Here is a 106,620-nt window from a genome sequence, read left to right on the forward strand (position 1 = left end):
TCTTTTTCTTTTTTGGCGTGCCCCCCATCCTCATTTTTGCAGAACGGTGCCTGACTTTGTGTATTTTTGCTGGCGACGCCACACAAAGTGGTGGCTCCGATTGCTTGGTGCCCCCCCCCCCAATTAAAAATTCTTGGATAAAATAAACCACAGATATTGGTGGTTTATCTAAATAGAAACCACTAATTGATAATAGCCCCTCCTGGCCAGATTCATATCTGGGTATAATCCCTGGCACATATGTCTGTGTAAATCAAATATCACTACTAATTACTATCCCCCCCCCCCAGCCCTCTCACTGGTCACTTGCCTTGTATGTTAAGAGTGTTAGACATTGATCATGTTTAAGTTCAAGAAAATAGCAATATACACATCATGCTGTATGTGAAATTTTTCAAAAAGGGGGAAATTTATTACAAAAAAAACATTGTAACATGTATAAGCTATATTGTCGATTTATCAGTAGAATATGGAACATTATCACTCCGAAATTTGTCAAACTTTTAAATTTGACCCGAAAATCCCCCAAACCACGCAAAACACCATTATTTTGTTAAATAAGCACCAACAGTATTTGAAGTCCTCATTAAATTTTATTTAAGATTGTACCCAAACAATTCAGCAATATGGTAGCACTTCTGAGTGTACTATTAACCCTACCCGTGGTTTTTGTGCTATCGGAAGGGAAAGAAGGAACGAAAAAGGAGGCAAGATGAGGAAGAAAGTCACTTGGCACCCCGGGATTCGAACCTCGGACCCCTCGCATGCCACGCAGAAGATCCCCAGCATGTAGCTACACAGGTGACGTTGGCCCAGCCAACGATTCCCTGGGTATATATGACTTGGTCTGATTTCGTCATCAAGTCCCGTGGAATGCATGCACAGAGTGTTTTTAATAGTGAGCTTTAGTGAGTCCTAGTTGGGTTAGGGTTAAGGAGGCATATAGGGAAAACATCCAAATAGCTTAACCCTAACCCTACCCGTGGTTTTTGTGCTATCGGAAGGGAAAGAAGGAACAAAAAAGGAGGGAAGATGAGGAAGAAAGTCACTTGGCACCCCCGGGATTTGAACCTCGGACCCCTCGCATGCCACGCAGAAGATCCCCAGCATGTAGCTACACAGGTGACGTTGGCCCGGCCAAATATTAACTGTCTTAAATTTGTGTAATGGTCGAAATATAATCACTCGGTTCGGCTCGTGGAATGGAACAATCCATCTTTCACCGAGTGATTATATTTCGACCATCACACTCAGACAGTTAATATTTGTATAACATTAAATCCGGAGATCTCCAGTTTTATTCCAAGTTCACCGTTCGAATGATGGCCAAAACGTCTCATGCATGTGAGATCATGTGTACATGTATCATTGATTCAGCGACGTATAAACCGTGTGCATATCGCTATTCGTCTTATGTCATATTTATACGTTCCAGCTGCATGAAGCTCCGCTTAATGATACATGTAATACGATCAGCGAGCTAATACGCATTGTATACGTAGGTGCTGGAATGAAATAGCAGCTTTCTTTGTAATACCTCGTTTGTTTGGCTCAATATTAAAAGGGGACAATGTGATCAGTGAAAACTAACATTTAAATAGGAATATATTCTTTAATGCAAATCACATATTATTGCTGCAAGTGATTAAAAGAATTAACTGTTGTATATGTCAATAAAGGGAAACTACAAAAAAGTGCACTGCTTCTCTGTGTGAGTTCTATATGTCACTTATATTGACACTTGTCTGGTTGTATACTTTTATATCCAACATATTCATGACCCCTACTGAAGGAAATAACCCTTCCTTCCCCCCTCCACATGTTGCCTATGAAATTTAAAACAAAATATCTGACCAACCGACCGACCAACCTGCAGTGAGTGCACAGGCAAACAAACATCTCTTTTGCCCTAGTTGCATCCACTTGATTTGCCCACAATACTCATCAATATTTTAACCCTAGAACTAGGGGAGAAAAGCATGGCTGATTCTGGGCCTTCAGTGTAAAAATAAAAGTTAATGATTGATTGATGCCTGGGGGGAGGGTTGGCACTTCAATTTGAAATGGATATAGATGTAGGGCTGGCACTTTCGCATAAGGGGCATTCGGTGAGAGCAACAATGTAAAATATATGGGGTCATTCTGTGAGAGCATGATTTTTGGCATTCGGTGAGAGCAAAATGTAAAAAATATGGGGTCACTGGGTAGAACATGACCTTTTTTAATGGAATCTTTGGGTGAGAACTGAAACAGCGCCATTGTAAGGGTCTTTGGGTGACAGATCATGTGTTCGTAAAAAAATACGGGGTCTTTGGGTGACAACGATGTTGAAAAGGGGGGTCTTAACAGCCCTATACATACGCGTCACTTCCAAAGTTGGAGTGCCCCCCCGGATTGATGCAGCCTATTTCTGATGTAATGCATCCATGCAATCCTAAAGGCAATTGTCTTCAGAATCTATCACCCAATTAAATGTAGCTGTACTCTGCTACTCCTTGCTCAACACTACATTTAGTGGTTATTGTATCTACAAACACATTCTGTACATTTTACAAGCCCTCTCAAATGCTCTAAAAATGAAAATACAAGGGAAAAATTATGCAAAATATGTTAGCTAATTTGACATACATGTTCTGTCATAATAATGTTCACATTTGTGTATAAGCTGTATCCATTTATGTGATTGTTTTTTGTTGGGAAATATGCACATTTAGTGTTTTTTGAAGATTTTTATCAGTTTAACTTCAGAGGTCTATCTGGGGGACTTATCCAGTAGAAATTTCAGGATTCTTTTGGCACATAGTGTAGTAAACATTATATATCTGAACACATGACCTTTAAATCATTTTGTTACCTCCTCTGTACCAATTGAAATAACAATTCTATAATTGCAATGTTCAAATTAGTCCCAGCACCACCATTTTGGCGCCACTGACGCCATTTTCTGTGAGAGAATACCCCGGCGCCAAAATGGCGCCAATGACGCCAAAACAGCGCCAATGACGCCAAAACAGCGCCAATGACGCCAAAACAGCGCCAATGACGCCAAAACAGCGCCAATGACTCCAAAAAAATCTCATGATGCCAAAACGGCGCCACTGGCGCCAAAATGGATCCAGTGACGCCAACAGTTGGCGCCAGTGACGCCAAAATGGATCCAGTGACTCCAAGTGGCGCCAAATGGCGCCTTTTGACGCCATGTGACGCCTTTCGACGCCAAAAATGGGAAAACGGCGCCGTTTGGCTTCTCCTAGTGTAGGATACATCATCGGGGATGCAATTGCAAAGGGTTTCAGGATTTACCGAAAAGGTCAATACTCAAGTTTTCGAAAAGGTCAATGCTCAGTTTTCGATTCATCGGCAGACTGGATTTGGCACATCGGGCATTATGTTGTGCATACCTGCTTTAAATGATTGTTAAAAAAAAACCAGATGGACTTTCCATGTTTGTTTTCGCCACACCTCAAAATCAATTTTCATGACATTAGGGCTACTCGTGATCATGCCATATACATGTATGTATCAAAGTTCAATTATTATGTGTTCAAACAAGTCAGCATCAATTAGCCAGACAATCATAAGCATTTGGATTTGGGTACTTATAGAAGCTCTACATTTGCGAATAAACTGTACAGTTGGTTAAAGTATGAAAGCAATCTTATCAAGTCTAAATCTGAAATTTAACATGCATGTAATTGAAAGTCCATCATATACTGTAGACTCACTCTTTTATGAGGGAGTTGAATTCAGAAACCATGCAAACCATACATGAACGTGAGCAGTCGAACTGTGATAAAAAACCATTTACATAGGTGATGAAAATAAAATCCTCTTTTATGGGCCTGACCACTTCACTGGTTGTAAAAAAATAACTTCTTTCATAACATTTTAAAGACTAATACAGTTTTCAATAAAACATCAAAACCTTGTTTTAAGGTTTTTCCGTTGTAACAAAACCTCTCAACCAAATTTTTTTAAATTGACATATTTTGTACATATGTGTAGATAATAAATCATTAAAAAAATAGTGGGTGCCGGACCTCACTTTTGAGCTACAGTCGTTTCAAAAGAGGTGTGACATTTCCAAATATCTCCGTAGACTTCAATGGCAAAATCAACAATTTGCCCAAAATAGACCACCTTTTGCATTGTAGAATAAAATTGTTATAATATTAATAATAGGGACAATTAAATGATGTCGACTATAAAAGACTTAATGAAGCTTTAAAATTCTAGGCCTAATGCTAATTTGGTGAAGTTTGGTCATAAATGGGTGTGAATCCCATTCCGCAAAGATATTGGGCCAAAGAGTTATCAAGTTACACAAAGTGAGGAATTTTCAGCTTTCATTTGACTCGAATGGCCAAAAAGGGGATTTATTAAACATCATACCTGCCAACATTGTAAAAATAAAAATCTGTACAGGGTGCGCGCCCGGGTGCGCGCGACCCGGGGCGCGCGAAGCACGCATTCACCCGTAACCGTGCATACTTGCCAACCTTTGGAACTAAGGTCGGTGTCTAATTAGAGTGAATCGAGAAACGAAACAAAACTTTGGAAAAAAGAAGTTATAGACCCTAAATTACTTGTTATTCAAGGTTGGAAAAAAAAAATTTTGAATTAAATTTTTTTTCTAATTTTTTTTTTTTAATTTCAAAGTTTTTGGCAACTTTAGAGAACCACTGGACATATTCTGAAGTGCTAAGATCATTCACAGGTAATTTGAAAAAAATTGGAAAAAAAAATTACGAAAAAATTACAGTTTGTTATCCTTAATATGTAAACCATTAACTAGCTTTTACCTCTTCATGTATCACATATTATAGATGCATTGGTATATTCCATGCATTTAAAAAATTAACTGTGAATGATCCTTATGATCCTAGCACTTCAGAATAGGTCCAGTGGTTCTCCAAAGTCGCCAAAAACTTTGAAAAAAAAATCTTTAAAAAAAATATATTTTTGTTTGCATTTTCAAAAATCAGATTTTTCCGATTTTTGTGACCTTTGACCTCAAAAATCGGAACGAATCCGATTAAATCGGAACGGTTGGCAGGCATGAAACATCTAAAAGCGAAGCGGCTGACACCGTTGGGGCGGAAGTGTTCGACTATTACGGTATAGGCCTACAATTATTATTATACAAATACAACATGTTTTTCGGGGAAGTATTCAAAACTACTGGTCCCTCGGTGTTGGATGATTTGACTACTTCCCGACAGCGTCAGCGGAGGGAAGTAGTCAAATCATCCAACACCGAGGGACCAGTAGTTTTGAATACTTCCCGAAATGGAACATGTTGTATTTGTTTTACTATACCTCATAAATATTTTCACTATCACGGTAAAATCGTTCAAACAAAAGTCAACAACACACCAGTCAACGTGCCGGCCAGCATGGTAAATAGGCCTAAGCTTAATATTTTGCTTACCTGATTTTTTTGGAAGATTTTTGTTCAATCAATTTACATTTTGACGTATATTATTCTAATTTTCTTTTTAACATTCCATAAATAGCATTTTGTTTCATAAAATGTCAAATGTGTGTGTTATTATCCATCGGTAATCTCAGCAAAATAACTGCAGCAGACGCCATTTTCACGATAAACGCGTCTGCAGAATCGCCGCTGTGTAGATAATGTTACGTCTGAAGGAACGGTGACGCTGGGTCGAGACACCGTGTGGTAGTAGGGTGCGGAAGTTTTACTACTTCCAGCGTGCGCGTAATTGCACAGGCGCGGTGAAGTAGTCAAAATACCATACTCGGACGCTGGCGTTATTAACCAATTAGATGTCTGGATTACCTAATAAATATTTATGAGGTATAGTAAAGGCATATACTTAGTGCCGTTTACCAAGAGGAAAACTTTTTGGTCACAAAAACTATACGCGCATTTATCTCGAGGTGGATTCATATCATCAATTTTTGCAGGCCAATTAAAGCAAAGTTGCAACCTTTGTGAAGTGGGCTGTGGGTTGTAGAAAAACGTTTGGCCACTTATGATATCATTTTTGTAAATGTATGACACATTTTTTGGAAACTGAATAGTTTTGATGGTGTTGTCTATATCACATGCATTATGAATTCAGTGCATGTAGTTGGTCTATACCCAGTATACAGTAACAGTAAAATGTTTTAAACATTTAAATGTTGGACTATAAATTTTTTAAACGTTTTTAAAATAACAATCATTAGGCCTATAAGGTGCAACAATGTTGCCAAAATAATATATGCCTATATACAATAACATTTTCACATGTTTTTAATTTTGTTGTAGGCCTAGTGCGTTACTGAAACGTTCTACAAACGTATAACCTTTATAGGCCTATAATAGTGGTAACCCAACATTTAGGCCTAAATATTATTAAAACGAATTAACCAATTTAGCCAACACTCATTTAATGTTTAAAAAAATACCTGATTCTGTGTTTGTTGGTATAGGCCTAACTTCATACCATCTATTGGACCCTACTGTCGTAGGCCTACTGTCGTAGGCCTACTGGGGGGGGGGGGTTCCCGGTCTATTATCAGTGGAAGCATGCTGGCAAGATTTGGTTTGTACATGTTGTATTTTATAATATACTAGAAGCGGCCACCTTTTTTGCGCTCAGCAAACATCGTTTTCTTTATTTTGTGGCCCTAGTTATCGCTGGTGCGCAAAAATATCATTGACATGCACAACACGCATCATTTTCTGCGATGTCTGCAATGCAACGACGAGCACAACGCGGAGTATGCACTCGTTGAAAACAGGGGCTAAGTCAAGTCGAATCTGCTGACGACGGAAAACCCTTAATTCAACACATAATAATACCCTGACAGCATCAACCTTCAATTTGAATCAGTGCAGTGATCTGTAAGTAAATATTTCTTACAATATTATCTGTAAATCAACAATAATTATCATATTTGCTACTATTATATCTTATTATATCTTATCATAAATTATTTGCTTCTATATATTTATACAGTGTGCAAAATAATTAAGTTTCCAGCTATGTTCACCCCTCCTCAACAAAGACAGATATGTCATAATTGGTACCAGCAGCCAATAGCTGCATCTTTTAGCTCAGAAGACCTCATTCGTTGAAATCATTCAAGAAATAAAGACACAATGATCCAAAACCCAAGGAAGATGCAAATTCAAAAGTTGCAGTTTGCTCCATTGCATATCCTATTGATTTGAACACAAATCGTTTTCGAACAAGAGAACTAGCTTTGTGCTTTCCATTAATTAGAATATAAAAGTGCAACTTTTGATTTTGTTCCTTCCTTAGGTTTTACATCTCACTTTAATTCTCAACCAATTTTTCCCTGTTTTTAATTTTATCCATTGCTAGTGTGACACTGTTGTATCCTTTTGGATCCATCCTTTGGTTCCCTGCTGGTCAGTTAGAACAGATTTTGCCTGTTTTTATAACAAAGAGTACCGGTACAGGTGTTGTTTTAATGTCAAAATTTTTAATATTTGTTAGGATATACAGGGGTGAACATGACTGGTACCTTAATTATTTTGAACACTGTATAGACCTATCATACATTTATCACCTCTACAGTCTGTCCACCTAGAAGTACAAAGTAAATAGACCTCGGAAACTGGAGGTATGAGAATAATTATTTCTGCAATGTGTGTGTAAATGCTTCTTTGGCGCACTTACTGCTGCGCGATTTGTACTTGTGAGCGAACCACACTCTTTACGCGTCACGTTTTTTAACACACAGTGCGTCACACGTTTTTTAACACACAGTGCGTATGCCGCAAAGTATCGACCCCCTATGCCACAGATTTGGTTTGTACTATGTGGACAGACTGTAATATGTGAGTTACTACACGTAGCACTGATAATAATCTATAGAAACATTCACTCCGCATTCAGTATCCTTGCAATTGTCTTCAAGTAGGATGACACTAACATATGTGTGTGTTGGTGGGGGCAGGGGCTGTTTGTGTGTGTGTTTTTGAGTGGACAAGACCTCCAATATGTGAGCTTTCTCATTACACTCCAATAAAATGTGGACACACAACAAAACGCGGACATCCACGGCTTGCCACCTACCTCGGAAGATCACAAAAAGCCTCAAAATGTGAGTCACCTATAATGGGGGTACAGGGCAAGTCCATGTCCACTGTAAATCAGAATTTTGACAAAACTTGAGGGCGTCCTCCTCAGTCAATGTTACAATATGGCTTCAATACTGATATAGAACAACACCTGGCAATGAATAGCCCACTATGAGGTGATTAATTTGTGCACACTTGGGAATTTAACCTACAACTATGCTCCTGGACCATAACTAGATGACATGGGTTATTATAATTAAAAATAATACTTCAATGTGTAAAGCTACTGAATAAAGCACAACATTTAATAGTGATAATGAATAGCGCCACTATAATATGACTATTCAAATGGTCCTGAAATATGGTTATGTCAAAATCTTGCGTTAGTGTGCGTGTTCATTTTTGTTATGGTCTATAATGTGGGGTCAAAGTCTACGATATTCAAAGTGCTTTGAACCATTGACTTGAGTCTGTACCATCAGTATCAGAGTACTTTGTGCTGCATTAATTTTCATTTTTGACACTTTTTGAAGTTTGCATAAACAACACAAAAATTTGATCACATTTTAAATTTGAGTGAAGGGTTATTATAAAAAATTATACCTGAAATTAAGCAAACTTGTTAGAAATTAGAAACTTGTTAGGAACCTGAAATTTGTTAAAAATAGCAGAAAGACATCTTGTTTTAGCAAAGTTGATGAAGGACAACATTCAGTTCAACAAGCATCCAGTCCATTACATTGATAATCACCGCTTTCCAGTTGAGCATATCATTTTACTTATCTTTCTCATATTTACAATTATCAAATTAATACAGATAATATATTCAGAATGATAACATTTAACAACTCTTTAGGTCATTAACCTTTACTCTGCTTGGTCCAACAAAACCTGTCAGCCTGGATGCCTGCCAATTAACAGAGTGGAGTGATTACCGAATAGGGTGCAACTCATACTAGTCTTATTACAAGACTGCCCTACCCCAAATTTAAACTCCGTAAATGAGAACTGGACTCAAGTCTAGCAAGTTGCACCCTATTCGGTAATTATACCAACAGAGTTGGGGCTGGCTACACATGTGATGCGATCAAGCAAAATCAGTCGGAACTCGGAAATATCGATTTTGAGATATAGGCAAACAAAGCAAATATTTTGTTTTGTTTCCTTTTGTTTTTGGGAACTCTTTAGAACTAGTCGTTCAATTTCAATGGGGTTTTCTGCAAAATGAAGCTTTGTAAATGCTTTTTACTATCCTATAAAACATTGAAAATTTAATATTTCCAAGTTCCGACTGATTTTGCTTGATCGCATCACATATAGGACACCTCCACCCAAACCAACCTGTAGGAGGTAGGGGCTGTTCAATAATTATGAACCAGGGGGAAATGGGGTAAATCAGTGTGCCAAAACTTGCTTGCCCCCTCCCTCAGCTTGCGAGTGTAGCAAGCAGGAAAGTTTGCATATTTAAACATTTCCACAGTTTTCTTGAGTATTTTTTAAGGTGCCCAATAAATGTGTGCCAAAAATATCTTGCCCTCTCCCACCTTCTTTTGGCTTCCCCAAAATTGTTGCCCCTCCGAATTTTACCCTTTATCCAAGGCTCATAATTATTGCACAGCCCCTTAGGGTTATATAGTGACATATGGTCAAAATGTAACCCCTGAAATTTGACCAAACACAGCAATGAAGAAAAAGGTTTGCTGAACAATTGAATACATGAATTCAAAACCCACCCAAGTCCATGGGAAGTGATTTTGAGAAAAAAACCTGTGTATCATTTTAATTGCTTCAGTTAGATTTACCTGGTCAATGTGGTATAAGTTTTATGTGCAAATGAGTGGGTTACACTGTATTAGGTATGACGATTAGCATTTCAGGAACTTTGTGGGGTTCATTTCAAATTCTGGACTTTTTTTTTAACCATATACAAAGACAACAATGTTGGAATGAGATTACCACTAGTAAGGTAATACAAAATAAAGCACACAGTTATGTATAATGTTGATAAGCATACTGCCATGTAATATAAACCACACACTTTCCTTGATTAAACCTTTTTTAAAAAAAAATCACTCTCCAGCAATGAATGTGTTACAAGTGGACTTTTATACATAATGGATTTCAATCAATGTGTTACAAGACTCAAATGGATTTGGGTGGTTCTTTCATACATGCTATTTCTCACATGCTCAATAGACACACAGGATGAATTTCAGTTGTTCTTTCATACATATGCCAGGCCTATGTATAGCAACAATTTCCCATGCTTAACTCAATTTGGCCAAAGTATGGACTTGGATGGGTTTTGTATTCATATATTCAATTAGTTATAAAAAAAAGCACTAAGTTACAAGACAAAGCAACAATAAAGGGAAAGTACCACCTAGCCCTCCCATGCCACAACTGAAAGCAACTTTGCCCTAGATGAAACCTGCTCCACAGGGTTTGGAATACACCAGCAACATTTTCAAGAGCCATTCTGATCCTCGAGTTTGAAATTTACAGGCCCTAAATCAAATTGTAAAATTTTAATGTTACACTGGTCCACATTTTGTGACACATTGTAAGACTTCAGACTCGCAAATCAACAACAAGTAATGCCTGGTCCTATCAGGACTCAAGCATGTGTCCACCCAGACTGGACTAGTAATACCATTGATTGATGTTGAGGTCAGCACCAAGTCCACTTTGGTGACTTTGGTGACATATTTCATGGGCCCTACAGGGTATGGCATTGGCCGCAGTGCAGTGATTTTTACACAGCTTTTGACCTGAGGGCCCGCTATATTTTGAACACGGTGCCTGCCAGCCCCCTCAATATTTCTACCATGCATGTACCCTCTCTTTCTACCCTATTCCTAGCCAAGAATGTAAACAAGCACACATGTACACTTTAAATAACAGTTTACCAGGCGTATAGTAAAATAATTATTATACATTTTGTAGGTACACTGCTTTGCTCTATCTTCATCATGAGGAATCATCAAACATGGCAGAGTCAAAACTCTCTCTAGTCTAATATTTTGTTTCAATATAATCTTTATAGTACCATATGTATAGTATAATATATAACATAACATTAAAAGAAACAAATTTATTCCATGTTCACTACGGTCCGTTTCACCCGAAGGCTCCTCAGGTGAATGAGAGAAATGTAGATCTACATTTCTCTCATTCACCTGAGGAGCCTCCGGGCGAAACGGACCGTAGTGAACATGGAATAAATTTGTTTCTTTTAATGATATGCACACGCTCTCCTTCACAGGATCGAGCACTCTTTTTAATGAAAGAAGAAACGCAACTTTATGTATAAAGTATAATATAAATGTTTATTTTGCAGCAGTTTTCTTTCCTCGTTTGCTTCCTAATTTGCTGGTCTTGCTCTTCTTACTCAGTGGTTCCTGGCTCTCTGCTGGTGGTTCCTGACTTTCATTTGGCTCCTGGTTTTCTTGATCATCTTCATCATTTTCAACAACAGATACCTGCAAAAAAGGTAATTACCATCATCACTACTTAACCCCAGAACACTACCTGCCGATCTAGCATTGCCTCTGATTGGTCAATTACATGATATCCTCACTATAATCACCAATCAGAATGGAGCTTTGCAAATGATTCACCCCAATTTTTTGGTGTGGTGAAATTGTTCTAACAATGTTGCTGATTGGGCCAATTGATAATGAAAACTTCTTTTTGGCCAATCGGCAGGTAGTTCTCATGGGGTATATTTAAAATTAAGTATTGTTACAGTATGACTGCAGAGCTAAAATTAGGTCTTATTACAGTGAGACTATTGAATTCAGAAACTTGGCTTAACATAGCAACCTGCTGGGAATAGCCATAAACACTTTGCTACCAGTGTTTTATGAAATAGGGAGCATTATGAGCCCCCCATGTAAAATTTCCAAATAGTGTGCCACAAATTCATCCCCACCCCTCTTAGCATGCCAAAAATTGCTCCCCCCCAGCCTGCCAAAAAATCTTTGCCTCCCCCTCCATCTTTGCAAGTGCCAAATTTGTGGTTCCCAATTTGCAAATCTTAAATGTGAGTGGACGCGGCGAATCAGCCGTAAACTCGGCAAATTATATTCTGAGTTAAAGTGTAAAATGTATGTGAAGGTCGTATTCATAGGTGTATCAATTGTTGCGATAAGTATCTTATCAAACGCTGTTTAAATCAATCAATAATACTACTGCTGAAGAGGATAATAAGCTTCTACCTATTTCTATAGAATAGTTCTTGTCTTTGTTTGCTTTGGCTAAATCCTGTTCAAGTGGAAGTGGTAGATGACAAAGCATTATATTTTGTCTAGGTATGTATAATCAACAATGAACAATGAGAGGATATTTCTGAACCTCGTTGACTTGGGGATGATTTGAAATGACCGCCAATTATGACTGTTGGATATTTATTACCAGAAATGTAGAAAAAAGACACACATAGAACCGATAAAAAATACAATTTTGTCGAAGGAACAGAATTCAACAAATCATAACCCCGCTTTTGGATATCGTTTGAAGTCAAATGATATACCATTTTAAAGCTTATGGTATATATTTTCTAAACACGAAATAAAACAAAATTGACCCGGCCGACTTTACGGCTGATTCGCCGCGTCCAGTCACAAATGGTCTAGATATATAATGCAAGTAAAACAGGAAAATTTGCATATTTGAGGGTAGACAAGGTACTGTTGGTCGAAGCAGCCAAAATATCGATTTTCATTATGTAAATCAATATATTATTGAAAACAGTTTGATGTTTTGCAAAAATTCATTCTAAAAACCATATACTTTCAAACCTTGATTTATCGTTGTTAATGAGTTATGTACGTTTATGTGTTATGTTTAAGTGTTGCAGGTGTTTCAGCCCTCCTACAACATAACTCAAGAACCACAGTACCTACAAAAGTATATCTGTGATATTTGAATTCTTCTACACACTCGCTATGATATGAGCAAAGCGATTTTTGCCAAAGCTGACTACCATTCGCAAGATGCTGTGAACTACCAAATCGCAACACTTTAAAATGGTGTAAAACCTAAAGCATTTCCGTACTGTTTCCTAAGACTTTTTTGAGCATTTTATTTCAAAGATGCCCCATGAATGTGTGCCAAAATTGCTTGTCCCCCTTTCGGCTTTTAGCCTTATGTTTGGTCATGTTTATATAGAAAAAAATAAAACTGTGCAGTTTTCCTTCACATACTAGGAACGCCAAGCAGTATGAATCTAAAAGCCAACGTAAAAATAAAATAATGTATTTACCTCATCTTCATCAGAGCTTATTTCTTGTTCATCCAAAGCAGCCTGAAGTACATTGGCGTTGATGCGGAAATCTCGCGATGTACTCAGTTTGACATGTTGCATAAGGTCAACCTATGGTAGACAAATTTATGAAAAGAGATCACAATATACATTATTCTTATGAATTTCAGACTTCTTTTCCACTGGGACTTGAACCCGAGATCCCAAGCAACAGGATTTGTCATCCTGATTCCAAATATGGTCATGAAAATTCGCGAGTCGTATTTCACAAGTTTTTTCATTGAAAATTCACTTCTAATAAATGTCCCCCTTGTTGAAAATGGTGACTAGTTTTGGCTCTAAGCTAGGTTATATAAATTTAAATTGGAATGTAACTAACCTTTGATTTCTTAGATAATCCTATCAGGAATTTCTCAGTCTGTTCAATAGCAAATATCAGATTTGGTATTGATCGGCTTTCTTTCATCACAATACGTGCGCCAGCATCACTGCTACTGGCACCACCAACATGAGTGTCATTGTGTTTCTTCTTGTCTTTGGCCTTTCCTCCTTTGCTGTTACCAGCAGCCATGCGACTAAGCTTCTCTGATTGGATCGTCTAAAATTTGAGGGAAAATTAAAATTAAAAGTAAGATTCTGTGTAAAAAAGACTGAAAGAGAACTATACTACCAAAACATATTCTACTTAACAATTTGTCTGCTTAGTGCCAAAAGTGGTTAAGTGAAATAGCTGCCATGTGTAGCTGCCACATGTTAGAGGAATACAATATACTATGTGTAAACTGCCAAATGTTCACAGGGCAGGTATTTGCACTTAACCAGGCCGTTGCAACTCGTATACTAGCGCAATACAAAAAGGTGGCGACACCGTCGGCTTCCCCTGTGTATTACCCTGCACTAACATGGCGTCCAATGGCGTCTCCGGCGGGCCATTTTGGAAAAGTAAAGAAAAATGCTGCTGCCACCACGGCTTACTGCGTAGTGCTGTGGAGACTTACGTTAACATGACGTCACGAATATGCTAATTAAAGAAAAATGCTGCTGCCATCTACGTCCACATGTTGCAAGCGTGACGATCGCTGTTTCGCTGACCTCACATCGATGATCGGAGTTGCAAGTCCATCGCACTACGTGCTCTATAATACGTCCATGACTTAACCACTTCTGAGAGTTCTTAGTGGGTAAGGTGAAATAGTTGCCACGTGTTATACGAGAATGATTGCAATAATATTGCAAGGAGGCCTTTATCATATATTGAGCCAATCAGAGATATTAAACCCATGGACACTACCAGCCAAATTATCTGACTTCTAAGAACTATTTTGATTGGTTACAAAGAGGCCTTTGTTATATAATGAGCCAATCAGATAAAAACCCACAGGCACTATCAGCCAAATTATTGACTTCTAAGAACTCTTTTGATTGGTTACAAAGAGGCTTTCATTATGGCACTAGCCAAATTATCAACTTTTAAGAACTGTTTTGATTGGTTACAAAGAAGTTTTATCATTGAGCCAATCAGAGATATTAAACCCATGGTCACTAACAGCCAAATGATAGACTTCTAAGAACTATTTTGTTTGGTTACAAAGAGGCATATATTAACCAAATCTTTGATATGCTAAGAATACAGTATGGCTGAAGGGGTTTAAGCTTAAGGTAGCTGCCTCGGATACAACACCCTTGCAGAAAATAGCCCCTGTGTCAGATCAATCAGGTCTAATCATTTAAATCTTTAACATAACAAAGAAAAGTATTTTCCCCACCTATTTTAAGAATCTTATAAGAATTGTAACAATTCTTATGTTTTTCTTTATTTTTTGAAAATTCCCTAATTTTGACAGTTTTTGATTTTTTTTTTGCCCACTTAGGAAGGAGCTATGGTTACCAAACTTTCAGGGATGGTAAATAAGCTTAATACCTAAATTCTCTCGTCTGTATTTTTGGATAAATTGTTTACTTTTTGAAAAAAATTATTTTTTCCATTTTTTATTTTAGGGAATGTTAGAAACACTGTAGCTTAAAATAGCTTAATTGGAAAAAACTGATGAGAGAATTTAGATATTAATCTTATTTATCATCCCTGAAAGTTTGGTAACCATAGCACCCTTCCCTGTTGGCTAAAAAAAATCCTAGAATATAGGTATTTTAGTGTTTCTAGAAAAAAAATCAAAAAATCATAAAAAAGTACCAACATTCCTTTAAAAATATATACTTAAATAACACTAAATTAGAAAATAAACTTGGTTTGTATTATTCTGTGATATATTGGCAGCAAATATACAACTTTTATATACAACTGCTATAAAGGAGAGAAAAATCAGTTTTAATAAAATCTTTGTTTTCAAAAATGTGGCTATTTTGAGAAATTGGCAATGTGCCAAAAGCCCTTCCCTGTAGTAATCCAATGGGATTTTAAGATGACAAAATGTTGCATAAATCAAAAACGCTTTTTTGGAAAAAATTAAAACTTGGCAAGTAAGGTTTTCTCATCAATACACACATCCTATATCATTTTCAAGGAGTTCTGAGCATGACACCGTAGCCGATAAAGCCACCTTAAACATGTTAAATGTGCTCAGAAATTTAAACTTGTTGTCTGCAGTCGACACCCGCGTAGCGAGAGTTAAATGGTACTTACCTGTACATATGTGATCATGGAGTAAGCATGTCTAGTAAGATTAGAACCAAATAGTTTGACAAGTTTCTCAAATCTTGATGACATGTGACCTGCCTGCTGTGTGTACAGTGCCAAATACTGTAATAAAAGATTTAAGAAAAAAGTTATTAAAAAGGTACACTCAGAGATCAGTCACCATGAACCCACATGAACTTTTTCACCTTCCCCCGGATCTGTTTATTTGCAGGTGTGTAATGCATATTCATATTTTTGAGTTTTCAAAATAAATTTAATACTGGAACTTACTTTTTGCATCTGGAACCACCAGACTTCATCAGGCAACTGGCCCCCGGGAACTGACCTGCTTGTCTGGTCACGTGACAGACGGCTAGGTATCATCTTGATGGCCCGGTCCCATGCATGAGATAAGTTAAAGATGATACCCTGTGACCAGTCCAGTGGGTCAGTTGCCTGATGAAGTCTGGTGGTTCCAGGTGCAAAGCAGCAAAGTTGCAAAAAGTAAGTTCCCGTATTAGATTCATTTCCAAACTCTAGATCTGTTTACAACTACTGGCAGTGGCATAGCCAGGACTTTTTCAGAGGGTGGGCAAGGGGCAAGACAAATTTCCAGGGGGCAAACGTTGGTCAAAAATGGGCTAAAAATGACAAAAAAGGCCTCCCACAGGGGGGGCAAGACTTCTCACAGGGGGGCAGCTGCCCCCTAGCTACGCCACTGACTACTGGATGAATAAGAACATTCACTCATTTACTATAGTTTCTCAATCCTACAGTGAATAGATGTATAAAGCCAGACACAATGTTTCTCATTTGGCTTTATATATTTTGGACAGAGCCTCTGCACACCGACATCGCCTGGCTAATAATTATTTGATGCAGCAGAGATATTAAAATAAATACACGGATCGATACACGTGAATTGCTATGCACGATTTTGATATCAGACGAAAATCTTCGGATACCGGGTTGGAAAATGATGAATATCTCCCGTAAATGATTTTTTCTCAAGAAACCAGATGTGGTCTCATACACTTGAAAATACGTGTTGAACAGATATGATAGTCGTTAGTTTGCACTTTGAGGAAAAGGCCATGCGTCTTGAACTCAAAATCTGACCAAAATTCTAATTTTATATTGCGTTGGTCCTGTATGGACTACAGCGTGCAGGCTATATAGCTGCACTCACTACAGTGGAGGCAGTATGGCCATTGACCGCAATGTCGTATACAAGCTTACTCACACAGCGAGAAATCAATTACCCCGGCTGTTGTCAGTAGCCTTAGTTAGGTCACTTGGCTACTGCCTCTCATATTAAAGGTCGGAAGAAAATTGCCATGCGTGGCTGTGGATACAACCTACCATGGCGATTTCTACCATGAAGATATAGGGGCGATGACACTGTGCTCTGTGCAATACTCACATATTCGGTAAGTAGAGTAAGAGCATTGTACAATCTTGTGACAACTTTCATCAGAGATGCATTGATACAAGCTCCAGCAGGGATGGCAGATTGGACAGAGAGATCTGTGTAAAGGAGATCCGGATAAGGGAGATTGGACTCTACTGGCTTTATACTCTGAACAAATCCTCTGAGTGATACTCACATATTTGGTAAGAAGAGTAAGTGCATTATATAATCTTGTGACAACTTTCAGAGATGCATCGATACAAGCTCCAGCAGGGATTGCAGATTGGATGACCTCTTGGAAGACGTTGACCAGAGTACCAAGATGGGAACATACAGCCTTCTCTTCATCTTCCATCTGAGTGCTACCTACGACGTCTATATGAAATAAAAGCAGATGACATACATTTAACAACTTTCAGAAAACCATCTCTTGAAAGCATATACAATAGAACCCTTAAAGTTGGCAACTATTTTAAACTGTTGCGATTTGGTAGTTCACATTATCTTGGGAATGGTAGTGAGCTTTGGCAAAAATTGCATTGATCATTTCATAGTGTGTAGAAGAATTCAAATACCACAGATATACTTTTGTAGGCGTTGTAGTTCTTGAGTTATGTTGTAAAGAGAGCTGGAACAACAACACTTTTGCAAAATATACATAACTCATTTACAACAATAAATCAAGCAAGTTTTCAGTGTATGATTTGTAGAATGAACTTTTGCAAAATATCAAAGTGTTATTTTTCAATAATATATTGATTTAGATAATGAAAATCAAATATTTGGCTGCTTCGACCAACAATACTGTGTCAGTCCTGATTAGTACCTTACCATCATTATCACTGTTACTGCCAAGTTCTCCTTTCATTCTTGCTATCATCCATTCTGTCTCCTCCATGGCCTTGTCTGCTTGACCTAGGAGTAAAAGCTACGAGGGAAAAAACAAGAACGGCGAAATATTTTATCAGTTTCAATGTTGCAATTAGGTAGAGCTGTATAGGAGTTGGACCATTGGCTAAGGAGCGAATAATAATGTCTCACATGTGAAGCGAACTTTAATTAAGGAGTTCTGCATGTAGAAGAGCAATGGCTCTTGCTCTCCTTAAAAACACTCCCTAGAACTGATGTGTCATCCTTGCTATCATCCATTCTGGCATAAAATTCTAACTCTTAAGCATCAAGAAATACAACACTTGAGCTTCACAAACATGGTGATCTGCGGATCCCATTTATTTGATTCTCTATTTTCACTGTTGTACTTGTTTCATGTAGTTTTTCAATATGTTGGAACTAATTACAAACAATTGCTAACAATGACACCAAATTAGCCCTATGGCCGTTGCCCCTAGAGTTTTGATCACCTCAGATGAACCCTCAACCAAGGATCACTCCACTGTTATTTCACCCAAGTCAATAGTACTCTTTGGACCAAGAAGTATTTTGAGACATTTTGGTAGTGACCTTTGACCTGTGATCTTTGACATAGCTTACCTAATTACACCTCTCTACTTATAGCCACCAAGTTGAACAGAGATTTCAGCCTCCCCAAGGTTCCACATCACAAAATCATGTACCGCCTCGATTGACATAAAATAAAAACGAAATTTGGACTCGCAAAAAAACCTGAATTCAGGCTTAAACCTGAAAAGTGGTATCTCTGGCACACATCTCAATGTGACTGGTATTTACCTGTATGGAACCCCAAGGCCACTTGCAAGCAGGGTTAAATTCAAATAACTCAATAACGTCATTTTGGTTCACTTTTCTGGACATTTAATTTGGAAAAAATTAATCTCCATGTTCTTTCTTACCAGTATTGTTGGTGTTGCAGTCTTGTGGTTCACTATGCTGTAGCTAGTCTGGTTTTCCACTTCAACATCCTGTACAAATATAGCAACAATAATATATCAACACATTACTCACACAAAACTACCCAAATTTCTCTTCTGTGACCAATCATACCTACAAATTACTGCACATTTTTTTAGACAAAGATTAGCAGCAAAGATCCTTGTCATCTGAAGCACTTGGTACTGCAATTAATGGATACATGCAGATTGACCATGCCCATCGTAGCAGCCCTTCAACAGGCATAGTCCTTGGCAACAGGCATCAAGTAAGGTCCCAAAAGCTATGCCTGAACTTTTAGCCACTTATATTACAGGAATCTTTATAATAGGTATATGGAAATATATTGACTTGGCATGTTGGTTAACACCTATGTTGGTCAACAGTTATTATTCTTCAGAGAAACCAACCACTTAATACAAACCTGATCAATGTCTCCCACACTGCTATGAATGTCCCTGGCTATTTCTCTCAGTAGTACAATATTGTCTTTAGCTTGAAACCAACCACTTAATACAAACCTGGTCAATGTCCCCCACACTGCTATGAATGTCCCTAGCAATTTCTCTCAGTAGTACAATATTGTCTTTAACTTGAAACCAACCACTTAATACAAACCTGATCAATGTCGCCCACACTGCTATGAATATCCCTGGCAATTTCTCTCAGTAGTACAATATTGTCTTTAGCTTGGAATGAGGCACTGAATAAAAGATTGATGAGGGCTTTGGTCAAGTTGGTGTCCTCTGTAGACATAAAATAGATTGAAAAATTATAACAAGTTAAACTTCTCCAACACATTGTAAATGAGAGCATGCTCTACATACCTAAATTTAAACATAATCCTTACAAACACCCACAAACCTCCACCCACATGTAATCACCTTTAAATGTAGACATGGTTTAGGACTATGCAAACGCTGACGTCTGAATCCATATTCAATTAACATACCAAAGATGTGTATATGTGTATAAATATGAAATTTTATCTAGCAACTGCGGACGTTATATCTCACACACCATAGAGGATGTATCTTGCAAATACAATATACATGTAATGGTGGACGTTTGCAGACCTCTTTGCAAAGAGGTTCGCGGTTTAAATGTGAAATGTCATGTGTGTGTCCTTGCTTGCTGGCAAATGTCTGCACACCCCTACACACCTACATGTTACGCTTTTGTATACTATGTGGCATTTCAGAAAGATTACAGCACTACTGTTTTTTTGCGGATATCAGAGTCAGTTCATTTTCTCCAGAGTGCACATCATATCAGTAGGCTACTTGGATTGTGAACATCCTAAAAGCACTGGGACAGTTCAAAGCCACATGTAATTGTCTCTACTGCTTTCTATAATTATAGTTGACACCAAAAATTTATTATAAATGACAAACAAACAAACAAACAAACAGACACAACTTCCTTACCAATGTTCTGTTCTTTGCACACCCTGGTCACCCAGGACAAAACTTGAGCAAACTGCAAAAAAAAAGAGAAAAGATGTGAAATGAACTGGAATTTTAGTACAATTCAAGTTAGGTTGGAAATATCTTGGTTTACCATTACCTGAATAAACTTTAGCAATTTATTCTGACTGACTGAGCATCAGTTTTGGATCTAATAAAGAACACTTTCTACTAATATAAAGATTCCCAGCCCCGAGTTAATAATCCCTGCTCAATCAAAACTTGCATTCTTTGCAATTGTGAATGAGATGTTTTGTCAAGGTTACTCAATAACAAACAAACAAACAAACAAACAAACAAACAAAACAATTCACCAAAAGCAACACACACAAACCGCTCAAATTCTGCATTCTAGAGAGGAAACTAAACATATGCAAGGGCGAATTTGATCTTCTATTCTCTGATTTATATATAAAGATGCCCATCCCTGACTTTATGTTCCCTTTTCAATCACTACCTGTGCTCCATGTGAATCGAGATGTTTCATCAGTGTTGAGATGATGGTACATAAGAACACAGCGTCCTTCAGTGAGGTATCTTCTTCATCAGCCGTTAACATGTCAATCACCATTCTCTGTGGAGAGAACACACATTATACATTTGTTCGCTTCAAGTTCAAAGATATTATACTAAAATATTAGCAACTCAAATTGCACCATACGTAACTCTATGGCAAATCACCCACATTGGTCTGTCGCTCATGGAGGCCATATAATGTACCATATTCGTTCCATTAACCGCCCTAGCCCATATAAGCACCCACCCAGTGACTTTAAAACAAACAAACTGTGATATTATTAACTCTGGATAATGGCCCGAAACATATCATGGCACACTGATGATGATGGATGAACATTTTGGCCATTTCTTTTTTACGTATGCGCGCAATTATGTAAATAATGTAAAAATAAGTGCCTACACAAAATGACTTTGTTAATGCGCCCTGGGCGATTAATGGAACAAATGCAGGACACCTGGCATTTATCTGCAAAAGCCCAAATTCAGTTAGCTTGAACATTTCAAATGTTTGCATATTGACACAATGCACGTAGAACTCAAACCACACACTTTGAATTGAGGTACATTAAAGGAGGATTTCGTGATCCTAGCATCCTCTTTTTATGACATTTTTCAGTACATATCTACTGAAAAAAGCCTATTCCCAAAATTTCAGTTGATTCCGATGTTGCGTTTTGCGAGTTATGCATGATTATGTGTATTACACTGCTCCATAGACAATACGTTGTAATTTCGTTCTGGTGCACCAGAACGAAATTCAAATTTCTCGATATCCTTGCTAAACGAATTAATCTGCAAGAAATATTTTGTACATAAACATTATGTAGCCAGAGTATTCCAGTGATACAAAAATCTTAACCTTTTTTTTTAGAAAAGTGGGGGGGATGAGGCTGTGGATCACGAAATGCCTTTTTAAGTGGCATCCATGAGTGACACACAAACATGGTGGAGTCTGGGTTTTTTTTAAGGTAGGCCTATCAGCTGCCTTTATACAAAATGCTTTTTCAGAAATTCTCTTGGGGAGAATTCTGTGTTGAAATATTTTCTGGTGTAGGAAAAATAGATGGGGTACACTGCAGTCTGAGTACCAACTTTATTCCTTAGTGGGATACATTTCATTCTGATGTGGAACAAAGACATTTTATAACTTTATTCTGTTTTTAGAAAAATAAAAGAACATTTCCCTTATAAAAAGGGAAAGAGGTCATTTTCAAATTTCTGAAAAAGCATTTTCTATGACACTGAAAATAATGAAACAGAAAAAGGTTGAAGTTCACCAGAACAAAGAAAATGCAGTTCTAACTGAATTGATTGATTGACTGACTAACTTAATTCCTTACCTGGAATTTTTTGATATGTAGATGCACAGCATCTTCTGTGTTTGTCCTATCTGCATCATCATCCTCTTCTGCATCAGGATTGGCTGCATGGAGGAAAAGCGCCACCTTGTGAGGATAGCGACCGCATATGATGGTGATGACGATTGTCAGACCTTCAAGACAGAGTGATGACAATGCTTTTCCCTGAAAAAGTTGGGATAAAAATAGATGAAATCTTTAGCTGCGTAATTTCAAGAAGGGTCGGAGGGGAGCATGAGACAAATAAAGATGACACACAAGAGGACTGGTACAGGTTCTATGAAGGAGATCCTGAAGCTTGACATAAGGTGTGGCATTTCCACCCCATGTGCACAATATTTCTTGGGTGGGGATACACCCAAAACATGTTTGTTTTTTTAGTTTTGTTTTTGAGCAGTGGTATGGGTTGCCAGTCTGATAAAGATGATAGATTATCATAGAAACATCACTGAAAACCTACTGGATTTACTACAATGAACTTTCAAAACCACCCAAAACGTTTGCTTTGATACATCATTGGGCATAACTCAAGAACTGCAAGACCTACATGTATGGAAATACAAATGCAATTATTGGCTTCCTTGACTCATTACCTATAGATGAGGTGACCTCAATGTTTATCAACAAAGGCAAGGGACTGGTATATCGATATGCTTGAGGGAACCCCGTGCAGCCACTACACTGTTCAATAGTCTTATTGTGATGTGGCGGGAGTTAAAAATACGAGCCCTGAACAAAATATGATGCGCGTGCATACTGTCAGGCAAAAACAATGGAAAATGTGATGATGCGTGCGCATACTGCCAGATCAATATAGTAATATTAAGAAGTAGTTAAATGGCTTAAACAGGATTTTTATTCATGAAAAATACTTATTTAATTAATTATCACTTTAAATGTTCTAGAAGTAGAGTTAGAAAAAGGAATGCAAATTAGAATGAAGGTCATTAGGTTAACAATAATAATTATAGTACATTTATTTTGCCGTCTTGTACTTCCTGTGATGGATAGGTTGGTTGGTTGGTTGATTGGTTGGTTGGTTAAGTGATTGGATTGATTGATTGATTGAATGATTGATTGGTATTAATTGAATAATTGATTATCAACCCTCACTTACCTTTTCCCTCTTGCCCTGTTCTGGATTTACCAAGTCTGCGGTATACTTTTGCAAGAAAACCCTGAAAATATAATATGAAAGACAAATGAAAACCCTGATATAATGCCAGTTATAAGTATATAATAGTTGTACCTTCACTGATCCCCTCTACTGTTGCTTTCCGGGTTGTATTGTATCGTAATGTGGGTATGATCCTCAGCCATGCAACAGCATGGTGGTCCGAGTATAGTCCCACCCGTTTTTTAGGTGAAATTTTTTTCACAATTGGGGGGTGGGATTATACTCAATTTCAATTTTTAAATTTTTTTTTTATAGTCCCACGTTCTAGTATTATCCATTTTTCGAAAAATTCCAGAAATTGTAAAAAAAAAATAATTTTTTTTTTTTGATTTTGAATGCATTTTGAAATCATTAATAGAGTATGGCATGAATACAAATTATCAATTTTCATATTAAAAACACAAAACATCTTGAATTTTTTTTTTTTTTAGGTCAACCATGAATGCTCCTAGCATCTAGGTCTAGGTCCAGGGACACTCCAAAACCCCCCAAAAAAAAAAAAAAACTTTAAAAAAATAAAAAAATATTTTATTACAATTTCTGGAATTTTTCGAAAAATGGATAATACTCGAACGTGGGACTATACTCGGACAAATACGGTATATCAAAGATATTGGTAATTAGGATCACCATTCATCATTAGGCTGCATAGCTCAGGGTAGCTAGAGCACTGGACTCACAATCTAGCAGTCGCTAGTTCAAATCCCACTTCAGCCAATTTTTCTTTGCTACCCTTCAATAAAACTAGACGTAAAATCAGGAATGACGCTATATGCTCTAAACCCCAAACCCATCCTGAAGCACCTGGAAAACCAACAACCGAAGTGGTTTGGGCATCTTATACGTACGCAAGCCCCCGAGGGGCACTCCCACTTTGGAGGTGACACATATGTAGGGCTGTTAAGACCCCCTTTTTCAGCGTTGCTGTCACCCAAAGATCACATATTTTTTTACAAACACATGCTCTGTCACCCGAAGACCCCTTACTTTTCCATTTGATCTGTCACCCAAAGACCCTTATTTTTCAATTTGAACAGCAAATTTAATTTATCACTGATTTTGTTACTTATTTTGAAAAAGCAAAGAAATCTGAAGCCTTTTAGAATTAGAAATTCAATGTCCGAGGTTTCTGTGGCACTGTTTCGGCTCTCAGCCTAAGGTTCCATTTAAAAAAAGGTCATGTTCTCACCCAATGACCCCATATTTTTTACATTTTGCTCTCACCGAATGCCAAAAATCATGCTCTCACCCATTGACCCCATATGTTTTACATTTTGCTCTCACCGAATGCCCCTTACTGCGAAAGTGCCAGCCATACACCTATATCCATTTCATATTGAAGTGCCCCCCACCCCATATCAAACAATTGTTAAAGGATGACTCCGGCAATCACAACATTGTGCCTTATATGATAGAAAATTAATTATCAAGCACGAATCACGTGGTTTTATTTGAAACAAACTCATAGTGACCATAAAAACGAATAAAAACATCCGTCTTTCAACACGCGATATTCAAAATTCCCGGGCACAGAAATTGTCCAGTGCAATGACGTCTCAGTAATACAATGAAGGTTGACGACAATTGAACACAAATAACCATTACGTCATTGCACTTAGACAAATTCGGCGCGGGAATTTTGAATATCGCGTGTTGAGAGCCGTCTGTTTTTATTCGTTTTTATGTTCAATACGAGTTTGTTTTAAATAAAACCATGTGGTTCGTGCTTGATAATTATTTCTCTAACATATAAGGCACAATGTTATGATTGCCGGAGACCCCCTTTAAGGCCTTAGTGAAGTCAGTGATCGATATTCGAAAATCCAGGTATCCTATGGTATTTTAAAGGTGAACCTCATTGAAAATAAAGTTATATATCAATGGAAAGCTTATAATGTCAGGATACTAAAAATAATTTTTTCCGATTTTTTTGATGGCCAATAAAGCTGAAAAATTAAAAAAATGAATGAATTTTTGGTCTTTTTAAGGCGCCCAAAAAGCACCCAAATCAATCGTCTATGACCTTGAGAATGCTCGTGGCGTAAGCTCAGGGTTACTTGAGTCACGTGATCCTACTCGGAAACACGTAAACAAGACTTGCTTCCTGTACTTTGCAAGCTGCCCGGCAAGTCTGATTTTCACAATAAAGCTTGAAATTAGAGGAATCTTCAAGTTGCTGGTTCCTTCTAGGCCCCCCTATATATATTAGAAATAATAGAATTATTGTCAGCACATAAATTTTCCGTAAATTTTGACAAAATCAGTCATAACTCGCTGGGTATAATTGGGTAATTGAGTTTGAATTGGCGCTGGGATCAATTCCATGCATAAACTTGTTGCTACCGCTCATGTCATGGACTGAATAAACATGATCGAAAAACAAATTACATACTTGTTTGTGACATTTCTATTCTTGATACATTTGAAAATATCTGATATTTAAAAATATCGTCTTGCAGTAATCAAAAATTAAAAAAAACCCATGATTTCATCAAATCCAGCCCATAAAGGTTTTCATATTTAGCGCATTGCGGTAAGTACCTTCTTCCCACGCAATCATACGATTGAAAGAAACATACTTTATTATAAAATAAGTACAATTGAGGCTTAGTAGATGGAATTCTGAAATCTGAATAAAATATTGTCACTTGTGTCACGATTCTTTAATGATAGTACAATCAGTGTACGGTACTGAAAAAGTGAAACATTCATGTTTTTATGGATTTATACCGAACAAGATGCGTAAATTGCTGTAGACGGATATGCATAAACACAGCGAGTCGCCAAGTTCGTCCTCGGTATAGCACTTGCGGTGCGGTGTGTGTTGCAGCAGGTGTGATCAAGTCTGCTTTTGTATGCATTTTCGCAATTAAGCTTGAAATTAGAGGAATATTCAAGTTGCAAATAATAGAATTATTGTCAACACATAAATTTTCCGTAAATTTTGGACAAAATCAGTCGAAACTGGCTGGGTATAATTGGGTTATTGAGTTGAATTTGGCGCTGTGATCAATTCCATGCGCAAATGCTTGCTGCGACCGGTGACCGGTCATGGCATAATAAATATAAACATCAAATTAAATACTTGCTTATCAAGTGACATTCCCTGTTCTTGATTCATTTTAAAATATCTGATTTCTAAAAAATATTGTCTTGCAGTAATCAAAAAAAGATTTCATTAAATCCAGCTCATAAAAAGGTTTTCATATCTAGCGCCGTGATCATTCCCGGTCGGATATCGTTCATTGCGGAAAATATTCTTTCCATGAATTGACAATTGAAAGAAACAAATACTTTATAAATACAATTTAGGCTTGGTAGACCGTTATTTGATGGAATTCTGAAATCTAAATTATAATATTGTCATTTCTGTCACAGTTCTTGATGATAGCACAATCGGTGTAGCCCTACTGAAAAAGAAAAACATCCATGTAATTGTTGTATGGATGATGGTAGTAGCGAAATACTGAAGAAATTGCAGGAGCTGATGTCTGCGAGGCGGATATACCCAAACAGCGCTAGCCTTCGTCTTCCGGGAGCACTTCTCTGTGTATTAGCTGATTTGATCAATCGTTCCTTGATATTTGGAACATTTACAGGAATAAATTTTGCTGATGAAGTAGCAATAAGTTGGAAATATCAGAATGTGAATATCAAATCGGTCATTTTGTCTGCAAGTACAGTACAGTCGCGGATACCGAACACTCGGCGACTCAGTCAGCCACTGAGTTCATCCCGTATGGGTCACTCCATATCAAATCAAGGAGGCGCCCACCTGACCCCCTCAGATTTGCTTTATATTTTAGTCATATGTTGTACCTGTAAAAATATTAAAACCTGCAAATTTGAGGTCTGTAGCTCTTACGGATTTTCTGTGGCAGCCATTTAAAGTTGGAGTAGGGTGGTCTAAATTTGGACCCAAAAGTTGCCCTTTAAATAAATTTCATCTTTGGGCGTTTGTGCCTTCTTTATAAAAAGAAAGAGAGGTCTGAAACTTTGCATACACACTAACTGCATGCCCAATTTGTCAAAAAATTAAAAATTAAAAAATTCTGTAATTGCACGTTGTGTCACGGGCTCATTAAATATGCAAGAAAAAATGTAATGTTTTGTAAACTGGCAAGTTTAGCCCCCTAAATTCACATTTTTGTAAGATTAATTATTTTTGTTGTCACCGATGCTATATATAGGATAAATACAATGCATACCCAAAAAATTGGGGTCACAACTCATTTACATTTAGAACAGCCCTCACGAAGATGGAATTTATTGCACATTCAACATTTTCAGGGGCCCAAAGTCGATGTGGTCCACCTTCAAAGTTTATAAAACATCACTTTTATATAAGTACAAGTCTTAAATTACAACTTTGCTAAGTCCCAGTAATTGTATAGGTTGACTTCATATAACAGTACAGTACAGTCGCGGATACCGAACACTCGGCGACTCAGTCAGCCACTGAGTTCATCCCGTATGGGTCACTCCATATCAAATCAAGGAGGCGCCCACCTGACCCCTCAGATTTGCTTTATATTTTAGTCATATGTTGTACCTGTAAAAATATTAAAACCTGCAAATTTGAGGTCTGTAGCTCTTCTGGATTTTCTGTGGCAGCCATTTAAAGTTGGAGGATTGGTCTAAATTTGGACCCTTGCCCTTTAAATAAATTTCATCTTTGGCGTTTGTGCCATTTCTTTATAAAAAGAAAGAGGTCTGAAATTTGGACCCAAAAGTTGCCCAATTTGTCAAAAATAAAAATTTCATTCTGTAATTGCGTTGTGTCACGGGCTCATTTATAAAAAGAAATGTAATGTTTTGTAAACTTGCAGTTTAGCCCCCTAAATTCATGCCCAATTTGTCAAAAGATAAAAAATAAAAAAAATTTGTAATTGTCACCGATGCTATATATAGGATAAATACAATGCATACCCAAAAATTGGGGTCACAACTCATTTATTTTTGAACAAGCGCCCTCACGAAGATGGAATTTATTGCACATTCAACATTTTCAGGGGCCCAAAGTCGATGTGGTCCACCTTCAAAGTTTATAAAACATCACTTTTATATAGTACAAGTCTTAAATTACAACTTTGCTAAGTCCCAGTAATTATAGGTTGACTTCATATAAAATGACAAGCCCAAAGTTAACCATTTTCTTATGATTGCATGTAGTGCAAATGTGCCAATTCGGAAGGCTTGAAAGTCAAATTGGCCCCAATATTGAAAATAAAATGGAAATAAAAGTACACAGGGCCAATAACTATGCATCTAGTCATTTATTTTCAATATTGTGGCCATTTTGACTTTTAAACCTTCCGAATTCGGCACATTTGCAGTACATGCAATCATAAGAAAACGGTCAACTTTATAGGCTTGTCGTTTTATATGAAGTCAATCTATAAAATTAATGGGATTGAGCGGTTGCAATTTAAGACTAGTAGTCATATAAAAGTGATGTTTTATAAATTTTGAAGGTTGACCACATCGACTTTGGGCCCCTGAAAATGTTGAATTTGCAATAAATTTCATCTTCGTGAGGGCGCTGTTCAAATGTAAATGAGTTGTGACCTTAATTTTTGGGTATGCATTGTATTTATCCATATATAGCATCGGTGACAAAAAAAAAAATTAATCCGACAAAAAATGTGAATTTAGGGGGGGGGGGCTTAACTTGCCAGTTTACAAAACATCTTTGTGAGGGCGCTGCACTCCAACTTTAAATGGCTACCATAGAAAATCTGTATATATTGAAAATGAAATGGAAATACAAGTAAATAGGGCCAATAACTACTCATCTAATCATTTATTTTTAATATTGTGGCCAATTTGACTTTCAAGCCTTCCGAATTGCACATTTGCACTACATGCAATCATAAGAAAATGGTCAACTTTGGGCTTGTCATTTTATATGAAGTCAACCTATACAATTACTGGGACTTAGCAAAGTTGTAATTTAAGACTAGTAGTTATATAAAAGTGATGTTTTATAAATTTTGAAGGTGGACCACATCGAATTTGAGCCCCGTGAAAATGTTGAATTTGCAATAAATTTCATCTTCGTGAGGGCGCTGTTCGAAATGTAAATGAGTTGTGACCCCAATTTTTGGGTATGCATTGTATTTATCCTATATATAGCATCGGTGACAACAAAAATAATTAATCTGACAAAAATGTGAATTTAGGGGGCTAAACTTGCCAGTTTACAAAACATTACATTTTTTCTTGCATATTTAATGAGCCCGTGGCACAACACGCAATTACAGAATTTTTTTATTTTTTTTTTTGACAAATTGGGCATGCAGTTAGTGTGTATGCAAAGTTTCAGACCTCTCTTTCTTTTTTTAAAGAAGGCACAGACTCCCAAAGATGAAATTTATTTAAGGGGTAACTTTTGGGTCCAAATTTAGACCTCCCTACTCCAACTTTAAATGCCTGCCACAGAAAATCCGCAAGAGCTACAGACCTCAAATTTGCAGGTTTTTAATATTTTTACAGGTACAACATATGACTAAAATATAAAGCAAATCTGAGGGGGTCAGGTGGGGCGCCTCCTTGATTTGATATGGAGTGACCCGTATGTATCTACGAGTTCGCCTATCATACATGACCGGTTGTAAAGCTAAGAAATAATTAAAAAATCCTGTACATGTACCTTATTCTATTCCTTCATTTTCTCATTGTGATAAGTTTATCTCAACTTGGTGTGACGATCTGAACTGGTAGCACTAGCAGTTATTTTTGCAATCTGTTTTCATTCCGGTTCTTCGCTGAATCTTCGCTCTTCGTGCTTTACTGTAATATTCCCTATGCATATCGTGGATGGCTTGGCCTATCCCAAATCACCCGCCAGCACTTTTTCCATTTTTATCCACACACTTTATTCAGGAACTTCATTCTTGACTTGATCATGATGTTTCCTTCATGTTATTCTTATTTTATTGAAGATATTTTTCATGTAAAGTAAGTTGACAATGACCCAATGCATGCCACAGTATTGTGTTTACAATCAAACCCGAAGTAACTGTGTGTCCCCGAGCTGGCGTCATCAACGAAAAGCGCCCAATTTGAACGATTTCGTTTTGTAATTTAGGGAGGTGCCAATATCCAATCTTTGCATGGAGATTTTGTCTAGCCTGGTACGTTAGGCAAATAAAAAATATTCTTTTCTGCTTCCTGACATCATAAGCTTTCCATTGATATATAACTTTATTTTCAATGAGGTTCACCTTTAACAGCATTTATGGAGCAGTTTGGTTGAAAAATATAGTGGGGGTATTTATTAGAGGGTTAGATATACAATACATATTTCATTTCATCAAGGATCAATAATCAGCCCTAATGAACATATCAGTAATGAAACAAAAGCATGTTTCGAATTTCACACATCGCAGTCTAGCTAATATTGATTATTGATCTTTGTATAATTTTACCAGCTGCTCTACTGTACTGATTATTGATCTATGTGTAATTTTACATACTGAAATAACTGAATGCTAATACTAGGGAAGGATGCTTACTTTAAGTTTGTTTAAAAAACAAAAACATGGACAATTAAACCAATGAAATGATACAATTCCAGGTCCGATGTGTCAAGCTAAATTAAATCTAGTTCATATATAAATAAAAACAATGAAAAGTAAACTTTAGTGGTGCTTTAATTTATTTTTTTCCGAAATAATTTTGGAACTGAAAAAGTTTGGCTACTTGAAAGGTGTTAATCACAAAATTGATCAAATATTGTTATGCAAATAAAAGGCATAGTTACCAATCTCCTAATTAGTAGCCCAAATCAGGAATGAAAAACAAAGAAATAAACAAATAACACTAAACAAACAAACAGGTACTTTGCTTCAACAGGGTAATTGCAAATAGGTGAGGGAAAAACCCAATTTCTACCAGCCAGACCAACCCAGGTTGTGCATTTTGGTGATTTTTTAAAACTGTATATAGCCTATACGATATTAAAAACAGCAGTGAGTTGAATATGACCTTTTTAAAAAAAATTCAGAAAATTTTCAAAAGATGTTTGCCAAAAATTTCTGATTTTTTACAGATCTTTGAGTGATTTTGAAGGTTCATTTAGCATCGTCCAGAAAAAAAGGTTGTGATCGACCAACCCTACTTGGTAAGTCCATCCCCCGGGGTCCATCCGCCAGTAGAAACAAGGTTTTTTCTGTTGCATTATGCTATTATTACCATAAATGTAATGTGAAATAAATTCCCCTAACGTATAAAAGTAGCTAATGAAAAGACAATTTCACTCTTGTGTACATTGTAACATAGCCACATTCCACTTTTACTCCATAGGAACAGGTTGGGTGAAAGTTTTACAGTTTTTCCACCAGATCCACAGCACTAGATCAATGAATACAGCAACAGGTGTGCAGACCCACTAGGTGTAAGAGCTCTCATGCAATACAACACACATCCAGTAAATCTACACAGAAAACATGGCGGAAGCAAGTTCCCTCATTGATAAACTCGACCAGAAGTTTCTTGAGTGTGGCATATGTTTGCACAGATTCCGTAGACCCCGTGGTTTGCCATGTCTCCATTCCTTTTGCCATGAATGTTTGGAGACTTTGTGTCAAGGGAAGAAGGAAGTTTTATGTCCTAATTGTAAAAGAGCAACTACAGTGCCAGATGAGGGTGTGTCTGGATTCCCTGCACATTTTATGGTGAACAGCTTACAAGAGACCGTGGACATGGAAAAACTTAAGGTGAGTGATACATACACCCAGACCCCACTAGCCCCCCCCATACTCACAACCCTACACACACACACCCCAACTACTAGATGAGGGTGTGTCTGGATTCCCTGCACATTTTATGGTGAATAGCTTACAGAATACTATGGACAAACAAGACAGTCTTATATGCATTTTAAGTTGCTTGAAATATGCTGGCAGGTGAAAGGAAACCTTTGACCTCCATAGTTTTTCGCGCATCCTTGTTTTATTTAGTTAAATATATGAACAATCTACAATAATAATGTGGCGATTATTGGCTGGAAATGCAAGTTAATATAGGCAATTTCGCAATCATGATGACATGCCAATTTTAAGCTTACGATGCGTGACATGCTATGGCATGGAAAATTTTGCATTTCGGTCATTTTTTCTTTGAAAATCATGGGGCATTTAATAGAAGGGGAGCATTTAATAGAATAATACGGTATGCATGCTATGCTATATCACTTCCAAATGGAGACTGAGTTTGACTGTAGTGGACTTTCTGTGTAATTTAAAGCCATTATTGTAACATTTCTATAAGAATAGATTAGTATTTCTTTTCCATAAAATGTTAGCTTTTACTGTCAGATATGTCCCCTTTTAGTTTTGAGCCGAACAGATGAGGTAAAGCAAAGAAAATTGGAATTTACTACCAGCGTCAATGCGTGTTACTCCGTTGGTTGTGCTACAGTATGGTCCTTTGATGGGGGTGTGTGTGTTTGTGTATATGACCGTGTCCCGCATGCCTTGTAGGTACTGTTATGAACATCGCATAGGCCCACATGTTCGATCAATATTTCCATCGTAATAATAAACCGTCTTAAATCTCGGGATTTTGACGCAACCACAGCACCCACATGTATGGTCTTGATTTTTGCAGGGTATTTTAGTTTACTAAAGTACATTACAATCGTGTAAAAACCAGAATTTAAAAAAAAATAATATGGCTTTAAGAGTGACATACATGTATATATTGTGTACATATTATTGATGTGTGTATAAACTGGAACAATATTGTAAGTCATTGTAGTCTGCGTTAACAATCAACCAAACAGTCTTTCACACTATTTACATCAAAAAATAGGTTTTTAATTTTTCTCCCAAATATTAATAGTTTTCGCTATCAGATATGTACTCCCTTAATTTAGCCCGAACAAATGAGGTAAAACAGAGAAAATTGCTATTTCATTCCAGCACCTATATCATCCAATGTGTGTATCAATTCAGCTTCAGGTTTGTCCTATTTTCTTCCCTTTACAGATAAAACAAGATGTTTTGGACTCCACCATTTGTGGGAACTGTAAAAAGCCAGGCAGCAAAGTCATCGTCCGATGTTTTGACTGCAACTTGCTCTTCTGCAAAAGCTGTCACCAATCCCATGACATCTTGGAACCCATGAAAGCCCATCAGGTGGTCACCGTGGAAGCCCTGCAATCCAGAAAGACTCTAATTCCATTATCCATTTCTAAAGATCAAACCTGCGAGAATCATGAGGGAGAACTGAAGCGATTCTTCTGTGAAACCTGCAGCAAACCGGTGTGTAGAGATTGCATTGTTATGAAGCAGTATTGCAGAGATCATGACTATGTCAGCTTGAAGGACGCCTCTAAGAAGCAGGCAACAAGATTAATGATTCTTACAAAGCAGTGTGAAACATTAAAGAAGAAATGTCAGGTTGCTCTTCAGACCACTGAGACAGTGGAGAAGGAATTTGAAAAAGCTCTCAAAGATGGGAAACAAAAGCTGGAAGAGATCAAAATGGATCACAGAAGGCAACTTGAAGATGCTTTCCAGAAATATGATGGTGTTATTCAATCAATGGAAGTGAACCGCGTCAAGGCGTTAGGCCACATTAAGGCAAATATTCAGCAAACCATAGCGAAAGTTGATAATGCCTGTGAATTGAGTACTAATGTAACTCAGATGGGATCATATTATGATATAACATCAATCTATCGATCCTTATCAAGGAGCTTGGAAGAGTTAACACAGGAAGTTTTGCCAGTTGCTGCTGATGAAAAGTTGGGCAAATTTGATCAAGTTCTTGCACAGCCAGAATTTCCACAAGATTGTATTAAAAGCAAAGAAGGATGGATTTACAAGAGACCAATTCGCACAGAAGTGCTGGGAAAACCTCAAGGGATCACAGTTGATACCGATGGATATATTGTTGTCACAAATGGGAAGAAACAAGCTAAGATATTTTCAATAAATGAAAAAAGGTCAATTAACTTTGATCACAAATTTGATTCAAACTTGTATGATGTCACCTATTCTCCTGACATTGGATACATTTTTCCCGGGAAAAACAAGATTTGCTTTTTTTATGGGGTGGATGGTAACTGGAAATTGAATAGCAGCAAACCAATTAAAAGAACCAACAACAACAACAACACTCCAAAGACACTTGCAGTAGATAGAAACAGCAGGATAGTATTAGGGCTAATATGCTCTATGATCTCCATTCATGACCAAGAGGGAACATTTTTATCAGAATTTCCTATACCTGGTGTACCCTGCTATCTTGGTGTAACTTCAAAGAATGAAATTGCTGTAACTGTTGACTGTAACACTTTGTGGCTGATGGACTTAAGTGGTGGTAACAAGAGGAAAGTTCCCCCTCCAGAAGGAATTCAGAACTGGAATCCTGTGGGTGTTTGCTGCAGTAAGCAAGGTGAAATATTTGTTGTCAATACCGCCCCACCAAAGTCCATACACAGGTACAATGCAGATGGTGATAAGTATCTGGGATGCGTCGTCACAGGACTTGATTATCCTCGTGGTATTGCTATCTCAGAGGATGGACAGCATCTGTTTGTAGCAGAAGTCCATCAACAAATAGTGGAGATATTCCGAAGAAAATAACTTGCTTTTGGGCAACCCTAGAGCTGTATATCAGTACACAGCATATATACCATTTTTCACCCTGATGTGGCAGTGACGTCAATGTGTTGAAGCAGCTGTTTCACTCATGCATCTATGCGGCGTCTTTAAGCATGCATGCCAGCGCTTTGAGCGAATGCTAGCAAATTGAGGCTGCGTCCAATTAAATGTGAACTGACGTCACTGCCCCATCAGGGTGAACAATTAGCGACCAGCGTCTGGATGTGTATTCACCGATTTGATTATCTTCATGATATTAATATATTAAATAAAAGTTGGCATTTATACCGCGCCTTTTACGTACATCAAAGCGCTTTATATTTATTCATCCATCATTAAAATATGTCAGCTGCCATACAATGCCCTACTCCCCATTCCAGGAAAATACAGCACCAATTTTTTTGGATTCAAAAAAATATTACCGTGTGCCAATGCTAAATCCTATCCTTTAGTTAATTCTAACTGGCAATAAAAGTCAAATTTTAATATTTTTGCAATTACAGGGAAAATGGTCCAAAAACATGCAATTTTGCATGATTTCTTACAATTGTAATCACAAAATTGTAAGACTGGTCATAAGTCTAAGCATTCAAAATCTTGAGTATAGGGTAAGAGTTAGCTCATAATTTTAATATTATATGTTATTTTTGCTAATTGGTTATGAAAAAAATTGGAAAATGTGTTTTCCAAAAATTAGAATACACAACTTGAAATTAGTCTTTGTTCAAGTCTTTGGGCTTGATTGTCACAGAATACAAAAAAAGGTAGAAAAACGCCCTGAAAACGCATGTTTTTGGCCCTTATTTCCAAAAATTTACCAACTATTAAAATTTTACTTACATTGCCAGTTAGGACTAACTAAAGGATTAGGATTTAGCTATGTTTCATTTGCCAAAACAGGATAATACTTTTTTAATCCCAAAACATTACTGCTGAATTTTTCTAGAATGGGGAGTAGGCATGCTCATACCTTTGGGCGGTGCTCAATGAACAGTATTCCTAACAGCTGAGCTCCCCATTTACACCCCTGGGTAGAGAGAGGCAAGTGAGGTAAAGTGCCTTGCCCTAGTGCACAACACAATGGCACCACTGGGGCTCGAACTCGCAACCCTCCGGTTGCGAGGTAGAGTCTGTAGCGCTGCGCCACTGTGCCCCCTATATATATATATTGTTATCACACAGGATTGACAGTTTCTGTTCGTATAGTGGAGATATTCCAAAGAAAAACAAAGTTCAGTTGTATTTTGGCAAAAATCAAAGCTCTATACACAGCAGGTGACCAGAGTCTGGATATGTCATGGTGTAACTAGACTGGGGGAAGGGCCAGAGGCATAGTACCCTCAGAAAAATATTTTCAGGTATATAAAATTGGGATGGAAAAATGTTTTCAGGTATGTAAAATTGGGATGGAAAAATGTTTTCAGGTACATAAAATTGGGATGGAAAAATGTTTTCAGGTACATAAAATTGGGATAGAAAAATTGAAAACAAAAACCATTTTTAATTTTGGTTCACATATACAAGTCTGATTTTCTAATTTGACCTTTGATCACATCCTTCCACCTTCATAACTCTTACTCACAAAACGCACAACCTGAGAACCGCCAAAGCCGAGAACCACTCTGGTTTTATTGTTTGTTTAATGTTTTAAAAAGATGAATAAAAAATATATAAAAACAAAACCATGTAAATTTATAGCTACAACTTCAGTTCATATTCTTTTGTCCAATTAAAGTCTGGTGTGACAATGAAAAGTAAATTGTTTCTTTTCCTATCTTTGAAAAAAGTTTCGTTACATATACTTGCAAGGTCACAATATTGTATTTTGATAAAATATTGTTATCAAAACATTGATCAAATATTTATAAGCAAATAACAGACAGTTACCAAACTCTTAATTAGTAGCCCAATTATGCCATATCAGTTTATTTTCACTGTGAGAATATGCAACTGGTATATAGTTGTTGCATATCACCCTGAGTGATCATATGATAACTATATTGGGCCCTGGAGGTTTATAAAAAATGTATTAGTTCCCAATCAACAAATTCCCAACTTTCATGTTTCTGTAAGTGACAGGTTCAAGTTCAAGTTCAAGTTTATTTCACCATCATATTATATACAATAACAAAATATTCAAGAAAAGGATGGTAGGACAATCACAAGAGCAAAGCTCGTAAGACATGATTGCCCTCGGTGCAAAAACAAAAGCGCCTACAGACAACAGACAAGGACGGGGTGAAAAACGGCAGACTGACAGGACTAGTGCAGACAGACAATGGCGTTGGCAATGGCAATAGCATATAAACAAAAGTCGATTGATAAAAAAATGCATTAACTTTATACAGTACAAAATAGAATGTTATGATACAGGGCATTTATGAAGCAATAAATTTATGAGTATAAAGAAATCAGATAATCTTTATAGCTGCGTTTGAATGAATTGGGAGACAAGGCGATTTTGATATCATCGGGGAATCACCATTTGATTGTGCTTAATGTTATGAGGAACAACTATGCGATGGGAATCACAGTTTATGAAAGCATTAAATATGCTGTAAGGAATTATTTCAAAGCCACAAAAACAGGTTGGTGAAAATTTGGCAAGCTAATTCCTAAACCAACAAATAGCCAGTGCTAGTCACACCCAATCCTTTCAAGGGATTTTTTTTCCACTTTTAACCCCATAGGAACAATATGGGTGACTGTTTCACAGTTTTGCCACTTATTGCGGGTTAAACATTTACAAGTACACCAGATATGCCAGCCCACAACTAAGAGCTCTCATGCAATGCAACACACGGTCTAAATCTATTAGAAAACATGGCTGAATCAAGTTCACTCGTAGAAAAACTTGACCAGAAATTTCTAGAATGTGGAATATGTTTGCACAGATTTTCTTGACCACATGGTTTACCATGCCTGCATTCATTTTGCCATGGTTGTTTGGAGACTTTATGTGAAGGGAAGAGGGAAGTTGTGTGTCCAAATTGTAAAAGAGCAACTACAGTGCCAGATGAGGGTGTGTCTGGATTCCCTGCACATTTTATGGTGAACAGCTTACAGGAGACTGTGGACATGGAAAAACTTAAGGTGAGTGACACAAACACCCCCATGCACCCCCCACACACCCCTACACACACACATATAATAACTACTAGATGAGGGTGTGTCTGAATTCCCTGCACATTTTATGGTGAACAGCTTACAGGAGACTGTGGACATGGAAAAACTTACAGTGAGTGGCACATACACCACCACCCCCCCCCCCCACACACACACACAGAATAACTACCAGATGTGAGTGCGTTTGTAAATGCCTCCAAACGAGGACCTACATATGGATACACACCATACAACAAGGACATACCTCAAAACGAGGACGTCCTCGGTTTGTTACTATGACAACGATGACGTAAATGATGCAAATATGCATATAAGATAGGTCCCCTATAGGATAGGGGGTATAGGACGGGTCACAGTCAGGGGTAGCATTAAGGTAGAAACATCGGCTACGGTGTCATGCACAGATTTGGTTTAAAATGATACAGGATGTGTAGTTGGGTGAGAAAAACTTGCCTGCCAAGTTTTAATTTTTGCCAACAAAGCGTTTTTGAGTTATGCCATTTTTATCATTAGAAAACCCCATTGACTTTGTACATAAAGTGGTTTTGACACTAAGCCTCGTTCACTAAAATTGGTAAAAGTTTGAAAATGGATACTATGTTTAAATATTATTTTTCTCCTTTCTATCCCATTTATAGAACTGCTTTTTTGTTTTTTTTATTACAAAGATGTTACCAAATAATATTAGTGACTTTTTTCCAATATATTGGTCAGTAATATAGGGGATATTTGAAGGTAATGTTAGTACTTGCTCAAATTTTCTTGATTGGATCTAGAAACACTGAATGACCCAATTTCATAATTATTGTCTGAGCTAACCATAGGGCCAATTTTAACAAACAAGGTGTCATATGAAAGGTTATTAAATTTAGAAACTTTTCTCGCCAGCTTTTTTTAATAAAGTGTTTCTATTTTAAGTTATGGGTGTTTCTAGATTTCCCTAATTTAAAATAGGAAAATGATTTTCTCAAAAAATAAACACTTTATCCAAAAAATCTGGCGAGAGAATTTAGATATTAGGCTTATTAACCACCCCACAAACTATGGAAACCATATCACATCCCCTCTAGGCTAGCAATAATTATTAGTAGAAAAAATTAGGGAATTTTCAAAAAATAAAGAAAAACATAAGAATTGTTTAAATTTTCATGAAACATTAAAAATCAGTTGAGTAAAGACTTATCTTCAATTGGTTATATATTTGAAATGGATACATAATTCTGATTTGAAATAGTGGCTATTTTCCTGCATGGGCCTATTATCCGATGCTCCTACCTTAAGGCCCAAAAGTCAGGGGTTGATTTCCCGTGTTTTTCACTCCCGAGCTTGCAGAAAATCCAAATACATGGGGTGAAAATTAAATCTCTGGGGTGAAAAATATTTTGCAGTATAGTCAGGGGTAGGAGTAAGGTCCAAAAGTAGAGGGTCAGAGTTCACCCCCGAGCTTGCACATTCCCAATATATGGAGGGTGAAAAATTAATATTTTTTAAATTTAGGGGGTCATTCACCCCCGATCGCAGGTTAACGCTACCCCTGGTCACAGTTGGATAGGAAGTTGTCTGGTTTGTCTGTGTGAGGTCCACGGTGTGTCGATTAAAAACGGGTGTGTGAGTCCTTGGTTAGATCCTCGTTAAGTCCAGGTCCTCGTTTGAACGTATTTACAAACAGGGGTGTGTCTGGATTCCCTGCACATTTAACAGCTTACAGGAACTATGGACTATGGGTGGCACGTACACCCCCTCCCATATTATACCCCTTGATTTTACACCTCAAAACTGAGGACATATACATCTGCACTAAGGGAACCCACATCTATTGGTGGTCTTCAAGGTCATACTGAGGTCAAAGGTCACTTGATGTCAACACGTAAAATACCAATACCTGTATGTAAGAATTTTGGTTAACATTTGGTCTCATGAACAGTTGAAATCAATTGCATTGCAACCAAACTTGGGTCATAGCTGCATTATGGGTACCTTTTTGTGTTGGTGGTATCCAAAGTTACATAACTGAGGTCAAAGGTCATTTGATGTCAACTTGTAAATTAACATTTGGTCTAATTTGGTCTCATATGAACAGTTCTAATGCTACCAAATTTGGGTCATAGCTACACTATGGGAACCCTCATCTATTGGTGGTGTTCAAGGTGATATACTGAGGTCAAAGGTCATTTAAGGTCAACTTGTAAATTAAAATTTGATCTTATATGAACAGTTCAAATCCTAATGCAACCAAATTAGGGTTATAGCTGCACTATGGGAACCCTCATCTATTGGTGGTGTTGAAGGTCATATACTGAGGTCAAATGTCATTTGATGTCAATTTGTAAAATACCATTATTTAAGACTTTTGGTTTAAATGAACAATTTCAATCTTAATGCAACCAATCTTGGGTCATAACTGCAATATAGGTATCTTCATGTATTGGTGGAATCCAACGTCAAAAGTCATTTGTTTACCACTCATACAGTTTGACATTTACATATGTAGCTGTTATAATATATTTCTGCATTTCAATCGCCCCATTGGAGGCATCCCATTTGACGCCTTGTGTCGAAAACTGCAACGTTTCTAGTTCATGCTGAATCCAAATATGGTTAAATGAAAATGTACAATTCTTAATTTTGATTTTTAAAAAATGTCGTCTGCAGTCAACACCTGTGTGGCAACCCCCTAAATGGACCTTTTTTATTGGGATACCCTGTATCACACTTTAGTGCCCCACCAAATCTAAACACCTTTGATGACCCCTGACACAAAAGCATACCCTTACTATTATTATTATGCCCTTACCTCTTTATTTTGTACATAAATGATATAACAATTACCTCAACCCCATTCAACTTTGTATTGTTTGGTACAATAATTTATGATGTGATGACATTGCTATTCAAACATTGCAAAATAAAGAGCTATCCGAAATAAGCAGCTGGTTTAAAGCAAACAAACATTCCTTAAATGCTAGTAAAATAAATTACTTTGATGGAAAATTATTGTACACCACAACGAAATGGAATATGGAAATGGAACATGGAAATGGAACATGGAAATGGAACATGGAAAATGAAAAATATGGAATATGGAAATGGAATATGGAAATGGAAAATGGAATATGGAAATGGAATATGGAAATGGAATATGGAAATGGAATATGGAAATGGAATATGGAAATGGAATATGGAAATGGAATATGGAAATGGAATATGGAAATGGAATATGGAAATGGAATATGGAAGTGGAATATGGAATTGGAATATGAAAAATGGTATATGGAAATGGAATATGGAAATGGAATATGGAAATGGAATATGGAAATGGAATATGGAAATGGAATATGGAAATGGAATATGGAAGTGGAATATGGGAATATGGAATATGGAAGTGGAATATGGGAATATGGAATATGGAAATGGAATATGGAATATGGAAATGGAATATGGAAATGGAACATGGAAAATGGAATATGGAAATGGAATATGGAAATGGAATATGGAAGTGGAATATGGAATATGGAAGTGGAATATGAAAAATGGTATATGGAAATGGAATATGGAAATGGAATATGGAAATGGAATATGGAAATGGAATATGGAAATGGAATATGGAAAATGGAATATGGAAAATGGAATATGGAAAATGGAATATGAAAATGGAATATGAAAATGGAATATGGAAGTGGAATATGGAAGTGGAATATGGAAGTGGAATATGGAAATTGAATATGGAAATTGAATATGGAAATTGAATATGGAAATGGAATATGGAAATGGAATATGGAAATGGAATATGGAAATGGAATATGGAAAATGGAATATGGAAAATGGAATATGGAAATGGAATATGGAAATGGAATATGGAAATGGAATATGGAAATGAAATATGGAAGTGGAATATGGAATATGGAAGTGGAATATGGAAGTGGAATATGGAAGTGGAATATGGAAGTGGAATATGGAAGTGAAATATGGAAGTGGAATATGGAAGTGGAATATGGAAGTGGAATATGGAAGTGGAATATGGAAATGGAATATGGAAATGGAATATGGAAATGGAATATGGAAATGGAATATGGAAATGGAATATGGAAATGGAATATGGAAATGGAATATGGAAATGGAATATGGAAGTGGAATATGGAAGTGGAATATGGAAGTGGAATATGGAAGTGGAATATGGAAGTGGAATATGGAAATGGAATATGGAAATGGAATATGGAAATGGAATATGGAAGTGGAATATGGAATATGGAAATGGAATATGGAAATGGAATATGGAAATGGAATATGGAAATGGAATATGGAAATGGAATATGGAAATGGAATATGGAAATGGAATATGGAAGTGGAATATGGAAGTGGAATATGGAAATGGAATATGGAAGTGGAATATGGAAATGGAATATGGAAGTGGAATATGGAAATGAAATATGGAAGTGGACTATGGAAGTGGAATATGGAAATGAAATATGGAATATGGAATATGGAAATGGAATATGGAAATGGAATATGGAAGTGGAATATGGAAATGGAATATGGAAGTGGAATATGGAAGTGGAATATGGAAGTGGAATATGGAAGTGGAATATGGAAATGGAATATGGAAATGGAATATGGAAATGGAATATGGAAATGGAATATGGAAAATGGAATATGGAAATGGAATATGGAAATGGAATATGGAAGTGGAATATGGAAGTGGAATATGGAAGTGGAATATGGAAGTGGAATATGGAAATGGAATATGGAAGTGGAATATGGAAATGGAATATGGAAATGGAATATGGAAGTGGAATATGGAAAATGGAATATGGAAATGGAACATGGAAATGGAACATGGAAAATGGAATATGGAAATGGAATATGGAAATGGAATATGGAAGTGGAATATGGAAGTGGAATATGGAAAATGGAATATGGAAATGGAATATGGAAATGGAATGTGGAAATGGAATGTGGAAATGGAATGTGGAAATGGAATATGGAAATGGAATATGGAAGTGGAATATGGAAATGGAATGTGGAAATGGAATGTGGAAATGGAATGTGGAAATGGAATATGGAAATGGAATATGGAAGTGGAATATGGAAATGGAATATGGAAATGGAATATGGAAGTGGAATATGGAAAATGGAATATGGAAATGGAACATGGAAATGGAACATGGAAAATGGAACATGGAAATGGAATATGGAAATGGAATATGGAAGTGGAATATGGAAGTGGAATATGGAAGTGGAATATGGAAGTGGAATATGGAAGTGGAATATGGAAGTGGAATATGGAAAATGGAATATGGAAATGGAATATGGAAATGGAATATGGAAATGGAATGTGGAAATGGAATGTGGAAATGGAATATGGAAGTGGAATATGGAAGTGGAATATGGAAGTGGAATATGGAAGTGGAATATGGAAGTGGAATATGGAAAATGGAATATGGAAATGGAATATGGAAATGGAATATGGAAATGGAACGTGGAAGTGGAATATGGAAATGGAATATGGAAGTGGAATATGGAAGTGGAATAGCCCAATATGACAAATGGAAACATCTGTAGAAATAAGTGTGTAATTAGCAGTTAATTCAGACCTGCAAAAAGTTCTTGACATAATTATGATCCTTAAATATATATATTTAATAAATTCCATAAAAATGTCCAACACTTATTTGACCTCTCCCTCTCCAAGATCCCTGATGACCTTGGTAGGCACAATTTACACTCTGATTAGTAGCATAGCCAGGAGGCAAAGCCAAATTTCGTCCCTGTTTTTCAATTTTGTGTCCCATTTTCAGTAAATTTCAATAACACTTGACTCTTTACCGGCGAGTTAGCGCAGCGGTAGTTCCCTCGCTTTGCACCACTGAGGTCCGGGTTCAAGCCCCGACGCGGCCCAAGGACTCATGTGCACTTGGTTTATCCCGATCCATGCTCGCTCTCGCAGGTTTTCTACGGGATCTCCGAATTCCTCCTGCTTTCAAAAATCGGTGATTAGTTGTTTCGTTATCAAAAACTTCCTCCACCCAATGGAATTTGGGGAGCTGCAGAAAATGGGTGGATGTTACAATCTAAGTGCGGATAGGTTTGCGCCAGGTTCGGCTGCAACTAGCCTAGTTGATGCGATCTGATTGTGATGATTCACCATAGCGAAATTACAGTGCTTTGAATCCTCTGGAAAAAGCGCTATATAAATTCCGAAATTTATTTATTTATTTTTATTTATTTATTTATTTATTTATTTATTTTATTTTATTTATTATTTATTTATTTATGAAATTTTATCCCATTTTATCCATGAAAATTTTCTGGGGGAAAATTCCCCTCTCTCTCCTGGCTCCCCCTGGCTAAGCCCCTGACTCCGATTCTGGCCAAAGGATCATTTCCAGTTACAGCCCAGCCTCACATTTTCTCTGTTTCTCTGCTTTCTCTCCTTTACAGATAAAACAAGAGATTGTGGACTCCACCATTTGTGGGAACTGTAAAAAGCCAGGCAGCAAAGTCACCGTCCGATGTCTTGACTGCAACTTGCTCTTCTGCGAAAGCTGTCACCAATCTCATGATGTCTTGGAACCCATGAAAGCCCATCAGGTAATCACTGTGGAAGACCTGCAATCCAAAAAGACTCTAATTCCATTATCCATCTCTAAAGATCAAACCTGCGAGAACCATGACGGAGAACCAAAGCGATTCTTCTGTGAAACATGCGGCAAGCCTGTGTGTAGAGATTGCATTGTTATGAAGCAGTATTGTCGCGATCATGACTACATCAGCTTGAAGGACGCCTCTAAGAAGCAAGCAAAAAAATTGATGACGCTTACGAAGCGATGTGAAACATTAAAGAAGAAATGTCAGCTTGCTCTTCAGACCACTGAGACAGTGCAGAAGAAATTTGGACAAGCTCTCAAAGAAGGCAAACAGAAACTGGAAGAGATCAAAATGGATCACAGAAGGCAACTTGAAGAAGCTTTCCAGAAATATGACAGTGCTATTCAATCAATGGAAGTGAACCGGGTCAAGGAGTTAGGCCACATTAAGGCAAATATAGAGGGAACCATAGCCAAAGTTGATACTGCCTGCGAGTTGAGTACCAATGTAACTCAGATGGGATCATATTATGATATAACATCAATTTACTCAACCTTATCAAGCAGCTTAGAAGAATTATCACAGAATTCTTCACCAGTTGCAGCAAACCAAAGGGTGGGGGACTTTGCAGTTCAAGCTCTTACACAACCTGAATTTCCACAAGTAGTCTGCATAGAACGTGATGAACACGATGAAAGATGGATTTATGAGGGACAAATTAGTGTAGAATTTCCTCAGGGCATCACAGTTGATGCCGATGGCGATATTGTTGTCACAAATTGGAAGAAACAAGCTAAGATATTTTCAATAGATGAAAGAAGGTCAATTAACTTTGATCACAAATTTGATGCAAACTTGCATGATGTCGCCTATGCTCCTGACATTGGATACATCTTCCCAGGGAAAAACAAGATTTGCTTTTTTTATGGGGTGGACGGTAACTGGAAATTGAGTAGCAGCAAACCAATTAAAAGAACCAACAACAACAACAACACTCCTAAGACACTTGCTGTAACCAGAAATGGAAATATAGTATTAGGACTATCATGTTCTATGATCTCCATTCATGATAAAGATGGAACATTTTTGTCAGAATTTCCTATACCTGGTGTACCCCACTATCTCGATGTCACTTCAACGAATAAAATCGCTCTAACTGTAGTTAAAAGTAACCCTTTACAGGTGATGGACTTAAGTGGTGGCAACAACAGGAATGTTAGCCCTCCAGAAGGAATTCAAAATTGGAGTCCTATGGGCGTTTGCTGTAGTAAGCAAGGTGAAATATTTGTTGCCAATACTGCCCCACCAAAATCTATACACAGGTACAATGCAGATGGTGATAGGTATCTAGGTTGTGTCGTCACAGGACTTGATTGTCCTCGAGGTATCGCTATCTCAGAGGATGGACAACGTCTGTTTGTAGCAGAAGTTGATCAACATGTAGTCAAGATATTCCAAAGAAAATGAATGACTTGGATTTTGGCAAACTATAGCTGTATATCGGTACACAGAAGATGGTGACCAGTGTCTGGGATGTGTCGTCACAGGACTTAAAGCAGGATTTAGTGATCCTAGCATCCTCTTTTTATGAAATTTTTCAGTAGATATCCACAAAAAAATCTTATTCCCAAAATTTCAGTTGATTCTGATTTTGGATTTGTGAGTTATGCATGATTATGTGTATTAAACTGCTCCATAGGCCAGTGTAAATATTCCAAAGATAATGACTTACTTTAACATTTCATACTACTGTAAAAATTATAATGACCTTTAAAACTTTATTTCAGCATAATAGATTCAGATATATATAATTGCTTGCTTTGAAGTTGCATGTTGGGTACTGTGATGTACCCTGTATAATTGTATGTCATGAAATAGGGGAAGTTACCTTTATAATCATGCAATAGTTTGTTTATTATGACTTTTCTGGAAATCCCCTATAATGGAAATGACATCATCATTTATGAAGACTATTTATGCCAAAGGGAAAATCCCCTGAGATAGTAAAGTGAACTGAAATAGTGGGAAAAACCCACAGGAAGTGATGTAATGTTAAAGGTGAATGTCTATTATTAGAACATTGTGAAAATCCCAGATTTGCTTCAAAACATCATGTTTGCAATAATTCTAGGCAGACCTGTATCGATATGATTGTAATGTGAATGGATGTAGCTACAAAAAACAAAAAGAGAGTATTTAATGTTAACCAGTTAAAATCAGGATACTCAAGAAGTATTACTGAGTGTGGCCCTGGAGATCATGAGTTTCCTACAGTGCTATTTAAAACAGCCTCTGAGCGATGGAGATGGATGGATATTTTCACCGACAAGCTGGAAATATGGTTATTTCAAAGCTACGAAAATGGCCCAAAGTAAGACATAGAGGGTCTTCTGCGGATTGTGAAGGACTTTATGAAAAAATGTTACAATTATTATCATCTGGATACAGATCTGACAGGCTGCAATAGCCTCTAATATTGTCACAGTTGATAGTGTTGATCTGGGCTAGCTAGCTAATATGCTTACAGTCCAATTCCTTCAAAGAAAGGAAATTGCAAACCAGAAATATTTTATGGAGTCAAAGTACTACTATTTGCCAGTGTTGTCGGAGAAGATCTAGAATATGTCCAAGAACGTACTTCTTCCAAGAAAGGAATATATATTCTTCTGTCGACTTGCTGAAGTCTGGTGTTTTGATTCAACGCAACTGTCAAAATAAGTGGGGACAACTGCATCGCAGTCCTGCTTCCTGAAGATATTGTGTGAAAGGTGGAAATAGCACCAAGTTTGGAGAAAGCAGCGCAAGGAGTAAAGAGATTTGGAGAACTGCATAAGGAGTTTAGCATTGGAGAACAGCGCAAGGAGTAAAGAGATTTGGAGGACTGCGAAAGGAGTTTAGCATAGGAGAATGGCACAAGGAGTATGTGGATTTTATACGCAAGGATTTATAAACGCAAGTGTACAAAGGACTTCGCTGATTTTCGCAGGACAAGTGAATAAGGATATATTACATCAGTCGTCCAGAACATTGCAGGAACTTTATGATTGTCAAGAAGAAGAATGCTGGCTAAGTACAAAATAGATAAAGAGTGATTATATTTGATTATTTTGTTTGTGCGTTTGTTGTCATATATTGTACCAATAATAACGTGCTTTCAATTAAAGACTTAAATTTTGTTAGCTTAACCAAACAGTGTATTTGTGTTGTGCATTCGTGTGAATTTGGGTAAAAGGTGATTTTGGCCTTGAGTCAAGTACGACTCGTAACAGTACATGTATTGTTCTTAAATACAAAGAATTGCTATGTGCATTACTTAATGTGAGAATCAACAATATTATTGTACATGGTGTGAATGCCCAGGGCCCAAACCACACACGGGGGAGAGAGGCCAAAAGTCAGATTACATATAAAAAACTATTTGAAATATTGGTTCAAGTTGATCTTTTGGGTTGGACATTTCAACATTTCACACTTACATTTCAGGGAGGGAAGGAGTGGGGTGATCCTCCTAACAAAAGCATTTTAGTTCATAGACGAATCCAATTTCATGCATTCCTACACCTCAATGGCAGCCATAGCTGGGTCCCCATCGGCTCTATCTTACCTAAAATGTGAAATGATGCGGCCTTGGAGGGTATTTTAAACTGCATTCTATCACCCGTGTTACACGTAGACAAAAGAATGATGACAGTTTACAACGCAAAAGAATCTAACATCAAATTTTAAGCGGCTTTAATCCACCCAATTGGGCAGTCACAACAGTTGTGACTGCCCAATCAACACCAGTTTGGTGCTGCGGGGACCCACTAATGGCGACCAAATCCTGACCATGACTTGGCTCGTTGGATTCGTCTATAGGATATCATCAAAAAATTGGTTTGTTCCCTTATTGCCATTGTGTTTATAAACTTGGGAAATTGACCGCCTTGTTCTTAACATTCAAATTTTATTTACAATAATACATCATTTTAAATCTGCTCTGTTGATTTAAAGATGACAATCTGTATCTGTAATGAGGGGTTATTTTCAGAATGTGATAACTTGAGAACTGAGGGGTCAATTTTCAATTATGGAATATGGAACTATTATTATTACAAATATCACAACTAAATTGGCAAGTCCAATAAACTGTCTAGAATTTATGTATATATAAACTCCTCAACAAAAGTTTGGAAAGTTTTGTTGAGGAGTTTAAATATACTCATTCACTGATTCACAGACAAGCAAATAGCTTACAAATGTTTTCATGCAGTATTGCACAAATGTGACCAGGTATTCTGTAAATATATTTTTGTCACCACATGCCTCTGAACAAATCCTATCTGTGATTGATTGATTGATTGATTGATTGATTGATTGATTGATTGATTGATTCTGTTGAATCCAAATATTTGGGGATCCAGTGAACCCCTTATTAACGCCCGCCCCATAATTGGTGAAATTTGTGGGTTGGGGAATTTCAAGTAGTGCTAGGATTACTGATGAAATTTTGCAAGTGTAAATATGTGTCGATAAATTTGTGTCTATTTTTGCATTTTTCTCAAAAACCAATAAAACAGTGGTAACAAAAGTTATGTATATTATAGGAGCAAGGAATCCAATTACTACACTGGAATTTCAGTGACCCAAGACAAGCGATTTGTTATTTATAATAAGAAATAAGGTACCGCTAGGATGTACCTCGTTTCCTATCATATATACTGAACCGCTTGTCTTGAGTCACTGAAATTTCAGTGTAGTAATTGGATTAATTGCCTCAATAATATACATAACTTTTGTTACTTGTGTGTTATTAGTTTTTGAGAAAAATGCAAAAATAGTCACAAATTTACCACAGGGCTGTAGTACCCCCTTAAAAGATTAATTGAGAAAATAAACCCTCCTAAAATACATCTATATTGGAAAATCTATAAAACATTAACGTACATTAACATTTCATAGTCCAAAAAGATATATATTTTGTAGGAATGCCATGAAAGTTAGAGCCAGACCTGCATAAAATCAGACATCTACTTGAAGATGACATGCTCTCTATAGTTATTGTCCCAAATTATATGGACCTCCTAGCCTCTTGCAAATTGTCATTATTTGCATCTCTTCAAGAAAAATTGCATCACTGATGAACACCAAAAGATACCTCTTTTCTTACCTTGCTAGTGAGCAGCAATAGCCATAAATCTTCTCCTTATTCCTTCCCTCCGGTCCATCGCAATGTCCTGAACTGTTGACCTGCTGAACTTTCTGCACGGCAACGGATACAAGATGGTGGACAAAGTTATCTTGTTCTCGTAACATGGCTAGGCATTGCTGGTGTTCTGGCATCTCATCACTGAAAAGTAAAAGAAAACACATTTTAAAAAACAAACATTTTCTTAAATTAAAATTTCAACAAAAATTGCAAGTTTACAGATTGAACTTATAGTGGTTATGTATATATTTGCCATTTATTGTGAACTTTGTGGACATCTTCATCTTTCAACTGAATGATTAAATTATTTTGACTTCAGATACACTGTCAGAGATGGCACTTAGGTCTTGATAAAAAAAAAGGAAATCAATAAATGTTAAATAACTAAAAAAGAATCTGACCAAGTGCATGCATGGGGGTCGAGGGTGGGGGTTGAGTGGGGAAAGCCCCTTGAAGCTGGTGGGTTTAGAGGCTCTCTAGAACTAAAAATCTCTCATTTCAGACACTTATTTGGGACGTAATCAATGGCATACAAATATATATGGCCCTTGGAAGGTTCCTCCTGAATATCATATCATGTCAAAGCAGATGGTGCGAGGATTATTTTTATAGGATTTATAAAGGCTGCAAGTTTGACCAAATTAGGGGAAAGTTGGGGGAAATATTTAAAGAATTTTTTTTTTAATTTTCACACAAAAGACCCCAGAAAATACAGAAAAGTGACATCTCTGCACTTTTGAATGATTGTGAATGCAAATTCCCAATATTTACATTCATTTCATTGTTTAATAAGTGACCGACTTTCACACCTGCAATCTTGTGTGAAAATCTCTGGGACACTTGATGTTTTGAGGATCATATTCTCTACGAATTGAATATGAAGCTGAAAATACATGATACGTTTCATAGCTCATGTTATGTACTCGCTTACAACCCCTCCCTCCACCTGGAAGCAATGTTGGAGCGGAACCACCTTTCACTATTTTTCAGCATTTAACATTGATTAAGGGGAGCAGGGATGCGCAAAATAAACAAATTATCCCAACATTTTCACGCAAGATTGGGGGTCACAAATTAGGTTGACTCTAGTACCAGAATACTGCTGGGATGGTAAAACAGACAAAAAGTATGACTGCAAAGCATTGGGAAGTCAGACCACAAATACCCCCATTTGGAGGCCCAGTGGCCATACCCTCTCTGCCCCATCCGCCCATCCCTGATGTGAATACATATCTATTATATTCTTACCAGAATAGTGCCCTCATCACCATAGTAACAAATTTGATAGACAGCAGACTACTAGGTACTTTGGTGGCTGTTTTGCCTTTCTTCCCTCCTCCCGCCTTGTCTCGTAAGATCTCAGACAATGTGTGGTAGTTAGAGAATAACTGGATGACTTGCTCCCCACTCTCAACACTGGAAATAGATGGGAAGAAAAAACGCTTGTTAAAGTCGAAGGGAAAAAACTGTCTTCATAAATGATGAGAGATGATTTGATCTATGAAGAGGGATGTTTTCATCTGAGGCAATTTTCTTTCATTTTTCTGCAAAACCAGTCAAAATAAACAAAAAGTCCATAAAACATTCAAAACTTGCTTTGTTCTCCACATTACATATTAGCTTTGCTAATTCGACCTATAGCCCATTCCTATAATTGGTACCTTCCTGGCGTTATTGGGGTAAACATCAATATCACATATTATAGGGTAGGGAAAGCAAGGTCAAGTAGGGTATCACTTGATTATTTCCTTATTTCATAATCAAGTGATACCCTTCTCGCTCTCGTTGTTTTATAGTATGTGATATCGATGTAATATCGATGTGCTATTGATGTTCACCCCTTCAACGGCAACAAAGTGTCAATTATATATGAATGGTCTATTAGATTGGCAATTCTTTATATAAATGATTTTTTGTTGCAAAGATTGAAAAACAAATAGGAGAAAACAACTTCTGCAAAGTTGAGAAAAACCCTTTTTTTTCACATTCACAAAGAGTAGCTTCTCTCCACGCAGGTGTCGCCAGCAAACGTCAAGTTCCAAAAAGAAATTTCAATTCAAAAATTTCAAAATTGTAAATTTTTATGACCATATTTGGCATCAGCATGAAAAATGCACCAAATTGAGTACAAACAAGTTAAGTATTGGTTCAGTGGTTCTTAAGATAGCTCTTGATATTTTGAAAAAATATCTCAAAACTGGGAATTTTACGTTGAAATCTATGGCCAGCATGCAGATCGAGAGCATTAACTCCTGAACCAAGATGCTGCTTATTGCAACTGAATTTGATTTGATTTGTTAACAAGGGAAGAGGCCTACGCATCATACACTGGAACATGGAAACATTCAAACATTACAAACTACTGGGTCCCCATTACTGGGTCCCCAAACTGGTGTTGTGACTGCCCAATTGGGTGGATTAAAGCCGCTTAAAAACATTACAAACTACCGCACGAGATCAAATTAATGATGCTTAATCGTATTCTTGATTTGTTACTTGATTAATATTTTTGCTGCTGCCATATCTGTGGGGGCACAGCAGCACAGGCTCTACCTCGCAATCGGAGGATTGCGAGTTCGAGCCCCGGCGGTGCCATCATGTTGTGCACTTGGGCAAGATGCTTTACCTCACATGCCTCTCACTACCCATGGATGAAATGGGGAGCTGTTAGGAATATTATCCATTGAGCGCCGCCCAAAGGTATGAGCATGCCTTGGGCATTGTATGGCAGCTGATATATTCTAATGACAGCGGAAGTAAATGTAAAGGGCTTTGATACATGTGAAAGGTGCTGTATAAATATCAACATTTATTTACTTATTTATTTATTTATTTATTTATTTATTTATTTATTAGACAATTGACAATTTTTTTAAATTATGTTTATTTTAAGTGTTTACCTGAATTTAGAATTGGCAAAATTATATTCTATGAGCACATCATACAGGCCAAGTACCAATATAGCAAAGATGTTGTTCTTTACTCCGACGCTGTTCCCAAGGGAAAAATCTGCTGACTTGTCCTAAACATGAGAAACGGACAGAGAAACAAACAAAAAAATTATTATAACAGTATGCTAATACTGCCCAAGATAACAGAACATGATTAAGTTTACTGTTTATGGAATGATGTGGGGCCATAGTGGTCAGCGACAACCTGTAAAGTGTGCTGAGGCTTGTGGATCAACGTCTAGGCGTTGTGCCTGTGCGTAGCACACTATAAATCACTGCGCTTTTTTTTTTTTTTTTTTTGTTACAAGTGCTTATGCATTCTAAGAATGTGATTGCTCCCCCACCAAAAAAAAAAAAAGGAATGTGCCAAAATTTGGCTTATAGACGAATCCAACGAGCCAACTCATGGTCAGGATTTGGTCGGCCATTACTGGGTCCCCGCAACACCAAAGTGGTGTTGTGACTCCCCAATTGGGTGGATTAAAGCCGCTTAAAAATCGATGCTAGATTCTTTTGTGTTATAAAGTGTCATCATTCTTTTGTCTATTTGTAACACGGGTGATAGAATGCAGTTTAAAATATCCTCCAAGGCCGCATCATTTCACATTTTACGTGAGATTGAGCTGACGGGGACCCAGTTATGATATAAAATTGGATCGATTGAGCCCAAATTTATTGGTTGAGCCATGAGTTTAAAAATATTTTAAAACTCATAGCGAGACCAATAAATATTGGGCGAAAAGCATCCAATTTTATCATTATCATGTTTTGGATCCAATATTTTCACACACTTGGATTCATCAGAACATAATAATGGCTGCCATTGAGGTGTAGGAATGCGTGAAATTGGATTCGTCTATAACAAATTTAGTCTAGTCAATCTCCTAGTCTGCTACTCACCAATTCAAAATCTTCCATTTCACTCTTAATCATCCTCCTAGTCAGTGATTCCATCATCTTCTCAAGCTGCTCCAAGACGTGTCTTGCCATCTCCTCCTCCTCCTCATCCTCATCATCCATCTCATCATCGGTACTCTCATCAAGTATCTTCCTGGTACGCAGCATACACTGGCATACAGACTGGAGTAGATGAGCCTAAAAATGGAAGAAATTAAAGAGAACTCCAAAGTTATGCCTAATCTGTGCTGAACAGCTTTTGAAGATTCCCAACCCAGTAATGATAAGGCCATCAAAATTTAATAGTTTGTCTCTTAAAGCCCCCGCATGCATAAGTAAAATTGCTGTTTTATTTTTTTTTCCAAATCCACCACACAAAAATATCATGACATCGTCATCAGACGTCAAAATAGCCTAAATCGTAAATTTCAATAAAATTCTTCATCTTGACCACAGTGAAACCTCCTTGACAGATGAAAAAGTGTTCTATTCTTGTCAAAAAGCTCGTCCCACAGATAAAAAAAATGAAAAAGTAAATTTTAAAAAAAATCTCTAAAAATACTGTGTGCCGCGTTAGATTTTCAACTTGGGAAGAACTTTAAGATGAACTATTAAATTAAGATGGCCTAATCTGCAGTGTGGGGTTACTTTGATGGAATGCTGCAGCCACACCAAAGTTCCAAGTTGTTTCAATGGCCCAAGACCAAAACACTTGGCGAAAACTTGGAGTCATCTGCTCCTTGGTCAACTAATGAAAACAATGGTATTGACCATGATAATGACCATGATAGATTGATTGCTAGATTCTTGCCAATTCCTTGGCCACAAAAACTTATTCTCCTTGAGCATTCATACATGGATTGATTGATTGACTGATTGATTCTTGCTAATGGTTATGCTAAGAAATTTTGCACTCCTCAGCCATAAGAACTGGACTGAATTAATTAAGATATTGATATATTGATTGATTGATTGATTGATTGATTGATTGATTCTTACCAATGGTTCTGCCAAGAACACCTGTTCTCCCTGTGCTATTATACAAGGCTCTAATTTGACAGGTGGGGTCACATCATCATCCATCTCGTAGTACTTCCTAAGCTGAGTTGTCAACATATTCAAAATGGAATCTTTCAGTTTGGAGTTTCTGCATAGCACATCATACAGTCCCTAAAAAACAAAAACAGTAATAATTTACTTTAAAAAAGATGCCGATTGCAGAGTTTGGAATCAAGTGTGATTATTGGCTTCCTTGACTAATTTCCTATAAGATCAATGTATTAGTAGTAAGTAGTTCACTGCACACAGTGTCATCGCCCCGATATCTTCATGGCAGAAAATGCCATGGTAGGTTGAATCCACAGCCACGCATGGCCATTGTGTTCCCACCTGTTTAATAGTTTTTAAACGCATAATAGGCTGAAGGACATCCGACTAAGGCTAATGACATTAGCCTGTGACTGACCTCTGTACAGTCAGCGAGCATACATACGCCATTGTTATCTGCTTTAGACTGCCTCTACGATAGTCTCCTACACAGCCAGTTTGTGTCAGTCGGTCTGACACTCGTCGATCCTGTATGTTCGTGATAGCCACATACAGTCTGGCCCGAGACTACCTCCACGAGGGTCTACGCTGCGCTATATTTAAAATCTGAATTTTGGTCACTTTTTCAGCTCAAGACGCACGCTAGTTTCTCAAGACGCTAGCTAACGACGCTAATATCTGTTGAACATATATGTTCAAGTGCAAGGAACCAGATCTGGTTTCTTTATACGAAATCATTTACGGGAGATATTCATCATTTTCTACACCAGTATCCAAAGATGAATATCAATCGTGCATAGCACATTTACGTGTATCGATCCTGTGTATTCATTTCAGTGTCTCTGGTTGTATAATGTAATTATTAACCAGGCGATGTCGGTGTGCTGCAGTTTTAATTAAATGATTAAAACTGAGGCTCCTGCAATCTCACTCGCCTTAACAAACTGAAAATGCTGGAGAGTTCTTATCACTACCGAGTTCTTATCCTTTTGTACAGAGCATGTGCAAAAAAAAGAGAGAAAATTGAAATATAACAAGTATGAAATCAGCCAGAGGAACTCTCAGAGCCATATCAAAGTCAAATTAAATGATTAAGATTAGAAACATACCTGGTAAAGTGTAAGTCTCACATCAGCGTCTTGGGTGAAACATCTCCGTAAGTTTGCCAGTATCTCCATACATACGATAGCTTCATAGTTATTTGGTTGGTGTGATTTGGTGTGAATATCGACTTGAATCTACAGAACAGAGATTGAAAGGGAAAGTATTATTTAAACAGAACAGAAAAAGCCTAAGAACAGAGATCGAAAGGGAAAGTATTATTTAAACAGAACAGAAAAAGCCTAAGAACAGAGATCGAAAGGGAAAGTATTATTTAAACTGAACAGAAAAAGCCTAAACGCAATAAGAGGGTGTTACCAAGGATTCTGCAGTACTTACGATAAAAGATTAACAAGTTCTAAGACCCCCCTTATGATGACTTTCTAAATAATTTGAAAACTATTTTCAAGGCATAAAGGTCAATGTCAAATTTTGGTGTCCACCACTGCCCCCCGGTAAAAAATTCAAAAGGCTCTGATTTTGATCAGAGTTGTCTCAAATTGTTCAACAACATTCTAACCCTAACACTTAACTCTGCTTTTTGATATCGGACGTTAAAGAAGATATGAAAAAGGAGAGAAGATGAACAAAGAAGTCACTTTGTACCCCGGGATTCGAACCTTTGACCCCCCGCATGCCAACCACACGATCACGGACCGGTAGCTACACGGGTTATCAATGCCCGGGCAGCAATTCCGTGAGCATATAACACTTAGGGTGATTGCATCATCGCAGACCCTGGGATTCATGCATGCACTTAATTTTTCATCATAGTTTTTTGTGGTATTTTTGGGTGTTAAGGTTAAACAAAGAATAGTTTGCCATCTCTCCTTACCTGGGTAACTTCACAAAATATGTCAAGATTAACATGATTCAATGGGCTTTGACTTTTTTGCCTTAAAAATGATTGGGTTTATTTACTCTACTGATGGGTAAGTTCGTACATTTGGCTACACGTTTTGGTATGAGAGCAATCTTACCCACATTAATACCAGGCGGTGGCGGATGCGATATCGCCAATTTTTGACATCGCCATTGGATTAACACATAATTATGAAATCTTTGAGGTACAGCAAAGTACCACATTGTATGTTGTTTTTTCAATTTGTAAATTGTAACTGCTAACCATCAATTTTGAATGGGCTGTCAGGCTTGTAGTTTCATCAGCCTCGTACGTCACATACCGTCTGATTAATACCTCCATATGAGCCTGCCCTCAATATTGATTCGTGCCTAGTCAAGAGACCAAAGTTTTCAGTTTTATTGGTAAAGAAAACAGAATTCGGTGTTTTGGTGGAAAACCAGTTTATGTCATAACTTCTTGGAGAACACTTTGTCAGACTAATTAATGTCATTTTAAGCTTTGCTTTGCCATGAAGACTCCAAATTCATGCTAACAATAATGGTATGTCTATATTGAGGGTGCAATGTTGCAATTTAAAAACTGTTGGAAACTGGTAGTGCAATTCACAAAACGGACTTTGCCTTTTAGAAAACAAAAAACTTTTGTCTCTAGCCTAGTCCATATCAAAATAATGTATGTACTAATTTGATATTTCAGCCCTGATATCTACATATACCAAAATTGACCTTATTGATTATCATAAATATCTATGTCAGCAAACAAATTAACGAAAGGTAAATACAATGTATTGCCTGGATGCTGGGTGAGTTGCAGTCTAGCTGAGCTGCACCCACAGCGGCATAATTGTACAATACTTTAGTAGACTGATGACATGGTATATTTTGTGATATGAAAAATTACATTTGAGTTGAGTCAGCCATTGTTATAAATACTCTTCGGATTTGTTGACTATAAAATCGGACTAATCTCTGATGTACATGATTTTCTCAATATGGCTTATGTAACAATTCCACAAGAGAAACCGAAACTTGTAGACAGAATTGCACAAGGTGGTTTTGGTACTGTGTATAAGGCTTTATGGAACCAACAGGAAGTTGCAGCTAAAAGATTAAGCCAAGACGAGGGACGTCATGAGGTAAAATTTCTCTCAAAACTTCACCATCCAAATATTGTAAAGCTACTTGGTATTTTTGATGATAAAGTGGATTTTTACATACTTCTTGAGCTTTGTGATGGTGGGTCACTTCAATCATATCTGGACGCCCACAGAGGCACCCATTTAGGTCTGCGGTTTTACGACTGGGCGAAGCAGACGGCAAGGCCTATCGTGTTCCTTAAGACGTTGCACGTTGTGCACAAAGACATTAAGGCGTCGAACTACTTGATCACAAACGGCAACATCTTGAAGTTGTGTGATTTCGGATTAGCCAAAGATATGGATGTCACTAAGAGCAAAGCTACAGAAGCAGCCTCTTACGCATGGATGGCGCCAGAACTTTTGCGAGACGACACCCTTTCCCCTACATATGATATCTATTCTTACGGAGTGGTTGTTTGGGAACTTTGGACGACAGATATTCCGTTTGAAGGTTGTGAGGTACCTGCTAATCTCATTTGGAGGATATGTAATGACAACGAACGCCCCCCAATTCCCCGTAACTGCCCCAAGCCAATTGCTGATTTGCTACGACAGTGTTGGCAAATTGATTGGAAGCAACGTCCGACCATGGAGCAAGTGATGTTGATGGTGAGTGCATTTGAAAAGCTTATATTAATCTGTCCAGGAAACAATTGCTCCATCCAGAGCCTATCACTCCCTAAACTATCAGATACACATGACTGTTGCAAACTTTTTGCATACTTTTGTTTTTTCAGCAACTAATTTTGTGATGTTTTTTCTTCGTGAAATTAAAAAATTATACTTTTTTCAATTGGGAAATCCTGCTGGATAGGAATATACCCCTCAGAATCAGACATACAATTTTGTATTGTTTGATTGGCTTAGCAACAGGCAGCCACAGGGACAATTGATATCGCCTTTGAGAGAGAGCACTGTCTTTTGGCAAACTTTATCAAGTTTCGGAATTGGTACTAAACTAAGCAAATATGTTACATGCACAGAAAATGTGAACTTGTCAGGCATCGATCTAGAGCGTGACCTGCTAGCTGGTTGACTTACAAGTTCATAAACTTGTATATGATAATGTTATTATCAAATACTATATTTAGTCTGTTGTTTATCTGATAACACAAATTAAATAAACATATGTCTAGTTGTCTACATGACTATAATTATGATAACACAGGGCTGTATGTTTCGCTTTAAAAAGTGTGCATAGCATCATTTCTGACTAGGGCTCAACCGATCATTGGATCGGATATCATATCGGCCTGATATTTGCAATATCGGTATCGGACAGGATGCAGTAAAAAAAAATTATAATTGAAAAAAAAAAAATTCAAAGTTTTTAAAACACTGGACTTATTCTGAATTTTTTTTTACCAATATCGGATCGGATCAGCTATCGGCCGATATCATAAAATCGATATTGGATATTGTATAGGAAGACAAATGCCATATCGGTTGAGCCCTATTTTGACATACCGTAAAGATTAAGCCTTATGGCGCTAATGGTCTCCTTTGACATCACTGGAATTTAAGGCAAAAACTAAAATTGCTCTTCTGTAAAAATCAGGTTTGAAAAAATTAACTCCATATTATACGATTGTACATTTTTTTTGTCTTTCAAAATTACAAATATGTCTGGGCCCCATAAATCAAGATGGCAAACTGATACATTATATGCAACAAAAAACTAATTTGAGTAAAACTTTTTCCTTTTCCCCTTTTTATTTTCTTTCCTTTTCTTTTAGCTCATATCTGCTGAACAGTTTCAATTCATTGCTGGTCCATGGGAGCTTGAGAGGGAGTTTGGTTATCAACATGGGCCTGGTAAGCTGAGAGAAGCAAGGAACATTGCCGTCTGTTCCAAGCGGAGATATCGCTGTGGTGGACAACTGCGCTGATAGAGTATCTATGTATTGTTCTGATGGGTTAAACAAATCTCATCTGGACCTCAACCAAAGGATGAATCCTGGAGTGACACCAATTGCTTGGGATGTGACTGTCAATGCTGATGGTATTATCTTTGTGACTTGTGGGTTTTACGTCCTAATGTATACGGCACAATGTGTGTATATAGGTAAATGGGTAGCAATGTCTACTATTAACAAACCCTCCGACTCCGAGTACACACGGCTCCGTGGTCTGACGATAGATAGCAATGGTCAGCTGTTGGTAGGCCAGGTATATAATCAAAGGTATATCAGCAAACATAGACAAAATGGATCTCACATTGCCAGTATTAAGGTAGATATTGAGCCTTCCTACCTAGCTACTACATCACATGACACAATCATCGTCAGTGATGGTGTTAGCTCAGTACAGATAGTAGACAGCACAGGATTACTGTTGCATACTCTCAACACCAACAGGCAACTGTCATTCTTGTATCCGTCTGGAGTGTGCTGCTATAATGACATCATATTGGTGTGTAACAGCGACTTGGGTAACACTCATGAGATCTCATGCTTCTCTGTGTCTGCTGAATACCTAGGATCTATTGCTGTAAAGTATAGACCATGTGGTATGACCATTGCTTATAAAGATAACTGCAAACTATTGGTGGTGTGTTATGACAGGGTGCTTGTCTATGTAAGGCCAAAAAAAAAAAAAGGTTTGTCTCACGAACATTTGCCAAAAAAGCTAAGTGCTATGCTTTTTTTTTTTTTTTTTTGGTTTAGAAGCTATGCTAATTTTTTTTTTTTTTTTTTTTTTTTTAGCCTGAGACAAATGAAAATCACAAGACAGGTATTGGAAAACTACAAGTGGTCTTACAATGAAAGAGAAGCAACAAATTTACAATGTTAATATTCTGTAACTGTATTTTATTTGCCTTCCTAGAGCTGATCACTATTAAAAATCAGTGCAAAATACGGAAAATACGGGTTACAGCTTCGCCCCGACACCAACTCATTTTTTAGGGCATTCAGAGTAGGCCTAACCGAATCGGCGCACCGATGCAGTGCCCAATTCCTCAGCACAGTCCCCCTGTTTTAACTATACGAATCACGAACAATCATGTTGAAATAAACGGTAAAAATTAGTTAAAAACAGCTACAAAAATACAAAAATTTATGAAAACAACATGGCTTCACTTTCGATCGCAGAGAGTTCTCCGTGAGGCTAAGTCCTTTTATATTACATCCACTTTGCTGCGTCGGCTTTACGCTCCGTGCCGTTGCAAGGATGGCGTGAAACTAGCGAGACTGAGGCTACGGTGTGGGTTACGGGCTATCTGCAACACTAATGGCATACGCGCTGCCTGACATTTTCGATGGTTTTCTGACATTGAGGAATTCATTTTTTTTCGTTTTTCGAACTATCGGGACCCGGAAAAATCGGCGAAAAAAAAAAAAAAACCCTTTAAAAAGGCGGTCAGCGCGTAGACAAACGCGCTGTATCGCTTTCACATACTTATGCGCGCGGGTTCGTGAGACAAACCTTTTTTTTTTTTTGGCCTAAACAAATCATTAACTATGTAAACTAATGTTTTTACATGGGCATGGTAGAGTAGAGGGGTAATTCTTTATTTTAGCATCCTCTGTTTAGGGTCTATGCATCTACAAAAAAAAGCTTACTTCCACAATTTCAATTGATTCGGACCACAGCAGCTAAAGGGAGTATCCCATTATGCTTTGCGGTACGATATTGGTCAGAATGTGCCATAGAAAATGTACACAAATTCCCTCACTTCAACTTTAAATAACTCATTTAAATCAGGGAAGCTTAGACTTTTGTTTGCAAAAAATATGACCTCTAAAGTATTGTGAAACTATCCATAGCTCTCAATATCTAAGCGGCTCTTGTTTATATTTTGTACGCATTTGCTATGGAGCATGAAGATATACTGCAATGCATGATGGGATAGTTCTTTCAGCTGCTGTGGATTCAGACATTGAATTTGCAAGTTGAACCATGGCCACCGACTCAACTTTTCCATTTTTCCTACTTGAGGGCAACACAACAATATTTTTTACTGGCCCTATCGACTTATGTTTAGCATGTCTACTCTCAAAATGAAAACAAAGGGAACCTGTACAAAGTAATGGGAGTGTCATTTGATGAAATGGGGCGATACATCATGTTGCAAAGGATTCTGGGAATAATATAGTATCTTCTTTGGTATAATGCTAAATGGTTTATAAGGTGTGTCTTGGGCCACTGTATGTATCATTAGTTTGTCATAGAGTTTGTTTACAGGCAAGATGAAATAAATTTGTTTTTTTAATTCTTGAAAATCAATCTATAGCTTTCCTAAGAGTTCTAATTTTCACATCAAACCTTCTTTATTGCAACTGATTTTAACATAAATATTTGGAAATTGCAGTATATATCTACCAAAAATCCTGATACACACAAAATTTAACACAATATTAATTAAACACAAACTTGGTTTTTGATACATCTACAGGAAACAAACACGAACAAGTATACCGTAGATTCGCCTGATGGCACACATGGGCTCCTTTGCCTTGCAGTAAATTTCATATACAAATAGAGAGTGCCCACCATGTCCTGATTTGATGGTGGGATTTTTACAAATTTGAAATTGAGATAAAGGCAAAAAAATGGAGTAAAGAAACAATACAATACATAACAAAATACACATCACAAAGCTTCAGAACTTTAGAACCAAGTATGCTAGACCTTTGGTGATAATGTAATGATAAGGTAGTAATTATAGTAACTCAATTTTCAAAAATGCCTCCTTTGGTCCCCATGCGCCATTAGGCGAATCTTTACGGTATTAGTCTCCATCCCAGACACTACTTACTTGGTTTGATCCAAAACTCTGGCTACTCTGACTGGCTGGGAGACTACCATAGACTTGGAAATGTTTGAGTATTTGTAGGTATCCTGATACCGCTATCTTCCGGGAATCTCCTTGTCTGGGAATGGCAATAAAGTTCAGTGTTGCTGGTCAGAAGGATGAAGTTTCATGAAGATCATACAGGGAGAAAAATGGGTTACTCCTTCATGTAATTATACACAAAATTTAGGGTTAGGCTTATGGGATAGGGTTAGGGATTTGGGTTATTCTCAGGGTTAGGGTTATGGTTAGGGCTATAGTAAGAGTTATGGTTAGGGTTAGGATTAGGGTTAGGATTTGGGTTTTGGTTAAGATTAGGGTTAGGGTTATGGGTTAGCATTAGGATTAGGGATATGGTTAGGGTTTGGATAAAGTTACATGAAGACATACAGGGAGAAAAATGGGTTACTCCATGTAATTAAACACAAAATTTAGGATAAGGCTTATGGATATGGTTAGAGATTAGGGCTATTGGTAGCGTTAAGGTTATAATTAAGCGATCAAAAGGTAAAGGTTAAAGGTTGGGACGATTTCAAAGAGCAAATGTCAATGTTTGTAAGGCACTTTTTTCCAAGTGAAGACGGTATCTAACAAAGTAACTAGTTCTTCCTACCTGGCAAACATTGCCTTGCGTAATACCAGCATGAGGGAGTCTTTCAGCGACACATTCAGTTTAATTAGCGGCTGGACGGATTTCATCAACCCTTCAGCAGACGACAGCGGTAGATAAGCCAGGAAGTCAAATGCTTCTTTCAGCTTTGGGAGTGAGTCTAGTAGGACTTGAGGAGCTGATGCAATCACTTTACTCAGTAGATCTGCAAAAAAGAATTCAGAACATGTATAATTTTCTAAACTTGGTATCACATACAATAAAGCTTTGGTAGGGTAAGTTTGGGTAATTTTGCTCTGTTTGATAAATATCCAATTTAATCAATTTTGCACATGCGTTCTTTCCATTTCTAAGAGTTGAAGCTCAGTGAATATTTGATTTAATGCGAAAAACTAGGTGTCGCTAAAACTTGAAAATAGGTGCAAGAACTTGATATTATCACAATCCTAATAAGTCGCAAATGGCAGAAACCTAGGTAAAATATAGAATGGCTGGAAAATACTGCCATTAGGCCCCCAAAAAAATATTGTTGTGTTGCCCTCAAGTGGAAAAATGGGAAATTTGGGTAGGACGGTCGGATTATTATTATTTTTTTTAATATTTTTTTTTAAACCTTCAGTTTTTAAAAATCCCCTCAAATATTAAATAATGCTTGTTCAATTAGGGGGCATTTGTCAATGTTGACTTCTGGATACCTGTTAGACAACAATTAAAGACTAGTCTTACAATAAAATATTAATTTTAAGTGAAAAACATTGAGTTTTTGAACAAATCTGTAAAAATCATCATTCAAAAAAAAAAAAAATTATGCGACCCTAATTTTTCAGGATTTAGGGTAGGGACGGTTGAGGGCAACACAACAATTTTTTTTTGGCCTTATATGTCTTTATGAGATGCCTGAAACGTTCCGTAAATTGAGCGCAAAAATGACAAATGAAGCAGCACTCCAAGACTTATGATACTCCATTTCTAACTGGTAAGGATCCGACAACAATATTTAACTGTGATGAGATGAGAGTACCACGCAATGATCTTATCCAGCACTACATCGCCTTCGCTTTTAATCTTACAAATCAGTGCACGTTAGATATGAAAACTGATAGCTTTAGGAAGATTATAGATTGCTTTTCATAGGATACTTAGTGATTAACAAAATGGATGAGAAAAAATTTGTCATCATTTCTAGGGTTGAGAGCCAGAAAGCCTCAACTCATAATCACCTGCTCCCACAAAATGAGCATCAAGTCTTGTATGAGGGAGGCACTAATACGGAAGAAGAAGAAGAAGTCGCCAGGGCACCATGAAGATACAGTCCATTAATCGTGACAAAATTCAATAGAAAACAAAAGACATTGTGGAGGAAATATTGATTTTTGAGACCAAAGCAAGGAGCCAACTTTATGCTCATTTTGTGAGAGCTGGTCAAAATGAGTTGCAGCTTTCTGGTTCTAAACCCTAGATTTATTTGAAAATTTCATTTTTTTTTCTGGATTTTTCAAATTAAAAAAACAAAATATAGTAAAATTGCTCCCAAAAACAAAAGTGCACAGCCTACAGGAAACAAATTTTTTATTAGCCAATAAAGTGCGGGTCAAGGCGAAAGTGAAAATGGTATGTGATGAAATTACACCAACAAAGCAAAGTTGGGCTATTCTATTTGAAATTCACATCCTCCCTGTGAAAGATTTTGGAAATATCTTTCACTAGGGGAGTATGTTTTTCAAATGTAATTGGTAAGGGTTAATCATTTTGAAACTCATACTCCCCCTGTATTATGAATTTAGATATCTTCCACAGCTGGAGTATTTCAAATAGAAGTTACCCAATTGTCTATTCTATTCAAAACTCATACTCCCTCTGTGGAAGACTTCAGCTAAATCTTCCACAGGGGTAGTGTGGATTTTAAATGGAATAGCCCAATTAGATTGCTCACAGTTTTATCCAATCCACAACTGGTTATAACACAGATACTGCCCTTACCTAAATAATGTGTGACCGGTGCATTCGTCTTGGTAACGACCCTGTTGAGAATCTGTTCTAACACCTCGGAGCGAACCATCTCGTGAACTTTGAATGTGTCCAATAGGATGTGAGCACCAAGGTCACATGACTTCTGAGATGGGGTACTTGGTTGACCACCGGTTTCTGTTTGGGAAAATATGACAAACATGATTATATATATGATGTATTATATGAATTATTGGGGCTGCAATGCATATCACAGCATATATTTATTCAAACCCTATGCAACCCTTACAGACCAAAGGACAGACAAGTAAACAGACACATACACACTTCCATACCCAAATTGTGAGAAAACCAAGGGCATGTGTGTTGTATGTGTTTTTCATCATGCAAGGGGGGGGGGAACAAAATAGCCATCTCACTATATAACTATGCAATTTGTAGGGTATTTAGGCATAGGAATTTTGATGGTGCATAGTGCTGCCAACCAGGGAAATCCCATTGGACATATCGGGTACCCTTGATTGTTTGTTTTTTTAATCTAAATTGTCCTTAAAATTGTCCTCAGGATTACTACCCCCCCCACACCTGTTTATATTTGCCAGCAAACACAGACATTGTATTTTGCTATTTTATTTTTATTTTTTATTTTACAAATTCGGCTAAAATACATCAAAAAGCAAAGTAAAATTACACAATACATGTACATACATAAGGAAACAAAATTGAAATAGACCCAAAGGGCTAGCCTGGAAGAGTCAGAAGCATCAAGACACTGTCACCAAAAGGTGTGACTCCTCCAACCCATTGGGTCAATTACATATAAGATACGGTATATACTATTGCACTATTTAAACAGAAATATGTGTACATCCGCATCACAAGGATGCCCCATCAGCCACAACACATGCCTCCCCCCACATACCAGTCGCGAATAAACAGCAGACCCATGTTGTGCGGAGGCCACTCCAAACCATCCTCAAGCCACATGGCCTAGCATCATGGCCTTGCTATCAAAACAAGGACATCTGAATCAACATTTAATTGACAAACATTGGACAAAAATGGTGTATAGCTGTGTGTGATACACAGTACGAAATACGCCTACCCACTGAGGTTGATGTATATAATGCACAATAGCGGGCATATCTCTAGAATGCATTTGACATACAATTTCGACCTCCTGCAACCCTCCAAAAATTAAGCACAGACGGTGCTCGTTTGCAGGTAAGTCCACATTTTAAATGTGAAAAATCTTGTGTGCGTCCTCGTTTTTAGGCAAACACCAATGCATCCCAGTTTCATATTATGAAACTATATATTAAACTTCTAGTTTGCTTACCAACTGTTTTACCAAATGGTCCTGGTTTGGGTCCAAATGCATCCATGAGTGTAAACCCTAGTTGTACCATGCCCTCAGTCACATGATCCCAGCCATGAGAGCTGCATGTGAAGAGATAGTATACAAATAGTAACTCAAGCACCTAATGTGGGTTCCTACAAACTTAAAAATAATTACTTATACATGTATCTTCACTTGAGATGGAGAGGATTAGCATAGCTGTTCTGTCCTCGCTTAATTTACACCACTGAGGTCCAAGGTTAGAGCCCAGGCTCAGGGATGGGCAATATATCCATTTACTGAAAATCTGTCTGGTCCTTGGACAGGTGGCCGCCGACTTGCGCGCGGTATGGAACATTTAGAGGGATTTGTCCAGGGAATACGCTGCAGGGTATCACCCCCTCCTTTTTTTTTTTTTTATATTTCTGGATTTTTTTTTATGGCCAAATTTCCGGAAGATTTTCATCCCTGCAGGCTGTTCACAGACAACTTAACATGCATTTGGTTCTAATCCATACTCACTCCCACATGGTTTACTCTGGGTTCTTAGGCCTCCTGCTTGCATCTAAAGTGGCCTTTTTTATGAGTATATTAATCCGATTTGTCTCCAGTATTGGATAATGACATGGTATGAGTAACCATAACCAATAAGTGCCAGTGAATCCAAGCACCCCCCTCTTCACTTGATTAAATCGATGAAGGAGATTAACATGTCATACATGTTGCTGCTGTGAGGATCCAAATGTCCTTACTTGATGTCATTAAACTTTAGGTGATAAAACTTGTCGACAAGTGTTGATACCAGTGACAAGTGTTGATACCAGTGACTTTAATTATGTACAGGATAGCTGCAGCAAGATTGTCAACACACTAATACAGATCAAGTCAGGGTGCTTAAGGAGGAGCACCAAGTTTTGTAAGAGGCACCACTCAGCCTTACTACACTCAGGGAGTCTATCCTGGCTGTGATGGATTATTGTGGTATGTCTAGGGTGCATGCTCCATAGTTCTCAGCTGCAAGTCAGTCCATGAATTGCTGTTACATGCAACGGTTTTATATAGGATGCTTCAGGGCCACTGCAGTGGTTAGACAATTTGTAAACTTTGCAGAAGACTTGTGGGTTATGGCATAGCACTTTCAATTATTTCATGTGTTTTTTGTTTTTTGTTCTTTTAAGAGAGGAAGTTTTTTTTAAATTTCATATAAGCTGCTATATTACAACATGGAGAAAAGCTTACCTATTCTGTACAGTTTCAAGGATCATTCCAGTTACATCCGACACTTGTGGTACCAATTCTACAAAAAAAAAACACAAAAAGGCAACATTTTAATTTGTTGAGCAATATTATTGCAAATAAAATTCAAAAGGTGGATTTTACCATGATTGGCTTTAATTGCACATGAAATCACCTTCAAATATCAAAATTTCTGATAAGAAAAGTGCATAAAATACTTTTCCTGTGCTCAGTGTTCCAAAAACACCAATCTGCTCCCCCATTTTGCACACACCAAACTAGGTGAAACCCAAGGCAAGGTTTCAGGTCTTTTTCAGATGGTCTCAAAATATGTACATGAAGGCAGCAGAGCTCGCACAAAATTTTGCTTAGTTGAACATTATTTGCAGTGCTTTAATCATCACCTCTCTACAGGCAAAATTAAAACCGTACCAAAAATTGTGCAGCAGTAACAGCAGATATTATGCTGTGGGTTTCTTATGACATTTGGTTTTTTTTAAGATAAATAAGGTAAAGGTAAAGGTTAAAGACCACTAATAGGCCTGGGCGATACATTGAAATCTGACGAGGAACTATTTGTTTTCATGGCATTCAAAAGACTGCATTAAAATCGCTGAAATTGATCAAGTTATATAGCCAACAAAGTACTTTTTAGAGTTTGATGCTTCAAAATGGTACATTTTCTCTCATTATATGACATTTTGTTGTAATAGTACCAAAATTCATACGCACGGTTTCGGTTTTTAGTAAACATTAGCCCTATCATATTGTAACTATCAGCTTCGAGGGCGCACTGTCATTTTAAGGTGTTTACGGTTCAGTGCGTTAAAACAAGAAAAGTCTCAGGTCAACCTATGTTGAATTTTTGATCATTTGGCATCTAAATCATATAGTTTCACCTGATATTAGTGGCATTGAACTCTGAGAGTTCTGAATATGAGAAAATTCCACCCGAAATTAGGCATTTTCCCATTGAAACCCGTGTAATACATAATTAGTGGTCTTTAACCTATAGAAACACTGAATTCTATGGATCTGATATTCGTATGGAGACTTTTCTAGCTATTTTTTGCTTACATTTCTCAATATTTAACTGTATTTGCCCTGGCAAGAAAACGTGCATCTTCTTCGACTACTACGGTATATTTTTAGAACCCGTTGAGGTAGTAACGGGTTGAGGGGGGGGGGGGACTTGTGGCATTAGTATTGGGTTTACGGCTGGTTTCTGTGATTTCAGGGCTTCTAAATTCAACAACCTTTGCTTGCTTGCGTATACATATAGAAAGCTTAATGATGATGAAAAATCAATGTTGATGATCATATAGATATGCCACTTTGTCAATTAGAACCACATGCACATTTTGTTGGTGATTTCCTTGCCCTAAATATCGTACATAGGCCTATACGTGTAAATACAGTATAGGCCTAGGCTAGGCATTTTGCTTAAGCTTTAAGGCGCATGTAAGGCCTATAGTCGCGTGTAAAATAAAACCTAGTCTTTGTGTACACATTGTCTATGGCTTCTACAGCATCATGTATGGCCTCACTCTATCCTAACTCAAGCCGAAACCCTAACTTGATCTATAACTCTATTTTAAACCCATATCTAATCCTCGGACCTAGCCGTATCTCTATCCCTATCCACGAGCCTAGCCCTATAAAACACCCTATTCCTAATGCGAACCTGACCCTAATCAACAATTCTAACACTAATTAGCAAGCCTAAATCGGAACACTAACCCTAAATCAATCTTAATCTGATCTGATCGTGCTAGGACATGCTGCAGATACGAATCTCCAGATATAATCCTAGGTTGAAGCAAAAACAGCGAAACAGTCATCATACAGGGTGTCCGAAAACCATTGATATTTAACTCGTCATGCTGTTTTCCAGAAATTTTCTTGTTAAAACATGTATTGCAAATGTCAATGTTTACATTCATGGCATTTTACCCGAGACTGGAGCACTTTTGTGCTTATATAGGTTAAAGACCACTAATAGGCCTGGGCGCTACATTGAAATACCACGAGGAACTATTTGTTTTCATGGCATTCGAAAAGACTGCATTAAAATCGCTGAAATTGATCAAGTTATATAGCCAACAAAGTACTTTTTAGAGTTTGATGCTTCAAAATGGTACATTTTCTCTCATTATATGACATTTTTGTTGTAATAGTACCAAAATTCATACACGCACGGCTTCGGTTTTTAGTAAACATTCGCCCTATCATATTGTAACTATCAGCTTCGAGGGCGCACTGTCATTTTAAGGTGTTTACGGTTCAGTGCGTTAAAACAAGAAAAGTCTCAGGTCAACCTATGTTGAATTTTTGATCATTTGGCATCTAAATCATATAGTTTCACCTGATATTAGTGGCATTGAACTGTGAGAGTTCTGAATATGAGAAAATTCCACCCGAAATTAGGCATTTTCCCATTGAAACCTGTGTAATACATAATTAGTGGTCTTTAACCTATAGGAGACGATCCTGTATAAACAGTGATTGGAGTGCCCATCTCTCTTTCATTGTCGATTGGGCCAGACTCCTCCATGTAATGTTGCTATATGGGGATCGCTACACCTCCTCTACAGCGAGTCTGTTACCTTCCCAGCATTTAAGAATGCCGGTACCCATTTAAACACCTGGGTGGAGAGGAGCAATCGAGATAAAGTGCCTTACTCAAGTACACAACACAATGGCGTCACCGGGGCTCGAACCCGCAACCTTCCGATTACGAGTCAGTGCCCGTTCTGCTAGGCCACCAAAGATAAATAAACAAGTATTGTTTAAGTTAAACTTTAAATTATTCTCATGTTATTACCACTACATATGAATCTGCAATTCTATACACTGTACAACCGTGAGATTATTGCAATTTTAAATTGTATATAGAACATAACCTTTCACACACTTATTACAATTAGACTTTAACAGGGTTTTGATCAATTTCCCACATCGAATACAAACCAATGACCACTGTTACATCTACAATCAAGTGCAAATTTGCTGGGACACTTACACAGTTCAATGACCCTCCAGCTCCCCTTTAATATTCAATGTTGTATACCAAACACCTTCATTTTGAAATGTGCTACAACATTGGTTGGTGGGACTGGGAGGGGATTCGAAATGTACATTGTAATCTACACCAGGGGTCTGCAAATAGCGGCGCGCGCGCCACATGTGGCGCGCCGTGGCTTCCCGAGTGGCGCGCGCCTAGCCGTTTAGATTAAAAATATATTTTAAAAAATCAAACACTTTGATCAAACTTTGCAGGAATATCTCCAATATTCTATATTTCAACATTAAACAATGCGATTCCCATGTTATATCCTTGTAAAGACAGGCTAAAATAGTACAAAATGTTGCACCAAATGGCGTCATTTGCACCTCAAATTGCAAAAAATCGATAGCTTCAAAGGGGGACACCTCCCTCTGACTCCCCCCCGGCGACTTTGAAGCCAAGTTGAGTGGCGCTTTGCAGTTTTCTTTTATTTTATGTGGCGCTTCAACAAATCTATTTGAGGAAGCCTGATCTACACAAATAGAATATCATATGATGAACTTCACATGGACAGTTATATTTAACTTCCACGGGTGCGAAATATGAATAAGTGTCACAGAGAATCTTGCACTTGATTGTAGGTTGCCAATAGCAGGTGTGGCTTGTACATGAAATCATCTAGAAACATTTTCTACTGCCAATATAAAATCACTGAGTGCATTAAAACTATGAAACCCTAACTGGCGGTGTGATACCCACCTGCTATCCATTTGGAGTTGCTTTGTCTGTCTGCATCTTTGAAGCTTTTGAGTACGGTTGTCTTCAGGAAGTCATAAATCTACAGAATATTACAAAACAAAATAATGTTAGTATCAAGTACATGTATCTAATTTCCATTCTAACATTCACTACTAAATACCGATAGGTTGTAGATAGCACAAACTATAAAAAATTTTAATCCTTGTTATCAGACGAGTAATTTGATTATCTTTGAACAAGATCTAAGCATTTTCAGTTTTTTTACCTGTGTGACCTTCTGTGACCTCTAGCCAAAAAATGCACCCTACAATTTGAGTCCACTATCCTCTAGCAGTGGTCCAGCGGGTCTATCCTAACACCTCATGGTATTAAACATCAGTAGACATGGGTGTTGAACTTGATCCTTAATTAAGGCCCATATGAGATTTAGCTCATATGCAAGCATTTAAGAAGCTGTATATACATACAGCTGCCTCAAGGCATTGACATCTACTAGCCAAGAGTAAAAATACTAGTTCATCCACACATTAAAAGATATATATATTCATCAGCACAAGGACGTATTACGCACTATGTTGCTCTTGTGCCTTGAGTGCAGGGATGCCGAATTTTGTTGATTTTTTTTCTCCCCAACCACATACTATCTGCTAAAACCAACCAAAATGGCTCAACACAATGCCTAAGAGTTGGCAATTCCAACTATGAAATAAAAATCGAATAAATTGTCACTCCAATACCCCAAAATTAGTTGATGTTAAATCTTTAATAAATCGTGTGAAAATTTTATGGGTCGATCCTTTATGTAATTATTAGGGAAAGCTAAACAGATAAATTAATTTTCCGCAAAAAAGATACAACAGGCGGAAATTTTCGTAATTGTAGATTTTTACTTGGAGGACAAGAAAAATTCCCCCTTGCCCCTTCCCCCCTTAATTTTCAGTGCCACTTTTCACTGGGAATAACCAAATTATGGCAGTGAGAGAAGACTACTCACCGGTTCTTCAAATCTTCTGATATGTGCTATAGACAAAGCCAAGGCTACATTGAAGGGGCTTAGAACCTTGGCTGCATCGCTTTGCTGACCAGCCTAATATAATTGAAAAAAAAAACACAAGAAATTAGAGAATAAATGATATGACATGTATCATGGGATAGAGGATAGGGCAGGTGGAATATTTTGAGTAATGTTAACCCCCTGAACACTACTTGCCGATCTAACATTGCCTCTGATAGGTTAATTACGTGATATCTTAACTTTAATCTCCAATCAAATGGAGCTTCGCAAATAATTCACACCAATTTTTTTGTGTGGTGAAATTATTCTAACAATGTTGCTGATTGGTCCGATTGATAATGAAAACTTCTTTTTGACCAATAGGCAGGTAGTTCTCATGGGGTTAAGCATTAAAAATCAACTTTTAAAAGTCAAAGATAATTTCATATATAGAATGATTTTTCCATCACAGACACACAAAACACATACAAAGACCCACCTTACACCTATACCTTACCTTTAGCAATTTGACAAATTCTCTGCCAAGTTCCATGTCTTTCATAATGGAGTATCGCATATGTAGAATAATTGTACCCTCCACGTGTCTCAATGTCTCTGGCGTAAAGGACACTAGACCTTCCCTGAAATCAAAATAAGATTTAAAAACAAGTACATGGCTGTGTAGTAAAAGCACACGGTGGTTTATAATCTTCCCTGCAAAATTTTGCAATCAGAAACATTGTTTTGCTAGATGGGTTAGGGGGTAGATTTTGCAACACGGCGGAAGTCCTTCCCGCAAAAAAGATGAAAGCATTTTTTTGACAAATTTTCCAGACATTTTTGACAAAATGTTTGCACAATATATTATTGTTATTTTCCAAGGGGTACCCCTCCCCAAAATGGTCAATTTGAGTTGCAGTTGCCGTAAACATTTTCATGCCCGAAATTTTCTTAATGAGTGGCCCTCTTTAAAAACCTGGACCCACACCTGCATTAACCCATCGTAAGTTCACTCCAACACATCTACTTAAACTAAGGTCAGACATAGAGAAAACTAAACCCACTTCTTTAATAAGTTTTGATAAACTGTGGTTTCTCATATAAAAGCAATGAAATATTTAGATAGGATAGGACAAGATTTATTTGGTGGTGCAGGCTCTGTACATCACTTACCCATCTTGATCTTTGTTTTGTTGTTTACATTGTCTGTCTTGTTCATTCATGTGGTTCATAATACCTTCTAGCACAACCTTACGATGACCCTATGAAAAGAAAGACATGAAATATAAAGTTTCTTTCAATATATTCACAAGTTGGATTCAGCGAAGTCTTCAGTTACCATTTTAACAGCCAAACTATGACAATATAATTGCCTACCTTAACTGACAGAGACAGTAGCTGATATACCACAGGGGGAAGTTCCTGTAGGTCTGTACTCTTCAGCAATCGCACTATTTTTGCCATAAAAAACTGCAGTTGCTCTGGTGTGAGTGGCACATCTCTGTAGAAGAAAAAAAATTAAATGTGTACGTGAACAAGTAACCAAAATAATCATCAAAATAATTACTACTTATTTCATTTGAAAATTTAAGAAAAAACAACACAAAAATATAATTTAAAAAACTTACTTGACAACAGCTGCTAGATGAATGATGCAGTGAGACTCCCATCTGGAAACATACAAGAAAATATAAATAGGAAATTATTGTCAACCTTCTACGCAACAAAATTGGCAACACTCACCGGAGTGCTTTCACTGACTCAACAGGCCTCTTCAGCAGATGTTATTGCTATGAAGTTGTTACTGGTGAGTGCATGGTGATGTTTTTGAGTTACCTCTGATGACATCACAGTCACAGATGTTGATGACATTATACAAGAAGATATTGCACCCCTTGGTTCCAGGGCAAAAGGTTGTCCATGAGTTAGATCTTGACACAGTTCAGGACATTGTCTGTGATGTCATCGAAGCAGTAAATTTGCTGTTTCAAACAGCAAACAAATAAATTATGCGTGTAATATTTTCCTCTTTACACTAATAAACCAAATTTGGTGAAATTTTTCTTAAAACAAATTAAATACTTTCCATACATTATAATATGTTGTAACTGTACTCGTAGATCTGGAACTAAGTACAATAAAGCCTAGCAACTGTCAATCACTAATTCCGGAAATAAGTCTGTAACACACTTGACACATCAATTTTTAGACTAAAAACTCCCCCAGTTGACGATGAAATGACTACACCCATTTGTACAAGTGAGTAAATATGAGTGTCACGGCCCTGTCTGCACCTTTGGTCTGTGGAATCACTGATCAGGCTACACACGGGCACATTTTATTCAGTAGGCTTAATTCCAAAGCAATAATAGTACCTGAAAGGTAGTGGCAGGCTGATTGACAGCTGTATGAGTTATGCTCTGTTATTGGAAATGCATCAGTGGCGTATCATGAATGGAATTATAACAGATTACAAAACTTTTTCTTTAATCTGTGAGCAGGGTTGTAGGTAGGATATTTTTAGTGCTGGGTGGCATTTTATGAAAATCTTGATATTTGGCAATTTGTTGTCAAAATTGATGATATTCTTGATTAATTCAACAAAATGGTGGAAATCTGGACTTGTGAGTGGTGGGCATGCTAAATTTGCAGCTGAGTGGTGAGCTCCAAAACTAAGTGGTGGGCTCTGACGCCCACCACTGCCCACAGTAACTATAATAACCCTGTCTGCGAGTTACAATTTGTAAATCACATACTTGAAGCGAACCATTGGAAGCAGCAACACAATGTACTCACCTACAAGAGCACAGTGAATTCAAAATGTGGTTCTTATACTCTGCTCCGGTCATAGTGTTGTTGCCATACACAACCGTTTCCTTGGTAGCAAGGCCTGCTAGTATGTTGGGTAAGAGTTCATAAGCTCTGTATCAAAAAGAATAGTTTGAGTTAATTGATATTTTGGCATTTTACATGCAATGGGCTATTCCATTTAAAATCTGTCATCCCCCTGTAGAAGATTTAAGAAAAGTCTTCCAAGGGAGTATGTTTTTCAAATAGAATTGGTAGAGTTAATTATTTTGAAACCATACACACCCTGAACCTGCTTACGTATCTTCTACAACTGGAGTGTATATTTCAAATGAAAGTTACCCAATTGTCTAGCTGTTTGAAACCCATGCTTATGCTGGTTTCATACTACCCTGCCGCTTGCCGCATGGCGCACGCGTATTGCAGACAAACGGACACAATCAAGGCTTGTCATTGGTTGAAGCGCCCTGCCGCTTGCAGCGGCAAGCGGCAGGAAAGTATGCTGGAGGCTTTACGCTGTGACTTATAATCTTCCAAAGGGGAAGGTGACTTTCAAATGGAGTAGGCCAATTTGATGTACAGTGACAAACACAGCAACAATTTTGATGCAGCGCAGATGAAAAACCTGCAGTGGGGACAGCCAATACTGTGTTTGTCACAATGGGAAAATATCATACTCAACAACAGCCAAGATACTGGTTATCAAAATGTGTGTATGTATATGAGGATGCATATTTTTGTGTGTCAATGGTTTATGTCCCCAACTAGACAGTCTAAATCAGACAGGGGTGGGGGGGGGGGGGGTGTCCGTGTTCAATTACTTACTTCCCATTGGTAGGTTCTTTGTTCTTCACAGTATCAATAAATAGGTTAGCCAGTTCTGCAAGGCCACTAGCAGAGAGATTATTTGTCTGTAAATATAATAGAACAGAATACATGATTGAACAAATTCATCAGGATCGGTAGAGTAAACTCAGTCAACATGGTTTGTTGTATCTGATCCAGTAAAATGCACTCACTTGTGTATGTTTCAGCAAATGCTGTGAGTGATGAGGAGTGATTGCTGCTACTGAGGGATTTCCAGCGACAGTTTTTGCAACAGGGATCAAGAAAATCCAAAGGAGTAAAACCAACTGGCAACTCCAAAACTTGCGCTAGTATTGGTTGTCAGTATACGTAGCTGCAGTCACTCCTCATCAAGTGTTGACAAAGGCAACAGTGTTTGCTGAAACATACACAAGTGCGTGCAATTTCTTGATCAGATGCAACGAACCTTGTTTACTAACAGAATACAAAAAATTAAAATATAAATGTCTTGTTTCATTGATGTTTTTAATTGGCCTCATTTTAAGCACCACACCATTGGCACTGCACAGGTAAATTCACATTCCTCAGCCCAACAGCTACCACCAGAACCATTTTGTGTTTGATTTGATTTATCCATTCATAATAACATCATACCTCAAACATTAGAAATCCAACCATCTCTGTAGCGACTTTGTTTAATATTTCTGTACTTTGCAGCAACTTGATGGTGTGTATGAATACCTGTAGTCTGCGTTGAAGACTGGTTGCATCAGAGACTGGCGAACCCTGGAAGATGCCCTGGATTAAGACGGTCAAATCGCTGGCATTTCTGGAGGCTTGTTTGCGCAAAATGTCTGGTACCTGTTGAAGAACAACATAAATCCAGTCAACAGTGACCCAGTCAACAGTGATCCAGTCAACAGTGACTTAGTCAACAGTGACCCAGTCAACAGTGACCCAGTCAACAGTGACCCAGTCAACAGTGACCCAGTCAACAGTGACCCAGTCAACAGTGACCCAGTCAACAGTGACCCAGTCAACAGTGAACCAGTCAACAGTGATCCAGTCAACAGTGACCCAGTCAACAGTGACCCAGTCATCAGTGACCCAGTCAACAGTGACCCAGTCAACAGTGACCCAGTCAACAGTGACCCAGTCAACAGTGACCCAGTGCAAGTTCCCAAAGTGGCCATTTCTGAAGAACAACATAAATCCAGTCAACAGTGACCCAGTCAACAGTGATCCAGTCAACAGTGACTTAGTCAACAGTGACCCAGTCAACAGTGACCCAGTCAACAGTGACCCAGTCAACAGTGACCCAGTCAACAGTGACCCAGTCAACAGTGACCCAGTCAACAGTGAACCAGACAGTGATCCAGTCAACAGTGACCCAGTCAACAGTGACCCAGTCATCAGTGACCCAGTCAACAGTGACCCAGTCAACAGTGACCCAGTCAACAGTGACCCAGTCAACAGTGACCCAGTGCAAGTTCCCAAAGTGGCCATTTCTTTTCTTGGACCAGAGTCACCCAGAGAAGATATCAAACCAGTGTTCGAAATAAGCACTTATCCTCTTGTCCTCTTGTCCAAAAATCACTAGGGACAACCATATTGAGCTATGTACTTATCCCCTGGACAACCACTATTTGGATTCTTTGCACTCAAAAACATGACATATATTTTTGGGACAACCAAATAGTTTTGAGGACAAGCAGAATTCATGCTTTAGTTGTTCTCGGGACAACCTCCATATTTTCCTTATTTCGGACACTGTATCAAACACTTCCCACAATTCATTTCTACCCTGTACTTATTTGCTATTTATTGCAACATGGGTCAAACTCAATAGTGATCATTATATACCTCATATATAGATTCCTCTCATCTGATTGGTTAAAAGTGGAGTCATTAAAATAGCTGTGCCCCCTTTTTCTATCAAGATGACGTCATACAACAACTGTGCCCCGGGCACAGTTGATTCTATGCCCGGAAAATAATTGGATATTCGCAACCCGAATACACAGATCGCTCAGTATACATTGCGCACCCACTATCGGCCGGCGTTGATTACGAGTGTTGAGACTATCGCGGTCACAGTTCGCAATGAATTTGACCTCTCCTTGCTTGAATGACGATCTTTCACCGCCGCCGTAGTGAGTGCAGTGATTGTTTACAAAATGTTACATGTCAAGGATTTATACCTGCCAAATGTCACTTTTAGACAAATTACTACGACCTGGAGACTCGGCAGTGTGTGATGTTAGCACAGAACTTGAATGGTAGGGTTGTTTTAGATTATGACATCGGTAGATATCGGTCCAAATTCTGCACCCTTGCTCTTGCATGCACTGTCATGCTGTGTGCATTTAAGCCTAAAGGCCTATGATGCAGTTAAAAGCTTGTAGGCCTTGTCAGTCAGGAAATCTTTTAACCAATCAAATGAGAAGAACCTATATTATTCGGTATATAAAACAAATATTGACTGCTTCGCTTCGGGCATAGTCATGGTTTTGACATCACCTCGGGCCTATAATTTTAACTGTGCCCCTCATAGCAGTCAATATTTGTATAATAAAACCTCAATTGCCAGATCTGGATGAGCTCTGTTAATTGAGGTGTTTTTTACTATTGACCCATGTTGGACTGAATAGCAAATCGTTACTGGGAAGAAATGCATTGTGGGAAGTGTTCAATATCTTCTCTGTATCAACTTGCTATAGGAGGGGGGGTCACTGCCCTTCCCGCACAAAAGGTCTGTATTACCTCTCCAGCACTATACCTATAGGTACCCATTACCACATGGGTGGAGAAATACAACAGGTAACAGGTCTTTCATATGAAGTTCACATTACATCGGCACCACTGGATTTCAAACCCGCTTGGCACTACCTTCCAATCATGACAGAGTCGGTACTTTTTGGTTCTACTCTCATTAAACATAATATATACAAATATTGACTGCTATGATCTCAAAACCATACTATGACCCGAGGTCGCAGCCGAGGGTCATAGCATGGTTTTGAGATCACCGCGGGCCTATAAGGCCAAAAAACAAAAAAAGGTTCGTCTCAAAGCTTGCGCGCATTTGTAAAATCACACCATTTGACAAAAAAGAAATGCGGAAATTTTTTTTATTTCAAAAGAAAAAATCGGCGAAAATGAAACTTTTTTTTCAAAATACCATGAAAAAAGTAGGGAATAAAAAAAAAAAATTTAAATCGCATTTCGCATTTGTTTTTGAATTTCTCGTGAGCTTTGAGACAAACCTTTTTTTTCTTTGGCCTAATCTTAACCATGTCCCGAATAAAGCAGTCAATATTTGTTACATGTATACCGAATGGATACGTGGATGTTGCGATTGCGCAGTTTGTTCGGGACGCATGTGACGGTCCATAGTTCATTTCCATTGACCGGTCCATAGTTCATTTTGAGGGCATATTTAATTCAATGACTGTACATTCAACCAATCAGATGACAGGAATCTATATATGAGGTATATAATACCTTTCATGTTCCAATTTGAGCCAAAAATTTTAAGCTATTCTTGTTGAAATCCATAACCAATATGGAATACACGTTCTGGTAGAACAAAAAAGTACCAACTCTGCATGCCATTTTTGTGTGTCGCTCATGGAGGGCCGGGGGGGTACTCAGTACAAATGACCATATGGGGACGTGCCGCAAACATGGGTAGCATTTTCAGCCATCTGGTATATCAATGACCCCTTTTTCAAAGCCTATTTTGGTATATGAATGGGTCCTTTTTTCAAAATTTTCTCAATTTTTTCGAAAAACAGCCCAATTTTTCTTTAATCTAGCCAAAATTTTTCCAAAATTTTTGGGAAAATTTGTAAAAACTAAGACAATTTTGCTTAAATTTGGCCGAAAATTTTGACTTTTGGTATATCAATGGTCCAAATTTCTTGAAAATTTGGTATATTTATGGGTCCACTTCCAAAATCTCAGCGGCACGTCCCTACCAAAACCAAACTTGAGTACCCCCCTGGGATGGAGGGCAAATAGTGTACCTCCTGATTATTTTGCTCTACACCCGACAAACTTCCATTCGACTTTCGACGAGAATTACAGAGTCGATTCTTGAATATGATTCTCGTAAGATTTGGTTGTGAGAATCAACTTCTCTCATTGTATCATACAGTAAGTGCAGTGACTATAGATTTTGATTCTCGCAAACCAAGATGAAATCTAGGCTCTGTGGGGATACCTGAATGGAATGGATGTTTGCGTACTGTGTGTAACGTGTTGTGTCAAAAAATGTGTGCCAAGAGCTGAGTTTGCAAACCTTTGTAACTTGCAAGCTTAAAGACACAAATTATCATTTGCTTTCAGGTGCTTGCCATAAAACACAGGCAGCACACTATTTGCTTAAACCAAAATGGCAAATTTACCATAACATTACCGTATAATTGAAGACCAAATTAAAAAGACTAGTTTGCATCTGACATCCTGTCAACCAGACCAAAAATAGCATACTGCGCAGATCAGCAACCAATCACACCGCGCCGTTGCCCCGATGTCGAACGCAAAATAGTCTTTTAAATTCGGTCTTCAATTATACACACTGGGGAAATTTGAGTTGGTACACTTTGGTTATAATCTCTTTGATTACTAAGTATGTCACACAAAATTTATAAATCACTTTATTCAAAGTCATAACAGAGAAGATACCAAGGTACGGTGTGTTTTGTTTTGACAAAATATGAAATATATTGAAAACTACACCTATGATGTATATTTTAGCCTCTATCATGAAAATTGCATAATTGTCAACAGGGTTGGCGCGATTACGATTTAAATCACAATTTAAATCAAATGGGTTTTTTTTAAATCACTGATTTTACCGTTTTTGATCAATTTAAGTTAATTTCTATCATGAATCAATTGCCTGTTTTACTTCATTTGTAATGTTTCTACACCTTTTGGATGTCATTTTATTTATTGCTAAAAACTCATTTTCAAGGTGCAGAATTCAACAGGTTTTTTCCCATGATTTTACCAAATTTTTTCTTTGAAATTTTCACATCTGAAAACATGCTTTGATTTTTTGTAAATACCTGATAGGATTGTGCATATTTCTAGCATTCCACTGTCTCTTTAGACTTTATCATGGGGTATAGCAGTTCTTGGGATAATTTTTTTTTTTAAATCGATTTAAATAAAAAAAAATCAGATTTAAGGGGGCTGTTAGCTAAGAAAATGACTAAAATGAGCATTTATGTGTAATTTGAGTTTTGCTCAGGGTTGGACTTTTGACCGGTCAAAACCTGTTTTGTCCACAAAGCGGTTAAAACCAGGTTTAAACCGGTCAAAACCGGACAAAACCGGTCAAATCTGGTCAAAACCTAATTTGTATTCTAGAGTTAAATGAAGTTGATGTATCATGTATCATATAACATAACTATAATCACTACTTGGAGAATAATTTGATTTATTTATTAATTAATCAATAAAGAAATCATTAATTGAGAAAATATAGATAAAAAAACATCCCTTCAAAAGCCAAGTTTATGGATGCAATGCAAATTTTATAAAACTAAATTGAGTATTGTTATCTGTTATCAAATAAGACGTGTAGGCCTACATGTAGTGTTAGGTTACTGTCACAGCAAGGGTGATTTTAAGCGGGCGACGGGCGCCGTTTGGCCCCCAGAAACCAGGCAAGTGCGCTCGTGACAAGGCAAAATAATATAGACGGGCGACACCCATTTTCTCCCGAGTGGCGCTCAAATGCGTCTCAACACTACCTGACTCTAAAATTTAAGTAGAAATTACCTGTAAGCTTAACAAGTTTTGTTGACGAAAACATCGTTTTAAAATCATGAACTGCGTACGCACGTAGAATTCAGTGCCCAGGTCAGTCTGCATAAATTATTGTAATTTAGTTATCGGCAGCTTTCCGATCGTCCACGAGTTGGACTCGGGGAAAAGATTTCATTCATGGAGTTACCCCCGAAGATTTTCGGTAAATTATCGACTATTTCCGGTGGGGATGGCGTCATGAACATGAACCATGACCCCATTAAATATTAAAATGGCGTCACATACAGAAAAACTATGGAAATTGATTGAGTTTTCGCCAAGTTTTTGCACCTTTTTCTGACCACGTTTGAACAAAACTGACATGGAAATGAGAAAATTTATCATAGCGACTAGTGATGGAATATCACGGCGGAAATGCACTTTAACGTTTTATTTGAGCAATAAAGTTTGTACAACACCGCACAGTCTGTGCACTGTGTAGTGGGGAGGTGCACTGCAGAGAGCACGTGTTATGTGAGCGTACTGCACAGTGTAATTTTTAATTAATTTATTTTTAATTTTTTAATAACATTATACTGCAGTGCTTTTATTTTAGTTCCCCAAACTTGAAATAATAATTAAAAAAAAAAAAAAAAAAAAAAAGTGGCCCCTGGTTCATCCAAAGTGGCCCCTGGTTCACTTCAAATCTTGGTGAACCAGGGGCCACTTTTTTTGCCAAAGTGGCCCCTGGTTCACGCGCTCTTATTTTCACCCTTGTGTCACAGTAATGAGGAAAAATTGCAAATGTGCCTAATTTAGTCTCAACATGGACATGTTAAGTAAAACCAAAACCAATGGGGGAAAACATTGCACTTGACACTTGAAAATTACATGTACATCTAGGTTAATGGATTTAAACTAACTCTAGCATAGCCACTATGGAGTAACAAAAATTACAGCCTACAGTGATATCAATTTATATGTTTGTTACACTTGTATGATACTGGCAACATTTTTGAATGTTTGTATTGTCAAGTAAGGTAAATTTTCAGTCTTTTTCCTTTATTTTATTTTATTTTGTAGCATCAAAATGGTTTTGACCAGTTTTGACCACTTTTTAGCGGTCAAAACTAGGCGGTTTAAACCTGGTTTTAACCGGTTTTAACCACGGGGTTTAAACCTGGTTTTGCTACTTATTAAATTCAGCAGAGTTTTAGCTTTAAAATATTTTTTACCCCATTAAAATCGGATGTTGCATTGCCAAGTTTCGGCTATTTGAAGTGAACAAGGTGTCGAGAAATATGGTAACATTTGTTCGTTTCCTATTCTTATCCATGCATTTGAATTTTAATGTATTTTATTGTTTTTTAAGGAGCGATATGTGAAAGAATTACTAACAAAAATATTTACCTGGCAATTACAATCATAATTTAACATTTATTCACTTTATTATTATTTATATATACTTTACTATTAATTTTTGCTTCAACAAATTTATATTCTAGTATATTTATACTATATTTCATAATTCCTCACCTGGCTATTATTAGTCATTTTTAAAATGCGTTTATTTCAAAATGGCAATTTTATCAGTAATTCAAGTTTTTTTCAGCCATTTATTAAGTCCAAATGACTTGAAACTTGGCAGAAAGGTGTATCTTAAGTAGATCTAGAGAAGTACAGAGCCCTTTTTTAACAAAACCCCTTTGAACTTTTCGCATAAACACAATCTTAAAACGTCTCAAACACAAAAACGGAGCCAATTTTGTGAAAAAGGGCTCTGTACTTCTCTTTATTATGCTTCAAACAGTTAAATATTGGTGGTTTCAGACTCATTGTTGTTTTAATTTGTCTGAAAACCTTGAATAACTAAGTGTATAAAAATCCAATATGGCCGCCGTTACCATTGCAACGGTGGATGCGGCGACGAAAAAAAATAGATTTTTGTGTTGAGAATTGTTATAGGTATACACCAGTGATAATTGTTTATCCAAAAAGTCCAAAATAGCCAAAAATGCCTTCTTAGCTAACACTACAGCCCCCTTAAATCAAATAAATTGATTTTTTTTGATTTTTTTTAAAAAATCAAAAAAATTGCCAACCCTGATTGTCAATAACTGTCTCATTGTTCTGTTCTGTAACTTTTAACGTAAAAGTAACAATCAAGATCATTTCCAAACAATAAGGCTGTGATTTTCAGGTATTTTGGGGTACATTGTACAAGTATCATCACCAGAGATCAAGTCAGAGTGGAGTGCAAAATTTGCACTTTTTTCTGTAATCGGATTTTGTGGCTACTAGGAGTAGACCACAGGGACCAAGTCAATTAACTCACCATGGGCCCATTGAACTTTGCATGCAAACTTTTCACGCAAATTGGGTCAGGTCAAAGCTTGTTAACAATTAAATGTCCTTTGTGTATCGAGCAGCTGGTGTTTGTTCCCCAATTTTCGAGCGAGACTAGATTTCCCGGGTATTACTCCCAACCTTACTAAACAAATACAAACAAACAAACAAACTAGCAAACAAATACACAAACCTGTTCTGGCTTAAGAGCTCCAACTTGTTGTACCAAACCAGCCACATTGCCGTCCCTGGCTAGGGATACTATCTTGCTTGCCATGGTAACAACCTGATAGTCCCAATTTCTAAACAAACAAAACATAAACATAAACAAGAGACATTTTTAAAGTATGTTTTGTAGCAGGAATATTTACACGTACATTTGTATGTACAGTATTGATGGTGTTCATAGTTACTTGTAGACGTATTGTGACAAAATAAAGACCAACAACAAAACAATAATTGTTTTTACCCGCGTATAAGGACTTTCAAAAAGTAGATAAAGTACCCAAAGCAAAGTACCCAAAAAATCTTTGTCCCCCAAATTTACCCTCCCTCTTGGTAAGGCCCTTTGCACTTGATTATTAGTTTCCTGTTTACCGCCCGCGTCCAAAATTGAAAATCTCAAAATTATTAATTATTTTGTTTTTATTTCTAATTTTCTCCTTTAAAATTTTCTCCTTTAATAATATCACCAATAATGATGAATAAACAAGGAGTACAACTCCACCTTCACTTATTTATAAAATCAAATCTTGTTGTGAAATAATTAAATGCCCGCTCTAGTCAAAACGTGTAAATAGTTGCTTGTAATAGTTCGAACTAAATAAAGAAAATAAAAGATAATTAATAATTAAAAGTCACCTCATCCTTTTTCAAAATCTTTAACAGGAAACTAATAATCAAGTGCGAAGGGCCTAAGGGTGGGCAACACCAGGGTTTTCCATGATGTTGTGATATCGCGGCAAAATTTATCGCGGTATCGATCATATCGCTCTACAACTGATAGAGGTCACGTAACTAACTACACATTCGATGCTAGAGTACGTTGCTATCGTTTTTCAGTCGGACAGCAGTGACATTTTATTCTGTTACGGTAAATTCGGTAATGTTGAAATTTGGATGATACTTATTTCGATGAGACAACTGATGACAGTATTAGGGATGCTCATAAAATTTTGAAGTTCAATATTTTTAGCTGAAAGTTCTTTCATTTGAAAGAGAATTAAATTACCTAAACAATAAGGGGTCAATCATGTTTCTAGTGCATATACTTTTGAAGTTACAGACAAAAATAGTGTCATCAAATTGCCCAAAATTTTGTGTGTGAAATTGTGACAGCAGGCACATGTACAATGCACACTACTGTATGTGACCCCAGATGACCTCATATTCTTTACTGTAAGAAAGCTGTTTTGGATGGTCTTGATTTACACACAAATTGCTTTTGAGCTAAATCGAGTGTCGACTTGGTGGAACATGGATTGCACTATGTGATAGTTTATGAATCCAGTATCATGCCAGTACCAACATAAGTCAACATCACTTAGGTTTTGGTTGTCAAAATTAATTTTTAGTGATTTTCTCCATTGAGCCCCACAGTAAAGCCATTTTTGGACCGTACATGCACATTCCACTTCCCTATGGACGAATAGCGCCACCTATAGTGTGTGATGTGAGCTAGCCTAACAGTATAATTTGAGTAAAATTTGCCTATTTTGAACAGTCTAAAAATTTGTTTAGTGCAATTTTAGCAACATTGATGTGATCACCGTCGTGATTGGCTATGTTTACTGAATGAAATTCCATTGCTTTACACGGTGTCATGCTTTAGCGAATCCGACTAGATTTTGAATGCAGAGGTCTCTAGACAGAGAATGTGAAGCTATCGGCGACGGTGAGCAAATTCATGGCTAGAGTCCGAGCAGCCAAGGAGTCATGAATGAAGTCATGAATGGATTACATATTTGTTCTTTAAAAAAAATTTGTTTTCTACCTATAGCACCCTAGCTAAAATACAGCTAAATAATGTACAATAGTAAATGTAAACCTGTATTTTAGATAGGTATCTCAACGGTGCCTATTAAATTATGATGAACATGTTTCAGGAATGGCGCGTATGGCGCCAGCGCCAAATTGTGGGATTGTGAAGCGCATCATGCAAAAACAATAAGAATCGCTGATAAAGAAATTAAAAACTGCTGATAGTTTAACCCTAAAAATTATATAATTTCTGAATTTTTCACTTTTGATAGCAGTCAAACGATGGCAAGACCTTGAACCCTGTCTGGTTGTTGAATTCGTCATGTTTGCAGACCTCTACAATTACCATGATGAATAGGCGACAGATAGGGAGTCACCTACTTCTAATTCTGCATCCAAATAGTTCCTAATAGTGTTAATATAAATATTACCCGATTTAAATGTATAATTTATGGCATCTTACCTGAGTATTTTTCACTTTTTCCTTGCCGAAATCTCCCGCTTTTCCCAAACAAATTTGAGTGGCGACGGGCTGTCAGTAGGGCTGGTTTCACGCTAAGGGCACACACCACTAAAATACAACCAAAATACAAGCTAATACAAGACAATGTTTCCAAACTGTTTTGAGTTGTATTGCTCCAGCAGTTTTGATATGAGAAGCAAAAATGTGTATAACAATGCCCTACGTTTTTGTTCACATTATATAAACGAAAATAATTGATATCGCATCATATCGGACTAATAAAAATAGGTGTAAATGGGAAAAGGGAAAATATAATATAAATAGCCTGCTGACTATCGCTTTAGAGGAATAGCCCCTCTATAAATTTGCAAAATTATTATTAACCGTTTATGGGATCTAAAATGAGCGTTTATTGCGTTTCGACAGTATTTTTTGTGGGGCATGAGAGCACCTCAGACCTATCGAATTGCATTCTGAATACGAAGTATGTCTTTCTGATATCAAATAATTTTCATTTTTGAAAATCACAATATAATACAAATTTTATGACAAATTATAAAAATTTGATATTTTTCAAATTTTGATATATAACAGTCCTCGAAGTAAATTATATAAATCTAATGACATATTCTTAAAGTGTATGTAGCAGGGAGGAAAAGCCGACGGTCAATTGAAAATTTTGACCTTTCATATTGAAGATATGGATTTTTTTCCCAAAAAGACCTATTTTTTTGGTGTTTTGGGAAAAATCCATATCTTCAATACGAAAGGTCAAATGTTCAATTGATCGTCGGCTTTTTCATCCCACCTACAAACACTTTAAGTATAAATCATCAGATTTATAAAGTTTACTTCAAGTACCGGTACTGTTATATATCAAAAATATCAATTTTTAATGATTTGCCATAAAATGTGTATTGAATTGCGAATTTCAAAAATCAAAATTATTTGATATCAGAATGACATTCTTCGTATTCAGAATGCAATTCGATATGTCTGATGTGCTCTAATGTCCCACAATAAATACTGTCCAAACGTTCATACCCCAGCCCTTAACAAATCCCCTTCATCCAAACGAATAGCTGCTGATTTATAATGTCAGCGCCATTACACGGATCTTATAATTAATCTTAGGCCTATAATCATAATCAAATTGATTTTTTTTTTTTCAAACCTGCTTTTTTTTTGTTTTTTTTTTGGCATAATAAATGTTTACACACAATCCACTTGCACCTAAATGGAATGAGACATATTTGTTGTGTTTGTAGTTCAGGAAATTTGACATTTTAATAATAATATGTCATTAATTATGAGTTTTGACTTAAAGGAGTATGGGGATTCTAGCATCCTCTTTTTATTACATTTTTCAGTAGATATCTACGAAAAAAGCTTATTCCCCAAATTTCAGTTGATTCTGATTTAAAGCAATAATGTACGATCTTATAATATGGAATTGGTTAATTTTTTTCAAACCTGTTTTTTTTTTTTTTTTTACATACACATGTCCCGTCCTGTACCTAAAATGTGTTTCAGCCCTCTTTAGGGTTAACTCAATAACCACCAATAATGACCTACAAAACTATATCTGTGATACCGGTATTTAAATTCTTTTACACACTCGCTATGAAAATGATCATTGCAATTTTTGCCAAAGCTCACACTCACTACCATTCATTCATTCATTCATTCATTCATTCATTCATTCATTTTTCACTCATCAAATATAGCAACAAAAAAACATAGGATACATACAAAATCATATTAATACAAGTGAGAGTGAAGGAATCACAGGATGCGGTGAACTTACCAAATCGCAACAGTTTAAAATAGTTGCTAACCTTTTAACATGTTTAAGGCTTTTATCTTAACCATATGTAGCCAGGGGTTTGCAGTGGTATAAAAAATCTCAACATTTTTGAGAAAAGTAGGGGGGAGCTAGGCTGTGGATAGGTAAGCCATTTTCATTTTACCTTGTTATTTCATCAGCTTTAACTCTAACTATTATTTCAGTATTTTCGGTTAAGAATAATAAGTTAAAATTTGACGGAAATCGTATATTAGGCAAAAAAATATGATAACCTATTATTCCAAAGCTTTTTTTTTCAGTTAATATATTTTCATGATGATTATTTATTATTATTATTATTTGTTGGATCAGAACAGGATTGGTGGATTTTAATGGTCAGAGGGATTAGATATAAAGGGATGATAAATTAAAATGCTAACGGTACTACCTACAGTAGACTACCACCAAAAAGGTCCACATAAAGGAACTTTCTGATAAATGCGGACATATATCCCATTTTCAGTGTTGCGAAATTTTACTTAAAAGGGCATTTCGTGATCCACAGCCTCATCCCCCCACTTTTCTCAAAAAAAGTTGAGATTTTTACATCACTGGAAACCTCTGGCTACATAATGTTTATGTACAAAATATTTCTTGCAGATTAATTCGTTTAGCAAAGATATCGTGAAATATGAATTTCGTTCTGGTGCACCGGAACGAAATTACAACGCATTGTCTATGGAGCAGTGTAATACACATAATCATGCATAACTCGCAAAGGCAAAATCGGAATCAACTGAAATTTTGGGAATAGGTTTTTTTTCGTGGATATCTAATGAAAAATGACATAAATAGGATCACGAAATACTCCTTTAAGTGTATGGTAAATTTCAAACAATAATTATTTTGCTTACAATCATATGTTATTTATCGAAAATGGGTTTAATATAGGCCTATGTATAATACAAAACATGATCATGATGATATGAAAACTAAGGCCCAATAAATATGTTTGGTGCATTTACAGCCATTTGGATTTCATGAAATTTGATTTAAGAAAAGGTGTTTTTTTTTTCAAATTTTGCTCAAAAAGTGTAAATTTTAATAGATTTTTAGCAAAATTTGAGAAAATGTTCCAAAATTAGTATCATTTCGGGTCGCTTGTGCGTCAAAGTTTGGTTTAATGTCGGATAATTTGTCAGAGTTCCAGCCACAAGTTGAGACCCCGGATGCATATACTACACACAATTCACCAGCCATCTATGATCAGACTAATGTTGATCTATGATTTGATTTAATAAAACAGAAGCTTCATTTCATCAATCCCGGGGGGGGGCACTCAACACAAATGACAATACGGGTATGCTCCCCCGGAAAGACCCCCGTTTTTGGGTTTCGCAGCTCCGAAAGACCCCCTATATTTGACCAAAGTAAAGCTCCGAAAGACCCTTGATTTTGATAATTTCAGCTCTCAAAGACCCAAAAGTTGCTCATTCCGCATATTTCTTGTTTTTTCAGGCGATTTTAAACCAAAAAGCCAAGAAAGACCCTTGATTTTGACTTTTGACAGCTCCCAAAGACCCCATTTTACTTGTTCACAGCCCGGTTCGCAGCTCCGAAAGACCCCTTTTACCGGACGCCGGCAGCTCCCAAAGACCCACCACCTCAAAATTCCGGGGAGCATACCCACCAAAAATTTTGATGTGCCCCCCAGGCATCAATCAGTAAACCATGCTAACAATACTCTTACAGAACAAATTGTTTTCATCGTTGTCAAATTTATCATAAATGTGTAAAGCTTTTCAAAATACCTCAGAGCCCTGAGGCATTATGGGTATTGACTTAAGCGGCCACCGTCCTAGCTCAATGGCACTGTGGCTCAATGGGAACAGTGTCATTGACCAGCCAGACCATTTAAAATGAGAAATATTTATTATGCTATTTCCAATATAAAAATGACCCGGGAAAAATGAGCTTTTATTATCCATCATGTTTAATATTATTCTAGTCAAAATCAAGAAGAATTGGGCCTACCGTTTGGCCCGATTTTAAGCACAAAATGTCTTAATTTTGGCCCATTTTAGCATTTAAATTCTCATTTTCGCACAAGATAGTATATCGAAGATCGCGTGGGCTGTATAACCAGGGTGTCTCACCCGGGATCCCACTCCAGCAATATTATAAGCTAGTTCATGGCGAATTTATTTAGTTAATTGAGGTACTCTTTATAGGAAAGAAGACACACTTATTAGACTTTTTCCATCTTTTAGCAAGTATCAACATTTCCTGCAAAAAAGTACATTCACCCAAATCCGTCTTTCCTCTGACCACCCTATTCGGGAATCCTATGATTTCCTTATATTATGTTCTTATCTTTTACATTGACAATTTGAGATTTTTTCAAAGAAATGGCCAAAATTGATCACATTCATTGGTTTGTGTCAAAAACATGTTAGCAAGAGTGTTTGTTCAAGCAAAGTAGGCCTACTGACTTGATACACTACAAATAATTAATACTCAACAAGCTTAAATTACCTTAATACAGCTAACATTGATTAAGAAAACCAAAAAGTCGTGAGAAAATTGCAGTTTTCAACATATGTCAGTTTTAAATAACAATTTTATTTATTCTAAAATCTTATCCATGCATTTTTGTAAGTTTCAAATTTAACCGGTTGAAATTGAGCCAAATAAAAACATGTTCAACATTATCATTAACCAATATGCATCTAATATTAATTAATAAAACAAACAAATTAATGCGAAAATAATACACATTTGCAACGATTAGGTCAAAGAAAAACCTGTTCAATATTACCATGGTTTTAAATTACTAAATTAAACCTAAAATCAATTAGTACAATCCACGAATTCACGAATTTTTGTAAGTTTCAAATTTAACCGGTTGAAATTGAGCCAAATAAAAACATGTTCAACATTATCATTAACTAAAATGCATCTAATATTAATTAATAAAACAAACAAATTAATGTGAAAATAATACACATTTGCAACGATTAGGTCAAAGAAAAAACCTGTTCAATATTACCATGGTTTTGAATTACTAAATTAAACTTAAAATCAATTAGTACAATCCACGAATTCATGCAAAAGTAACATTTCTTGATCATGAGGTCAAATGCAAAATGTGCAAAACGGTTTTAAGTTACCCAAATACACGTATGATCAATTAACGGTTATTCATATTTCGTGGAAGAAATTCAAGTTCAAGCATTGGGTCAAATAAGAACCTGCGTAATATTTAATAATTATTAAAAACAATATTTATCTAAATGTAGGCCTATGGCACCAGTGGAGATAAAAGTAACTTGTATTAATTAACAGAAACTCAAAGATTATGTTCATTTCGTATTTCTGAGCATTATCAGTCATAAGGTCAAACATTCAAATAGCAAGATAGATGCATTATATCGAAGTTAATTTTTTATTCATGTTTGTGTATATATATAGGGGCGGTTTCAGTCTTCCGCCACTGCTAGCATATCACCTCTCATATTATTTCATCGGCAATACAGAAGTTAGAATAGAAATGTGCATGGAAGGGCGCTGTTCAACTTCAAGAGCTTTCAAGTAGACAAATGATTTTAAAATAGTGGCTTGAATTTTCACGAGTAATAGTCTAGGAGCTAAATCTCAAACGCCCGTATTTGCTGAGGAAGACGCCCTCACTGAATTTTTAAAATTCCTTTTTTTTACACGATTGAATTGTACTTTATTAAACCAATATACGCTGCAAAAATCAAGACTCTAAGTGCTGTAGTTTTGTCAAAATCCGTGATTTTGAATTAAAGGCTTAGCGCTTTATTATTACGATGGAATTATTAGTCGAACGCATACACGATGTTCATAACACACAGTACGTCACGGCGTGCGGGACGGTGATATACACAACAAAGGGTCGTACCACAACATGACCGAAGGAGTGGTACGTATTGGCGACATGTGCGCCGGTAGTAAATTCCAATTTTCTTTGCTTTGCCGTATTTGTTCGGCTCAAAAATAAAGGGATATATCTGACAAGTAAAGCTAATATTTTATGTGCAAAGAAATGCTAATCTATTTTGTTTGAAAATGTTATAATATTGCTTTAAGGACTGAGTTCAACGCCCATGTCTACCAACACAGCCTCACCACCATGAGGTGTTAGGATATTTGTGACATCTACGACCTATTGTTATTAAGTTATCTTACAAAAACCTCATTTTTAGGCAAAATGACATTCGGCAAATTTTATGGCAAATTATAAAAAAAATGAAAATGTTGACAAAGTAAATGTTATTTACTTAAAGTGTGTGTAGCTGATGGGATGAAAAGCCTATACCATGAAACATTTGATCTTTCAAAGATGTACATGAAGTTTCCCACCTGAAAGGCACATGCACCCTACCAATGTTTCGTGTTTAAAATGATATTATGTTACTACACCACATTTAATTACTATAACATGATGTGCACATTGAGCAAGTTGTGTTTTCAAGCATCTTTTTTGACCAGTCGCCAGGTCAAACACCCCTACAAATATTTCATGTTGAAAATGGACTTATGTTACCAAAATACACCTATATTCAATTAAAATTCAAAGACATTCATGCAAAAGGTGTATTTTTAAGCATTTTGTCTATAGTCCAGAGGTCAATGACCCCTGCCATTTGCTTGGCACATCCAACACGTATTGTGTCAATTATATTTCCTGACCGTCAATTCAAATGTTTTATTTCATAATAATTTTCATCTGGTCAGTTTTCAGGGAAATCGACCACTCATTCAGAACAATTATAATATCTATAATAAATTACTGAGTTTGGCGACTTTGTAAGGCTAAAAACTTCTACGTTTTACATTATTTCGGAAAACGGATTTTTGCGTTGCGTAGAGTAAAGTTGTCCGCACCCCAATAAAACGTCCAATTTTGTTTTTGCTTACGTTAAGGGTGTCAAATTATGTTAATTAGTTTCAAAGGCACTAGCAAGCAACCTGCGAGCTAAGCACTGAGTAAAGGCCCGGTCACACTATGACGGACAATAAGCAACGAAAGGTGACGAACGTGAAAATCACAAAATGTTGACGGCAAAGCGACGACAAAAGAGGAAAAACAAGATTCGGTGACGAGTGGGAACGACCTTTAGCGACAACACGACGGCAATCAATAATAATCAAAAATATTAATATCGATATCAATAATAATCAAAAATATTACACATATCAATAATATTCAAAAATATTACACATATCAATAATAATCAAAACTATTATTTATTAATATCTTTATCAATAATAATCAAAAATATTACCATCAATATCAATAATAATCAAAAATATTACACATATCAATAATAATATAAAAAAACCAATATAAATATCAATAATAATCAAAAATAGTTAAATCAATATCAATAATAATAAATTCAAAATTGCAATTCGCAGCTTAACGTCGCTTGCCGTGCACCCCTATTCGTCATAGTGTGACCGGGCCTTAAACACTGAGTAAACAGTCACAATACACTACAATACAGTCATGCTGTTTAACATGAACACCCGCAAATCCTATGTCTGATCTGATCAATGCTGAGATTGGGTCACTCATACCATTCCACAGGAGAATCTGACTTGAGCAACGGGTCTGACCTTCCTAAACTAGATGCCCTCTGCAACTCATTTGTCAAAAAATGGCTGCAGATCCCTAGACCGGGTACCTTGGCTGGTCTTTACTCTTCTGGTTCGCTCGAAATTCGCAGCATTTCCCAGCTGTATAAAGAAGGTCATGCTTCTAAGTTTGTGCATCTTAAAAGAAGCTTCGACTCAAGAGTTCAGGATGCGTTGGTATCAAAGCTGGCTAGAGAAGAATCATTTTCTCGTAAATTTTCCATAATTCATTATAGTCAGAACTTGTACAATGAAGCTGTTAAAGCTCTGGAAAATAATCCGACCCGTAGCAATCCAGTGCCCACAAAAAAAGGTATTGTTGGTAAGATCAAAGAGTTTGTCACTGATGAAATCCGTAACCTGTGGAATTCTAAAGTTAAAGAATTGCTGGTTCAAGGCCGGTTTCTCCAGCTTATTCACTTAGAACAGAATTGTTTTACTTGGAAGCATATAATGTATGCGCTTCCACGTGGTGTCTTACAATTTGCGCTCAACGCAGCCACAGATTCCCTCCCTACATTGACCAACTTGGGGAGGTGGCGCCTAAGATCAGCTAATAATGTCAAATGCCCTTTGTGTCAAAACAGCCAAACTCTCCATCATGTGTTGAACTTTTGCAAAACAAAACTTGATCAAGGAAGGTACACATGGCGCCATGATTCGGTTTTGAACTATTTGGTGTCTCTTTTTAAGAACTCTGACAATACTAATGACTATCATGTTTATGCTGATCTCGGAGGTAGGAAAAAAGGAGAAACAGTCACAACAGTTCCACCTGATGTTCTTCCTACCTCCCAGCGCCCTGATCTTGTCATTCATTGGCCTCATCTCAGCAAGATTTGTATTATTGAGTTAACCATACCCTTCGAAACAAACATTGTTAATGCCCATCAGAGGAAACTCGACAAATATGCGAGTCTTGTTAATGATCTTACTGAAAAGGGGCTCAAAGTCAATATTCATGCTTTTGAAATTGGTAGTAGAGGTTACCTATCTCCTGAAAACACATCTACTCTTAAGTCCCTTATACATCTCTCTGGTACAACTCAAACTTTTAAGAACGTTCGGAATAATCTTATGAAAATCGTCCTGTGCACATCTTTTAGTTTATATTGTTCCAAATCCGAACCATCATGGATTGATCCGCCACTGTTTAAACTATAATGTCTTTTAACAATTGTTTTTTTTTATAAATATTTTATCTTGCCGGAGACTCGCTGGTCGGGTATCTCCGTGTCCTAGATTTTTCACTGCCAGTTTGTACTACTTTATATGTATTTTATTGTTGCTATATTTATTTTATTCATGTATCATTATTTATCTTTGTATATGTAATTAATGAGAATAAACTGGCTGATTTAATAAAAAAAACATGCATTGTTTATTCAACTAATTTGTCAACATTATCATGCCAGTGTTCAAACTAGAACCTATTGTCAACAGTTAAATGTTTGTTTATTGAATTAGGAATCTCCAAATCACCCAAATTAAACAGGGTTGCCAAACTGTGAATTAGTAGCCCAAATGGGTGACTTTTTAAGATCCCCCAACTTTTGACAATTTCCTGTCCCATAGAGACAGATGGTTAAGAAAAATGGGTGACTTTTTAGCAATGCAGGTACAAAAGTCTGGTTAGGCTCACCGTAACTCACAGGTTAGCGGCATAATCAGTGAATTAGGTCAAAGTCTCCAAATCACCCAAATTAAACAGGGTTGCCAAACTGTGATTTAGTAGCCCAAATGGGTGACTTTTGAAGATTCCCCCAACTTTTGACAATTTCCTGTCCCATGGAGACAGATGGTTAAGAAAAATGGGTGACTTTTTTAATAGCAACGCAGGTACAAGTCTGGTAAGCATGGTAAGGCTCACCGTAACTCACAGGTTAGCAGCATAATCAGTGTCTGTGCAAAATACTTTGCCAATGTTGAAAGTAAGTGTTCTACAAAATTGTACATTTATTGTACTGCACCTCAAATTGCCCTGCACCAGGTGAAACTAAATTAACATCTATTGTTTATTCAACCAATTTGTCAACATGGTCACTGAACTTACCAATTCGAAAAACTCAGTAATTGATTATAGATACCTTAAAGGAGTATTTCGTGATCCTAGCATCCTCTATTTATGTCATTTTTCATTAGATATCCACGAAAAAACCTATTCCCAAAATTTCAGTTGATTCCGATTTTGCGTTCGCGAGTTATGCATGATTATGTGTATTACACTGCTCCATAGACAATGCGTTGTAATTTCGTTCTGGTGCACCAGAACGAAATTCAAATTTCACGATATCTTTGCTAAACGAATTAATCTGTAAGAAATATTTTGTACATAAACATTATGTAGCAAGAGGTTTCCAGTGATGTAAAAATCTCAACTTTTTTGAGAAAAGTGGGGGATGAGGCTGTGGATCACGAAATGCCTTTTTAAGCAATCACACAATATTATATAATACCAGGGACTGTGTATGAACACCTAATTAGTCACACATCAATAATGTCAACATACTGAGGTCATGATCCAATTGCCTATTTGCATGCCTTATCAAACCACTGAATTTTACCATGCTATGTTATATGAAACAGAGTGTAAGGATATGTGAATAAAATTGTTTCATCTGCACAGTGGTGTAGCCAGGACTTTTTCAGAGAGAGAGAGAGGGGGGGAGAAGGCAAATTTCATGGGGGGGGGGGCAAATTGTCACAAATGGGCTAAAAAGTAAAAGGTACAACAAAATTTATCCAAAATGGGCTAACAAATAAAAAGTACAACAAAATGCATACAAATGCATACAAATCTTAAATATCCGTAGCCAGCATACCATAGGGGCCCAAGAGAGAAGTAAATGAAATTGTGTTCATCTGCTCAGTGATGTAGCCAGGACTTTTGCAGGGGGCAGCAAGGTACATTTCAAGGTTGGGGATGGACAAACTTGGACGAAAATGGTAACAAGTGGGCTAAAAGGTACAACAAATTTGTCCAAAATGGGCAAAAAATTAATGTATTTACAAATGCATAACAATTTTAAATATCAGGGGCCGGGGGCCCAGCATCCCACAGGGGCAAGACTTCTCACGGTGGATATGATATGGTGGCAAGAAGACTTCCATCATGATCTAATTGCAATTTCAAGCCATTGATTTATATGGAAAAGATACTATATATTATATTTCTAAATGATAATCTCCTCTCATACCATTAATCACATTAAATAAAACATTTACATGTACAAAAAATATACAAAATTTACCAACCGCGAAAGACTCTGACCGCGAAAGACGGGTGACCGCTAGTAGGCCTAATTGATCAGTTCAAGTTGCCAAATATTGGTATTTTTGTTTCCTTGTTAATTAAAAGAACAATATTTTTGTTGGGTACTAAATGTGCGACTGGCATTGTTTTTTCTATCTAACAATGCAAATGTATTATACCACATCTCATACCTCGTACAGGGTGTATCAAAATGATTGATACCCTGTACCCAGGTGGTATGCGCCGTGCATTCTCTAAATTCAGTAAATTTCCATCGTCAACGTGTAATTGTATGGGATTATTTTGAAATTTTAAAACGCTTGCAATATCATAAACAAATAGGCCTATGCTAATAAATAACATAAATACAAGCTAAAACCGTTGGGGTTCGATAATGAACCCCACAAAACTAACCGAGTATAGGCCCTATATGGAAAATGCCATACGGCCGAGCGGTTTTGCCAGCTCTCTCCGACCATCATGCCACTCGCCGCCTGCCTGTACCCAGTAGCTTTATCGTCGAATGAAAGGTCTCATCATGCAGTTATTGTTATTTTATATGTATGCACGCAACACAGGGGCACTCACATAGGTAATTGACCCGTATATATATAGCGCTGTGCTGTGGGTATAGGATATGAACTAGTTAGCGTCATATATCAAAAAGTATAAAAGCTCTGATTTTAGTACTTGCTCTATGTTTCAATTACTTATTCTTTTCAAAATATCTGAATTGTTAATCCGGTACAAGCTTTAATAACGGGGGAGCATGCATTTGTATGAGAACGGAAATCTACCATCTTATCCAAACTCCCGTGTTAATCCAATGCACATTTTGCTTCACCGGGCCGCCCTGACTTGGTCAAATACAAATTTAGTACTTTCTGTCAATCAAGTAGGCCTATGGTTTAGTGTCTACATGTCAATCTTTAAATTATTAGAGTCCTTATAATAACGGTGGAGCGCCTTAATGAGTAAATGATAGCAAACCAGTGAAAAATCCCCAAAACTCAGTCAGTGGAGCTCCACCCGTACATGTCAATAGCGTCATTATCGATTGGATTAGTCGACCGTAGCGGACAATTTGATCGCTCATTGGATTAATATTATCACGTGGTAGGAAATGTGCATTGGACAATCGATTACTATAATGGTTTAGTACTGCATATTTCGGTTTAATCTTCACTAAGCGGGGTTATGGCTGAAAAGGTCACGGTAAATTTGCCGTGGACAAAACTGCACTATGTGCTTCTTCCAATTTCAACATTAGACCTTCTTGAAACGACTACAATTTATAGTTTTATGACCCAGCAAACACAAAATGCTCTAAAACGTTTTCCAAATTGTTTTTAAAATAACATTTAAATGTCGGGTTATAAAGATCATGAATGCATTTTTCAAACGTTATTGTAAAGATTTTGTGCGAACATTTGCAAAATATTTTGTCAACATTTAAATAACATTCTGTTAGAATGTTCATCACGTTTTCATGTTTTATGCATGTTATTAAAACGTTTTTATACCCGTCATAACCCGACTTTTCTGTAAAACGTTTTGTGTTTACTGGAGACCTTTTATTACATAAATCTACAAATAAGGCAGATGTTATTCTGCATTTTGATTGGACAGTCTTCAATTCAATGGCTATTGATGGGTACCAATCATTTTGATACACCCTGTATATCTGGTCCGTATGGTCAGTTTCTCTCTTTCTATAGACCTTATTATAGTGGTCGCTATTTTTCATGTTTTGTCACGTTTTCTGCGAATCTTTGACCAAAGACATGATGTTTTGCTTTGTTTTGTTTTCCATAAAACTTTATTTCATTGAGTAGACATTGAACATGATGGAACGAAATCGAGAGAGAACATTGCACTCCCGGCCATGCACCCGACCTGTGGCGCAGCCAGCACTTTTTCAGAGGGTGGCAGTGGCGTAAGTAGGAGGGGCAAGGGTGTTGGCAACGTGCCCCGGGCACTACCACTAGGGGGCCCCAAATTGACCAATTCAGCATCAATTCTTCGCCCCTCCAAGCGAAGAAAGTCAAAATTTTCGCGCACAAATACCCAATTAGATCAATTTAAGACCGACATTCAACTTCATAACCAAAATTAATTGGTGGTATTATGTGCACAATAATTGTTTCAAGAATTGGGGGGGAGTGAGGGGCGCCATTATGTATCCTTAGCCCCAGGCGCCACAACCCCTAACTACGCCACTGGAGGGTGGGCAAGATGGGAGGGGAAGCTAACTTTTAGGGGGGAAAACTTTGACGAAAATGGACTAAGAAGCACAAAAAGGGCTCAAAGTCTTATATCAGGGCGCCCAGAATCCCACAGGGGGACAAGGGGGGGGCAAGACTTCTCACAGGGGGGTCAGCTGCCCTCTGGCTACCCCACTACACCCGAATCGCCACAGATACCGCATTTTTTGGATTTATGACCACTAAACAGCAAATAACTACCCAATGACTCTCTTTTTTAGGTTTAGCTAATTACCTTTTTTTCTAGTCTATGGGGCTACACAGCAAAAAATATTTTAAGCAATCCGTTCAGGTTCACTACTTAAACAACTTGTTTAAAAAAAACCTACATTTCAAACAATTTTATTTTATTCAGCAAATTATTTTGTTATTTTGTAATACTATAAAGATTTACGCGCCTAATGACGCATAGGCTCCCTTGGCATACCTGGATTTTAAGGCACGCATTAAAGCCATATTATAACATTTTCAAACAAAATAGATCAGCATTTATTTGCCATAAAATGTTAGCTTTTACTGTCAGATATATCCCCTTTCATTTTTGAGCCGAACAACTACGGCAAAGCAAAGAAAATTGGAATTTACTACAGAGTGAGTCAAAAAAAGTGCAATAGAGAAAAGAATCCATTTTTATTTAAGAACCGATTTGAACCTTACAGGTTTTAAAACATTTTATAAATGATATATCCATTTGTGACCTTGTGTGAAAAAACCAAGGAATTAGCATTTAACGTTTTGTTTTTATGACACATTTTATAGCGATACCCAATTTCAATGTTTGTCCAAGAAACATCTAAAATTTGAAAGTCAGCCCACTCTGTGTAAGGTAGATTTGGAACAACTGCTATTTTCTTAACCTCATTGGCATTGAAATAAAATGGAGCACCCAAATTGTTATTGTCCTTGATCTTGTTTAAGGAAAAGAAACATTATTTGTTGTTATTTTCATTTTACCTTTACTTTAAAGATGTTTATTCTCTATCAAAATCATACAAATTTGCAGGCGGATTTTTTCAAATGTCGAAATGAAATGCGCGTAAATTGAAGTGGAACGAATTATAAAATATCCAGTAAGTTGGACATACTGGGATTAAAAAAACTGGAGTTGGAGTCGAGTGAGGTATGAAGGACTTAAAGTAATGTTAAAAAGTTTGTTTGAACAGAAAAAAGAAATGAAAATAACGCAAAAGTCAACCTTATTTAAGTTAAAGTCAGTTTCAGAGCTGGTGCCTTTATCGTGCATTGTGTGCTCTCATTCAAAATACATGGTACCTCGTGGACAAATAATGAAATTGGGTATCGTAGCAAAAGGACTCATCAAAATTAAACGGTAGATGTGATTGACTTCCGTTTTTCACAGAAGGTGCCTATTGAGTGTGGCATTTATAGAAACTTTCAATAATTGGAAAGTTCAAAGTAATTCTTACGTAATTATCGATTCTTTGCTCTATTGCACTTTTTTTGACTCACCCTGTACCAGCGCACATGTCGCCAATACGTACCACTCCTTCGGTCATGTTGTGGTACGACCCTTTGTTGTGTATATCACCGTCCCGCACGCCGTGTACGTATAGTGTGTTATGAACATCGTGTATGCGTTCGACTAATAATTCCATCGTAATAATAAAGCGCCGAATCCGGCGTTTTATTCAAAATCTCGGATTTTGACAAAACTACAGCACATAGAGTCTTGATTTTTGCAGGGTATATTGGTTCAATAAAGTACAATTTAATCGTGTAAAAAAGGAATTTTAAAAATTCAGTGAGGGCGTCTTCCTCAGCAAATGTTATAATATGGCTTTAAAAGTGCCCTCCCATAAATATCCCACAGCAAATAAGGCACAGGCATTTGTAATTTCACAGGGTCGTGCGGTTCTTGAGTTAAGACCAATAATATAATTATATAAACAAAAGTTTTAGGCGTCAAAATGACACCACTTATATCAAGTCTTGGGATTTCCTTTATCGTGAAAACAGACATCCTATTTTTAATAATACAACTTAAAATGCATAACAAACTTTAGAGATCATAATACAGCATAAAATACATAACAAACTTATAACTTTAGAGATCCTAATACTGCATAAAATACATAAAAGACTTATAACTTTAGAGATCCTAATACAACTTAAGATACATAAAAACTTGTAACTTTAGAATCCTGATACAACTTAAAATACATAACAAACTTATAACTTTAGAGATCCTAATACAGCGTGAAATACATAACCAACTAGTTATATAACTTTAGAGATCCTAATACAGCATAAAATACATAAAAAACTTAAAAGTTAAAATGTTACTTTAATATCAATCAAATACGATTAGATGATAGATAAAGCCTGCACAAAAAGTAACGCAGCTGTTATAAATCATGTAAATACGCCTATAGCTTCAGAACTAATAATTGAATATATGAATACAAAAGCCACCCAAGTCCATACTTTGGCCAAATTGAGTTAAGCATGGGAAAGTGTTGCTATACATAGGCCTGTCATATGTATGAAAGAACAACTCAAATTCATCCTCTGTGTCTATTGAGCATGTGAAAAATAGCATGTATGAAAGAATCAACCCAAGTCCATGATTTGAGTCTTGTAACACATTGATTGAAATCCAATATGTATAAAAGTCCGCTTGTAACACATTCATTGCTGGAGAGTGACTTTTGAAAACAAAATGGGTTTAATCAAGGAAAGTGTGTAGTTTATATTACATGACAGAATGCTTATCAACATTATACATAACTATGTGCTTTATTTTGTATTATCTTACTAGTGGTAATCTCATTCCAACATTATTGTCTTAGTATATGATTAAAAAAACCACCCAAGTCCAGAATTTAAAATGAACCCCACGAAGTCCCTGAAATGCTAATTGTCATACCTAATACAGGTTAACCCACCCATTTGCACGTACAACTTACCATATTGACCAGGTAAATCTAACTGAAGGAACTAAAATCACTTCCCATGGACTTGGGTGGGTTTTGGATTCATGTATTCAATTGTTTCCACAATATTTCTTTCTAGAAAGATGGATGACTTATTTACGCGCATTTTGATAGCCGATTTGTCAAATGTCGTTTAATATCAACAAAACAAAACAGTAGTGCTTTTAAAGAAAAATACCCGAATTTACAAGTTGCGGTTTACAGCGATCAGTGGTTATTCTCGCTATTCGCAATAAGGGCGCCGCCAGCGGTTTGCGATGTAATCGTGATGTATCATGGGAAAAGGTCGACATCCAAGTCCTCGCAATACGAATATTACCATGCTATTACATAGGAACACGTGACAATATTTTTTAGTTTGTCAAAATAAAGGTGTTACACGCGAATCGATACTCAATAATACGTGATTTGAAATGTGCACAATTAATTTTTTCTCTATCGATGTGCGTGTAATACCGTTATATTGACAAACTAAAAAATATTGTCACGTGTTCCTATGTAATAGCATGGTAATATTCGTATTGCGCGGACTTGGATGTCGACCTTTTCCCATGATACATCACGATTACATCGCAAACCGCTGGCGGCGCCCTTATTGCGAATAGCGAGAATTCTCGCTATTCGCATTTTAGTTTGTCAAAATGAAGGTGTTACACGCGAATCGATACTCAATAATACTTAATAATGTGATTTGAAATGTGCACAATTAATTTTTTCTCTATCGATTTGCGTGTAATACCGTTATATTGACAAACTAAAAAATATTGTCACGTGTTCCTATGTAATAGCATGGTAATATTCGTATTGCGCGGACTTGGATGTCGACCTTTTCCCATGATACATCACGATTTTCCCATGATACATCACGATTACATCGCAAACCGCTGGCGGCGCCCTTATTGCGAATAGCGAGAATTGTGGCACGTATGTAAAACCCTCCATTATCTTCGCGCTGACTTCAAATCAATACAAATAGCTGTAACTTTTAAATTTGGGCATTTGTCTCTAAAAACACTGCCGAGTTGTTAATTGAACGAAATTGGACACATGTGGTATCAAAATGCGCGTAAATATATCATCTTTCACTCGATGTTGAAATATTGTGAACACAATTATTAGTTCTGACGCTATAGGTATATTTATAACAGCTGCGTTACTTTTTGTGCAGTCTTTAGCTGAATTGGACTTTGAGTAATGCCGTTTCACATTGACAGTCATATTATGAAGGTCATAACTTATCAACTTGACTATTATTTACATATTGTTAATTAATAATCATATTGAATAATTGTGTTCTATATTTAATATTTGGCGATTGTATTTATAGTGGCTGCTTTGTGAATTTTGTTTGAATATAATTGATGACCGAATTGAAAAAAGGAGACCAGTTTGCGTCTGACGTCAAGGCAATGACGCGGTGTGATTGGTTGCTGACCTGCAAAATTTACATTTGTTATTTGTAAACTTAAATGTTTAGTACAATGAATTTGATGTTTAATATGCGATCATAAATTTTTGCGGGAAGTTTTGCAAACATAAAATGATATAGGGCCGCTAATGGGGATGATAATTATTCATTGTAACTTTAACATACTTATAATATGACGAGTGTTGCGCGATTCTTTTCTTATTTTTAGACTCATTTACAAATTAAAAGATGCATATGTATAAGATGTGATGTTTTATTTTCATTTAAATAAAACTGAATAAAATTCTGAATCAATATAATAATTTAAAGGCAAATGAGCTTGTGTTGTTCCAATGTTCATGATATTGCGAAAGGGTATAACATAGAAACACTACTTAGTACTTTATCATGATATCATGATGAAGTTGGTCGGTTCTGTACCAGGTTCTGTTCGGCACTAACCATGCTAACGCATTGAAATACGCCCCTATTCTATCAAAATGACTGAAAGTCAGCTTGTGAAAAAACTGAGTCGGGATCTTTTGGAGTGTGGAATCTGTTTGCATCGGTACAAGAAACCTAGAGGACTACCATGCCTCCATTGCTTCTGTCACTCCTGCTTAGAGAGTTACTGTAAGGGACAGAAGAATGTGTTGTGTCCAAACTGCAAGAGACCAACTGCAGTACCAAAAGAAGGAGTGTCTGGATTCCCTGCTCATTTCATCATAAACACCTTGCAAGATACATTGCAGGAAGTACGTGAATTTCCAGTTTGATTTAAAAAAAATTAATATGAAATTAAGTAAATATGTCTTTTTCAAGTTAACTGACCGCAAAATGTTCTTGTTTTTGTTAACTTATATACTATTATAAAACAGCATGGTAAGTGCAGACCATTCCTGTAAATTTGCACATTCCCGTCATTGTTGGGGTGAACAATGATATCACGTCTGTTTATCTCTCGATTTCGTTGTTTTATAACCACGTGCCATCGATGTTCACCCCATACGACAGGAAAGTGCCAATTATAGGAATGGTCTATAGTAAGCTCTTTACAATGTTACTTAACGCCAAATATTCTGAAGGTAATCTATAAATTGTGTGTTGCTAATAATCATCGAGTCTGTCACATGACCAGTCCAGCGGGTCAGTTGCCTGATGAAGTGTGATGGTATCACACGCAACGTAACTTTGCTAAAAAATAGTAAGTCCAGTATTCCAAACTTCAATCATCGAGTTTTGAGCCTAATGATATTTCATGAGTAAGAGTTCTGTTATTTTAATTTAATATCAAATCACTTTCTAAAACTGTAACGTGTTCCAAGATAGAAAATTAAGTCTCGGTCCCAATAAAATTAAAGATAGATCTCTTTCCAAAATTTGCTGAGTCAAAAAAACACCTAAAAAACCTAAAAAAAAAAGAATTCACCGACCTCGACCAGCACCCCAGTCAAATGGTGCGTCCCTAAAGTTCCGTTCATACTGCACCGCAATTACTTTGCGATGTGGTGCATTGCCGATATATCGATTACTTTTTGCCGTAATTCACCGCAACTCGTCTAATTAAAAATTTATTTGACCTTATTGCGATACCGCAATGCAGTATATTTTGCAGTTCGATGCATTGCGGCAACGCACCGTACCGCAAGGCAATTGCGGCGTAGTGTGAACGGACCTTAACACGGGGCCTGTGGATTGAGCATGTTTTTGGAAAAGCACTTTACTCATAATTTATCTTGCTGCCTCTAAAGACGTCAAGAAGAATATGGACATGTTCAGAAATAATTACTACAGACAGGTTGTTGCCATCTTTAAAAACACGAGGTTGTTGCCAGGTCAGTGGAGGTCCAAAATACCAAGGAGCTAAATAAGATTAAAGACAATCTTCAGACAACGTTGGCTAGCCTTGAAAGTGCCTGTAATCTTGCTACTAAAATCACACAAATGGGATCAGAACATGACATCACTACAATCTTCCCTACCTTGTCAGCAAGTCTTGAGGAGCTGAATGAGATGACCAAGCCTGTGGCTGCACCAGAGTCGCTGGGATATGTTGGGTACAGAGCATCTGACACAGTTGATATTCCTGATTTGTTTAGTGTGTTGTCAGTCAATCCAGGAGATAAATGGGTGCAGAGTGGACAGTTTACCCATTTTGAATTGA

The 106,620-nt window shown here is 37.0% G+C and overlaps 3 protein-coding genes across 3 annotated transcripts; 2 read left to right on the forward strand and 1 right to left on the reverse strand.

The window, feature by feature from the left end:
* Positions 1–11,279: 11,279 nt before the first annotated feature.
* Positions 11,280–87,195, reverse strand: LOC140162931 (Fanconi anemia group I protein-like). The gene is made up of 34 exons (XM_072186244.1): positions 87,128–87,195; positions 84,878–84,986; positions 77,233–77,439; positions 76,597–76,682; positions 75,760–75,885; positions 74,592–74,633; positions 74,341–74,464; positions 74,137–74,225; positions 73,481–73,604; positions 72,964–73,056; positions 71,970–72,048; positions 68,207–68,264; positions 66,968–67,068; positions 65,641–65,805; positions 63,664–63,865; positions 63,015–63,129; positions 56,261–56,389; positions 55,104–55,274; positions 54,108–54,302; positions 53,157–53,278; positions 51,505–51,672; positions 50,218–50,397; positions 23,683–23,743; positions 22,548–22,730; positions 21,146–21,262; positions 20,650–20,701; positions 19,841–19,968; positions 19,186–19,254; positions 18,206–18,302; positions 17,571–17,749; positions 15,970–16,086; positions 13,708–13,926; positions 13,329–13,439; positions 11,280–11,544 (listed from the first exon to the last, which is right to left on the reverse strand). The coding sequence occupies exons 2-34, from the start codon at positions 84,959–84,961 to the stop codon at positions 11,392–11,394; spliced, it is 4,146 nt and encodes a 1,381-aa protein (XP_072042345.1). The 5' UTR covers positions 84,962–84,986; positions 87,128–87,195; the 3' UTR covers positions 11,280–11,391.
* Positions 32,170–36,035, forward strand: LOC140162928 (E3 ubiquitin-protein ligase TRIM45-like). Its single transcript, XM_072186242.1, has 2 exons — positions 32,170–32,462; positions 33,735–36,035. The coding sequence occupies exons 1-2, from the start codon at positions 32,193–32,195 to the stop codon at positions 35,337–35,339; spliced, it is 1,875 nt and encodes a 624-aa protein (XP_072042343.1). The 5' UTR covers positions 32,170–32,192; the 3' UTR covers positions 35,340–36,035.
* Positions 58,101–60,666, forward strand: LOC140162930 (mitogen-activated protein kinase kinase kinase 20-like). Its single transcript, XM_072186243.1, has 2 exons — positions 58,101–58,864; positions 59,992–60,666. The coding sequence occupies exons 1-2, from the start codon at positions 58,109–58,111 to the stop codon at positions 60,142–60,144; spliced, it is 909 nt and encodes a 302-aa protein (XP_072042344.1). The 5' UTR covers positions 58,101–58,108; the 3' UTR covers positions 60,145–60,666.
* Positions 87,196–106,620: the final 19,425 nt, after the last annotated feature.

This window comes from Amphiura filiformis, chromosome 10, assembly GCF_039555335.1.
Source record: "Amphiura filiformis chromosome 10, Afil_fr2py, whole genome shotgun sequence".
Taxonomy (NCBI): Eukaryota; Metazoa; Echinodermata; class Ophiuroidea; order Amphilepidida; family Amphiuridae; genus Amphiura; species Amphiura filiformis.

Excerpts from the sequence above, each read along its gene's own strand:
- LOC140162930 (XM_072186243.1), top strand. The coding sequence starts at position 58,109 with ATGGCTTATGTAACAATTCCACAAGAGAAACCGAAACTTGTAGACAGA. Across the intron at positions 58,865-59,991 it reads TGGAGCAAGTGATGTTGATG|CTCATATCTGCTGAACAGTT; the intron begins GTGAGTGCATTT and ends CTTTTCTTTTAG.
- LOC140162931 (XM_072186244.1), bottom strand. The coding sequence starts at position 84,961 with ATGGCAAGCAAGATAGTATCCCTAGCCAGGGACGGCAATGTGGCTGGT. Across the intron at positions 55,275-56,260 it reads TGAGACTTACACTTTACCAG|GGACTGTATGATGTGCTATG; the intron begins GTATGTTTCTAA and ends TTTGTTTTTTAG. Across the intron at positions 11,545-13,328 it reads TAAGCTCTGATGAAGATGAG|GTATCTGTTGTTGAAAATGA; the intron begins GTAAATACATTA and ends CCTTTTTTGCAG.
- LOC140162928 (XM_072186242.1), top strand. The coding sequence starts at position 32,193 with ATGGCGGAAGCAAGTTCCCTCATTGATAAACTCGACCAGAAGTTTCTT. Across the intron at positions 32,463-33,734 it reads TGGACATGGAAAAACTTAAG|ATAAAACAAGATGTTTTGGA; the intron begins GTGAGTGATACA and ends TTCCCTTTACAG.